Here is a 144,179-nt window from a genome sequence, read left to right as displayed (position 1 = left end):
ATTCTACATTTATTTTGTTTTGTATCTCAGTAAAGATTGTGCTCTACATCTTGCTTGCATTGTTTTTTGTAAAGAATCTCAAAGAAAGGATTCACAGAAACAAGGTGCAGAGGCAGGGAAGGTGGCTGAATGGCTTCTTGTCCAAGAGGTCACTTTTATTTATACCAATAGGTTACATTAGGTGATTAGTACCATACCTACATTATTGTTTAGAGTATCAGTAAAGTTGCTTATGCTTCAGTCACATTTCAAAATTACAATATGCAATGTTAGGAGCTTAGTGCAGTTCTCAAGAAAGTCCATTGTCTGAAGTTACTATTAGGCGGGAAGAGGGGAGCTTTATGAAATATTGTAGTTATCTATCAAAGGAATTCTTCTATTCCTAGGAGCTATGTGCCTAAGATCAAGGACGAAACCCTCATGAAGAGCATTGCCACAATGGCCAGACATCCCATGTCTTTAACACAGAAGTTTCCTAGTAGCCAGGGATTCTGCACCTTTGCACAGAAACTTCCCAACAGCCAGATATTTTGTACCTTTGCACAGAAACTTCCTAGCCACCAAGCATGCCACAATCATGAAGTTTATCAGAGACCCAATCTTAAACACAGAACTCCTACAGTTTTTTTAAATCTTCTCACATTCTATGTCTGTTCCTATTTATGAATTGTTTTTCCACATGTTCTAAAGATTTCTTCTTTATAACTAGTCTGAAGCCATTTGATGATGATATGACTAATATGTTATTCTTCATGTTTCCTATGGTTAGGGTTCATACTTCTTAGTAAAAAATTTATAGTTTTCCATTAATATTGGAAAATTGTGAACTATTATATCCTTAAATTTTTTTCTACTTATCATTTTTTATATCCAGACTAAATGACACACATATTTGTCACAGTTCACAGATTCTTTTTATTTTTTGTTGTTTAATTCTTGCATATATTCCATTGTTGATTGTTTCTGTCACTTTCTTCAAGTTGCCAATTGTTGTTCTGAAATTTATGTTCTGCCATTAATCTCACCCAGTGAATTTTTTCATCATATACTTTCACTTCTAAACATTTGACTTGGGACACTTCTATTTCCATGTCTTCATTTCACATGTCTAATATATCCTCTAGATTTTTCAATATAGTGTACACATAAACTATTCTTTAAATGCCATTTTTTGCATGTCTGCTAATTTTTTAAATGACTACCAACTAATGTAAAATTTACCCTGAAGGTTATTTTTTTATTGCTCAAATTTTTTTGAGCATTGCTTCAGTATCCAGTTAATTTTAAAACAGTCTGATCCTTTTGGTTCTTATTAGACCCTAGTAATTTCCTAGAATACAAAATATTGGGGGAAGGCGGGTAGCCCGGGATTTACAGGTCTCAATCTGGTTGTGGGGAGTCAGCACTCTTCTCAGCATTGTTTGATCTTTGCAGGATTCCCACATTCCTTCTATGTGGCTCTTTTCTATTTCAGGTGTTTCCTGGCATGCAGAAGCTCATCAGTGCTCAACTGAACACTTGAGGAAATCCTCTGAAAGTCTCCAGATTTCTTCTGATCAACTTTCTCTCTCCCACAGTCTGTCCTTTGAAGTCTAGCCTCCATGGCTTCCTTGAGCTCTCTATTTATTCTTTTCATTTCAGAGAGACAATGTCCAGTTATCTCCCTACCCTCTGCCCCCCCCACACACACACAAAGGCATCATGCTGGGGAAATCATAAGCATGACATTGTGTCCTGCTTGTCAAGACATTACCATCCTTCATTGCCTGATGTCTAATGACAAGAGACAACTGTTTCATTTTTTTCCAATAGTTCAGTTGTTTTAAGAAAGAGGATGAAATTTAGTAACTATAATTCCATTTCAGCTTAAGGTAGCAATAAAATGCATTTATTTTTTCAATGATGGAACTATGTTGACTATGCCAATTTGTACCCTTTTTATCTTTATAAAATTTCTTTAAAGCTAAATCACATTTGTTGACTTTTTTGAGATTTTAAAAATAAATTCTTTCTAGTGCTTTAGAAAATAGATTAAAAATTGCACAAAGTCTTTCAGTATGCATAGTACCTAGGAATAAACAAAAACAAATGTTAAAAACAAACCTATGAAAAAAATCAGTGGATGAACTTTTTGCTTTAGTTGACTGAGGCACTTCTGAGAACTACTATGATCAGTAAGTGAACACCTTTGTAGATTTCATATTCCTTCTATGATCAGAAATTTGACATTAAAAACATAGTATTCCTTTAAGATTAGGACAAAAGCAGTTTGACACATCTATGATTAGGATGGAAATATTTGGAATTGCATAGACTAGAGATTGAAGAAACATCATAGTCTACTAGCATCACTTTGAGTTCATATCAAGGAACGAAATGTCTTCAGTTCATTAGCACTTCTTCCACTGCATTAATAATCATTCAGCATGTCAAAGCAGTAAAGATTGTCGATCATAAAACCACCACTGCAAATGTGAGTAGTATAAGAATTATTACATTATAGAGGAGCTCCCTCCACAACTCTGTGCCAAAACACGTTCTAGGGAGCTGCCAGTGGGGCTTATTGTAGAGATTTTGCCTGGCATAGGTAAGACCTTGGGTTTGAGCCCCACTACAAGTAAATAAAAATAAATAAATACAAAAAGACACAATAGGTATCTATAGCACATATTAATGATAGTTTCAAAGGCATAAAAAGTCAGTCATTTTATATGGTAAAATATTTACAAGTCATCCATTGATCCATCTATCATCTATTTTCTAACTATTTTCTGTGTTTTATGTCTCACTTTCTGAATTTGTAGCTCATTTATATTACTTATTATTTTTATGTTATACCTTGAAGTCAGTGACTTAACTTCTTTGTGCTTCTATTTCCTCATTTTAGAACATGAGGAAAACAATCATTCCTCTCTGTAGAGTATAGGGGGGAAAAAAAACCCATAACCACTTTTTCCCCCCCTCTTTTTCAGTGAATGTTAGCTACTAATTTCTGTTTCTGCTGAAATCTTCATCTTAAGCATTTTTATTTATCTTTTCTTTTTACTACTCTGTCAATCCAGAGTTGAATCACAGGTGTCTTGTTTTATTTTCATTTACCCCACTTGACATGAAATTTAACGTATGCATACTTTACAGAGCTGAGAAAATCAGAAAGCATTACTTTACAGTAATGCCTAGTAAACATTTTTAAAAACTGAAATATGACTGATTGTAAAAGTCCATAACTCATTCCATCTTCTGAGAATTCTTCCAGGGTAGATATTTCAAACCAGTATTCAGATCCTCTTTCCTACCTCAGGGTTTACTGTTCCTACATACGAATTATGCTAATTTCTTCACACAGAACAGTCTAGCCCCCCCACACCCCCCCTTCATTCTTCAGTAATCCGCTTTGGTAGGTATGTTAACAATTCCTAAGATGCATTCTGTAATTACTTTTAACTGATTTATATCTTTTAACAGGAAGGAGGGAAGGTAAGGAGGAAGGAAGAGAACAAAGTCAGTCCACTTAAATGTCAACAAGGACATTTTAAGGAAATATGTTCATTTAATACAATGTAAATAATATTCCCTTTTGCAAAAGGCACCTAGCTCCAAATGATCCTTTTCACTGATTGAATAATTTTGTCAGGAACTTGCTACATGAATTGTCATCAAAGTGCTCACATGCCCAACTTCTGGCCAAAGTACCAATTGCATGTGAGTTTGTAACAAACTGATCTTTATAATGGTGCTTTGCCCAGTACCTCATTAGGGCATAGCTGGATTATCTGACCTCTAATGTTCTTTCCAATCCTGAGATTTTAAAAGGCTGCTATTTTCTTATGTATATACAAACCTTGCAAAAAAAAAAGTGTAAGGATTTTATTAGACCCTATTCAAATTCATGGCAATGGTTAAATGCTGAGGTTTGAACATTTCATTCCAATGGATTTATATGCAAATATTAGCAGAGATGTAGCCAGTCTGTATTTATTGGCTTGATGACTATTATCTATGTAGATTTCTCTAAAATATTCATTACCATATTATCTAAACAGCTTAAAGTGTGAAGGCCATTTAGGTACAGAATTATATCTGGATGTGCTTGTCCCCTGAGTTTAGAAAATGATCATTTGAAGGCTTAACATCTTTCTTAGAACACAGTGTCTCTCCTTGAATTCACCTCTGGGCCATTCAAAAAAAGATACAGTGACCTGGTTGATTTTGCCCTGGTTAGGCTCCACCAGCACTGTAGTATTCTGGTCTACTACATTTATTTATGTCTTTTACTGGGGCTTCTTTCACTAACTGTTCATATTTTTCTTCCTTTGTTATTTTGGGCCCTGTGGCATAGCTCAATCAATTATTGCAGTCAGAGCTGATGTTGCAAGACTCAAACAAAAGCCCAGTAGCAACAAAGAAAAGGAATGGCAAGAGCAAACTGTAGTCCCTGTCACTGGATCAGCTGATCAATCCAAGATAGAATTGTTTTTAAATGCATGTCAATTGAAGAACAGAGCTCAGAGATATATATTTGAGGCATGACAGAAAGGAGAGGTGTGATTTCAAAACAGTTTCCTTCATAACAGAGCAGAGCTGATCTTGCATTTAAAGAAAGAGGATGGGGGTAAAGCTATATGAAAGTGTGAGCAGTGTGAATAAGTACTGTTTATAGGAAGCTGTTTTAATACCTTTGCTAAAGCTGAACAATAGGAAGAGACAAAGCTCTGAAAAATGCATGCCTTTGCCTGTGATTGATCCTTTTATCTCTCCGTTCCTACCAGATGATAAAAAGCATTCACAGGGCAAACAAGCATCCTGCCTTTATTTTCCCCTAATATGAGAAATCTTTCTTTTTTTTTTTTTTAGAATTTTGCTATTAAAGCATTAACCACAGTATGGTTGTTTTATTCTCCCTCTCATTTAAAAATGAAAAAAGGATTTAGGGTGGTGAAGCAAAAAGCTAGAAGTCTTTATAGAAATCTTTTGTTTTGTTTTTGCAATTAATGAACTCATTCTTGGCACAAAGGTAACTGGAGCGGTGCTAAAAATAAAACAGACTTTGAAGTGATGCAGGCTTCTTTAAAATTTTGATGACACTAGATGACAATACTCAGGACCACAGCCAAGTGAAAATAAAGGCTCAGCCTATGAAGATTCCCATCACCCACATTTTTTTACTCAGCTGTTTCTAGGTTTCTCCATGAGACCATAATTCTATAAGAGTAACACATTGTATGCGAAGTAGGAATTTAGCCTTTGATCAATAGTGACATTAATTCAGGAAGTGAGTTAAATGCTTTTACCTACTGTATCACTTTGTTCTCATACTAATTCCTCCTGCTCATCCCCTCTCCCTTGCCTCAGAAAGCTGCATTCTGGAGTTATTAGTAACATACTGACTGTCTTTGACTTACACTTGACAAAAGCAAAATGTGAAAACATATATGGTTAAATTCAAGGGTCTTCTTATTTCTTTGAATCAGTGTTTCTAAAATGTTATGACAAATCAGAATCCCTTCTAGAGCTTGTAAATACACAGGATACTGAGCCCCAGGTCCAAAGTTGGTCTACAGTGGACCTGGGTGAGGCCAAATGATTTGCATTTCAGCAATGTCCCCCAGGATGTGGATACTGCTGATTTGGGGACCACACTGAGCACCTCTGCTCTGTGCTTTGTACTATGCTGCTTCTCAACAGAGAGATAAACTGGGGAGATTTTACGTTTTATTGCTGACAAGATTCAATATTCAGGACAAAATGTTTGAGAATCACTCGAAAGATGAAATGCTACATACTGAGGAATCGAATTTTATTAAAGTGCTTTACTTATGCATCTAGAAATGACATGCAATGGAAATAAAATAATGAATAAAATGGAATCCTTGACTTCCAGTAGCTCTTCATTTCATTGAGGTTAAAGTCATAGCTAAGTACTTGTATTTACCATTAATATAGCAAAAGCAGTAAATGCCTCAGCAGAGACTTTCTAGAAATGTGGTTTAGGAATATGAGGCAGGAAATTCTGTCTTAAAAAAGAACAACAAAATTCCTTGCGTTCAACTTTTTTGTCTTCAATGTCACTTTCCTCTGTCTCTTACTTTCAGATTAAAGTTCATTCATTCTATTTACTGTGGCCATTATTCAAATCCTATAGCTACCCTAATCACAAAATGAAACTTATACATCAAATACCCTAATGAAACTCAAGTTGGAAAGTTCACCATAAGCTCCTATTGCTTTTTGCTCTATTCTGAGACACTGGGTGCTAGTGGGCACCTTCTGTCCTTTTCTCCCCAACCTTGGCCCTAGGGACCCCTCTTTGTCTTGCTGTACACCTTGACCTTTGCAACATCCTCCTGCTTACTGTTGCAAAACCACTTCTGCATCCATCTACGTCTTTACATTTTCTATTTCTTTGGCTATTATGTAGTTCCTTAGCAAGAACTTTTCCACCCCAAGGAGTGATTTTTATTAAAATAAAAGTCTGTTTATCTTACTCCTCAGCAAAAACCACCCACTAGATTACAGACAAAGAAGGGTTTTCATCACCTGGTCTGACCAATGTTCTCTTTGTTATCTTTGTGTTCTCTATACTTTCTCTTACAAAATTGGCATCTGAACTCAAATCACACTCACTGAGAGAAAATACCCACAGGTCCTGCCATGGGGCACACCAATGTCACATTCTTTACCTTTTAGCATGTCCTCCCTGTGTGTCTCATCAAAAAAAAAAAATGCTCAGCTCCAACATCTCCTTCCCTAGAAAGCTTTTTCTAAGAAATTGCCATTTGCTAGCTGAATGATCTTGAAGAATTATTTAACCTTTCTATTTGGTCATGAACAAAATGTGGATAATTGTGCTTCCTTTAAGAAATTCCTATGCCCTGGTTCGTAAAGGTGCCTAGTAAAGTTTGTGATCCACAGATGGTAGCTCGTCTAATGGAACTCCAGGTCACTAGCCTCCTCACCTGTAGAGAGGGCATCTTTGGATATCCCATATCCTCCCCACAGAGTTTGCAGGATTTCCTCCTCCTCCATCTAATATATGTCTGGGCGGACATGATGGACCATCTGTGTTACATACCTCGTAGGATTCAATCAAAATAAAAGTTAAAGACCCCACTAGGGACAGAAAAATCAATCTGCCTTCCCACTGGTGGCCCCCCAGTAGATTGCAACCTCTGCTCTGGGGATATAGTATCCTGGGAAATTGCAGAATAAGAGCCACATTTCCTGTGAGGCTGCCAGGCTGGTTTGGAGGGTCGCCTTCTTGCCCTATCTCCAAGAGTCCAAAGGCAGAGCTTCATTACCTTTTTTACTCTTGACACACCTGTCCCTGGGCTTCCCCCAGGAGTGGAGGGCTTTGATGGCAGGTGAGCATACCCCTAATTCTTGTCTGGGAAAGAGAGAATCCAGGAAGGGTAGATTAGATCAGGTAGACACAAGAGCAAGACAGTGCATCACAGAAAATCTTTCCCAGGGAGGTGGCAAGAGGCAAAAAATCAGGAGAAATGAGTCTCCAAGGTCCTTGCTCAGGCTTCATTGTCTTAGTGAACCTCGCTTTCAAAAAACAAATTCAAGGATGAGATTATAAAGAATACGGTAATAGCACTGCAAGGCCCTTGTGAGTGCAGGCCTATGGAGGATACACTGTTCTTGTGCTGCCATGTAGCCCTGAAGAAGTGCCTCCTGGATTGATGACATGTGTCTGTCCTCACAGAGCACACTGGACTGAACCATGGGGAATGGGTGACGGCTACTTCTGTTCCTTCTATTCGGTGATGAATGTTCAAAATGCAGCCATCTGTGAATTGCAAACTTCTTCCCGCAAAACCCTGATGACTTATAACCTCACTACAGAGAGGAATACCACAGGGGATAGTGGGCCTCAAGGTCAAAACAGTACCTCCAGTGGGTGAACTGCGGATCTCATTTGAGTGAAAGTGTTTTTTTCCTTCTGTGTGTCTCCTGCTTGGGGAATGAAGATGACCACTAAATCTAGAGTCTGGAAGCCTCAAGATGATTATGTAGTATCTTTATATATCCATACAATTTTTTTTAAGTTTTAATAAAGTATAATTAACAAATGACAATTGTATATATTTATGGTATACATTGTAATGTATTGATAAACATATATGTTGTGAAATGATTGCCACAACCAAGCCAATTAACATAGCCACATTACATATTTATCTTTTTTTGTGGCATAAACATACAATCTGTGCTCCTAGCAAATCTCAAATATACAATACATTATTAACGACAGTAGCCATGTTGGTACATTAGGCCTTCAGAATTTATTCATTTCTCAGCTACAAATTTTTACCCTTTGACCAACATTGCTTTATCTCCCCCTAGCACACATATACCCTGGTAACCACTCTTCTATTCTTTGTGTCAGTCTGACATTTTTAGATACCACAAATAAATGAATTATGCAGTATATTTCTTCTTGTGTCTGGTTAATTTAACTTATCATGATATCCTCCAGTTTTATTATTTTGTTATAAAAGGCAGGGTTTCCTTCTTTTTAAATATATATATATATATATATACATATATATATATATGTATATATATACACACACACATATATATATATTTATATATAAACATACTCACACATATATACATATACACATTTACTTTATCCATTTGTCTTTTAGCAGACACTAAAGATTATATCTTGGCTATTATAAATAATGCTGCAATGAATATGGGAGTGCAAATATCTTTTCAATATAGTGGTTTTATTTCCTTTGGATGTCTACCTAAATATAGAATTGCTAGATAATACAATAAAAGGTTTTTTAAATTTAAATTTTTGTTGTTGTTGTAGGTGGACACAGTAGCTTTATTTATTTATTTGTTGCTGAGGATGGAACCCAGTGCCTCGCATGTGCAAGGCAAGTGCTCTACCACTGAGCCACAACCTGCAGCTCCTAGTTTTTCTGAATTTTTGAGGAACCTCCTACTGCTCTCCACAATGGTGGTGCCAATTCATTACATTCCCACTGTAAGTTTGCCTTTCCTGTGTATACTTGCCCACACCTACTGTCTACTGACATTTTTGTTAGTAGCCATCCTAATAGGTGTTACATGATGTAATTGTGTTGATTTGCATTTTCTTGATGATTAGTGATGCTGAACACTCTCACATAGACCTGTTTGTATTTTGTAAGTTCTCTTTGGAAAAAATGCCTGCTCAGATCCTTCGCTCATTTTCTTAGGTGCTTTGCTAAATTTTCCACTCTTGAGTTACATGAGTTCCTTACATACATTTCTATCATTCCTTAAAAAATATGTAACACTCAATTGGCAAGATACTATGGTAGGCAAAGAGATGATAGATAATCAAAGATATCCAAAGAACATCAATAATAACCAACTTTAAAATTTCAAAGTTGATATGATTTTTGTTATAGTTTTATATTTTGATAACTATTATCAATTTGTTTAAAAATGTTTTCTTCAAACCCTATTTTTCTTAAGAGATGTGACTATGGTTGGAATTGTATTGTCTTAAATTTGGGGAAGGGGCAGTTATTTTCTTTTAATTTTTAACTTAAAGTAATTATGAACAAAAAGAAGATTCAAAGAAATTAAAGAAATGTATAGGGAAGTCCTGTGTGGCCAGTGCTATAGCATCCTACATAATGGTGGTACAATATCAAATCCTAGAAATTAACAATGGTACAATCTACCTGCACTCAGGTATTCTGTTATGACAATGGAAAAATCATCCAATATATACTCTTCACTCCTGCACCTCAGCCTGTGTTGGTCATGTCTTCCTACTGAAATAGTTTAATGTTGCTAATTTCAAAAACAAAACATTTAGGACAAAATTTCTAAAGCCTTTTCATTCAGAGAATATGTATTTCACTCATATTTACTTGAAGTTTTGTGTAGGTAATAAGAGCAACATATATTTAATTTTCCTTGAAAAGTTGAAAGTATTATTCCACTTTCTTCATTTTAATTATTCCTGAAATATATTAAATCTAGGTTTCAAAGTTTTATATTATATATATATATATATATATATATATTATAGACTGTATATATCTTATGTATTTATATATGTGTGTGTATTCATATATATATATATATATATATATATATATATATATAAACACACACATACTCAATATATATTATATACTCAAGGAGATTTGTAAGGAATGTTTAGAGTGAAAGGAATACAAGTGGAGTGGACATTAATATATCCCACAGCCAAAAAAAATGAAATTTGTATGTGATTAAACTCCTTCCCTTCCCACTCAAGGAAAATGCCATACTGACTTTTATGATTTTCATTCCTCTTATTTTTACTTTGTGGAGTTTACATGTCCTTTTATTCAGTAATGTATTTCATTTTCTACTTCTTTGAGATTTATGTAAATGGTACTAGCTAAATGTACTAAGGATTTTGCTATGCATTATATTCCTGGGAGTCACCCATCTTGACATCTATATATATCTGTCACTTATTTTTATTACAGTGTAACATTTATTATAGATTTACTATAAAATGTATTTATCTATCCCCTGTTGATGACATATTTTTCAAGGTTTCTCTTTTGTTCTATTTTCTTTTGACAGTCAAAGCTGCCATGAATCTTCTCACGCAGGTCCTCTGGTGCACATGTAGAAGGTTTTTCCAGAGCAAAGGCCTGGGATCAGTTGCTGGACCATAGCATAGATACAGCTTCACCTTTGCTAGATGGTGTTAGCATATTTTTCAAAGTGATTGTATTAATTTATTTTCCTACCAGCAGGGTTTTGTTGCTTCCCATCCTCAACAATATTTTATATTTCTCACCAGTTTATTTTATTCTTGCCAATCTGATGATGAAATTCTATTTTGTAGTGTTTAATTTTTACCTTTACAGTTAAACATATTTTACATTTTTTGTGTGTGGGGAGAGCATTCATATATCCTCTTCTTACATCCTCTGAAAACTGAGATTTTTTTCCCTTTATAATCCATGTAAATTTTTCTAGTTTTACTGTGATTTGATATCTATTTTTTCATATATTTTTCAATAATATAATATGATTTTTTAAATTTCACGATTATACATAATTTATATTATAGACTTTCGTGAATTTCCTTGATCAAATTAGGTGAGATTTTTTTCTAATCATATTTGCTGATCTTTTAAAATCATAATGGAATATTAATTTCTTTTGAATGACAGTTTTTGCATCTCTTGAGATTATTTAGGATCTATAAATAGAGCCCCACATAAATGGTCCAATGATTTTGATAAAGAAGCAAAGATATTCTAATAAGACAAGGTAGTTTTTCTTCCTTCCTTCCTTCCTTCCTTGTATTGAGGATTGAACCCATGGGTACCTAACCATTGAGCACATTTTTTTATATTATTTATACCTCCATCCCAATTTTATATTCTATTTAGGGACAGGGTTTCACTAAGTTGCTTAGGGCCTTGTGAAGTTGCTGAGGCTAGCTTTAAACTTAGAGTCTTCCTGCCTCAGCTTCCTGAGCCACTTGGATTACAGGCATGCACCACTGTGGCCAGCAAGGTAGACTTTTCAACAAATGCTGCTGGAAAAATTGAAAATCCAGATTCCACAATATTTAGAAAAATTGACTAATGCAAATCTTATTCCCAATAAAACATATAATTATATCATTGTTTATTGGAGTAAATATTTTGTTATGGTTTAGTTATGAATCGTCCCTCATGTGTGAGAAAATGCAAGAATTTTCAGAGGCTCGGGTTGTGGCTCAGTGGCAGAGCGCTTGCCTCACACATGTGAGGAACTGGGTTCGATCCTCAGCACTACATAAAAATGAATAAACAAAATAAAGATATTGCATCCATCTATAACTAAAAAATATTAAAAAAAAGAATTTTCAGAGGTGAAATGATTAGATCATGAGAGATAACCTAGTCAGTGTATTATTCACTAAGTGGTAACCATATGCATATAGGGTGTGGCTGGAGAAGGCAGGTCAGCTGCAATATCACATCTCATGCCTTTGTGGTTTATATTTTGTCCCCAGTGAGTAGAGTTATTTCTGCTTCCTGCCTGTCAAGTCCTGAGCTATTTTCCTCTGCCACACCTTTACCATGTGAGATCCCCCCTCACCTTAGGCCCAGAGCTATGGAATCTGCCATCCATGGGCTAAACTTTTGAAATCATGAGCCAAAATAAACTCTTCATTTTCTATGCTGTTCTCCTCAGGATTTTTTGGTCACAGCAACAGAAAAGCTGACTAAAAATAGATATCTTTGATATGACACCAAGAAAAACAATATGCAAAGCAACAAGATGAGTTGTAATTCATTAAGAACTTCTACTCTTCAAAAGAGACTGTTAAAATAGTTAAATATACAAGCCACCAAATGGGGAACATGTTTGCAAATTACACATGTGGGTAAAGACATGGAGGAGTTCAGAAAAAGCAATAGTAGTGAAATTAACATTGTTTTTAAAAATGGGCAAAAGATCTTACTATTTACCAAAGACAACATGTGAGTGAAAATTAGCATATGAAAAGTTTGACAATACTAGTCATTTAAAGAAATATGAATTCATAACCCTATGTACCACTGGTGCACATCTATTAAAACCACTGAGATTTGCAGTGATCTTAGGATGCTGGCAAGATGTGAAGCAAATGGAATTCTTATACATTGCAAATGGGAAATAAAATGTGTAACCACTTTGGAAAAATATTTGGGGTCTTTTTAACAAGTTCAATAAATAACTAATTTATGGCTTAACCATTTAACTACCAGACATTTGTTTAAGAGAAATGAAAGCAAAAATACACACAAAACCTACACATGAATATTCATAGCAGTTTTATTATAATCAGAAACTGGAAATCACTCATATAGCCATCAAAATGTAAGTTAATGAATGAAAAAAGTCATAAAACTAAACAGTGGAATATCACTCAGCCACAAAACAGTTTGAACTATTAATTCATGCAATGTGTGAAATGTTCTATGAATTATTATGTTGAGTGGCAGAAGCCAGATAATAAAGAACACATGTAGGATTATTCTATTTATGTTAAATTACAGGGAGGGTGGTAAACAAACTAATCTGCAGTGGTGGTTGGTGCTTGGAAATAAATGACAGGAGGGCTAGGGAGAATGGAACACACAGAGAAATGTTTGAGGGAGATGGATATGTTTACCAGTTTGATTGGGGTGAGGACATTACACATGTACACATGTCAAAATTTATCAGTTGTACATTTTCTTGTGTGTACTTTAATGTATACCATTAACTAAAGCTATAATAAAAAAACACTTATTGGTCAAATATGGAAAACATTTACAATAAGATTAGGGTCAGAGAAGCACATCTGGTTTCATGACTGCTTTTCAACATTGCATGGCCTCTTATAGCCAATGATAATAAGGGAAGCAAATAAATTAAAATGACTCAATGCAACTCAGTGGAGAAGGGAAATCTTTTTATTATAGAGTTCTGGGTCAATTAGAAAGCAATGTTGGGGAAAAACTAACTTTGACCATTACTTAGTCTACATACAAACAGTAATTTGAGGTGGATTAATTAATTTAATTATAAGTAATACTAAAATTTAAATATTTTAAAATTGGAAATCATTAATATCAAAAAAAGGTTGGTTCCTCAAAAGAAAGTAAAGAAATTGAAAAATTAGACACAGAATAGGAAAGAATACTTGCAATACATTTACCTGACAGTGGACCTATATAAGGATAGATTCCTGTAAACTGATAATTTAAGATAACCATTTTTTTAAAAATTGGGCGACAGATTTGAGAAGGCACTTCACAAACTACATCATATAAATAATCAATAAACACGTAAAAAGATGTTCTAATATTATTGGTTTCAGGCAACTGCAAATCAAAGCCACCACAACTACTATAAACAGTAAGCATGACTACATTTTTAAAAACCGTGTGGTATCTAATACTTGAGATGATATGGGGTGTCTAGAAAATGCCTATTATTTTTGTTAGAGTGTTAAATGATACAACCAGTTGGGAAATTGCTTGGCAATTTCTAACAAAATTATACTTGCACTGGCCATAAAGTCCAGCAATCCAACTCTGTTACCAGCTCTGGTTCAATCAGAGCTGAGAAACAGTGAGCAAATTTGGACAGGTGAAGTTTAATACAAACATAATTAAGTACAACAAGAATTTAGAGATTTAAAAGTCAAGTGAACTCTAACGGATAAATGAACAGCACATATAAGATGCAGCTACTACCCTTTGGGTGGAGATAGGGAACCAGAGTGTTGGAGAAAGTGGTTCTTGGAAAGATGCTCTTATCAAAGACACTGTCTCACAAAACTTTCCAGGTAAGTGAGCTACCAAGGAAAGATGGTAGTGACTGGTGCTGCTGTTTGACATGCCAGGCAGAACACATGGGTTGAAGAAGTTTCAAGTGTTGCTGAAGCCAGAGAGGCTAAGGAGGTCCACCTTGTACAAGCCTGTGGAGAGGCATGCAGCAACCTGCAAACGACCCCCAGTCTCCTGCAATATGTCTCTGGCGCCCTCTATTGACAAAGTTTAACATGGTGTCAATTGATAAAGAAAACATCTAAATGACCCAAATCTATTTTGACAGAGCAGGTCACATTTTTTATTTGGAACTAGAGATGTTACAAATCAATAGGGAGCTCACGTCCCCAGTTATTTAATTTCCAAACCAGACTTATATTCATTGTAAAAATATTTCACAAGGATGTAGTATTTGTAGTGGGAGGAACAAGGGGGAAAAGAGAGAGAGAGAAAGAGAGAGAGGGAGGAAAACAATACAAATTTATATTAACATAGGATTGAGTAACATAATGTGATATACTTACTCAAAGTTATGCTATACAACATGGAAGATACCATACGATATATGTGAAAATCTCAAAAACATATTGAGCTAATGAAAGAGGACACAAAACAATGCATGTTACATAATTCCATTTATTGGAATTATAGAACAGGCAAAACTAATCTTTGAAGCAAGAAATCAGAATAATGACTGAGTCTATGGAAGGAATGTGGATGAGAATTGGGGTAAGAAAGGAATTTTAAGTGTGTAACAAAGTTCAATATTATGATTGCATTTTGGTTAAATACTTTTGTCAAGATTTATATTATATACTTAATATGTGTGTATTTTATTATATGTAATTGTATGACAATTTTAAAAATCTACACAGATGAAAAGATATCCAGAGCAGTTTGTAGCAAAGTAGGTGAATAAGATTATAAGAAATAAACAAAAATATAAACAAATTCTATTTTTTCTTACGGAAAAACGCAGGCACATGAAAAAATTCAGTATAATTTAGTTCAATTTTAGTTTTAGGTCACACAGTTTCTTAAGTCAAACTGAAGGATGAACAAATTTTTTCAGTATAATCAAAAGAAATAATGATATGGTATAAACCTACTGTTTTGTAGCTTCTTATTTGCTAATTTGTAATAGCTGATATTATCATTAGAAACAAAGCAAATGAAAGTATTCATGTAAACAAATTTTATTTCTGTTGAAAGACTTCTGCCTTAGCCTTCAAACAATAGACAGTAGCAAGACTTGCTGACAAATATAAACTTCTTTAAAATACTAGGCAAAGCAGAACATGGGCCTCGTTTTTCTTTTTTCTTTTTTTCCTTTTTTGCTTATGTGAGATACATTAAAATGAATCAGAAAAGGTTATCCAGTTATTGTGACCTACATAACATACCATTGCCAGGGGGAATAAAAATGAGTTTAATCTATTTGAAGGTATTTTCAATGAAAAGTTCTTTTTAGAAAAAAAAATAACTGCTAGGCTGATAGCTTTGAATAATTATGCAGTTAATATATCAGAGACAGAGTCAGCATAATTTTTACAATATAATGATATGGCCTTTAGAATTACAAGAATATCGCCAGCATACATATTTAAAAGAAAATTCAACATATTTGTTAAACTCATTTGCTCTGCTCAGTGCCATTTATTGATGCGCAAATTGCCAAGACACCCATTTTATGGAGCAAAACAAGAATCAAGATGTACTACCTGAGTTATGATGCAAATAAGGCAGTCAAATGAAGTGAAGGTCAGACTTTGTGTCCAAACAAAACAAGAATTAAAGAGCGGAGCTGAAAGTCTTAATGTCTTTGTATTTCCTATTTTTACAAAAACGTATGACCATGATCTGGGTTTCTGTAGCAACAGGCAGCAATGTTATCAGAGTCATGCTATAGATAAATGGCCCCTCATATATCTTATTTTTTATAACCATAGAAAGATACATATGAAAAATGATATTGTAGTCATAATTAAAGATTAAAGCAGAAACCATATCACCAGTAGACCTGCAGTCTCATCAAGAGAGAAAATACTCATCAGAGCACTCATGTTCTGTAAAGAATAACCGAATGTTTATGGCTATTATTTCCATATTCTATTTTGGTTGTTTTCATTGATTTCAGTACCAGTGTCTTTCAGAAACACTAGCAAAATTTGATGATGCCCATATTGAACCCCTATAATGGAATTAGAATTTATTTAAATATGTTGTACTTTTTACAAAAGATAGAGTAAGGTTCTCACTTTGCTTTTCATTTTCAAATTTAAGAATAACTAAGCAGAAGCTGCTGAGGAATGGCCCATGTGAAACTGAAGAAGAGAGGGTTTTGTAATAGGGTTATTTTTTTAAATGGAGGAATTTAGTGTTGGAGTTATATATGGAATTTGAATAGTTTGCTATAGGAGTTTGCTACAGGAAAACTGTTGGGTAGTATGTAAAGAAGAAATTGTATTGTAGTGAGAGTCTGGAGAATTTGGGATCTACCTGTGAGGTTGGATATATCTTTTAGATTACCTTAAGATAACTTTTGGGAGGTCTGTGTCTTTATTGGGAGAAGATAGCTATCTATCCATCTATTTCTATATATATAATTATGTTTTGGTCCCTCCAAAAGTTGGTCTTGGAAGTAGTCATAAGAGAGCACGAAGAATGAGATTGAAGAGCAACAAAGGAGAAACATAAGTCTGATATTTTAACTTGCTGTGGGCAATAAGCTTCAATTCTATTGGAACTTACTAAGTAGCACATAGACTGCCACCTCTCCCAATCTTCAGCACAATGGCTGGGAGGCAGGAGTGCATATCAATTAGCTCTTGTCCATTGGTCAAGATGGGACTCTGTTCTTTATCTCCATATAAGTATGGGTTAAGAGAATTCTTTCAAGCTTCCAAGACAGGCATGGGGCAGAAAGTAAAGATATTCAGTAGGGACTAGAGATGAGATCTTATCATCTGAAGCAAATCATAAATTACTATTCCAACCTGGTCAAAATTAAATGTAAGGCTAGGTGGACATGATTCAGAGCACCTGATGTGTCTGCTACAGCTACCTAATAAATCATGTACTCAGTAAATTCTTCCAGTTGAAATAAACAAAAAAAAATTCTAATGAACCATCTGCATCTCCAAATCCTTGGGGGCTACCTAATAGGTAGCATAGCAAATGCTTAGTGAATAAAAATCTAAATGGCTATTACATGAAATTCAGAAGAAGAAAATATCTTCCCCTTTATATCTTAATATGAAAGAGTTTCCAAATCCTTTAATTCTTATGTACTATGGTATAGAAGCAGGAGGTAATTATTGCTGTAGGAACAGGAGTTTGCTATAGGAAAATTATGTGTTGGGGAGTACATAAAGGAGAAATTGTATTGTAGTGGGAGTCTGAAGAATTTGGGATCTACCTGTAATTTTGGATATATCTTTTAGGTTACCTCAAGATAATTTGGGGAGCTCTGTGTCTTTATTGGGAGAAGATAGCTATCTATCCATCTATTTCCATATATAATCTCTAATTTTCCTTAAAGTTTCTTCTAGCTCTAAGATATTATGAAAATTATATATGTAGAAGAATATTTGACTTTTTGTGAATGGCTTTTGTACTCAAATGTATATTTACATTTGCATGCATGACATGATAAGTTGGTAGACATTGGTATTGATTTAAAGATGAGCAAATCTTGATTTTTTAAAAATATAAGTTTCTTTGGTTTCCAATAAATAGTATGTCATATATGCAAGTAAACAGAAGAAATATTAATATTAAGATATGCATATGTACTATAAATTAAATCTTTTTATTCTGCATATTGTTTAGTCAAGTGAATTTTTATTCTGAAAAATGGAGTAATTAGGCAGGCAAGGATTTTACAGAAAGCAGAGATCTAGAACTTGCAGCAATATCACTAGGATGAAGAGATCAAATTTGAACTTCAGGGCTAGTGAAGGAGAAAGAACTTACAGGGAGTCAAGATCCTGAAGAAGAGTGCTCTTAAAATTCCTTACAAAATTTCTCTTCAAGGCATTAGCTAATTCCTGAACTATGCATGAATGGAGTAAAAGGCTAAGAAATCCAGAAAAAAAAATTTAAAAGTTAAGAGGCTAAAAAGTTTATCAGAGCTTTGGCAGTCTGGGGAAGAAACAAACAAAAATATAATATAGAACCTGCCAAAATAAAATTTCCAGGCTTTTAGATGAGACTTCTAAAGTGTTATGGCTGATGCTAGGGATAAATCAGTAATGGATAAGCTTTCACAAAGTCTTACTAATATGCTTCCATTGCTGGGTGTGATGGTTCATGCCTGTAATCCTAGAGGTTTGGTACATTAAGGCAGGAGGATCCTTAGCCAGCCTCAAAATAGTGAGGCACTAAGCAACTCAGGGAAACTCTGACTCTAAGTAAAATACAAAAAAAAAAAATAGGGCTGGGGATGTGGCTTAGTGGTTGAGTACCCATGAGTTCAATCACTGTACCCTCCCCATAAAAGACTTCCATTATTTTAATCCATGATTCTATCAGGGTTTCCTGTTTCTCAGGAAGAGGAGAGTAACATCTTCTCTGAAAAAATATAAGATCATCCAGAATCTCTGCCACCGTTCATGCATAATGTCAGTGCTCAATCTAAAAGATCATGGGTGCCAGAAAACAGGACCAAATGACAAAAGCTAACAGGATAAATACAAAACAAAACAAAATAGCAATAAAAATAGCTGGTATAGATTTGGGGGTTAACAGAAATATAATCTTTAATATAATCAGTAAGTTAAAGAAAGTAGATTCAAAACAAAAGAATGTCATCCAAACATTAAAATGTACAAAAACACCATTAAATGGAAATTTTATAGTAGAAAAAAACAAGAAGTCAAAATATAACTGCAGATGAGACAACAGAATAGAATTAGGGAGCTGAAAATAGAGAATCGAGAAACTGGAAGTTGGTAAGTAGCAAATATTATACTTGAAGTTCAAAGAAGAAAAATTAATGGAAAAATATAGATAATAGCATATAGAACTTGATAAAAATGTATTAAGGGTAATCAATGTTTAGTTGAAGTTCTAGAAGAAGAGGAAAGAGGAAATAAAACAGGAGAAATAGTTGAAGATATACTGGAAAAATATTTTTTGAAACTGATCAAGGATATCAGACTGAAGAGTTATGAAGCTCTATAAACCCTGAACAGGTTAAAAATAAAATATTCTAAATATAAAATAAAGGGCTGGGGTTGTGGTTCAGTTTTAGAGTGACTGCTTAGCATCTGTGAGGCACTAGATCCAATCCTCGGTACCTCATAAAAATAAATGAATAAAATAAATGTCCATAAACAACAACAAAAAAACTAATATATAAAATAAAATAAAGCCAAATCCAGATACAAATAAGAAGAGAAATAAACAAATCCATAATCTTTATAGTGAGAGTTCTTTTTTTTAATTTCATTTTATGATACTGTTAGGGAAGGAGTCTAAGGCCTCACACGTGCTAGGCAAGCACTGTGCCACTGAGCTACATCCCCAGCTGCATAGTGAGAGATTTTTTTAACTTATCTTTCTTGTCAAAAATTCAGTAAAGTGGGGTTGTGGCTCAATGGTAGAATGCTCACTTAGCACATTTGAGGCCCTGGGTTTGATCCTCAGCACCACATAAAAATAAACAAATAAAATAAAGGTTAGAAAACCTCAGTAAAGCATATAATATTTGAGAAATACAGTGAGCAAATGTGTGTATGTGTGGGGTTATATAATATTGTACAAAAAAATGCAAAGCATTTCACATTCTTTTTTATGGACACATAGAACATTTATAAAAATAAAAACTATATGCTGGGTCATCAAGCAAGTGTTGACAAATGTCAAAGAATTAAAATCATATGGAGTATATTCTTTGATGATACGGAAGTGAAATAGTACATGTATGTGAACAATGCAAGGTCCATATCTTGAGTTCATTAAAACCATAGATCAAAAAGTAATGATGTCCAGTTTTCACTAGATTTAATGACTCACTTCCATGAAATAGTGTATGGAAAGTGAAATATAATGACTTACCAGAGGAGAAGGAGCCTGATTAAACATCACCTTAACCAAGAACTTAACATCGTCAGGATGAGTTATATGGCTATTCGGTAACCCTGATGGGATAAGATGAAAAGGGCCCTCAGGCTGTGTGTGGTGTTCTTTACAAAGTCTGTAATTCCCATCTAATCACATACTCCCATCAAATTCAAATTGAGGGGCTGTGTTAGTCAGATTTACATAGCTGTGACCAAAATACTCAAGACCAAGTAAGAGGAGTCAAAGTGTATTTCAGGCTCACAGTTTCAGAGGTTCAGTCCAAGGTCGGTGGACTCTATTGCTCTGGACTTGAAGTGAGGCAGAATAGAGGGGCAAAGGAAAGCTCCTGAACTCATGGCTGCCAGGAAGGACAGGGGTGGTAAGAGAAACAACCCACAAGTAAGTCACCAGAAAAATATAACCTGAAAGGCATGTTACCCAAATCACCTACTTCCTACAGCCTACAGTTACCACCCAGTTAGTCCATTAGAATTATTAATCCATCAAATGAATTAATCCAGTAATTAGTTTACAGCCCTCATAATCCAATCTCTTCACCTCTGAACATTCCTACTCTAACAAGAATTTCAGGGTCTACCTCATATCTAAACCATAATAGGGACATTCTATAAATTCTATCAGGGATATTCTATCTGGCTAATGTGAATGCATTTTTAAATTGTCAGGGTCACAGAAAACAAGTTAAAAAAACTGAGAAGTTGTTCTGAACCAGAGGAGACTAAGAAAGAATATTGACTAAATGCAATGCAATATTCTAATTTGAATTACAGAAGTGAAGAAGAATATTGTAGTGGAAAAAATGAGAAAAATCCAAATCAATTCTGAAGTTTGGTTAGTAATGTATCAATGTAGGTTTCTAAATTTTAACAAAGGTGCCATAATATAAAACATTAAATAGAAGTGCATGAGGGGTATACAGGAATGCCCTGTATATCTGTAAGTCTAAAATATTCCCCTAAAACATTTGTTAAAAATAAAAATGAAAGAAAGATAGGTAGCTCAAATGAGAAATGGGAAAAAATACTTGAGAGGAACATTTATAAAAAGATATTTAAATGCACAGTATAGACAAGAAAAGAAGTCTAACTTTATTGTCTATGAGAAAAATGTAAACTAAAACTAAACTAAAACACATCATCACTGTAGATGCTCCATCATAGCTAAAATGGAAAAGATAGCGAATACCAAGATTGCTAATCTGACGATGTTGGAAGATCTAAACCCATACACTGCTGGTGGGAGTATAAATTGATAAAATTATTGCATTAAAATTTAGGGGTTAGCTGGGTGCATGTCTGACATCCCATCAGCTCAGGAGGCTGAGTCAGGAGGATCAAAGTTCAAGAGCAGTCTCAGCAACTTAGTGAGGCCCTAAGCAACTTAGTGAAACTCTGTCTCTAAAAAAAATAAGTAAATAAAAGGGACAGGTGTGGTGGCACAGCCTGTCATCCCAGCAGCTCAGGAGGCTAAGTCAGGAGGATCATGAGTTCAAAGCCAACCTCAGCAAAAGTCAGGTACTAAGCAATGCAGTGACACTCTGTTTCTAAATAAAACTACAAAACTAGGGTTGGGGATGTGGCTTAGTGGTCAAGTACCCCTGAATTCAATCCTCAGCACCACTCCCAAAAAAGGAACAGGGATGTGGCTCCATGGTTTAATATCCCTGGGTTCAATAGCTGGTACAAAAAAATAGAGGGTAGTGTTAACTCAAACTAGACACTTGACTAACCTACTACCCAGCAATTCTGCTGTAAGTACACATTTGCTACAAATCATGGACAAAATATTCAGTTACTTTATGTATCATATCCCTGAATGGAAACAACCCAAATGTCTATAGATAGATCCTCGTGAGCTAGAAATATGATTGAATACTCTATGTTTATTAAAAAAAAGAAAAGAAACTATTCCTACAAACAATATGTATAGATGAATCTCAGACATAAAGACACAAAGATGAGAGGGAAATCTGGACAGAAAACAGCATATACTTTTATGGATTCATTTATTTGAAATTTGAAAGTGATAAAATTAATGGGTGTTGATAAGGTTGATGGGACTGGTAGTGACTGGGAGGGGCAAGAGGGGGCCAGCACTGACTCTTGCAGTGTTCTGTATGTCCATCTCCTCTGTGGGACAGGAGTACATTCACCATGTCAGAATTCCCAGAGTGGTGCCTGAAGACTGTGCACTTAACTGTGCGAACATCAGAGATCCATGAAAGAGTCAAAAGCACAGGTCTTCCAGAAACTTGGATTTTAATATCAAAACATGTTTCCATCCTGATTTATAACGCAAACTATAGTTAATTAGTATATGTGTATTCTTTAAAAATCAAATAGCTATATAGAATGTTATTATTAGAAAACATCTGCACAATACTTTGATAAGTAATTAATTGGTTCTCTGTGCTTTGGGATTTATTTTATTCACTGCATGAAGGGATCCAGCGAGACCAGTTACAATTATCATACCAAGTATGACCAAATTAGGCAATAGACTCTCCTGATGTTCTAATATTTTGAAATGTAGAGAGGACTATTTGAATACCTAATAAGGCTTTTATGAAATTTGGGGACTTCATAAGCACAGCAGGTTAAGAATACACTTTTATAAGAATATATTCTATGTTTTAAAAATTTGCAACACCTATAAAAGATAGTTGGTATCCTCCCATTTCACAGATGGAGGAACTGAGATTGAAAGAGATTAAGTTGCCTTGTCCATTCATAGAAGGGCCATGATTCAAACTTAGATTTAGACTGACTAAAATCCATGCTTGGATTCACAATTATCCACAGCAGTGTTTTTCAAAGTATGAGTCATGAGCCATATACATTAAAATCATGTCAGAGGTCTCTCAAGTGTAAATCTCCAGGAGGCCAGGGCAGGCAGAATATTTGAAATTGGAGCCTCATTTTTTTTTGTAAAAGGCCCTGAGGATTAAGAAGCACTTCTTTTTTCTCTAATGACTTTGAATAGGAAGGTGACATCTTATTCAAAGCTAACCTTCCAAGTTTGGAGTTTACCTGTATCACACATAATAGAAGAGAGCCGTGCTCCTTGAGTGTGTACATACAGTTTGTCTTGTACAATCACTCTCTCCTTCACTATTATTTCACTTGAGATTTTAAGTGAAATAGATTCTTTTCTACCCACTTGCAAGCTGTTGATATGTTTCCACAAAAGAAGTATGAGCTGGTTTAAATATGTGTGTATGTTTCCCAAGAAGAGTATGTGCCCACTGATTCTTTCTAACACAATCTAAATATAAAGTTGAAGCAATACACTCATCAGAAGGGTTATTATTCTGTCTACATGGTTTTCTTTATCAAACCTCTTGAGACTGGTGGAAATAACAAATATGATATGGTGGCTATTTTTTTAAATATAAGATATGAGGCAAAATGTGATATAGAAATGATCAAATAAGATGTAATGGCTGATTCTTTACGTTTTAAAGAAATTTTATATATTTATTTGTTTTTGGTGCTGGAAATTAAACTCAGGGATGCTTAACCACTGACCTACATCTCCAGCCCTTTATTTTTTTTTTAATTTTTGGATAAGATCTCACTAAGTTACTGGAGCCTCTCTAAGTTTCTGAGGCTGCCCTCCAAATTGCGATCCTCCTGCCTCAGCCTCTGAAGTCTCTGGGATTATAGGTGTGCATCACCATGCTGGGCTTCAAGAAATCATTTTAGAATGTTTCCTTCTCTAAAGCTTTATTTTCTTGAAAAAAGGAGGGGAAGATAGGTAAAAGTCTAAATAGGGGCTGTTAAAACTTAAACCTCACATCTTTTCCCTCTCCTAGCATTTGGGAAAAAATATTACATATCATAACTTGAAGATATTTCACTCAATTTCTTGGTGGCACAGGGAAAGAAAAATAGTCAATAACTCAGAAGTGTACTCCTTAGGGATAGGGGATGCTGTCAAACCTGGGTTAGAGACCACCTGTTCCACCTAGCTTTTTGATCTCTGGTGCATTCCTTAGTATCTCTTCCATTTACTCCTAAGTGAGATAATGGTACCGATTTCCTAGGACTCAGAATTAAATGAAATAACACATGTACAATGTATAGCACAAGTTTAGGAACATGTAATTGTGCAAAAATTAAAAAAAACATTAGCTATTCTCATTGTTTGTTCCTATTTTATGATATCACTTACTTTCTAAGGACCATATCCTTTGATATATACTAAATAGGAAATATCATATTACAAGTTTCATGACTTTGGAAACTGGCTAATGAAAATATCAAGAGTCAATTTAGCGACCTTTCCAGATATGTGTTATTTTAAGGGCTCTTTAGTACCAGGTGCAGGCTGCCTAGCATGAGTTCCTGATGTTTTCCTGGATGGCACAACTGTAGAAGTTTTTTTCTGATTTCTTCCTGTAGCTGATGCTTCTGGTCTCTTTTCTATTGTTGGGCAACTCTCACACCACCCAGAGAGAAGTCTTGAGAAGCAAAAATAAAAGTGTCTTGTAGTATCAAGAATAAGTTGACAGAAACTAGTTATCTTGTCAGTCCAGTTCACTTTCTGAAGGGCTCTTACATGCAAAATTACTACTGATTTTGTTCTTGGCTAAAGATCAAATTTCTGGGCTCAGTTCAATGTTGCACGCCTAGAATCCCAGCATCTTGGGAAGCTGAGGCAGGAGGATTACAAGTTTGAGGCCAGCCTCAAAAAATAAAAATGGCTGGGGGATGTAGCTCAGTGATAAAGCATTACTGGGTTCAATTCCCAGTACCCTCAAAATAATAATAAAATAAATAATAAAAATAAATTTCCTACCTATGAGAAAAATATATATATATATACTAAAGAAAAATTGAAAAATATGAAAAAATAGATAATGTAAAGCTGATCATTTCTAATTCTAAATAAAATTGCATTATCATCCTAGATTGCTTTATAAAAAATCTTTCCTCCTCCTATGGAGATATAATTTTTTTTGTTAACATCACAACTGTGCACATAGTTTTACATTGTCTTTTCTCCCTAAAGTAGTATCATCAATATTCCTATCATTGTATATTTTTTCCAAGTTACTTTTTATTGACATTGAAAATGTATTTAAAGAGAATTAGAAACATCTGCTGCTCAAGTGTGATTTTATTTTATTTTGGACTTACCGTCTTGTCTATTCATTTTGTTATCAAGTATTTACAATGGCCTTCTATGTGCCAAGTGCTAGACTGGAAGTTTCTGTAGGACATAGACTTGGTTTTATTTATCTCTTGCCCTTAGTGCCTGGAACTGTGCCTGGCTTTTAGAGATGCTCAGCAGATGTTTATTGAGTGAACCCTGGTTAATATTTCTACTAACCACAACCTCAACCAGGGGTTGAGGGGTTTTGTTTTGTTTTCATTTTAGTGTCACATCATCATCATAAAAGTTTTTCTTGACCAATTCTGGGGTTGGATTCTGACATGTAGGGGTGACAGGCTTCATTCAGTGGATGCCTTCTTTTTGTTGTAAGGTCTGTGGAAAAAGGACCCAGATTTAACATGCATTATGGTCTTTGTGTAGAAAAAGGCCCTTTGAATATGGCCTATGTATATGTGTATGTGTCTTGATGTGTACTTTCCAAAGGACCACTTTTTTTTTTTAATTTCAGTGCTGGGGATCATATCCAGGACTTTATGCATTCTAGAAAATGCTCTACCACTGCACTGTACCTGTATCCCTAGATGTGTACTTTTAAGAGAAGCTTTCACAATATATATTTATTCTTCGAATAAGAATGTGTGTATATTTGGTCTGCTAAGACCTCTCAAAAAACTTCCATAACCTACCTCTAAATTCTCCCATCAATCTTCCAAATACTCCCTCTGAACTCTGTGCCTTAAAAGCAAAGTGCTCTACAAGTAAACTCAAGCTGAAGCTGGGCAGAAATGGTAGTTTCCAATCTGAAAAGGTAATTTCCAATCTAAAAAGGTAATTTTCTCTCTATGGTTTAAGAGTAAAAAATAATTTAGGCTCAGGAACAAGGTCTCCCCTGCAAGAAAAATGACTTCTTCCTTGTGATTTTGTTTTTGTTGTTGTTGTTGAAAGTTAAAAGTAAGAGTTGTCTGGGAGTGTGTGTTGGAGTCAGCAAGGGTAGTTGGAGGGTGGAGGGAGACCCAGTCCCAAACCTATGCAGATCAATTTATAGTTTTAATCATTATCCAGGAAATCTTATAGAATCAGATGAAGGGTGGGCCCTGGAAATAGTTTCCATTTTTTCAGCCTCATCTTAGTGCCTGCAAAATATGCCTGATATGCTGTGGCTTTTATGTCCATGTGACAGGAAAGGATGTAATTCTAATGCTTTGTTAACTCAGTATCGTATTGTTTTAGACTAAATACAAAAAGTTGAGTGTTAGCTCTCTTGTGAGAATGGCATAAGAGTCACTGCATTACTGCTAACAATATTTAAACAGTTTGATATTTTTATCAGAGGAATACTCATGCAATTTTTTAAAAACTATTGGCCCAGAAAAAAAGGGAAAAACAATGGAATGCACCTGACCAAACTTTCCCTGGTATATATATGAATGCACTACAGTGAATTTCACCTTTGTGTACATACATAATACACTAATTTTTAAAAATTTTAAATAAATAGAAGAAATATCAGAAGGAAAAAAGGAACAGAGGAAAGGAGGAGGAGAGGGAAAGGGTATTGCTGGGGACTGAATTGTAGCAAATTTTATTCCATGTTTTTATAATTATGTCAAGATGAACCCCAACATTATATAGAACAAAAATGAACTAATAAAATGAAACAAAGAACTAATTAATCCAGAAAAAAAACATCATGAAGTTTAGTTTCCTGTGTGTTCTCTCTGTCTCCTGTGTTCACCAGAGGGAGGCCATTTTTATAAAAAAAATCATTTTTATTTTCAGGTATTTACTTCAATATTGCTTCATTATCTCTACATGATATTCGTTTTCTACAAGTTATTAATTGATCTACTTTGTATTGATGACTGCCAACAGCTTTCAAAGATCTCCAGAAAAACTTGATGAAGCAGAGCTAGGTTTTTAAAATTTACTGCAGTGGGGAGACCACCCTCAGGCTTTTAGTAACGTCTTAGGGGGGAAAGATCTTTAAAGAGTTGAAGGTGATTTTAAAGCAAGTTTTGCAAGGCATAAACTGATGGAAACCAGGCTGAGTTTAATGGCACAATATTTGGATCAGTGGTCAAAAGGTAAAATCTTGAAGCAAATGTTGATACTAGTCTGTTTAGATATTCCCCAGTCTTATTTTCCAGGTGTGGGTCTACTTTGGAGTAAGCAGATAAGGTATATTTGGTTTTGGTCCCAGTATTGTTCATCACAGAAATAGAAAGCAGATTTGGTCTGAGTTCTTAGAATTATGTTAAAGTAATTTCTTACTATGATCATGAAGATTGAATTAAATTCTTTATATTGTTTACCCCTTAATCCTTCAAAATGAGTTTCTCTGGTTACTAACTTCTACTACTTCAAACAAGAAATGTAAACTTTCTAATTTTTGATCCGTCACCCCAGTATAAAGTCTTTTTACCATCCCTTTCCTCTACCTTCAACTCTGTAGTATTGAATCTGTTCAGTGGTTCTTAGTTATAAGGGGACTCACATTTATTTTGGGGATTAAACTTGGGGCCTTAGCATATGTGAGGCAAGCACTCTACCACTGAGCCACATTCCCAGCTCCTCATTTTTTTAGTTTGCCAAATTAAACTACCTCTGACTCAGACCTCACCAGTCTTCTTGGAACCAAGTCCCATTAGAGTTATTTGGGGCACCTGTCTCTCCAGGGCTGGAAAATGGTCTCCATAGTGTCCATTCATGGTGATTATTCTGTTTCTCCCTAACCTGAGTTCATTGAGGTGGATATAGTTTTGGAGTCTCCTCTTCTTTCTGTTCCATGCCAGACTTGGCTCTGGGGACTCCATACCATATTTTAACAATAGGAAGCTTGGCACTCAGTCTCAAGGGACCCAAATAGTCACTCCATCAAAACTCTTATCAACCAGTGGGGCTCAGGTGGGAGTGGGGTATGGGAACTTCATTGGACTCATCCACTCCCATGGGCTTGGGGGAATTCAACTTTCCATGGGGTCGGATACTTTCTTTCCCTTCAGTTTTTAAACACCTCCACAAGTGGCACAATTAATTCTAACATTCTAATACACGCAGCAGTTAAGACTTCCCAAATTGAAATCTTGCTCTTTTCAGAGCTGTCGCTGCCTCAGAGTTGCCCAAGCCTCGATTTCCAAGCAAATGGGAATGACGATTTGCAAACTAACCAGAGGGTTACAAGCAACTTGTGTACATTGATACAGCAGGAGTGGGAGCCATTTCTTGTATGACAGGCGGGGTATATATATTCCAAACAGTTTATCTTAATTAACATAAACTAGATTTAGCAGTCAACCAATAAGGAATCTCCACACTTAATGAATTGCTGAGGTTACTTCACAAACCACTCCCTCTGCAAAATGCCAGGCACCATCTTGACTTGTTTACAGACTCTAACAATGATGAGTGTCCCATTACCTAGACGTGTAGTGAGGTTGAAGTGACTGTCACATTCTTCACACCATGCCTGGCACTTAGTAAACCTTTAGAAAATGTCAGCTATTATTTTAATGATCATAATACTGCTTTATAATTTGAGGCTTTTAAAAAGACAGTCTTTACTCTCCCCTGTGTTATTCATAAGAAAGAAGAAAAATAGTATGAAAGTTAAAGATAGACCACTGAGGTTGATTTAGGATTTAAGTTTAAAGAACATTGAAATAAAAATCCCCAATATATTATTATTATTATTCATCTTATTATTATTATAATTATTATTATAATAAATACACATGACAATAGAGTGAATTTTTAAAAACAATATTTTATATTTTTAATAGAACACAATAACCTTTATTTTTATTTTTTTTTTAAATTTTTATGTGGTGCTGAGGATCGAACCCAGGGTCTTGCACATGCTAGGTGAGCACTCTACTGCTGATCCACAACCCCAGCTCAACTGGAAATCCCTGCAGGTGCTGGCAGTGATCTGTCCCCTGCTGTCCTTGACGTCCTCTCTGGAGGTGGGTGCTGCTCTCCTCACCACTGAGCCACATTCTCACACGCAGCCTTACCCTAGCTGCGGAGGGAGCCGAGTGCCCAGTGCGGGGTGAGCCTGTGGGACGTGGTTCAGAGGTGACAGTAGATCAATTTTGATACATTGTCATCAAGGAAAGTCCAAAACTGAGGCTTGCGCTGGGAGTCATTTTTTATGCTGAGGTCTCCTGAGTCACTTTCTCCTCACCTCAGCAGACAGGCCCAGCCACAGAAACACAGCTTTGGCTGAGGAGGCGTGCGAAAAAGCCAGGCCTTACTCCCCTACTTGCAGGGCATTCCCGAGCCCGATGCTGCACCCACCACAGGGCAGGTGCTATCTGCGGCCAGACAGGGGAGAGACTCACAGCCTTCTGCTTTCCTTCCTGCCCCCCCGGCTCTGCACACTGGGGTGTTGCAGTCCCTTAGTGTCAACATCCCGGAGCCGTAGCACAGTGGCCCCTACCTGAGCGCAGATGGCCTAGCGTCTGCTGCAGTGGACAGAGGTGGACGCCAGGACCGCTCTGTGAGCTCAGTGGAGAGAAGGCAGGGGACCGAGGCTTCATGGTGCGCCAGGAAGCTGCCCTCTCTCCTTGCCCTCTGCTGGCCTCTGCCCTGCCTCCTCCAGAGAAGACGTCAAAGACAGCAGGGGACAGACCACAGCCCGCACCTGCAGGGATGTCACTGATCTTGAAAGACGCTGCTATCTTCAGGAGGGCACCAAGTCGTCACAACAGTGTTTCTTCAAGTCACTTTCCAAACACTCCACGTGGCTCTTGGACACGACACGGGAGGGCAAGTGGTGGCTGTGTTCTCCACGTCCTCAGGGCCAGCCCAGGATGGCAACATGCCATCTGCAGAAGAGGAAGCTGCAGGCTCCTGAAGGTGTGGCAAGGTGAGGGGCCCAGACCTTGCCGCAGAGTCACCCTGAGAGGCCCGCTGTCAACTACCCTCTGCAGAGGTAGTAGGAAAACACTTCTCTGGTGTTGGCAGTGTGAACTGGAGTGGCTTTTTTGGGGGAGGACCAAACGTACAGATCTTCTGCAATTTCAGATGTGCATAAGCCCTCCGTGCCAGCAAGGCATCTGGTCGACCTTACAGACGCATCTGCAATGAGCACAGAAGGAAGCTCAGGGAGGCCCGCCGGCTCCCCAGGGACATGTCCCCAGGAGGGCTGGCTCTGTCCATTCCTGGGCTCCTTATAATGGAACTCTATGCAGCCCGGAAGTTAAGAGGCAGGTCCAGGCCTCAGCAGAGCACTAGATGTATGAAACAGATGCCAAAGGCCACCTCTGTGCTGGAGGGTCTCTGCTGCACACGTGCAGATGGAGCCTATCCCTGGAACCACAGACGCCTCATCTTCACACATCCCCTGGGCTTGGTTGTGGTCCTGCCTCATGCAGCTGCCTGTTCAGGGCAGATAACACAATCTGCCAGCCCTCCGTGCTCCTCTGTGATGAGCAGGACACCAGGACCTCGTCACAACAGGAACTGAGCAATGGCTTCAGCTTGAGGATCACTCCCGATGGTTCTCAGGGGCCAAGAAATCACAGCATTTACTCTGTGGTTTGTAATATGCAAACTGGATTTATTTCCTTTCATGAATTTAGAAGGCTTTCCATGTGAAGTGTGGGGCCCTGTCCTCCCTCTCCGAGGATCTGATAGTCCCATATAAGCATAAAGGGAATGGGAACTTTCCTGTGTCCCTAATTTGTCTGCAGACCCAGGTAGAACTGCTCACACCCAGTAGTCCCTCAGTATTTTAAATCAATGATGTATTTCTCTGAGAGGTAATCCCCTGTCCCTGCACCCAGGTGCCATCCCTGTTCCTGACATCTTGCCCTGGCCAGTCTAGTACTCTGAACCCAGGAGACACAAGCAAGTTCTGGGGTGAGAATGGGGGTTCTCTCAGTGGATGGAGATGCTTCAGGCAAATTAAGCACAGCCTGGAGCTTCCCACATATTTATTAAAGTCTGTGTGCGGCAGAACAGCGTTTCTCTTCCTTCCTACTCCCTGAGAACCACCCGCTGGCTGAGGGTCTCAGTATCCATCCCAGGCCACTCTGAACAGGAAATTATTAGTTACATAATGTAATATTAAGGCCATAAATCTCCCCAGTAGCAGCAGCCATAAACCCTGGTTTTTATTATCCAGTTACTGCATAGACCCTGACTGAACCCTTATCGTGGCACAATTATCCCACAATTACTGCTGTATTTTTCAGTAAACAGCATGCCAGGAGCAGCAATTCTGGTGCTCATAAATATATAAACAAACACCGGAGCGAGGCCCCACAGCTACGGGAAGGAGACAGGATAGGGTGCAGGTGGTCACAGCCGCAGCGCTGGGTTCTGTGACACTCGGTCGTCTGCCATGCAGATGGGTCCCTGGCAGCTGCCCCCTCATCCAAGCAGGGTGCAGGAAGCTGTGGGCAGCAGAAGGACAGGGTGTTGGGCTCAGGCCAGCCTGGGTCAAGCTGCAGGCCAGAGTGTGGGGGCTCGCTTTGGGCACAGCGGCTGCCGGGTGGGCACAGCACTCATGCTCATTGTCCCCCTATAGGGACTGCTGGTGGCCCTTTCAGGAGCCAGGGAATGTGAGTGTCACACAGGGAACTCAAACTCTCCTTGTTCTCTGTTCTTTTTTTTTTTTTTTAAATATCCATTGTGTCTTTATTTCTAACTACCCAAAATGGGAAACCTCCCCACAGCCCATCAGGAGGAGGGCAGAGGAGGGCACAGTCACACCAGGGAGGACTATCGGTGGCATTAAGGACAGAGCTAACAGCACAGATGGAGCTCGACATGGCGGGGGGACAGCAGCCTTGGGCCAGAGGGCAGAACTCCTAGTTCAGTGACCTTCTACAGCTGAGGAACAGAACTTGGTTTTGAGAAATCAGTCTGCTGTGTACTGGGGTAGGGGGCAGGAGGGACGTCAAGTGCTGGCACATTCTGTATCCTGATGGGGCTCCTGGGTGCTTCTGCCAACTCACCAACAGACTTCCCCTGGACTCGAGTTTCAGACAAAGTTGGAGGCAAAGGGACAGAGACCTAGTGGCTGAGAGCTTGGCAATATGCAGGCTGGTGTCCCCAGCCACACCAAGGCATGGGCTATGGGTGAAGCCAGTTCTCCTCCAAGGTCATTGTTCCGACAACTCTTGGACTTAGGCTTGGGATCAACCCACTAAACTGGGGTACAACCACAGCTCACTTCAGGGCGTTTGCACTTTGGAAGCATTTCCTTGTCTTTGATCTGTCCTCCACCCCCAGGTGACACTGTGAGGCAGACAGGACAAAGGACTTGGTTCTTGTTGAAGGAGCAGCCACCTGAAGCCCAGAGGCTAGGCAGCGCAGACCAGGCCTGAGCGGTGACCAAACCCCAGGTTGGCAGGTCCTGGCTCCTTCTGTTCATCTTCTCTTCAAAATTAAAAGATAAATAGAAAAGCAAGTCTCCTAAAGAGCATCATTGTTCTGAGGCAGAACATTGGCATCATGGTCAGCAGAACAATGAGCCCCAAATATCCACATCATAAGCCTCAGAACCCGGGAGGGTGTCGGGCTCCACTATGGGGGGCTTCAGGATGCAAAGGGAATTAAGGTTAGAAACCGGCTGACCTTGAACTGGCTGACTTGAAGCAACTAACCTTAAACTGAGGGACTATGGAAGACAAGGTGGGCCCAGTGGTCACAAGGCTCCCTGGAGATAGAAAGGGCAGGCGAGTCAGAACAGGAGAAGTAGCAGGAGGAGAGGCCACCAAGGCCTCCAGGGGAGGCAGCAGCCATAAGCCAGGACCATGGGGGCCACTGGAAAAGGCAGGTGATGGGCAGCCCTGGAGCTGCAGAAGGAGCCCCTGTCAATGCTCCAGACACTCCAGCCCACGGACCCACTCTGGCCCTCTGATCCCCGAGTCACGAGGCACAGTCTAAGTCTGTGGTTTGCAATCTCCACAGCAGAACATTCATACAGAAATCCTCAGGGAACAGGAGCCCCCTCTCTGCCCTAGGCTGGGCTACCAGCTCCTTCAGCAGGTGACACTCTAGTCCTCACTCTGGCATCCAGACCTTAATCCAGGGGTCCCTCTGTCCCACCCAGCAAGCCCTGCTGCCTTGTAACCAGAGGCTGCTGAGCGGCCTTCAGCCTCCTGATGACCTCATCTAAGGGGAGTGCCACCTGAAGGGCTCCCTGACCTGTATTCTCTGGGAGGCTCAGGTGGGGCCCCAGGGCACTCTCTACAGCTAATGGAGTATTACAAACCCAGACTCAGGAAGGCGACAGTGGCTTCTAGCAGGCCACGCTGCTGCGCATCTGCTGTGCTGCTGTTTAAATTGAACATGAGCTTTTTATAAATCCTATTTGCATTATCTCATCGAGCAATCATTCCCTGGAACATCATAAAGCAAACATTAATTAGGGCTCCAGTTGGTGCCGGGTCCTGCAGAGCTCTTAGCCATGTCACAGGCCATCCCGAGCAGACTCTCATTTGAGAGCCAGCCCAGGTCTCCCAAGCAAAGTCCACGCTGCCCGGCGCCTTTGGCAAAGAAAAGGACACCAAGAGCTGAAGGGCAACAGCCCAGGACACAAAGCAAGCCCACTGAGGGCCAAGAACCAGCCCACCATGACCACAGTTTGGGGCACTCAGCCAAGTGACCACACCTGCCCCTAGGCAAAGCACCCTATAAGTCCACCACACCAAAGCCCTGCCACACTGCCCAGCTCCAAAAGACATACACATGGTCCAGTGGCCACAGGATGATGTAGTCACTTCAGCCAAGAGACACCATGAGCAGCCCAGACTTAGGAATCAGGCGGCTGGAGGCTTCTCTGACCATCTGTTTCTTCATCTGTATTAATTACTGCCTTTTGCAGCTTCTAGAGGCTGCCTGCACCCCTTGGCCCATCCTCACCTCTGGGACCTCATCCCCATCCGCACATCTTCCCAGGCTGTGACCATCCTATGCCACACTTAGAAGGACCCTGGGGATATTTGGGCACACAGAGTGATCCAGGGTGACCTCCTCATCTCAGGCTCCTGGACTTAACCCCACTTTCAGAGTCTCTGCCTTTGAGGTGACAAGCTCACAGGTGTCAGGGATATGGGCATCCAATGGGGACATGATTCAGCCCAGCACAGAAGAGCATGTGGACGAGGTATCCTGCCCTCACTCAGCCTGCAAAGGGATGTCCTGACCCCCTCCCGGAGTGGTGCACTCAGGGGCACAGCTCTAGGTTGGAGGCCAGGGAGAACAAAATATCCCCCAGAGAGGGCCATGCTCACTTCCTCCAACAGCCCACAGAAGTGAAGTCAAATTCAGGAATATGTGAGACTAAGACGGGAAGCTGGGGGGCACAGGCACCATGGAGATGCTGGAGTGCGGGCCTGAGCAGGTGACCAGAGGCCTTGGCACCCACTGCACTCCTGGTTTTCTACTCTGGGGAACCCGTGGCATCCTGCATGAGGGGACATGGGTGCAGCCCGGTGGGCCACAGGATCTGGGGTGAGCACTCTGGGCTCTGCGGGATGGTGCCTTGGCCCGTCACTGCGGCCCTGAAGGTACACCCTGGGGCCTGTGCTTTTTATAGCAAGCACAGCCTGGGCCAATGGACAGCTTATGTGCCATTTTTGCAGGCCCACCTTGGAGAATGGAGTCTTGGGTGCATGGGCTTTAAGGGAACAGAACCAAGTTCTGGCTGCTTTTAACCATCTCTCCAGCAGGCCAGCTGCCAAAGGAGGCAGATCTCAAAACTGCTGAAGTCACTGGGTTCTGTTGGTGACAAAAGGTGGGACAAGGCTCTGCCTCAAGGGGTCAGGGTCCAGCACCATGGGCAGGGACTGATCAGCTGGCCAGAGCACCCCTCCCTCCCCTGTCGTCCCTCCACCCAGCTCTCTTCTCTTCCTCTTTCTCCTCTCTCCCCTCGTTTCCAATTGCCTTCAAGGCCAAGAGAAGCAGCTGTGAAAGGCCTGACATTGAACCCTGTAGGGTACTTACCAGTCTCACCAGCAGAGGGTCTCCCGGTGACCCTGAGTCATTAGTAACATAAATTCTGATCCTGGCTTTTGATTCCAAGGCCCTGGATGTGGCAACTGGGGCAGAAGGCAGGGTCTTGCTTGAGGCTGGCTGAGAGGTCATGAGCCCATTCCTGTGACGAGGGGACAGGGGCCCACTGCTCACCAGGGGCTGAGGAGATGGTGACCAAATGCCTGCACAGGGACCTTCTGTCTCTGAGCACAGAGGAAATGGCATAGCCTGAACCTATGCCTTGGAATTCCCCTGGGAACAGCGGCTGTGGGAGGAGGAAGATGAAAGGAGACTAGTGCAATTGGGATGCAGAACACAGGGTTCTAGAAGCCAGGCGTGGCGGAGGAAAAGCGCCAGGCAGACACCAGGAGAAGGAGACGGGAAGGGCAAGCTGCCCTTCAAGACTGAGAGAGGCCCAGTGTGAGCCCAGGTTAGATCAGCTTAAAGGGAAAGCACAAGGCTGAGCCACTTGCCCCTGCGAGGAACAGGCTTGCAGAGGGCATGTGGCCAGACACCTGGGAAGCAAGAGCCAGGACGTGCTCCAGACTGAAGAGGGGTCAGAGACAGCTGCAGGCAGCAGTGACTGAGGCTTGAGGGCCAGCAGAGTGACTGGCAGGAGGGAAGTGTCAAGCGGGCACTGTCCTGCGAGTCCTGGGGCAGCCAGGGTCCTGGCAGGGAAATTCAGCCCAAGGGCTCTAGGGGAGGACAGCAGAGGTAGGCAGTTTGCCAGGGTCTGGATCCTGGCTCTGTCACCTAGTGCTGCGGGACCTCAGCCAAGTCCCTCAACCTCTCTTGGCCTTGGTTTCTCCACCTGCTGCCCACATGACAAGACTGATTAAGGACCCCACCAGTACATGCAAAGCACACAGGAGACCCGCGCAGAGCCAAAGCCACACGTGTGTTAGCAAGGAGCCCCTGCAAGGGCGGGTCAGGCAGACAGGACACCCAAGACCAGGCCTGGGCACAGTGAGGCTGGGGTTAGACCCCTGCTTTCCTAAGTCAGTGGGGTGACCAGGAAAACTGGTTTAAGTGGGAGGTTTTTCCCAAGTGAAAGCACGTTCTCTGTCCTGGACTCAGCACAGGGCAAAGCCAAAGCCAGGAATATCCCCTCTATCCTTGCCCAGCCCCGACAGGTGCTGAATCCTGGGACAGGACTTCACCTTGGATGAACACTTCAGGGCAGAAGCAGCACTCCAGCACTGTTGGTCTAGCCTCCTGATGAGGCAGCCCCTGCTGACCCCTCCTGCTGAGCTCTGCTGCTGACCCCTCCTGCAGACCCCACCTGATGACCCCTCCTGCTGACCCCTCTTGCAGACCCCACCTGATGATCTCTCCTGAAGACCCCTCCTACAGATCCCTCCTGCTGATCTCTCATGCTGACCGCTCCTGCTGACCTCTGCTGCTAACCCCTTGTTTCGGTCAGCTTTTTCACTGCTGTGACTAAAGAATTTGACCAGAAAAACTGTAGAGGAGGAAAAGTTTATTTGAGGGCTCACAGATTCACAGGCCTTAATCCATAGAAGGCTGGCTCCATTCCTAGGGGCTCGAGGTGAGGCTGAACATCATGGCAGAGTGTGTGGCCCAGGGAAGCAGCTGACATCAGGGTGATCAAAAAGCAGAGAGAGCCACAAACATGTACTCAAAGACATGCCCCAGTCCCTACCTCCATAGCCACACCCCACCACTCGGTTAATCCCATGGGCTGTAACCCGAACATGTCTCCTCCAAACTTTCCTGCATTGTCTCACATGTGAGCTTTCAGGGGACACCTCACATCTAAACCATAACACCCCTCCTGCTGACCCGCCTGCTGACCCGCCTGCTGGTGCTGCCTGTGGACCCTTCACCTCCCAGGCTGGCCACAGACATGGCTGGAGCACTAAGTGGTTGATGACATTCTCAGATCTCGCAGTAGCTGACTGGGGGACGCAGCCAGCAGCAGTTGGAGGTGTGGTCCAGGACAGCAGTGAGGTCCTCAGCCGAGAAAATGGAGTGGACTCAGTTAACTCAGTCCAGGTCATTCTGCTTGACTCAGGGTGGCAGCATCCTGACAAGCCCACTTTAGTGGGACACGTGTGTGATGCAGCTCACCTGTGATGATCCTGGCCCAACCTCGCCTGCCTTCAACACAGCCACTCACAGCCACCCACAGCTGCCAGCAGCGCCCAACCCTAACCCTATTTTTTCATAAAATATTGGCTGTCTTGGGCAGGTCACCTTGGAAAAGGCAGCTCTTGTGTCACCGTGAAGTTGAAACATCCCACGTTGAACCCTCCCCGTGGGAAGTGGCTCTACTCTCCCACTCATCTTGACTCTCCCCCTGATCACCAGCAGTCCTAGGAGACTCCCACAGCATGACAGGTCAGCTGGGGCAAGTTGCCTCATGAAGGTCAAAGTCTAACCTTGAAGCCAAGCCCCAACTGACCAGTGGCTTAAGGACTAGGAAGACAGGTACGAAGGCCCCTCTTCCTGTTTCAGGGGTGGCATCTCCAGCTCCTGGGCTCCTGAATTTGGGGAGAAGGACTCGGGCTGAGCAGAGCCATCTTTTGCCAAGAGGCTGGACTTCATAGCAAAAGCATCCTCAGCTGACCAGGCCACTGTCCCTAGAGCCCCTCAGGCAGAGGCTGCCAGCAGATTGGACCCACCGGGTCTTTCTGATGCACTCAGTCCCAGCCTGGCTTTCACTACAGCCACGTGACTTCCCAGGGTGCACCTGGGGACCACCAGGAGGTGCAGGTGTTTCCTGTCCCTGCCACCTGCCCTCCTGAGTCCCCAGTGGCCACACCCAGGGCACCTCTATGGGCAGGATTCCTGGTCTCCTCCTGGCCTCATGGGCTCTATGGAAGACCGAGGCATTCCCCCTCCCTGATGGGCCTCACCATGACCTCTCACCATGATTGGGCCCACCCAGTGTTATGGCAGAGGCCTGAAGGCAGTAGCAGTGACCTGAACACCAGTGGGCCCAGGCACAGGGTCCCCTGCCCCACCTGCCCTTTGCCCGTGGCCTCTAGGCCTCACCGCCCCACCCTGGCTGCCTTTCTCCCTCTGTCTCCCTCTGTCCCACCCGGGCCTAGAGGAGCTGGCTCTCTACTCCCCTGTCTTCACCCAGGATAGCCCCGGGGGCTCCCTGGAGCTGGGCTGAACTGGGGGCCTTCCTGTCTCTGGGCCCCACCCTACCTCCACCTTAGCTTTTGACTAGGAAACCTGTGAATGGGACTTCTTTCTTGGCCCCTTGAGAAGTAAATCTACACCACGGAAATGAATCCTCAAAGAGCTGGGGCCTATCCCGGCCTCAGGGCCAGTCGTTAGCACCTTGAGTGGCCTAACGGGGCCCACCAGCCTCCCCAGTTCCTCCCTCTCAGGACTCAGCAGACCCAACGCCATCCTCCCAGCTCTCTGGCATGCACCTTGACTCCTTCCATGCTCCCCAGAACCTGTCCCCTGCTTCCTGAGGTGCCCTGCCTGTGCCCTGCCCTGGTGCCATGGTAACACACTCTAGAACAAGGGGCCACTGCAGAGCAGAGAGGCAGCCTGCACATCCCTGCCTCTAGGACCACTGAGGCCCCGGTGGGGGCCCAGGGAGCCTTGCCCCACCCCGATTCACCCTTTGCTGGGGTGCAACCTGCCTGCAATTCAGGATCCAACCGCCATGGAAGTCCAGCCTTGGGTCAGGCGGAGGCGGCCCAGCACAGGGCTGCTTGCTCCTGCTATTCCGATTCTGGTGGAGATATACGGCTTTCCTCCCATTCCTTCCCTGTGAGTGCCCATGTCCTCATCCCTCCCATCACCCTGGTTGCCAGTCACAGGCGATCATCGCGCCAGCCCTACCCCCTCAACCAAGGGATTTGTGCCCAGAGAGACCCTACAGAACAACCACAAGGCTCAAAGCTCACTTAAGTTGTCAAGCAACCAGGAAAAGACACCTTCCACAGAGGCAGGGTCTGTGGCTGGAAGGACAGTCCACCACCTTCCCTGGTCAAGCACCTACTCTGCACTGAGGCCAGAAGAGTGGCCCCCCTCTCAGTCCTCTCTGCACCAGTCCCGCAGCCCTCTCTTCTTAGAAGACCCCAGAGCTGTGGTCACGCAGCAGAGGCTGCTGGTTGCCTGCCGGACCCGCTGCGCCCTGCTCTGGTCTTCACACAACCCAAACTTTACTAAGGCATCATAGAGTCGGCTGAAAGTGCCAGCCCATGGCAGTTTCCCTGGCAGCTGGAGTGATCCCCTGACACACTGTGAGCCGGACTGAGCAGCAGCCATGACAGGGCTTCAGGGGAGATGGTAGGGGCTGCCGGGCTGATGTAAGGAAGGACTGCCACTGGGAGGCAGCCAGCCACAGTTCATACTCAGGTTCTGGAGGCCAGAATCCCAAAATCAGCCCCACTGGGCAGAAATCAAGGTGTTGGCAGGGCCACATTTCTGAAGGCTCCAGGGCTGTCCCATGCCCCCAGTGGCTGGTGGTTTGTACAGTTCCTGTGGCCACACAGCCCATCTCCACCTGCCCCGTGGCCACTCTGCCTGCTTCTCCTCCCTCTCCTGAGGACACTTCTGATGGTGTTTGGGGCTCACCTGTAGTGTCCTCGTCTCGAGATCCTACACTGGCCCCGTATGCAACAGCTGAGTTCCGCGAGGCCACATCTAAGGCTCTGGGGTTGGGATGTGGTGCCTCTGGGCTCCATAGTTCAGCCCACTCCAGCTCCTGACGAGGACAGGATCAGTCCACTGTGCCTTCTGCCCCTGTCCTCTCCCTGCTCTGGCATGACCACAGACACCGTGCAGAGGCCCCTGGTTGGGGGTGAGAGTGGACATCTGGGGCTGAGATCACTGGGAGGCTGTGTCCTACCGGCTCTCTCCAACCAGGGTAGGATAGTTTCCAGGGGCCTGCCTCAGGGCTCCCTGCTACAGGAGAGAGACAAACACTGGTTTTCTTCAACCCACAGCTCAGTGGGGCTTTCTGTTCGACCTGGTGCAGGCCCTTAGCAGGGGCCCATGGCCCGGTGGCCAGGTGCCTGGAGAGCCACAGGGGATGAAGCCAGGACTAGCCCTCCCCCATCACTGTCCTCAGCAGATTGCCCACCTGATTACTACTCACTCTGGGCTCAGGGCTGTCCTTCAGGAAGGAGGATGGCAAGCATGCGGGCCTGACAGGTGCCCCGAGAGGAGGGGCCCTCCTGAAGAGGGACATGCTGGGCCCTGCCAAGGCATCTGCAGGGCCTGGGGCCTGAAGCCTCCCTGTTCCCCAGACTCAGCTGCTGGCTGACAGGGGATTCAGGCATGGGCACGTACCACTGCTGCGTTGGACAGGCTCTGAGCCCAACATGGCCTAGGGATCATGGCCTAGGACGTGACACACTGTCCATCACACTGTCTCTGTGACCACTCAGAGCTATGTCTTCAGAAAATGATCTGTTCCGAGGCCTCTCACCAAGTGGGTCTCTGATGAACACTGACTCACACGGGACCCGCGTCCCCATCTGGCCTCTGCACACTGGGCCCTCCTTGGCCATCTCTCCAGGTCTCTCTCCTCCTCCCTCATCTGTGAGTGGCCCTTCCTGGTCCTTTCTGAGGCAGAGGCTCTGTGAGGTTGGCTTCACAGGACCCGAGAGGTGCCTGGTGAGGCGCGTGGCCGGGGTACGCTGGCCTCCCTCGTCACTCTCTCAGGCACCAACAGCGTGCCTGGCTTGGGCTGTCCCGCCAGAGCTCCCTGGCAGCCACAGGAGTGCTGGAGCCACCAGGCCCCTGTCACAGGAATCAGGCTGACACTGCTTAAGGGACCTGCTTCAGGTACAGCAGGCACAGTGACCCAGGTAAGGTGGCACAGTGAACACCTGAGCCCGGCGATTGGAGTCAGGAGTGTCTACTGCTGTAGTGGTTGGGCTGAATGGAGCCTGGTGGGGCTGGGGAGTGACATGTCAGAACAATGTAATAGGGTTGATGATGGCTGCGGCACGTGATGCCAACCCACATGCATAACAGATTCAAGCGACCTGCTACCCAGAGAAGGACTCTGGAGTGTCCATCAAATCCCAGACCCACACACGCATGGATGAGCACACATACTCTCTCTCTCTCTCTCTCACACACACACACACACACACACACACACACACACACACTCATACACACATGGGAACACCTGGGATGCAGGCAGAGAAGAGTTGATGATATTCCAGTCCCTCTTTCCTCGTCCATCATACGCACCCCTTTCAGCCTGGTTGGCACGACTGGGTCACCTTGGCTCAGGTCAGCACCATGGTTTGTGTATATTTGATATTTAGAAATGATTTGGATTTCCCCTTACACTGGCCACTGCAACCAGGAGTGAATGGCCGTCTTCAGCACGTCAATTACCGCTTCCTTAGAATGGTTTCCACAAGTGGAAACAAGTAAGTGAGTTTGTGGATTTTTAAAGTGGATTTGTGTCTGTTGGACCAAATTATCTTCCAAAGGATCTGCCAGCTCCCTCCCAGTGGCATCTGCACTGTCTGTTTCCTCTCTGGTGGCAGCTGAGATTTCTGTCTTTGAATTGACGTCACCAAACATGAGGTGAAATGTGTCCTCGGGGTGTGGGGTTGTTTTTATTTATCCTGCTTTTGAAAGACTGGCTTTCCCATCTGTCTGAGTCTTTCACGAGACCTGGAAGATTCCAAGCCCTGGGCTTCGAGTGCTGCCTCTTCTGAGGCTCGACCTCTCCTCCGGGCTTCCTGTTGGGTGGATGACTTCAGGAAGGCTGCCTCGGTCACGTTCTGGGTGCTGTCACCTGTCCTGCTGCTCCTGCTCGGCTGTTGCCTTGCTGTGTTCCTGCTTCATCCCCCCCCCCATGTCACCCTGCTATCTTTTCTTCATAATGTCATGTTCTTGGTTTATGGCGTTCTTCTTCTCTTTATCTCCTGAAATACTTTAAACACACTTGCTTTAACGTTCCTTTGAAGTTGGCCTATTTTCTATGCTTCTCGGTGTGTAATTTATCACTTCATTACCCTGCTCTCTCCTGCGCAGGCCTGAGCTCAGCTCCCACTGCAGCAAGGACGCTCTGCCGGGCCCCCTCAGGACCAGCTCATCCACTCTGGGGACCCCGAGGACCAGTTTTCACTGCCCTCATGGAATGTTCTACTCTCAGTTTTGGGTACTTGAGGTGTTCACATGTGCAGTGAAGCCTGTGAGTGTGCACATGTGTGATGGAGTAAAATGGGACAGGAGAGGTGGGAGGATGCCTGGTTCGGTCCATGTCCTGCAGCCACCACCTCCAGGGAAAATTGATGGGATTCTGACATGTATCTGCCCATTCTAGCCACCAGGACCCCCTGGGCCGTGGGCTTCCTTGGCTCTGCACCCCACCCCTCAGCTGCTTCCTGTCAGGACAGGGCTCCTACTCCAGCCCAAGCCACTGAAATCACCTCCCTCACCCCAGCCTGAGGCCACAGTCCTTCTGGTATGAAAAATACCCCATTAACCTGCTGCAGGCCACGGGTCCCAGTGGCCTAACCCATGGCGGTTGAAGCACTCTTGAGGGTTCCACCCTTAACCAAGCATGGGGCCAGCCTCCTGCAGAGAGCCCTCTTCAGAACCCTAGTAAAATCCAGTACCCTCCTGGTCCCCTCAGGAAGCAAAGCATGCTGTTGTGGGTTGAACTGTGTCCCCAAATATTGTGGTGACGTCCCAGCCTCCAGACCCTGCAAAGGTGTCCTCACCTGGATATTAGGTCTTTGCAGGTAAAGTCCTGTTTGGCTGAGACACCTACCAGAGAGGATGGGCCTCCCTCCAGCATGACCACGGTCCTCGGGAGAGGAGGACAGAAACAGGGGGCACGCGCACAGGGAGAGGCCACATGCAGGTGTGAACAGAGTGGAGGCCAGCCTCCCCAGCCACACAGCTCAAGGACTGCTCCAAGCCACCTGCAGGCCCTGAGACAGGAGTAGGGCTCCTCGGAGCTCCAGAGGCTCCACCTGCCCACACCTGGAGTTGGACTCCTGACCCCAAAACCAGGAGGGAAATATTCCCATTATTTCATGCACCAGTTAGGGGTGCCTTGTTAGGAATCCCCTCACCAGGAGGCCACGGGGTTTGATCCCAGCCTTGCTGTGCTCAGGTGCCTGACTAAACACCTCCCAAGCCTGTCTGCAGAGACGCTGCTCTGGGAACCACAGATGCTGCTTCAGGAAAAACGAGATGAGGCAAGTTTTAAACATGTAGCACCTGAACCAGGTTGGGCAAGTCAGCCATGAAAGATGAAAAATAAATCACTTGAACCTGGAAGGACTCTAACTGAGATGGTTTTATGTATGATCTCAAATTTCCAGTCCACCTCCAAGAAAGCAAACCAGAAATCCAAAACTAAGTGATAAAGTGTGGCTTATGAGGGAGAGTCAGAATTGTAAGAGAAGGGCCAGGGGTCTAACAAAATGGTTTGTCCCTCACTATACAGTGACAAAGTAACATGACCACTACGTATTTTATCTTAAAATGAAAACATTTATGGCACCTGTGTCATGTAATGGTATGAATACAAGGGGCCCCCGAAAGCTCATGTGTGAGACATGTGAACGAGTTCAGAGATTAAATGATTGGATCACAAGAAATGACCTGATCAGTGGATGATCCCCTGGCTGGATGTCTAGGTGGTGACCATTGACAGGCAGGGTGGGACTGAAGAAGGTGGGTCACTGGGGATGTGACATTGGGGTTTGCATTTTGTCCCTGCTGAGCATAGCTCTCTCTGCTCTATGGTGCCAGGTTCTGAGCTGCTTTCCCGCATTCTGCCCTCCACCAGCCTCATCTTGGGCCCAGAGCCATGGGCGGCCCTACCATCGACAGACCCTCTGAAACTCCAGGTTTCAGACCTTTCCTCCTCTAAGTTGTTTTGTCGAGTCTCGTGGACCCAGTGGTGGAAAGCAGCCAACATCTACAGCCACTTAGTGGTTCCCATATTCCCAGCGTCCACTTAGCTGGTGATGCCTGGCAGGGTTCCACGGCATCTCCCTCTTCCCAGAAGGCTGGCCATGCTTTGAGGAGAGTCCTGAGCAAATGGAAGAGCAGAGAGCACCTCAGAGCTTTGGGTCTGTTTCCAACCATCATCCAACCCTCTTCACACACTCTCCAGTCCCACGTCCTCTGACTGGCCATTGGTCTGCTGTTTGGCTGGATTCTAGACACTCTAAGAAGGGTCCGGGAATCTGTAGAGTTCCAAAAGATCCAACAGGTCCTGTCTCTAACTCTTGTTCAACAGGAGGAATATGTTCTAACCATCCCAGACTGAAAGTCTGGCCAGAGTCAGGGCTATAACGTGGGCACCTTGCTGTAGTGCTCTCCTGCCTGTGTGTCAGGTCCTCCCTGCCACCCCTGGTCAGCTGCTCTGTCCTCAGGCTCATGGCCACCAGCCAGGCCAGGCGGGCTTCTGGTCAATGCAACTCTCACCCTGCACACATGCCCTGTGCTCCCCTTGGCCACCCCTCTGTATGAGCAGCTTTGACCTTATTGTCCCCACTAACTGCAGAACCCTTAACCCAGGCAGTCACCCAGCAGGTGTCAGTCAACACTCCCCCAGCTGTGTGTGTCCAAGTTCCAAGTAAATAAGCCATTTGTCCCCAGGCTGCTTTTTATCAAAGCCCATCTATTTTCCAAATTAGGGCTGAGTCATTTATAAAGTGTGCAAGTGTTTGGATTTTAGCAGCAAATATCCATCCATTTAGAATAAATGATTAAAAGGCACTAATTAAATTCCTCAGATGAGGGATTCCAAGGCCCTGAGAATGGCTCAGTCTGTGGCTCCTGGCCCCATGGTCACATCACCTAAGTAGGGCACTGAAACGGAAGAGAGGGCTGCTGTCCAAAGCCTGCACTAGTGGGGGATGGGAGGGTGGTGCTCAAGCCCCCTCCCCAGGGCTGTGGAGAGCCTCTTACCTCGGGTGGTCTCACCAGGCAAACCCTTGGGAGCAGGAGAACCCTCCTGGCCCCCAGGACCTGAGACAGCAGGCGTTCCTTCAAAGCGGCACACAGTTCTGCAGCCTGACACATGTTGGACTCTATCCAGAGGTTGTAAGACTGTCTTGGCTCCTGTCTTGGACAGGAGGGGACAGAAGACTGCAATAGGCCAACCCGCCAGGAGAGATCGGAGACCCTCCCCGGTTCCACTCCTTTGCTGGCCAGAAGGTGCCAACATGGGCATTTTATTGTTTCTTCCTCCAGCCAATGTCCACCCTCTCAACAGGGAACCCATGTTGGGTGCCACAAAGGTGTTGCCAGGACCTCAGACCCCTCCAACCCTCTGATGCCTCTGAAGGCCCTTGTCAACTCTGGGTTCATCATCCCTCCCTGTGTGAGAGTCTCCCAGAGGCCACTGCCACAGGAACAACATAGCTTCCCTCTGCTCCCCCAGCCTCCTGCCTCTGGCCTGCCCACCCCTAGGGCCCTACCTTGGCTCGTGTTCCTGCCAGCCTCAGGGTCCCTAACCCTCCTCTGCCTGGCAGAGCCCAAACAGGCTTCAGGCTCTGCCCTGCCACAGGGCTCCCAGCCAGGGGATCCCGGCCACAGGGCAGCGCCCTGCCTCATGCTCTGAGCTGTCAGGCCCAACTGTTGAAGGTCTTCCTGGCCAGGTTACAGGCCTCGTTTGTCCCACCCCCAGCCCTGCGTGCCACCTCAGGGGACATGGGAGGAAGAAGCTAATAACAGACCAATCAGTGGATGGTGCCTCCAGGACCCCCCTCATGCCACACCCTCTGATGTGCAGGTGACGAGGATGGGCAGTGGCAGTGGGAGAAGAGGGCCCCTGGTGGTCTCCCTCAGAAGCAGTCACCAGGTCCTGTCACCTCAGGAAGACCCAGAACACTCAGGGCTCAGCAGTGTCACCCTGAGAAAAGCTGGAGCAGGAGGACATGGCTAGATGGCAACTGCTGGACACTGGCAATTTCCAGCAGCCGCAGTGGCCACCGTGTCTAGCCTGTCCTCCCCTGGGTTGTCACACCTCTTCAGATGGCTCCCAGGAAGCCCACTAGGATAACCCGCTCCCCCATCTCCAGGAGCTGATCTGGGGACACTCTTGCAGGAACAATGTTGCAGAGATGTGTACTCATGGACTTGACCCCAATTAATATGACTGGACAGTAGTGGTATTGTCACCAAGCTCATCCATGTGTTGTGTTGCTGGAGCCCCTGTCCGTCAGCGCACTGAGAGATCCCACTGGGGATGTGAGCCATCTGAGGGGCTGAGGGGGCCACGTCCAGAGCCGATGCCCAGCCCCCTGCCCCAGGCCGCTCCTCACAAGGGCCCTTGAGGACAGGAGCCCAACCTACCTTTCAGCCACAGGGATGCTCAACTTGATTGGGTAACCTGCTCGGGTCAGAGGGCTGAGTTCAATCCCAGGACGGTCAGAGTCCTGCGTGTTTGGTGGGCACAAGGGTTTGATTTTAAGACATCACCAGACACTGGACAGCCTCAGGCCGGAGCCTCCCAAGCTTCGGGCTTCTCAGCTCAGAACTCGGGCTCCTTATGAACACAGGAGAGAGGACAGGACTGTCCTTCAATGGGGACACTAATGGGATCTGACAGTCTTTGTAGCTGCACCCCAGGGCCCCAGTGGGAAGCTCTGCGGGCCTCACTCTGCCTCCCTGAGGAGCGTGGTCTTACAGAGGGCTCTGCCCACAAACTTACTGATTCTCTCCCTGAGGGCAGGTCCCAGGTGGGGCAAGGGGCAGCCGGGGGGCATGGGAGATGGCAGGAGTTCCATGGCAGGCCCACACTTGCTTTCCAGCAGATCTCTCCTGCTCCAAGAACCCTAGAAACCATCTCCTTGGAGTTTGAATTAAGGACAGGCCTGCAGCCCTGGAGCTGATTCTGATGAAGGAGTCTCAGCCCCAGGAAGACATACAGTGGGGAGAATGGGATGAGAAGTGGGATGATCTGAGCTCATCTGGTTCCTGGGCTCGCTGAGGCCAATACAGGCAGACAGGCTGCCCCAGAGCTGTTCCAGGTCCTTTCAAAGAATGAAACCAAGAGTGACCTAGGGTTGTGGCCACAGAGCAGGTACTGGTAGCATGACCCCTTACCAGCCATGTCCCCACAATCTTCTGCAAGTCACTGGGCCTCAGCTTCTCCCACTCAGTGGTGTTAGCACCCACTCCCTCTCCAGGGTCAAAGGGGAGGCTGCTGTATTGCCTGAGACTAGGGCAAGGCACCTTCCTTGAAGGTTGCTCTTCACAGTGTTCTAAGTGCCCAGGCTACCCAGTGGCAAGGTGCCCTCAAAAGAATCACTTGGGTTTCTGGCTTAGGTTTTGGATGCAAGCCAGACGTGGTGGTGCACTCCTGTCATTACAGGAGCTTGGAGGCCAAGAACAGCCTGGGCACCTTAGCAAGACCCTGTTTCAAACTGAAATAGAAAATAAAACCATGACCTGAGGTGCAGCTCAGTGGTAAGGCACCCCTGGGTTCAATCCCTAGGGCAAAAACAAGACAAAAATCTTGGTGCAAACCCAACTTCTGCTCCTTCTAGGCTGGAAGGGCTGCCTAGGCGTTCAGGTAGAGTGTGCAGGAGTCCAGCCGGGGCCGCGGTGGTACTCACTAGGCAGGGCAGCTCTCGCCGCAGGGACAGAGGCTGGAAAATTTGGCCTCCCCTGGCCCACTCTGCACAGGAGGTGGGTACTGTCCTCACCCAGGGGATGACAGATGGGGAACTGAGGCTCAGGGAAGTACATCACTTTCTAGGCCTGCGGCACCCATGAGGACTTGAGCAAGCACTTGAAAGTGGACCAGCTGCCCTTAACCTCACAAGCTTTTTGCTAGGTTTCTCTACCACAGCTCCACAGACCCTGGGGACATTCTGTGCAAGCTCCATGTCAGCAGCATTCTGCTTCTACTAGTAGATGCCCCTGGCTGTGACCACCAAAACCTGTCTACATTTAAAGCACACAATCAGAGGTTTAGGTCAACCATTAGCATAGTCAATGGCCCAACACTATTACGCTTTCAGGGAACTGAGTGGGAGGAGAGGAGGAAGAAGCACCCACCCCAAATCCCACACAGTGTCCCCTACCCCAACTCCTGCCCCAACCACTCACCATCTCAGGTCCTAATGCCGGTGACCATTGTCCCTGTGTAACAGTGTAACAGTGGCCCACTTTATGCTTTGAATACAACCCTCGCTGCTCTGCCACTGCAACTTATTTTTGAAATGGCCACTTTTCTGTCCCTCCTCTTCCCTTTACCCTCCCTAATCTCAGGGGGAACAGGATCACCTTTCTTCCCCATCCGAGGCGGAATTATCTGTCCTGAGTACACACCCGCCATAGGAATGAAGTAATCCAGACCTTGGGGGTGGTACCAGAAGATCTCAGAAACTTGGGACTATCTCCCAAATTAACAAGTGGATTACAACTCCAGACAGAGAATCCAAGGAATGAAGCCTTTGAGTCACCTCTTTAAAAGCCCCTGCTGATGGGCAGAATCACAGCCTCTGGGACAGAAGGCCCCTGGTTCCTCCTTTGCTAGCAAAACAATAAATCTTTTTTTCTTTTTCTCAAAATCATGTCTTCATTATTGGCTTGGCGTCAGGTAAAGGACCGAGCTTTTGGCAACACCGACACCTGCAGCAGCGGCTCTGGGTGCTGCTGCTCTTACCAGTGAAGAGAGAAAACTAAACCTGTTCTTTTCCCTCCACAGGCTGCCTCCTCTGGGGGCCCTTGAGCACCTGTTCTGGACAATTCCTCTTGTCCCCTCTTCTTTCCTGTTGAGCAAGTGCAGTGGGGGTGGCTCTGCTGGAGGTGGGGGCAGGTGGAAAGGAGTGTGTACATCCCCCGGGGGACTCCGCTGAGTCTGCACCCCAGGAGGGTCACCATGTCTCTTGTCCCAGAGCTTCCCGGGTGCTTGAGGAGACAACCTCACAGAGGCAGAGCCCACAGGACCTCAATCCTCACAGGACAGGTCCCTTGGAGCCAGCAGAGTCCTGTCACCACTGTCTCCCAGGCAGGCTCCACAGACACGCTCCCCCAGACAGCTCAGAACTTAGGTTTCCTGGACAGGTAGGAGGCTTTCTGCCTGCTCTGCTCCAGAAACAAAGGAGACAGAGTGGCGGCAGGTGCCTGCGCCTACATGAGAATGCGTGGGAGGGGAGGGAATTACCACTGAAGCGCAGCCAAGAGAGGCCGGGAGATGGAGATCAAGTGTGGCTGGATCCAAAGGCCCTGGGGAGGGTGGCCCTGCGTAGCTGCAATCCCTAGAGCACTGTGACTGCCACCTCTCTCCCTCTGTCCCCACCTGAACATGGCACTCTCCTAGTGTATGCCCATTTCAGGGTCTATCTCCTCTTTGTGTAAGGATGAGGACCCTGCCCTGATGCACAGAGGCCTCACCCTAACACCTCTCCAGTCCCCTATTTCTGCCCGAGGGCCCAGCCTGACATGGACCAGAGGACTCACTCCACCTGGTATGAGGAGCAAGGGCAGCATTGGAGGACCTGGCTCTCTGCAAGACAATGCTGCAGTCAGGTCCTCAGGCCCAGCCAAACCACCTGTCAAAGATGGCCACAGATGCCTGCTGAGTATGTGCCCTGGGCCTCTTGTCCACTGTGTACAGTCTAATGCCCCCAGCAAGCTGTCTGGCACTTCCCCAGGTCTGGGCAAATCAGTCCCTGTCAATGTGACCTTCATTTGTATTTTGAATGACAAATGGCTGCAGGCACTCTCAGCCATCACAGTGGACCTGTGAGGACAGGGTCTATGGCTCTTAAAGGATGGAGAGGAGACTCTCCACCCCTGCAAACAACGGCCAAGGGAAACGTCCAAGAACTCCGAAGAACCTGAGGATCCTTGTCCACCCTGGGAGCCAAGTCCTCATTTACTCCAGGATGCTGGGATTCCCAAATGCTCAGGTAGGAAGTAATCATTCAAAACATGTAAATTAAGTTACCCCAGGAGCTTAATAGATTAGTCATCAACTTCTCCCTCCTGTTGGATCTTAACCTTCCACAGAAATTAATCACCAAATGGGTCAAAACAGCCACCAATGATGAGCATGTTCTGTTCGCAGTGTGGGGAGAGATTCTGGCCAGCCCCTGGAAGGGGAAGGGCCTCCCCATCTGCACTCCCCTCGTCCCTCCCTGAAGCCCCCTGCCCGCCTGCCTCTTCCTTCACAGCCACTACCCGAAAGTAGGAAGAAAGCTCTGCCATTTACCAGATGCCAGCCCCTACCACTGGAGGGATAGGTCAGCCACACAGTGCTAGAGAAGGGCTCTGTCCTAGGGAGACAGGGGAGGAGGGTAGGTTCAGCACTCATGGTCAGCTGCCAGGGCAAAGAACTTCCCACAGCTATTCTTTTGTATATTTACATCCAGAACACTTATTGAGCACCTATGATATGCTCAGAGTTGCATTGGTGCTCAGGATATGGAAGCCAGCAAGGTCCAGTAACTAACTGCCCTTAGATGAGGCCCAGTCTAGTGGACACACACTAGCACCTGGTCCCAAAAAGTGCACCTGCTCCTAGGGAGAGCAGGAGGGCCCCTGGAGAATGGGCCCCTTGGCTTTGTCTGAGGCATTAATTGATGTTTGCCATGGAAGACTGGTCAGAGAAAAGGCCCAGGCCAGTTCAAAGGCAGGATGGTCCCTGGGCCAGCAGGACTCTGGTTCAAGGACAGGGCAAGCCACTCCCCAGCACCTGCCTCCCAGACCCAGAACTCTTCCTTTGCAGCAGTTATGCACAGGAGCATCTATTGCTGCTCTGGCTGCTGTTACTGCTGCAGGTTTCCCGAGGGGCAAGGCCAGAGGCCGGAGGCTGGGCTGAAGATCATCCATTCTGCCCTTGGTGTCCACAGGTTCTGCATCCACAGATGCAGCCCACCATGGAGGGACAATGTTCTGTGAAAACATTGAGTCATTCTGAACCTGGGGAGAGTTTTTCTTATTATTCTCTAAACAACACAGAATAACAACTATTTACTAGCATGTGCATTCCCTAGGCATTATACAGAACCTAGAGATTACTTCAATTGCAGGAGCATTAGTGACCATGTGCACTATTCTGTAAGGGGCCTGAGCGTCCATGGGGCACCTGTAGATGCTGGGTGAGCAGCGGGGGTACAAAGGGGAAGGGGATTGAACCAAAGACAAGACAGCCTCCTTATTCTTCTGGTCAGAGTTGTTGGGGTTGATGGTTGACCTTGGCCTGAGGCTCTCACCAACTATCCCCAGGGCCAACTCTTCACCACTGACCTCTTCACATGGAGACTTGGCCCCCCTATGAGTCCACTCTTGGTTCCTGAATTGGAGTCCTGTGGCTGTGAAGTGCATCCCACATGCCAGGCCCACAGAGGACGGGGATCAGTGGCCACACAAGGGTTTGCCAACAGCTCATCGGGGGCATAAGTGTTTTACTTTGGAGACTCAAGGGTGGCACTGGGACCCACATGAGAAGCTCAGATTCACCTCTGTGCCATATGTCTTCCAGCACAGGCCTGGGCTGTGCTCCAGCACCTGTCCAGCCAGCCGGCCACCAGGCAGGGCTTGCACCAAGCTCCAGCTGCAGCTGTTGATGCCACAAGCCTCAGAACTGAGGGCAGCAGGCAGAGGACAGGGCACATTTAGCATTTCTCCATGATGGGCCTAGGATGATCTTCAGGCCCAGGGGCCAGGTGAAAGCACCGCCTGCAGGCCCTTTTCTCCCTGCAGCCTGAGACCGGCTGCCAAGGGGACACTGCAGCAGGACAGCAGGAGCAATGCATTGATTTGCTGAGGATACCAGTGAAGAGCCAGTATTGACAAGTATGGGCAACTGTCAAGGATGGTTTTGCTTCTGCAAGAAAAAATAAATAAAAGATTCTGCTAAAATGGCAAGTATTTACAACCATATATCCACTTAAATGTATTACATTGGGATTCTGCTCTTTATACATAACAATGACATTACCAGCCCAGGAGCACTAGGTAAAATTTGCTTTCAGTTCCTTTATGGTTAACTGTTATGAACTTTTCCACAAAACTTTCCACATCCTCTTGACTAATCCTCCCTGTAACCTAAAACAAGGTTTTTTTGTTGTTGTTGTTTTTGTTTTTTTTTAAAAAGCTGGTTAATGGATATCAAGATACAATCTATGGCTGTAAAATGTACTTTTCTGTGTTCATCACATCAGTATTGGTGGAACAGGGTAAGAAAAGGGTATCCCCACTAAACTGAAGCACTGTTTGATTCAAGAACATCTTAAACCTTAGCTATATCAAGAGCCATGTTTTACCTAGAGGGTACCTCATGCCTTCCTAACCCATAAGAGCATTTGAACTAATTTGGTAAGCCATTTGGTAAGAAAAATGGCTCTGAAGAGTGGGCTTTATTCATTTAATAGTTCAGATTTGAAGATCTCCTAGGTATGATAAGATCCTGTGTGCAATGAAATTACTTTCAAACCTCAATATGTGTTGAAATCACTTGGAACTTGGCTTAAAATAGAGCTATCTAGTTTATACTCAGACTTACTAACTCAGAAATCTTACTCACAAGAGGGGGTTGGCAGTCATAGGAATCTGGATTTGTAACCAGTCACCCAGAGAATCTGTTGCAACCTGTGAACCCATTATCATTGCAAACAATGAAGAGAAACAAAGATAAATTAGATCTGAAACATGCCTTAAAAATTATAGAGAACATCAGGTCATTAGTATAAGATTTATGCATTAAGTGTTTAAGTTACATGGACCACAACAGATGTAGAGTATATATAATTAGGCCATTGATCTAAATGATACCTTGCCAAGACACCCTAAGCTAGTAAATGAAGAGAATTTTAAATGAAAGATTTGAGAAACAAAAGGAAAGAGCAAAGGATAACTTTTTCCTCTAAACTATATACCCTTCTCTAAAAAAAAAAAAACTTTTCCACAGCTTAAATGACCACAATTGAATCTGCACCTTCAATTATCTATACCTAACCCACCATTTATCCAGAGCTCTAGGTCCCAGTGTTCTATGAAAACACTTCAATTTCCATGGGTTACACATGCCTCCACACAACTTGTCAAAAATCCAATACAGTCTCCCCACTCAGCTTCCTAAATCATCATTGAGACTCCCTGATTAATAGCTGCCTCTACAGAACCCGTGACCAGGCCACAAAGCAACTAAGACCAATGAAGTTCACCCCCCATTGCTCCATTTTAGGCTCCTCGACCTGTAATCTACTGAGAATCTGACCAGTCAACACTACCATAAATTCTTCTATCTTGGCAAACCGACATTATATCACAATTATATCACAATGACTCTCCCCACCCTCGATAAAAACCAACCCTTCTTGGCACCTAACCTTTTATATTGATGCCCTTCAAATGCACTCATCTTGGTCAATCCCAGAAGCTACTTTATACCTAGACTTAAGTGTGGGGGACACATTAATATGTTGATCAATTGTTAATGTTGAATGGCCCCTATTCTAATTCACTGTGACCAACCTCAGTGGTCACAGTGAATTAACAATAAACAATCCATGACATTGGTTGTATTTGGTTTTCAGGTGACTGTTCTGAATTCCATCATTTTTGACATTATCCTTGCTCAATTCCCACATCTTCTATTCTCACCAGATGCTCTTGATATTGCTTAAGACAATATATAGATATGCATAATTATGGTTATCTTTGTCTTTGGAGTTATTTAAGCAAAACAAAATAATAGTGATCTCTCTCATTTTTTATGTTCTGTTAATTTGAACATTCATTTTCACTCAACAGTTATCCCCTATGTAGTCTTCCCCTTGCTTCAATCCTTCCCTTCCTCCTACTGGAGATTGAACCCAGGGGCACTCTACCACTGAGTTACATCTTCATTCCTTTTAATTTTTTTTTTATTTTTTAAGACAGGTCTCATGAAGTTGTCCAGGCTTGAATGGAACCTACCATCCTCCTCACTCAGCCCTACAAGTCTCTGGAATTACCACCTAGTTTTCCTATTTCTTGCTTTCCCTCTTCTTTAATTTCAACAACCTCTTCAACATGATGTTTCTAAAATACTAAATCTGATTCCTCCTCCACCCACCTCTCTCTCTCTCTCTCTCTCTCTCTCTCTCTCTCTCTCTCTCTCTCACACACACACACACACACACACACACACACACACACACAGAAACATTCTGTAGCTTAAGTGGGAACTTACTTTAAACAAATAAGCAATCCATGTCAGAGATTTCTGAAGACAGGATTAAAGAATATATCAAAGGTACTAAGAAGGAACTGCTAATCATTGGTCTCAGATAGACATCTAGGAGCAGTGGTAAAGAGAAGAAGCCTCCTGAAATGAGGCACCTCTGAAGTTATCGATACTTTGCTTATTTTTCAATAAAAACCTCAAACACTGGGACTCACCCTGCAAGGTTAAAGGGAGAGTACAGGGAAAAAGGGTGCTGGTTCTTTGTCTTAACCTTGTCACCCACTGGCACTCATGTGGAATGAAAGTCTGAACACCTAGGATCCATGAGGTTGGAAGGGAGTTGTAACAAAGCAGGACTGTGGGGTCAAGTAGCCCTGGAAGTGAGTCCATACTTCATCATAATCTGGTGACCAATGAAAAAATAAATAAATAGAAGGGAGGCCAGTACAATAGAGGATGAAAAATTGGAGGAGGGAAGAGGGGAGGTATACTAGGGATTAAAATGGAGCAAATTATATTCCATGCATGTATGACTGTGTCAAAACGAACTGATTGTAATGGGTTACAATGAACTAAAAAAACATTTAAAAGAACTATATTATAGTGTATATATATACACTATACTTTATAACATATATATGTAACTATTATATATAAAACTCTCTCTCCATATATGTGTGTTGTGTGTGTGTGTGTATGTGTGTGTGTGTGTGTGTGTGTGTGTATATATATATATATATATATATATATATATATATAACCTTTGGTGAGGATTAAGTTGAACGTTATATAAATTTCAATATTATAATGTTATAATGTTCAATATTATAATTCACTCATATTCTTCAATGCAAAACTATGTCAAGACTAGAGCAGAGGTGTACAGTTAAGATCACTTATGTTATTATTTATATCTTGCTCTCTCTGATAAAAAGGCTACCACAAACCTTTTTATGTCTGTATTAACCATCTCTTTTAACTTTGCATGTCCTGGGACTTAAAAACTAACATTAAAAGTTTTAGGTATTCAACTGGTATTTTAGTTAACCTGCCAGAGTTCATAAAGGGATCTATAAATAAAGAGATGATTTAAATTATTATATGAGTTTTTAAATGTAGTCTTCAGAGTATCTGTAAATTTCAATGTAATAAACACTGATGACAGCATTCATTGAGAATAAATAATAAAATTGTTAAAAGATTTACATAAACTTAGTCTTAAGCAGATGGCACTCATTAAATAATGGTTATTGTTGTTTTATTCTTTTCAGTCACATACAACACCAGGATACACCCTGACATAATCACAAAAGCATGGAACAGAACCTGCTCCAATTCAGTCCCCAGCACTCCCCACCTCTGCTCCCTCTACTCCACCTATTCTTTTTCAATCCATTTAGAGTTTACTTTTTTTTAAATTAGCATCCTGTGAATACACCCAGTGCCAGGAACCACCATGCCACATCCATGCATGCTCATAAGAAACCTCAGTCATACTCATTCCACTGTTCTTCCCTTTTCCCATCTCTTTCTCCTTTTAAATCCTCTTCTCAATCTCAACTCTACTGATGTCTCCTATATTTTGATGAAATTCATCTTACTTTTTCCCCTTTCTCTTTCTCCTTTTTTAAATCCCTCATCCCTTATTTTCTATTAGCTTCCACCTATCAGAGAAAACATTCAACTCTTTACTTTCTGAGTCTGTCTTACTGCAGTTCCATCCATTTATAGGCAAACACCATAATGTCATTCATTTTTATGGCTGAGTATTGTGTATCTGTACACAATTGTGTTATATATATATATATATATATATATATATATATATATATATATATATATATATACCACTCAATTGTGTACATATACCACCTTTTCTTTATTCGTGCATCTATTGAGAGTCATCTAAGTTGGCTCCTTAGTTTGACTACTATGAATTGTGCTCCTATAAACATTAATATGTTGCATTACTATAGTATGCTGATTTAAAATATTTTGGACATATACTGATGGGTAGGAAAGCTGGGTCATATGGTGGTTCTATTCTTAGTTGTTCAAGGAATTGCCACACTGTTTTCCGAAGAGGTTGCACCAATTTGCAGTCCCACCAGCAATGTATGAATGTACCTTTTCCCCCACATCCTCACCAACACTTATAATTTATTCTGGATAATTGCCATTCTGACTGGAATTAGATGAAATCTCAATGTAGTTTTGATTGCATTTCCTTAATTGCTAGAGATGTTGAACATTTTTTTCATTTATTTGTTGACCATTTGTATTTCTTCTTTTGAAAAGTATCTGTTTAATTCTTTTTCCCATTTATTAATTGGGTTATTTGGATTTTTGGTGTTAAGTGTTTTGAGTTCTTTGCATATTCTGGATATTAACACCCTGAGGAGCAGGTAGGAAAAATCTTTCTCCATTCTGTAAGCTCCCTCTTCATGCTCTTGTTTCCCTTTGAAGCAGAAACCTTTTAATTTGATACCGTCCCATTTATTGATATTTTTAGTTTATTTCTTGCACTTTAGGAGTCTTGTTAAGGAAGTCATTTTCTTCTAGCAGGCGCAGGGTTTCTGGTCTAATTCCTCGTTCTTTGTTATACTTTGAGTTAATTTCTGTGCAGGGTGAGAGGTAAGAGTCTAGTTTCATTCTTCTACATATGGACTTCCAGTTTGCCCATCACTGTTTGTTAAAAGGGCTATCTTTTTTCCAACATATATTTTGGCACCTTTATCTTACTATCAGAAAACTGTATTTACATTGATTTGTCTCTATGTCTTCTACTCTATTCCATGTCTTCCTGCCTATTTTGGTGCCAATGCCATGCTGGTTTTGTTACTATCCTTCTGAAATATAATTCTAGATCCTATTTCCTCTGTGAAAATCAAGTTGAATTTCAATTTCCAGGCATGTTATATTATCAGCCACTTTTATGTTGTCAAACAAAATAAAACATTTTTTTAGGTCTCTAAATGCACTGTATTTTATTTTTTTCTTCTCCTCTGGCTAGCTTCTTGCCATGACACTCCAGCCCAAAGTTCAACAGAGTATGAGAGCTGTCTTTGGAAGCACAAGTAGTAGCATATCAAAACACTCCTAGGGCTGGGGCTATAGAGTTCAATGGTAGAGCACTCACTTCTCATGTGTGAGGCACTGGGTTCAATCCTTAGTACCACACGAAAATAAAATTCATAAAGATATTAATAAAAAAGACCCCTAAAGTTCAGAATCAGCTCCCCTTTTTTTGGTCCTATTCGGAGTGTATCTTCTATTCATTGAATACATAAAAGTTGGAGACATGGCTGTTTACAACTTTTAAAACACACTTTGAAATAATAAGAATATATTGCTAACAGTACTCATTCATTTTTCTTCATGGAACTGTTAGGCTTTTTTCAAACAATTCGCTTAATTTGCCAAACAGGTACAATGCTTTGGCCAAATAATTCTGAGTTATATCATGTCAATGTCAATTTGCATCACATGCTGCTTGGTAAACAGTGAAGAAATGCATGTAAGATACTATTGATGTATTAGAAGATACTTACTTTTCACTAGGAGAGCCACAGGTAACATCAGTCAGCGGAGAAAAGGCAAAATCTTCAGTCACTTCTGTTAAGTGGCTGAATCCTCTTGTATCCTTGAGCTTTGGATTAACAAGAGCACAAAGAATCTCATAGAAAAGAGTTCTGCTTTTGGTACTGAAAACTTGATTTTTTCCTTCAACAGTTATCTAGAAAAAATTCAAGTATAAAAATATATACTTTAAAAATAAACTTCTTAAATTACATGTCATCTACATACTACATAAAATCTTTATTAACAGTTGTTAATGTTTACAAACATGAACCTATGAAGCATTTAAGAGAAACTGGTATTTCAAATACATACATTTGCGCTTTAAAATGCAAAAATAAACATTTAATTTTAAAAAAGACACAATAGCCAAAATATTTTCTATTTAATCTTTAATAGCCAAATGGTCACCTGGATCACTTAACTACAATAGTTAGCCTGATGAATTAAAACAAGTCCCATTTTTACACCACCCCCAAGAACATACATTCTTTTGACTAGCATATAAAGAAATAAATGCCTAGAGAATATTTTTTTATAATGGTAGTAGGATTATTTTTGTCTGTTTTTCAATGAACAGAAGCTACCATATGTCATTAAATTCTAATAATCAAATCAAGAAATTATTTTCAACCAATAGTACTCAAAACCACCTGGCATCCTTGTCTTTTTCAGAAAGTATGACCCTTCCTACTTTGGAAGACTACATTATTCATTATTGGAGGAATTAGAAAAATAGGGGGGAAAATCACCTTCATGGTTTTCCCTTGCAAGAATGAAGAAGCCCACATCTCAACTAATACCTAAGCAATGGTATGAAGCCACTGACTTATTTTGTTCCATTTTAATATATCTAATAAGTTCCTGTTAATTTTTTAAACTCCAAGTCATCACTTTCTCTATATTCTACATTATGCTCTTCCTGCCAACATACATTATCAACTTGCACATAAACTTATATTAGCCTTAAAATGACTAACCAGTTTCTCCTGCTAAAGGAGCTCATGGGGGAGTTCTCCATATTTTTGTGTGTGTATGACTTAGTAACATTCCAAACTCAAAGAAGAACTCAAGATCTGAATTTATAGTAGCCACCTCAAAGATAGAAAGGGAGAATGCAGAATGATCCACAGGGGAAATACAACGAAAGGAACAGAATAACAATTTAACAATGAGGAAATTACAAAGGAAGATGAAAGAACAGCTGATTGGACACTGAAACAAGCAAACTGGTCATAACAAATGGAAAATAAGCTCAAGAAACTCTCCTAGAACTCAAAGAAAACGTAACAGACAAGTAGGACAAATCTCTCAGACACAAGCATACGAAAGAACAGATACAAGAAAAAAAATACCACAGTTCTTTAATAAGCTAAAGAGACACTCCTGTCTAAAAGTTCAGAGATTACTTTCAATCAGAGGAAATTAAGAAAACAAAAAACACCAGACATATAATATCTGAGTGATTTTTTTAAAATATTAAAAAAGTCATACTAGAAATCAGAAAAATAAAACATAATAACAGAGAAACAAAAATTCAATCTGACATGAGGCATTTCTGAAAATGAAATGCCAGAAGCCAACAGAGACACAGGTACATAATTTTAAGAACTAAAAGTTATGATCCAAAATTTCTAGAGTTTTTCAAACTGTTATCTATGTTCAAGGAAAATAATTCCTTTTAGTAGAGTGCACAAAATAAAACAAAAAGGGCATTTATATAACGCTTGGTTATTGTGGGCATTTCAGAGTTCTTACAACTTTATGTTAACTTCTTTAATCTTCACAAGAATCCTCTGAGGAAAGTCCTAGTATGACCTTTGTTTCATTTCCAGGGAAAAAAACTGATTCAGAAAGAAAATAACTTAAGTCAGCCAGAACACAGGGTTGGTGACTGGCCAAACCCAGGAGGTGTTCCTGACAGATACCTGCACTGACTGCCCAAATCCTCCACAGGCTTGTCAAAAAACAACACAGATTGACTCAGGTCACAGACAACTTAGTTAAAATTATTGCAATTATAAAATACAAAATCAGTCAGTAAAATTCAGATTGAAATCTAAGCCAATTAGTACTATTATAAATTATAGGTACAAGATAATCTTGGCATCAAATGCATAATATTAAAAGTGTGTGTGATAAAAAATAAATAGTCTGGCTTTTTAAGGACATTTTACATAAACAGATACAAAAGAAACACCCAAATTATAGAAATTGACTTAAAAACAAGCAGAAGACTTAAAGCAACCATGGGAAAAAAATTAAAAACCTGTCAGGGTTAAAAATAAAAGAAGCAACCATTGGAAATGGGAGATGGTCTACCAAACTTGCACAAAACAAATTATTCATATGCTCTTTCAAGTTTTCCAGAACACAAAATTAGACCTCCTGACTCATGTTTTATTAACCTCCAATTGCCAGGAAATCTAAATCTGGTAAAATTAAAATTGTAATATCAAATCCAGCAGGGTTTTAAAAGACTGATAGTGTTATTAAGGCAAATGACAGCTTTTAAAATTATTTTTACTGTACCATGCGTGGGAAAATCAGAGGCCAGAATATCATGTTATTGCAAAAATATGCCCAACCCCACTGTTGGATTTTATCTAGAAGTCTTCATATGAATCATTTAAAGCTATTGCTTTTTTTAGGACAATATTTGTATCATGCAAACATGAATAAATAACACTTCTAGAGTGTGTGATCTTATCTAAGATATTGAGATTTTAGTAAAAAAAACATTATGGAAAATAAAACAAATATTATGTAGGGCGGGTTCTGTTTCAAAGAACTTGGAAACTTAGAACTTAGAAACAGTTTTACCTGCAATACAAGATTTTATGTAACCAAGTTCTATTCAGCCCTGGCAGATTTAGGCTGTAACTTCTGAAGCTGAGGTTGAAGTGTTAGTTTAACATGATATATATGAAAGTTTACTAGATGAAGTATAGGATTCCTTAAATTTCAGATGAGCACATAATAACTGGTTGCTAAATAAGTATGGCAAGTTAAGTATTTTATGATGTATATATGCTTAAAATTTAGTTGTTCTTTATCTGAATTTCAAACTTAACTGGGCATCCTTTAATTTTATTGGTTAAGTTTTATAACCTTATCCATATGTGATTATCTATATCTTCAGTGCTTTGTTTTATTATTCTTGTAGTCTAATTATATAACTATTTCTAAAAAATGAAATATTTATTTTGTGGCATACAGTCATGCATAACTTAACAAGGGAGATATGTTCTGGGAAATGGATAGTTCTGTCCTTGTGAATATCACAGAGTACTTACTACCTGGTAAGTACCTACATGCAGGATACATGGTTTAGCCTACTGCTCCCAGGCTACAAATCTGTACAGCATATTACTGTACTTAATACTATAGGTGACACATGGTAGTATTTGCAAATGTAAACACAGAAAAGCTACAGTAAAAATACTAATAGGAATTTATAATCTTATGGGAACACCATAATGTGGTCCATTATTGACTAAAATGTTTTTGTGTGGTTCATTCATGGCTGTATTTCATCAATACACCAGAATTTATTGAACTAGGCCCCCCTCGATAGCAATTTTTTGTTTCAATTTTTGTTATTACCGTAAGTAATGCTAAAATAAGCATTGCTGCCATACATGGTATTTGAACAAATGTTCCCAAACCCATTTGTTCTGTTTGAACACAACACCTATTAGGTATTCATCTAGAACAAGCTTTAAAAGTTATAACCCAAGAATTTCAGAGGTACCCAAATTTTTCCCATATTAAAAGGAAATATAAAGTTCCTTTTGGTAAAGCACACAAATAATCATAACAAAACAATCAAGATATATTATTTAATAACCACTTAAATCAGTGTTGATTCTTTTTTAAAAAATATTTATTTTTTAATTATAGGTGAACACAATCTCTTTATTTTATTTCATTTCATTTTATGTGGTGCTGATATCAAACCTAGTGCTTCATGCATGCTGGGCAAGTGCTCTACCTCTGAGCCACATCCCAACCCTCAGTGTTGAGTCTTGACCAATGGTATATAACCATCTTATATAACTTACTGAGGAAAAGGGGCAGCAGAATTTTCTTATATCTTCTGCAAAACATTTGATCTGAAGTTCTCTGCTCTACCCTACATTGTTCTCATATATGCTTTCCCTTGTCTTGGCCAAAATCAACTTGCTGATGTCCCATGCCATTTCATCATTAGAAAATTTAAGTAACATGGACGGGGGTCATGGCTCAGTGGCAGAGCACATGCCTCACACATGTGAGGCACTGGATTCAATCCTCAGCACCACATAAAAATAATAAATAAAACAAAATAAAGATATTGTGTCCATGTATAACTAAAAACAATATTTTAAAAAATTTAAGTAACATTATTTTCTGGAGTGAGATCACTATTTTCTAGAATGTTCTCTATGTGAAATAACAACCACTTCTCTGCTTTACAAGCCACTTGGCATGGCCTCTTCTTCTTACCTGTATACATAACAATTTTCTTTTTTATACTTTGAGCTTTATATTTTAAGAAATATCATGGGAAATAGAATAGACATGATATTCTAAGTCCCTGCTGTAAACATTTTAAATATTTAAAGGTCACTATGTTAGAAATATAGTATTAATAAATTCATACATATGTGATCAAAACTTTTTATACTTATATGTAAATGTGTTACTATAAAATATCTTGGTAAGAATCCCACACACACATTCTCATGTTTTCCTCTAATACTAACTCTTTTCATTTATCTATTTGCATGTATGTCCTTGGGCTCATATCTCCATTTAACTCCATCATTTGCAGAAGTGTAAATAAATAAATGGGTTTAAAACAAAACCTAGTTGGTCCACTCCAGGCCAAATTGAATGCCTAAAGTTATCTGGCCAATCCATAGCTTTTCCTTTTCTGGGAAAGTTTCCAGTGCCCAAGAGGAACAGAGAACAAGCAGTGGATAATTGTTCCTGTTTCGTGGCATTTAAACTAAAAGCACTATGTAGATGAATACCTACTCCAAGTCCTCTTTTTTTTAAACTAAATTATTTATTTATTCTAATTTGTTACACATGATGGCAGAATGCAATTCACAGAGCACAGTTTTTCAAGTCACTGATTATACATAAAGTATTTTTCACACCATTTGTGTCTTCATACATGTACTTAGGATAATGATGTCTAACTCATTCCACCATCATTCCTACCCTTCTATTCCCTCCCTCCCCATCCCTTTACTTTTCCCTTTCTAAATTTCTTCCATTCCTCTCATATTCCACTCCATCACCATTATGAGTCAGCCTCATCATATCAAAGAAAACATTCAGTTTGGTTTTTTGGGATTGGCTTGCTTCACCTAGCATTATATTCTCCAACTCCATCTATTTACCTGCAAATGTCATGATTTTATTCTCTTTTAATGCTGAGTAATATTCCATCATGAATATATACCAAAGTTTCCCTATCCATTTATTTACTGAAGGGCATCTGGGTTGGTTCCACAATTTAACTATTGTGAATTGTGCTGCTATAAACCTTGACATGACTGTGTCCCTGTAGAATGCTGTTTTTAAGTCCTTTGAGTATAAATCGAGGAGTTGGATAGCTGGGTCAAATGGTGGTTCCAATGGGAGCAAATGTTTACCACAAGCACTAATCTCTAGAATATATAAAGCACTCAAAAACCTTAACACCAAAAAACAAATAACCCAATCAATAAATGGATTAAGGAACTGAATAGACACCTCTTAGAAGAGGATATACAATTAATCAACAAACATATGAAAAAATGTTCAACATCTCTAGCAATTAGATAAATGCAAATCAAAACTACTCTAAGATTTCATCTCACTCCAGTCAGAATGGCAGTTACCAAGAATACAACAAAAATAAGTGTTGGCAAGGATTTGCAGAAAAGGGCATACTCATACATTTCTAGTGGGACTACAAATTGGTGCAAGTCCTCTTTTTATGACTGCAAAAACAATAGAGGTCAAATGCCAAAGACAAGTGAACAGCTTCTGGAGAATCAGAAAGAGCCTGCAGCTTCCAACATCTGTTCTGCCTTTCTAGACTTTGAACTATTTTTTCTGCTGCACAAGATTATGCAAATTGAATACTGAGGGTGTCAAACAGGCATCACTCATATCCAAACAAAAGTTCATTGTCAGGTATGATGAATTCTACTCTTATATTTAGAAGTTTAGTGTTATCATAATTCTATGTATGTGATTTAATAGAATGCGACTTTTGTGTTGGTTTTCTAATTTGTCAAGTTTTATTAAACCAAGTGTTTCCATTTGCAAGTTTTTCTTACCTTTTCTATTAGATGCACCACAGCACTGAGCTGTTCGTCCGTGTTCTCTGTGGCTACATTCATGTTAATGTTGTGGAGCACTCTGTTAAGAATGTCTTCATCAAGGGGCTGATGTAGCTGATCAGCAAGGCCCCAAATCGCCTGTGACTCTGCATCAGAGACAAGAGTGATGTTGGCAGTACCATATGCTTTATCAATTCTGGCATCACCTTTTGGGCCCAAAAGCACAATCTGAAAGCATTTAGGAAATGGACTTGAATACCCTATATCTGGCGTTAGGTTGACATCCAACATGGTGTTGCTCTGGCCAGGTTCAAAGACCAATGTGCCTTCATTTCTCATAAAATACTTTACAGAAACAGCTGGAGATATGAGAGTACGACCAATTGTTTCAGCACTCCTCAACTCCTGCAAAGGAAACAATAACATATAAGTGAAACTATGTTGTCTCTGAACATGCCATAAACAAAATTTTATTTCGTAAAAATAAAATTCTATTTTTGTTAAATAAACTGATGGGCAATATAGGGCTTTATATGTTTTCTAATCTAATTAAAAATTTGTAGAGATAAACATACATCATACAGTAATGGAGTTTGGAAAGACAGGTTCTTTTGAGTGAAAATATCAAAGAAGAGAATTAGAAAAGAAATGTTGCTTTTTCCCCATAAATGTCTCCCAGGTGAACACACTAAAAGTTGTGCTTTAGCTTACACATGCTGGAGAACATACGTATGAAGGAACAAAAGAAATATTAACATTTCATTCCTACCTGGAAATTTGTTGGGGAGGTAGTTGTAAAGTAGGGAGGATAAGGAGGAGGCAGAGAGAAGGAAGGAGAAGGAAGAATAAACTGGTCTCTTGCTCACGCTTAAATACAGGAATGCAGGAATGTGTTATAAGGTCCTAAGTGCATATATCTCTCATATTTTCAGTTTGGTTATTAAAAAGTATTCAGAAAGTGAAGCATGAATACTTAGTCATGGAAGAATGAAAGGAATTCACATTTATTTACAACTGAGCCAACAACTGTGAAACTCATAGTATAGCCCAGGATTGCAAAATATAGATGCAGAATTAAAGAGCAGGTCACTCATAGGAACTATTATTCTAGTGAAGACTTACAGAAAACAGAAGAGCTATGGAATTAATTATCTATTAATACATGGTGTTTTATGACCAAAAACATAGACAAAGTAAGGGAAGGGAAAGGTCAGGGCACAATTTTAGATAATGCTGGTTACAAAAGTTCTTGAGCTGATATTAAAAAAGACCTCAGTGAAGTAAAGAAATAGGTTACATGATGATCTCAGCAGAAATATTCTAGATCTCAGGAGAAATATTCTAGGCAGGAAGAAGAGCAATCACAAAGTTCCTGAAGTAAGAACCATCTTAGTATAAGAGAAGAAACCAGGAGGCCAGCGTGACTGGAAGCTCACATGAGAGGTGGAAGGGGTCATTTGGGGTGGGCACATGATTGGAAGCATGGAAAATACAAGAAAGTGGCCCACTTCATCCAATGTTTTCATCAGCGTTCAGGCTGTTATCTTTATTAGTCTTTTAACAGGAAATAAGCACAGAGGCAGGAAGAAGGCACACGTTTTTGCAATAGTTCATATGAGAAATGGTGGTAGCTTGATTTAGGGTCCCAGGAGTGGAAAGATTTGAAGTACCCAGACTGGGAATGTATTTTTAATATAGAGTTAAGAGGACTTTATGATGAATTCAATGCTGGGTTAAAGGAAAAGGAAAATTGAGGATAAAGTCTAGCAGCTGGCTTTGATGAATAAGTAACTGCATGAATGATAGAAAGCTAGGGGAAATATTGTTGAAGGAGATATCAAGAGTCAATTATCATACATATTAAGTCTGAGATGCCTCAGACACTGAAGCAAAGATTTCAAGTAAGAAAAATCAGATACATGAGTCTGGAAAAGGGGAGGCAATTGACAAAAATTTGGGAGTCCTCAGCTTTCAGGTAACACTTATAGGTCGGCATAGTATAGCCTGGAGAGTGAGTCTGGGTAGATTCCAACAGGCATCATCACCTACATTGACATCAGAGAGGAACTCCCAGTGAGGTAATATTAAGAGCAGGAAAGTACCACAACCTAGGCACCCAAAGGGAACAGCATCCTTCAGGAAGAGGAAGTAATCAACTATTTCAAAAAATGAACAGTCCATGAAGACAGTCTTTTAAAATCATCTGCAGAACAATGATAGAACAAAAACCTTACTGAAGGAAACTACTCAAAAGCTTATTGGCTTTTGTATTTTAAATGGTTACACTACAAATATGCATTGAATATTATATAACAAAAATCAGAACATGTTGGATGGGTATTTAACAAACATTGTTGAATGAAATAAGGATGCCTCAGAACAACATGCCTCAGAACACAATTTCAAGAATTTAATTTTCATAACTTCCTAAACAGGTAGACCCAAAAAACATATGGTGGATGGTAAAACTACAGATAAAAGCAATGGAGTAGTTAAACATGAAATTCAGGAATAGAGGTTATCTGTAAGATAACCTCATATATCAGAGAGGGGTTCATGGCCCCTAGTTTTAAATTCCTGGTAAAGCTGGATTTCTCACAGAGGTGGTGGTGTTTGATTAGTATGAACTGCATATATACATTTGTCCACTGTTTTCTGGTAGAATTTGTTTCGTAATTCCAATATTTAAAGGAAGTAAAAAAATCAAAATGTTCTTATATTTATAAAAATGTGGCACAAACAATCAGCAGTATGCTATTGGAAAGTCAATATAGAAACATTTGAATAAACAGGCATTATAAGAATAAGAAGTAAATTCACAGTGTTTCTTGAACTTGTGTACTCTGAGCTATTGCACAAATATATAGATGATTAGCATCTGTTTTGAAATTTGGTTTAAAATATAGATGATTAGAATCTGTTTTCAAATTTGGTTTAGCTATAGGCCTATTTAATGGAAGCATAACTAGAATGGGTGATCTTTTCATTATTTCAAGTAATTAGGATGGAAAATTTCTTCTTTATATTATCAAGACTTAAATATTGGAGAATATATGCTGCCTGTATTTATGTATATGGGAATGTATTTATGTATATGGGAATGCTGACCTAACAAAGTATATGGATGTTATAGTGACTATTCTAACTTCATTAATCTCTCCTAAGTAAAGTGAAAATCATTATCATCATAACAAAATGGTGACTTGGTTCATTACTGTGTTCTCATCTTGCCAGTTCTTGGAAAGCAGAATTACACAGCTTTATCTTCTAGCAATATGCCTAAAATTCAGAAAGAAAGAAAGGCAGGGCAAAGAAGCAACAGGAAGTTATGCAAATGAAATGAAACACCAGAGAGGTAAAATTATATTTTGATTTTTTAAAATCATACTTGTTACTTTTCAATAATTGTAGATTAGCATGCATTTATAAGAATAATAAAAAGAGATTTCTTGCACCCTTTATTTAGTATCCCTTATTGGTGGCATCTTGCATAACTATAATATAAATCATTACCAGGGTACTGGCATTAATATAGACAAGATTATCAAGACATTTTTTTCTTTTTCTTTTTGGTACCAAGGATTAAACCCATAGGCACTTAACCACTGAGCCATGTTCCCAGCCCTTTTTATTCTTTATTTTGAAATAGGGTCTTGCTAAGTTGCTGAAGCTGGCTTTGAACTTGTGATCCTCCTGCCTCAGCCTCAAAGAATCCTTCAGTTGACTTTTGTCTGCACTCTATGCCACCCCCTCTTTCATCTTTGGAAACCATTAAACTCCAATTCGAAGATTTTTTTAAATTTTAGGAATATTATATAAATGATATCATACAGTATATAATTTGGGGATTTTTTTCACTTAGCATGATCATGCGGAGGTGACTCTGGTTGTCATATGTATCAATAGATTATTTTTAATTATTACTGAGTTGTGGTTCAGGGTATGGAGACACTACAGTTTAACTATTCACCCATTAAAAAGAAAATGTTGTTGGGGCCTCAGTAGCTCAGTTGGTTGAGCATTTGCCTTGCATGTGTGAGGCACTGGGTTCAATCCTCAGCACCACATAAAGGTATTGTGTCTACAACTAAAAAATATAAATAAATAAATAAACATAAAAAAATTTAAAAAATTTTAAAACAGAGTGGATATTTTCTTTTATAAAAAATCTGCCTTGCTTTAGTTTTGTGCTATTATGAATAAGCTGCTATAAACATTGATGTGCAAGATTTCATGTGAACATAAGTTTTCATTTCCCTGGAATAAATGTCCCAGGAGTGCAATCGCTGGGTCATCTGGTAGTTCATGTTTAGTTAAGAAACCAACAAATTCTGTTCCAGAGTGGCTATACCATTTAATATTCCCATGTGCAGTGAGTAAGTGATCTGAGCTAGTATCTTTGAATCCTTCCAACATTTTTTGGTATGGTCACTGATGTAATTTTTGCTGTTCTAAGTGTATACAATGATACTTCATTGTGGTTTATAAATAGGCATTTTGATGAGAGCTAATGATGTTGAATATCTTTTAATGTGCTTTTTATTCATATATACATCTTCTCTAATGTCTCTTCATGTTTGTTTGTTTGTTTGTTTTCTCTGTTTTTGCTTATCATGTCTTCCTTCCTGGTGTTCCACATTTTTTCTTTTTATAATTCCCTTTCTAGTTAGAAAACTTTAGCTTAGCTATTCTTTCAGAATAGGTCTGTGGGCAATAAATTATTTTTTTTCCTTTTATAATGCCTCAATTTCTCCTTCATTTGTGAAGGATATTTCTCCTCAAAATCGAATTCAGGGTTGATGGTTCTTTTACCTCAGCACTTGAAAAATGTTGTACCACTTCTACCTGATCCCATGATTAGTAAGAAATCTGCTATTGTTCAAGTTGGTTTTGTCCCATAGATATTCATATTTTCTCTTTCTCTCAATATTTCTCTTTGTATTTAATTTTCATATGTATCATATCTTGCTTGGAGTTTTCTTAGTTTCTTCTTGGATTTACAGATTACAATCTTTAGGAAATTTTGCAGTCATTATTCTTTCAAGTATTTTTCATTCCTGATTTCTCTTTCTTTCAGGATTCTAATGACACAATGTTAGATCTTCTGTTACTGTTACATTGGGAGGCTCTTTTTATCTTTTTCAATCTATTTTCCTTTTGCTGTTTAGATTGGATAATTTCTATTATTCTATCTTCAAAGATCATTATTCTTTACTTTGCTCCCTTCATTCTGCTACTGAGCCTATCAATTCACTTTCAGTTATTGCAAGTTTCACTCTTAAAATTTCCATTTTCTCTTCTTTGTCTTCTATTTATTTGCTAACACTTCCCATTTCTTTGTTGAAACTTTTTACTTTTCTCATTTCAAGAATGTTTGTAATTGCTAATTGAAGGATTTTTATTGGTTCTTCTTAGTTATACACGACAGTGGAATCCATTTTCATATAGTTATACGAGCATAAATTGTATTTTATTCTAATTAGAACCCCATTCTTGTGGATATGCATAATGGTAAAATTCACTCTAGTACATCTATAAATATACAAAAAAAAACTATGCTAAATTCATTCCACAGTCTTTCCATTTCCTATTCCCTTGCCTTCATTCCCCTTTCTCTAATCTACATAATTTCTATTCTTCCACTAGCCCCTCCCTTAATGGGGGTTAGCTTCATTGAAGCCTTTTGATGATGGCTCTATTACAATGTCAGATACTTTTACTTCTGCCATCTCACTATAGGCACCTGTTTATCCTTTTTATTTTTATTTTTTTCATTCCATTTTAGGTCTCTTTGCATTATTAATAGAACAAATGATTGATAAATGAAACATGGACATTTTGGATGTTATTTTACAAGATTTGAATATTATTTAAGTCTTCTGTTTTAGTTGGCTTCTTTTGAGATTGCTCTGGCAAAGGAAGGGAAGATGTACTTTATTACTGACATGTGAAAGTATAAGCCTAATTTTCCCACTTGTTCTCTGTTGACAGAAGGAGATTCCTCATTATTGCTAAGTGCAGGTAGGAGTTTGATTCCAAACTCATCCTCAACTGATACTTCCCTGACTGAGAAGGGCATTAGTACCTTCCTACTGCCTCCCCAGAGCATCCCTGAACACCATGAGGGAGCTGGGTTCCATTTTATTCTACTAGATAATGATGAAAGTCCTGACACTCAACTTGGTCTCTCTAATACTGTGCCAGCAGAGAGCCTGAAGCCTCTGGCAAGGTAGAAATCTAGATTCCTCATCCATTCTTTGCTGGTGTGTGGAAACAGATTTTTTTCTGGGGTGATTGGCTGAAATAGTATCTATCTTGCTAGGCTACTCTTTTTCTGTTCCTTTCACTAGAGATAGCAGATTTTGTGAGGGCTTTAAAAAATCTCCTCCCGTTAGTGTTTCTGTATATCATTACCTTTAGCTCAAAGTTTGGGATTCAAAGCATAAAGAAAACACTGGGAACCCACCACTGTTTTACCACTTAGATCCCCAGCTCTCTAGCTCCTCTGCTTTCTCCTCTCCAGCTTTCAGAGTCTTCTGATGTTGTTTATAAATAATTTTGATTGTCTTCAGTTGTACTTATTGGAAAAGTTACATTGACTCCATCTTCCCAGAAACAGAAGCCCTCCATTCCTAGAAAACTTTACAGATTTCATTCTTCACTTTCATTTGTGTTTGTTGAAATGGCATTGGTTTAACAGCACTGCCATGAATACTCTTTACTAAGTTTATTATTTATTGCAAGGTACTATTTGTATTTGTCAGAATTAATAGGGGGGATGTTTCTATAGATGTATGTTGAAAGAGAGAGAATTATAAGAAATTAATTCATGCAGTTATGGTGACAAACGAATCCCAAGATCTTCAGGGTGATATGGCAATCTGGAAATAAGCGAAATTTTATGGTTTAGTAATAGCCCAAGTGTGAAGGTCTGAGAACCAAGAAAACCAATGGTGTAGTCACAATTCAGAATTCAGTAGGCCTGAAACTCAGGAAAAGCCAATGTTTCAATATGACTGTGACAGCAAGAAAAACTGTGTTTGAATTTAAAGATTATTAGGCAGGAAGAATTCCTCTTTACTCAACTGAGCTTTTTTTGTTCTATCCAGGCCTCTACATGATTGTATAATGCTCATCAACATTAGGAGGGCAATCTGTTTTACTCTGTCTACTGATTTAAATGTAAATCTCATCGAAAAATGCCCTTGTAGAAACACAAGAGTAAGGTTTGACAAAATATATTAGCGTCCTGTGGGCCAGTCAAATCAACATATAAAATTAATCATAATAGTAGGGTAAACTAGAAATTAATGACATATATTGTCCCATAAATGTCCTTTAAGAGCTACATGTTAGTGACAACATGTCTTACCAAGAGTCACTTATGACACATCTAGAAAAAGTGTAAAGAAATATGTTAGTGATATTGGCATCAGATTCTTCATTTGGCAACTTCAATTATTCTATCATCTATATGTATCACCAGTATAAAATAGTTTAAATGTACTTCAAATCTCTTTTATCAGCTGCTTTTCATCTCCATCCCCCCTCTATTCTCCCAAGTAGTGAGCATGTAGTGATATGTGTCATGGAAGAAGAGCAAGAATGAAGCATGTGCTTTTTTTCTCTCATTTTTCTTCCTATCTTAAATACTATAAGAAAAAATACTAAGATCTTCCAACTATAAATCAAAATACTTCTATCTGCAACTATACCATACCACCTCAAGGTATGTAGAATACAGTTTATTTCTAGGGTCTCATGTAACAGAATGTTGTTTTTTGTGAGTTGATCTATATTCTGTTACAAAGGTAATTACTCTGCCTGGTGAACCTGCAGGACAGCTTACTATTCACAGTGCTAGGCCTGGTCTCCCATGCATGTCTACAGCTCACTGGCCATACACACGTTGTATTTTATGCACAAAATTGGTTTTTGAGCACAGAACAGTTGTATCACCTAATAGTGATACAACCAAGCATATATTGTACAAAAATTCTAATAAAACTTTGTAATCTTGAGGTCTAGAGTCACCAAGTATGGGCTACTTAAACAGTATAAATAATAGGACTGTCTAGAATGATAGCTTTCAAACTGTGGGTTTTCTGGGGCTACAAGAGTCAAGAGGGGAAAAAAAGAGAGGGCTGAGGGACCATCTCTAATCCCACAAGCATGCCTTGTGTAAAGAAGATACATATTCTTGTCTTAGCTATTTAAGAGTTTTGCTGTTAAAGTAAAAAATCAACATTCAAAAGTATAGGGCATTGTTTGGGCTAACTAGATCTGGTGACTTGGTGTTAACAGCATTGTTCTTGGGAGCCTCCTATACCCATCTGCTCCTTGCCTTTACCCTGAAGTCACCTAATAGGATGATTGTGAAAATGTAGCAGTGAGGTCTCACAAACTCATGTATTTGAAGAAACCCAAAATATAATCAGTGTTTGAGGTTCTAAAAAATGAAATTTTCAACTACTTCAGAGATAGAACATAGCAAGTACTTTTTTCCTTCTGATCTCATATAGTTACATTCTGAAAAAACTTTAACTTTTATGAGACTTAATAGAACAGATTTATACCAGATGCTTTGAATTCTGTAATTAACTGTCAAAAACAAAGAAAAATCAAAGTTTATCATTTTAAAACATTTTTAAAACCTGTCACTGATGAGAGAAAAATTGACCTGCTGCAAGAATAAAGCTTAGTGTAATAAATAAAATGTGAATTATAATGGCATCCTCAGAAAATAATCTATCAATTATTGTCTGTTTTATTACTACACTTGTTATATATAGCTAAAGAAGAAAACCTTAATACATGTGACTAAAGGCTGTAAGCTTACCTGAGTACTAAAGTTAACAGATATCATCAGTCCTGTCCCAGAATCTCTTTCCACCTGCAAACTGATTAAAGTGGCCTTCTTCTCAGCCACTGCCAGCCGAGAGCCCACAGAAAAATACACAAGGCTTAGAGGTTCATCACTTTGTAAGAGTTTAATCTGTGCAAATCTGGCACTGTTATTTATTGCTGCTTCAGCAGTGACTTCATAGAGTTCCACGAAAAAATACACTTCAACTTGAGGTATCTGACAATGACAAGAGAAAAATATATACAACTACTACCAATTTATTTCTATTTGGGGGCAGTTCCAGCATCAAGAAATATTTTAATACACATAGATCATTATAGAAATGAATATACAATTAAAAAATAAAATTCTTGTGGTAGGTTACTAGAGAATTAGATTTACTTTTAGGGGTTAAGTAACCTTAATAAGGAAAGTGGATACCATCAGAGCATGTTATATGCATGTGTGAAAATGTTACAAAGAAACCCATCATTTTATGCACTTGATACATGCTAATATTTATACCTAAAAATAAAATAAAAGGGCATATATTTGGAAAAAATACATTTACTTTAGGTAAGCTTCTTACCAGAAGACCAACATTCAGAGACAGCTTGACATAGTACATGAGCAAAAGGATAAACAAAATGTATTCATAAAACAGAATATTATAGAGATATAGTGAAAAGACTCATAGATGGATGTCAAAATATGCTGAGTGAAAATATTGTTTTGAAGTAATATATATATATATATATATATATATATATATATAATACATATATATATGAAGGTACATAAATAGATACTGAAAGAATAAAGTTCCAAAAATTCACTGTTTCAATATATGTTGTTAATGGATATTCATGCAAAGAATTAAAACAAATAAAGAAAAACAGAATAAAGGAAAACTCAGGACAGCAGCTGCCTCAGTTGGAGGTAGCAGGAAGAGACCAAGACAGGGTATGGAGTTGAAGAACACTGAGGATGGGGGAAAAAAAGGGTTTTAACTTTGTGAGATTTTACTTTGATATCTTTTCTTTTTAAAGAGCTTTAAATGTATAGGACCAAATATTGATAATAATAAATTCTATAATTTCATATTTTTTTCAAAATTTCACAAAATTCAATTCAAATAAGTCTAAATATATTCTGTTAGTTGTACCTTGCTTCTGTTCTACATCTTTACTTTCTCAACATTCTGAAATAATGTATTTTCTAAAGTCTGAATTCAACTTTAAAACACATTATCAGTCATTTGTCATTATGAATTATTCACTCTTATACATAATCTAAAAACCTTAGGAGTACTGTTAGCTTCCTGGCACGACTCAAAAAAGCTAAGCTGATGTGGTTTTCAACTGCTCATGAGATTGTCTAATTTGATACAATGCATCATTTTCATCTATCAGCAAGGACCTTATTCATTACTTGTGATTTTTGTGTATGTGTGCTGGGCCTTAAGCCCAGGGGTACTTTACCACCGATCCACATCCCCAGCCTTTATTTTATTTTATTTTGAGATAGGGTCTTACAAAGCTGCTTAAGGCCTTGCTAAGTTGCTGAGGCTGGCCTTGAATTTGTGACCCTCCTATCTCAGCCTCTGAGCCCTGGAATTACAGGCATGTGCTACCATGATCATTTCATGATCATTTTGATGATAATCATTATGTTGTGAAATAATACAAGAAATCCTTCATATTATCCAAGAATAAGTTGCATCTTAGTCACACAATAAATACCCTTAATTTCATTTTGCTACGTGAAGAAATGTGTTTAGCTTTCATATGGTACATATCATTCTTCACTCTTTCTGATCAACTGTCAGCAAATATTGAAATACAGAAATAACTGTATTTATTCCACTTTTGAGAAGCCAAATTTAGCAAATACCATAAAATAAAACACTAGAAAAGTATGGGTAAATATATTCAAGAGCTATTATTCCCTAATGACCAAGTGAGCTTGAATTCACAATGATTTCTTTCAACTGAAGATTTCAGCATATTATATAAAGACTCTTTCCTTCATTTTCCAGTAAAATATTCCTTTTCATTGTCATGATGATTATAACATTACTTACAACCACTTGCAGTCAAAAAGAATATATTATAATCTAAGTGAAGAACTATCTAAAATTGAGCAGTGTACAGATGGTGCCTACACATAATTAGACCAGAGGCAAAGGTATCTTCTCTCAAAAAAAAAAACATTCTATTCAACAATATTGCTTAAATCTACTGAGAAAACAAGACACATAGATCACACCTGAGCCTCTTGAGACTCCTAGATGTGACTGGAGACCTTACAAGAACCCATTCTATGTATAACTGCTAGCAGATTTCTTTCCTAGTTAAGTCAGATGCACTCCAGGGTGATATTTTGCCCCGACTAATATAAAATTAGTTTTGCTGGGATCAGATCTGCTCAGAAGCAGAAAACCAATATACTAAGGATACAATATCTTACTAAAAGCTCTTTAAAAATTCCAACAAATGTTTAAACATTCTGCTTATTTTAAGCAGATTTCATGAGTTAAGAGCATGCTTCCTAAGTTAATTATTATCTTATACATTTTAATGTAGAGCCAACAATAAATCATCAGAAAAAATGCAAGTGAGTTGAAATGGAGGGATGGATTTTCAACAGTTAGAGTAATCAGAAATACTAATCTGGTTGAAAATGACTCAAGAATTGTTTACACAATGAGTAGCTGGGCCAGAGGACCAAAAAAAAAAAGACAAAGAAATATTGACAAGCTTATTTTACAAAAATTGAAAAATTCAAATTCTCAGTAAATTCTCAGTCTAAAATCTGTGATCCAGCAAAATGATTTTGACATTACAACTAGGCAAGATACAAAGAAATTCAACAAAAACAATATGCTTGAGTTTCCATAAAATGATTTAAAAATGATTACTTCTAAAGAAACATTGGAAGTTTACCGCCTTGTGCCTCGTCATTTCTTACATTCCCTGGCTTAAGTTCAAGGCTGATGAAGCATTGTGTTTGACCTGCTGTACACGTCATGTTTCCTGACACAGACAGAAGTTCATCCATCAGGTTCACTCCTTCTTTCTGGAGAACAATGGCTGTTTTATTAAGTATGACTCTCCAAGAGACCTGGACATCTTCAAAGGCTCTGTGAACAAAGCAAACACATGAGCAGTGTGGTACCTAGTTCATCACCACTGATAATGCTGAAAATGACCAGTTCTCCCCATGACAGAAAGGTTAAGGCTCAAGGTCTACACAGTATTCCTCAATTACACTCTATTAGTAATGAATAAGCATTTGTGGAACTATTCTACATCAAGAATGTGAAAGCAAATAATATTTTTTGCCTATCATGTACCAAAAAAGTGAAAGTAAAAAATAAAGAGAACCCACTTATCTTTTAGCAAAAATTTCTCTATGAAACAACACTGTTGTTAAAAATAGTTGTTATTACAATAAAGGGCAAAAGATGACCTACATTTTCACAAAACATTTAGGTGAAAAAAGGAAAATGTGTGTGTGTGTGTGTGTGTGTGTGTGTGTGTGTGCGTGCATATCAAATATATTTATGCATCAGAATTCAAGGCTGTTGCAATATTATTAAATGCAAACAAAATTTTGTTACTCCAAGTGTCCCTCAGAGTGTAATGGTATATGGAGTCCTCAGAGAATAGTAAATATGATGGAGTGATGACCTACATAATCTGACATCTGTGAGGTACTTCACGAAGTACGAAACATTTGAGGCAGCCCTATATTATGATTATGAGCCAAATGTGTTAAATCCCAGATCAAGGACTACAGCACCTGCACACTGACACATCAAATTCCATGCTGCCTACTATCAAGGTTTCATTCTGTCTCCACTATTGTGTGAATCCCAATTAGTGTATACACTCACACACATATCAGTCACACCTGTTTGGCTGCCTTGTGACAAGAAGATGCAGTCTCCTCATATCAGCTCCTTCCCCCAGTTCAAGTCCATCCTGGGAGTCCTCACTGAATCCTATGATTCCATTGTGGAGATCACTTCCTGAAAAGAAAAGTGGAGGCTATAATACACTTAAGAATTTACAAGATCTGCAATGCCTTAGGAATCTTGCCAACTCAGAGAGCATAAGTGAAAAATCCAGAAATGAGGAGTGGGAGCTATAGTGTTTAAAGATCTTCACTAGAAATAAACCAAATATCTACCCTAAAACATCAAGGTAGAAAACAGCTTGAGAAACAGTTCAAGAAAAACACCAAATCCTCCTCCCCACCTAACACACATATACTCATCTCTCTGATGAGACCTTCCTTTACATTTGATTGCACTTGAAATTTTAAAGTCTGTGTATCCTCACAGAAGGTACCTATCCAGCAGCAGCTGTTTCACTTACTACTATCTTCCCAGCACCAAGAAGAGTGCTCACATTTGGTAAGCATTTACTAATATCATTTGAATAAATGAGCTCCATTTAACCCATCTACCTTCCTAAAAGTGGACTGACCAAAAGGGTTCATGTTACATGTTCAGTTATTTACCCCAGAACAAAACAAAACTACTAAGGAATTCTGACTCTTCTGAGCAACATTTAAGTTTACAGGAACCTTCAAACTAAAAAAGATATAAATATATCTTTTGGAGTAAAACCAGACCCCATACTATACTAATCACTTCACATCCTGGCCAGCATATGAGTGAGCTTCTAGGACTAGAGAAATGCCCGTGTACATTTTTAGCAGCTTTCTATTTCCCAGTGACCTGGTTTTGCAAAGTGATCCCAGAAGCAATGACCCTAAAGTAGTCACCTTCAAAAACTGCTTACATCCATCACTTGTAAATCTCACTCCTGAGGTTCCCAGCAGACAGAACTTCTACAGACTAGGTTAAGTTAAGGACACAGAAACTTCTTAGCTGTCCTGATTGAGGAAAGCTTATAGTCAACAGCCCCTGCTCTATTTCCCAGGTGTGAAACGTAAGCAAATGTGGAGTCCATGTCTTATGAACAAGCACATGATGGGCTACATTGGTCCAGGTGCCCTGGTGGGTCTTGCCTCAGCCAGTCCCCATTCTCACTAACTGATCACTGCCATCATTCCTTAGCCTTGCATCAGAACCTGTGTTAGCATTTTCTGTTCTGAAGCAATGGTTTCCTCGTCACCTTCAGTGGGGATTTGGTCTCTTTAAGTAGATTATAAGCTTCTCACAGGCAGAGCCTTCATTTATTTTTGTTTATACAACAGAAGCACCTAACATTATCTAATGAAAATAATGCTTGCTTTCCTTGCCATATCTACAACAAATTGAGGTCAAGTTTCTAGTAAGATGCTCCAGACTTCTAATCTGACAAACCTGTTTTATTGTAAAAGTGCTTTCCAAAATTTAAATGTGAAAAGATAATGAAATTAAAGATGAGAGAAATCAGCAAATTAATGATCCAGTTAAAACTGAAATATTATGAAGAAAAAGAGCCAAGTGAGAAAAAGATGAAGGGTACATTTACAGGCAGAGTGAACAACTCGGGATAATATGACCATGCGGATGTGACTGGTGGCATGCTGATTTTAAATCTTTCATCCTGTACCTCAGATAGGGTGTTAATTTACAGGATATATAAAGTACTCAAAAAGCTTTACACCAAAAAAAAAAACCCACAAAATAATCCAATTGGTAAATAGGCAAAAGAACTAAACAGACATGTTTCAAAAGAAGAGATACAAATGGTCAGCAAACATATGAAAAAATGTTCAACATTTCTAGCAATTAGAGAAATGTAAATGGAAACTACACTGAGATTTCATCTCACTCTAACCAGAATGGCAAGTATCAAGAATACAAGTAACAATAATTATTATCAACAATGTGGGAAAAAAGGTTCACTCATACATTGTTGGTGGGATTGCAATTTAGTGTAACCATTCTGAAAAGCAGCGTGGAGATTCCTCAAAAAACTAGGAATAGAATTATCATTTGACCCTGTTGTTCCACTCCTTGATATATATCTAAAGGATTTAAAATCAGCACACTACACTGGTACAACCACATCAATGTTCATAGCTGTACAATTCACAATAGCTAAGCTACGGAACCAACTTAGGTACTCTTCAACAGATGAATGGATAAAGAAATTGTGGTATGTGTACACAATGGAATATTGCTTAGTCATAAATAAGAATGTGTGTATGACATTTGCTGGTAATTGGATGGATCTAGAGAATATCATGCTAAGTAAAATAAGCCAACCCCAGATAACCAAAGGGCAAATGTTCTCTCTGATATGTAGAAGCTAACTCATAATAAGGAGATGGGGAGGAATAGAAGTTCAGAGGATTAGACAAAGGGGAATGCAAGGGAAAGGAAGGGGGATGGGAATGGGAAGAACAATGGAATGGATCAGACATAACTTTCCTATGTACATATAGGAATACGACATGGTGAATCTCAACATCGTGTATGCCCATAAGACTGGGATCCCAGTTAAAATTAAGACATATTCTACGCATGTACAATTTTATCAAAATGGTTTCTACTGTTATGTATCACTAAAAAGAACCAATTAAAAAATATTAACTCTAGTGACTCAAGTAATTCACTGTCTCAAGCTAAACTTAAATAGATTGATCTTATTACAACTTCTGGGCCACAAAAGTACATGTTTTACCTCCATCACTTAAAAGATACCTGCAATAATAACCATGGCAAAAGCTGCAAATCCAGTGGCATCTTTTCCCTTCACAATCTGTGCTCCCCCTTGAGGGTCTGTGTGGAACACAAAGAAGAATTCCTGCCCTTCAGAATCATCATCATCCAAAATTGGAACAGATACTTTGCGTTCTCTTTCTTCATCCAGAAACATAAGGATAAGACTTTGTTCTTCAAAGTCTTCTTCTTCAACTGCCCAGGTCTGGTTGGAGGTTTCATAAATATCCTGAAAAGGCAATGCATTTGGTTCCTTCTAAGCACATCTCTTGCCAAAATTTTTAACTGTTACACTGACATTGCCTTCAAACCCACCAGTTCTTTGGATACGAATTTCCACAGTATTGAATGTGCCATTCTTCATCTCCTCTTCAACATAAACAATGGGGGGGACAAGACTAAAAGTTCCATGAATGGAAATACTGGCAGTTACAGTGGTCATGTCAGGCTTCTCAGGCATGGTAGATGAACCATGAATGGTGACAAGATTCTCAGGGGTGGCAGACATACCAGTATTCTCAGTAATGATGGCAGCCATCTCAGTTGTCTGAGGAATGGTAGTTAACTCGCTTGTGCCAGGATATGTGGTAGAATCAGTTTCTATAAGAATGAGAGTGGTATCAACTACGACAGTCACAGCTGTCAAGGGGACAGAAACATCCATGCCTGCCACATCATCATTATCCAATATTGTGATCACTGCAACACTGAAATCTAGATTCAGGCATGGTCTCCAATTAGCATCAAACTTTTGTAGTCCCTGAATTTCTGCTGAAGTAAGATTAACAAAAAAAGTTTCTTCCATCTCATGAAGCTGATCGTTAATAATGGTTATTTCAAAATCAACTTCAGCTTGGAATTTTTGAAAAAACATTTCCCCTTTCTGTATAGGCTCAAAGTCTTCCAGTGACTTTGCACTTCCTGGAGTTGTCTCATAGGAAACTTTAATAAGATCACTGTGGAACCCAAACAGTCTTTGCACATGTAATCTGATTATCTGTATATCTTCCGAAACCGTGATACTTCTTGAACTAGGGGAAAACTGGAAGACTCCCATAGGTTCAATTTCAGCAATGGTGAAACCTGATCTGGAAAAATTTAAAACCATGAGAATTGATTAAAATACAACTACCACTATAGGGAGTATTCTTTTATACATTTATGATGCTGCTCATGAAGCATCTTATAAATGACATGGCCTTACAAATTCCATATCCAAGAAATGAATGAGCAACAGTGACAGAGAAATTACTTAACAAGTCTTGGCTAAATGAAGAGCTCTTAGGTCTCTGCTATGTTTCTCCATCATCCTGGGGCCACTAACAGAAGGATCTGAATCCTCAGCATTTCTCTAATGATGAGTAAAAGAAGACCAAAATCTCTGTGATGCTCTAGACATCAGACAATGTTTCTGTCTACCAAATAGAAATATTAACTAGTACTAGGAACACAATTCTTATCTCCTCAAACTGTCAGTAATGGGACTATTCTCTCATGTAAATGTAGCTAAAACTCTCTATATAAATTGGAAGAAACATCCATGGTTTAAAATTTTATTCTTTTCTTATGAATTTTTATTGTGAATTAATAACTATATCAAAAATTGGAACTGGTGGCCCATCAATCTTAATTCTGACTATGGACATATTTTCTTTGACGAACAGAGTTTAACATGTAAATAACTAAATGTAAATTTGAGTGCCTTTAAAGAAGACACCCCAGGCCTATCCCTCTATATTGTCAAGCACTATCAGTACATAAATTAGTTGTTAGAGTTCAGCCTGTGACAAGACAGTCAGGGTCCAAATTACGGCCAGAACACTGAGCTGTGTAGATGCTAGGTTTATTACCTTATGTATAAATCATTCTTCATTTATAAAATGGGACAATTAGTTATATCTAGTTCAAACAGTGGCTGTTTGGAAGAACGAAGAGTGTATGTGTGTGTGTGTGTGTGTGTGTGTGTGTGTGTGTGTGTGTGTATACACAGCATAAAACAGTGTGGTTTAGGAGAAGCACTATAACACTGAAAGCTATTATTGGTGTTGTTAAATGCATTTGAATTTATGACCTTTAAATATGTTCTCTGGACAACCATTTCTTTTTAAATGATATATGCATAATGTGTAATCTAAAGCCATGTTTTCACCAACAGATGCCTCCCACATAAATGTGTGTGCACGCACAACAGTCTTGTGCACATATTTTCTACAGTTTACAAATAAGCAAACTGAGGAACAGAAAGACCAAGTAACTTTCCCAAAGTCACATAGCAAATCAGTAGCAGAGCCAGAACTAATAAGTGTGGTTCTCAGATCTGTCTTCTGCTGTTCTGGCCAAGTGCATCTCAGGCATGAGAAAAATAAACTGCTTTTAGGCGGGATATATTTCATTGCAAATATGCTTGGTTCCATATGAATAGTTACAATAGATACATCAAAAAATGAAATAAATTAAAGTCAAAGAGCTACTTGATTGAATAAGTAACATTATTACACTACTATGATGTTTTATTCTTATTTGTTATCACTTGGGGGAAATCAGGTATTTTCAGTAGCTTTGCAAAAGACAGTTTCCTGTAAAACAAGCATATTTGACGCCACAGTTCCTACTGCAGATGGAATTCAGGGTGACCACTCTCAAGTTAAAGGTCATGATGAGTTCTGTAAAGCAACAGAGTGGTGGCTGCTGAGACCCAGCCTCCCAGGCGGCGTCTTTGGCATGCAGGCTCTATGTTGTTTTACAGTTAAATGGTTTGCGTCTGCTTCAAGGTCAGTGACCCCTGTGCTTTCCTCTGTAGTGACTGATACCCCAGACCATTCCTCAGAGAATTTCTGGGTTGAGAATCAGGTTGGTCTTACCGGAGTTGGGCTCCACCTGGAGCACTGCTCCGCACACCTGACAGGTGAATGACGAAGGCCTCCAGCCGACCAGGACTGGGGAAGGTCCACAGCAAAACTCCTTTCCTTTGTTCACCATGGGAAAATGACAGGCTCCCTGAAACAAATGTGAAAAGTGAAGCAGGCTTGCTCTTAGGTTCTTAAATTGAAATTTGACTCCTACACATGTAGTGAAATATTTTCTTTTCCAAAATTTTGGAAGATAACATATTAAAAACTGGGGGAGGGAAAGGTATATAAATAAACTTGCAGAAGCTGCCCTAACCACATAAACCCAACTTTCAGTCCCTGTCTATTCATCACTTATCTTACCCTGCCCCAGCTTAACTGCCAAATCCAGTAGTGAAAAGAGAATAGTGTTAGGCAAGAGTCGACCAGTACTCAGTGTCAAGGGTCAGGCACTGGTTCAAATACTGACCCCAGGATACTTTGGAAATGTGTCTTGAAGTAGTTTATGACAAAATATCACAATGAATGTATGTTATTTTAGGTTACTTCAGAAAAAATAAATGTTACAAATATGGTAGAATAACTGTTAAATCTAGTCAGTGAGTTTGTGGGTGTTCATTATATTTTATTTTCCATTTTGTTGACAAATTTATTAGAAAAACTCAAAAAAGCTAATCAAGCCTATTTAAAGATATAAATCTATTTGGGAGAACTTCTGTAATTTTAAAATAATCAAGTTATTATAAAACTTCTAAATATTAATTTCATATGTAAACACAGTAACATACACAGACTTAAAGAGCAATGTATTCACAGATACATATTTTTAAATTATCTAAGCTGTTACCAGAACAAAAGTAAATAGATAGATAGAATAGAAGGAGCTGTGCATATCACCAAAATTGACAGAAAGGGTAGGGGAGTAACAAATAAGTGTTATTACAGAAAATAGATTAAAAAGATGATGAAATAGCTTTAATTTAGGGGATGTGCTAAAAGGAAAATCAAGCAGAAGAAGTACTTGATACATTATATCAACATTACCTATCCCGTGGCTATGGAAACCCCAGTAACCAAGGCAGTTCTAATGCTATGGTGGCTCTTAACCAAGCATCTAAATTCACTCTGAACTACTGGGATTCCTGTTGGGTTGCAAGCTGACCTGTCAATATTGTCATTTTCTGTCCTGGGCTCTCACCCTCATCTAAAGGATTTCAGGTTTTTATTCCATTTTTTGGCTGAGAACTTGAGAAAATGAAAATCTTTCCATCTTCACAGAGAGACTGTGGATCTCAGTTCTTACACAGGATTCACTACATTTATGACTGATGGTACATGGTATTTGCCTGGTGACCAGGAGGACACTGTAAATAAATGACAGGTGGAGGGGGAAGTACAAAGATTCTGAGTCCACTGAGATCTCCTTTATAACTGCCGTCACAAGGATTTGGAGTGGGTTCTGTATAACACGTCAGAGGTCAAACCATCTAATGCTTACATCTTGCTCAAAAAGTTAATGATATAATTTTTAAAATTCAGTATGTAAAGTAACCACAGTTGTTCTATTAGAAATATTCAAGTGGACATGTAAATTAATGCAAAGTTACATCTTTTTAATTACCATATGGACCAAATAAGGTACTCAGAACTACTTTTAACAAACTCTTAATGTACTGGCAAAGCATTCTGCTTAGTGACCACTGTTTTGAGGTAAGGTATGAAGTCTTCAATGTGTCTCAAAAAAAGTTTCCCTCCTCCTCACCAATCTGCTCTTACAATTCTGATCACTTACATATGGAAATACTATATTAGGAAGCTAATAGTTTAGAGTCCAGAGGAAGGATGACCCAAGAAATTGGCCAGTTACACATCTGCCTATCCTATAGGCTGATCCTAGAAACACTACAACTCACCCAGTATTGGGGTCATGTTACCAACAGTGATGAACTCAGGGATTTCTAACCCAGGAGCATATCCTGTGGTCCAGGTCACTGAGAGAGCACCATATGTTCCTGTCCTAGAAATCATAACTTGGCTTGTGCCAGCAGTGATATCCGTGAGTTGAAAAGCAGTGGATTCAAATCCAACCTGAAGAAAAACATGTTTAGATTATTTCATGTTTTATTTGAAAATTTCCAGGGAATTTGAAGTGTTAAATGTCAAATTTCCTTTTGTTTATATATTTCCTTTTTTACAATATATTCAATTGAAAAAGATTTAAGAAATAAAATCTCATATTTGAAAATTTATTCTGCTTCATAATTTAGATTATAATCTATAGCTTTCTCTTTTTGAATAAAATGCAATTCCCTCATTGGACAATATCCAAAAAATAAATAAAACCATAATTAAATGAAAGCAAAAAAAATTAAATGGCATTTTAATATAACAACCTGATTTGTCTAAAACTGAAATCCAACCTTTTTCTAAGATGTAACAACATATTTCTTCATTTACAAAATGAGCATCATGGACTGGACCTTCTCTTAAGGTTTTCAATTCTTTGATTCAACTTGATATCTTTTTGTGAAGATCAGAAAACGTCAAAGATTTTTTTAAAAAAATAACTGTCCTTTTCACAAGCATCACATCCCAGGACATGTGATTTATAGATGAAATAAGTTCTAGTCAATGAGTTAAAATAAAACCAGATTTCTAGCTTCACATTGTGATTCAGACAGCTCAGATTACCTCTTCTGGTTTCAATAACTGTAAATTTGGAATATAATTTGATCAATGGTTTTATTGTAAGACTTACTCTTCCCTTTTAAAATTAGAAAGAAGAATAGCAGAAGAGTATGGGAGGATGCTGAAAGACAGCTTCTGGAATCACAGAGGAGAAAACAACAGTGACAACTTTTACTTGACACTAGTCTAGAGTCTCTGTCACCAAGATCTCTGGTTAGCAACTGCCAAGAGCTTTGAGTGAGATCATGCTTGCTACATGGCTAGAGGACTATAGGAACATATCCTAGTCACATCACAAGCACACATACACACACCATGTAAATACTGGCAGGAGTACAGAGGATACATTGCACAAATAATGTTGCCCTTCAGGGTGGATGGTAAAGTGTTGTGTACAGTTAAGGAGTAAGAAATACTTAGCTACTCCAAATGAATGGCTTGGGATAAAACGAATTTATTTAATAATAACCAGTGAACACAAAAAACCAACAATGTTTCAGAGACTTTCAGTTAATTCTATTCCCTTACTCATTCTTGAACAAAAGAAAACAAAACCGTTCCTTTCAATATTTTTAATGCTGGTGGATTCCACTTTAGAGGACAGAGCAAATGCACTTGCTATGAAGAAGATACCCAGGAAAGAGTAGCTAAAGAGCATTCTGTAATGGCCAGAGACTGTATCTGCCCATATTCCTACCCATTCAACCACACAGATTCCACATCAGCATCTGGAGCCAGGCTTGTCATTTGAGCTCCCATCTGAAGGAGCAAGGAGGAATTACATCTCATAACATCTTCAAACAGATATCATGTTGACATAGCCATAGACAGCAGACCTAGCTTTGTCTTATATGGACAGAATCAAAATAAAAGAAAGTAAGGCCTTTGTTCTTCTTCAAATTGCTGAAATGATTGGGCAATAATTTTTCCTGAGATGAACTTGGACAACTCAGATACTTGGGTGCAACCATATCACAGAAAGCCTTCTAGCATTTGTCTAAGTCAGCACAAACTTGCACAGTAAACCAAAGCCTGAATGGCAAAGACAAACATGAAAAGATCTGAAATATTCACTAATATTTCATTCTAATTTTAATTACTTAGTATAAGTAACTCAAAAGTAAATAGTTAATATCAAGGAAAGACTTGGGCATTTCAACTTTAGGTTGACTGTTATTTTAAAAATTCCACAACTTACATTCAAATTCTACAAGATAAAAAATTTTCTAAAACCCTAAAAAAGTAAACATATTTCCTAACTAGTGTTGAAAGTTGACAATTACTTTTATTATTTTTCTATTATGTCAACTTTGATATTCACAGGATTATTCAGATTGAATGATTGATATTAAGAAACTCTCTAGGAACTTGGTCCTTCTTGTGAAGCTGCCCTCTGCTGGTCGGCTGCAGTACCACACCAGGGCCAATTACCTGAGAATTGGCTGCTTCTTCAGGGACTGGAAGCACAGCAGATTTTGCTTCATGAAGAATGGTTGGCATTCCATAGACATTTCCACTGAGGAGCATCACAGTCACTAGCTGCAAGGTGATATTGGAGCCCAGTGACAGAAAGACCTAGAAACCAACAGCATCAATTACATTTTTTTAGTTGTTAAGAAATGATTTTTCGAGTAATATAGTGAGCCTTTAGCACACTGCCTGAGGTTCCCTTAGTAGCAATTTCATCATTGTGTGACCTTAGTCTTAAAAAAACTCCAGCATTTAGAGTGTGAAGTGAGGAGTAGTCGTTGCATAGTATAAAAACTTGCAAACGTTCCATGTGTACTCAAATAGTCTCAAAAAGGTATCAAGTAGCAGTGTTGGTGAAAAAATCATGTGTCAAGGGAATGGAAAGAGCACACTGTTGAATAATATCAGGCCCTGAAACCCAGCAAAACCCACTTTCTTCCTCTTCATTAATTCATAAAGAATTAATGATTTACTCAAAATGGACAATGAATTAGGTATCTTGATTATTTGAATGTTGAATAAATAAAAATTATTAACATCATGTATTAAATTACCAGTGGACAAAATTTTAAAGTCCAACAAAATAAGGGAAGTTCTGAACTTACAAACTGATGTTACACTAAAAGTATTTTTGAAACTTATAATACAATTTTACATAGAAACATTGTTATTGGTAATGGCTAACCCCAAGTTGTACAATAACCTGAACTATTCCTAAAAAATTTTGTATCTTTGTTAAATATAAAAGCAACCACTTCTATGCAGTCTCTTCTTCTTTCAAATATAATTAACTTAAACATGTGTCATTTCCTCAAATGTACAAAGGGTACACCATAGCAGTTTCAAATGATGTGCAACCTAAGGGCAAAAGATGTTTCATTCTTTCCAAATGACATTTTCTGAGCCAGGGGAGAGCTTAGTGGCAGAGCACTCACCTAATATTTGTTGGTTCAATGTCATACTGTGAAAAGAAATTACATAACTAAACATGAATTTTAGTTCAAATGTTAAGGAAACAAATCATAATATTAAACTTTAATCATGTGTACCCCACCTGTCTGGGTAGCTAGTGATAATTTATTCCCATTTTCTAAAGAATGAAGGATGAGGTGTCATCATAAACACAGAGTCCCTGATGCCTTTCCTCTTAACTCTCTGTTCATGGGCCCATCCCAGACTTGTGTGATGCAGCAGTTCTTCAAAGTACAGGAATTAAACATTAAAATTGAACTGTGGTCACAGCAGATTTGAGGAACAACTGGTCTACCCACAGAAAAGTGGTTAGATGAATTTGAAAAGAAACTTGAAAGTTTTAGGCAGTGATCATGTTCTTCAACATGGCCTTCTATATCCCTGATCCAAGACTACCTCGTCAGTGCTATTTTATATATTTCTCATCACTCTTAATGCCATTTGGGCACAAACAGAAAGAATTTATAGTCCCATGATATCCTGTGCACCCACATACTTTTTAAATTGGTTGTTAGTGAGCCTCTCTTACACTAGACAGAAGGACCAGGATGACAGGAATTGTGTCTCAATCATCTTTGATCAGTTCTGCTTCCCATAAACACCAGCACAGAGATGAGTGCTCAAAAAATGACCCAACCACAAAGGTAAATCTCCTCCTTCATTCCCACTTAAGCCCTTTAAACCTAGACATGTTCCTTCAGTGAACCAATGGTTCCTGCAGTCAGTGTGTGCCTCATCTAAGAACCCACTTCTTAGACAAGTGTGGTAACAGTTTAAACTCCATGGTCCAGGTCTTAAACCTACATCAAGAGTCTTAGCAGAAGCTTTCCTTGTTCAAAGACCCACTTGAAAGTAGCCACATCACAACAGACTAAACATGTCATGGTCTTGGTTGTCTTCCCTTTGGTTGACCTATCCTGACCTGTCTGAAATCCTAACTTTTACCCAGAAGTATGGAGCAAGGAGAATTACATACTCTGCACTATGTGCTGTGTAACTATATTGTGTAATAATATCCCAAACCTCAAAAAACAATGTGTTATATCTCGGATGGGAGGGAGGAAGTGGATCCTTAAAAAAGTCCTGCCCTTGTTTTATAAGCATGTTGCATCTTAATCCAAACATTTACTTTGAAAAACTAACTCACCAATATCTAATTATGTGCAGTTTTATACCACACATCCTCAACTATAGGAGTGAAGAAGAAAGAACCCATGCATTTGAAATAGGTTAATGAAAGAAGTTATAGTAAGAAAATATAGCAAGCTTCTCAGTATGCATGAACTAGCAAATTTTATTTCTGTTCATTGGAAATTAGAAACCATAAGAACAAACTAGTTTCAAAGAAGATTTTAAGAACACTATATATAATTCAAATGTGGTATTAGGAAATCTAAGTGTCTTCATAAACTATGCCATTATGCTGTCCAAGTAAAAGAAAGAACTACTATCATTCAAAGTGATCTAGGTACCACAAAAAGCTACCTAATAGCCAGGCATATCAAATGTCTTAGTCTATGTAATATATATCATATATTTTAGGTGAGTGCAACTTTCAACTGTACACATCAGTTAACAAAATAATACAATAATCTTCTCTGTGGAAGGCTTGTTGGCAAATTAATGCAATATATAAAATGATACAAATCTATTCATTAAAAAGTTAAAGAATAACCCCTAGTATTCATTAGCAGCTTATAATTGACTGTTCAGAATGTGATGTTATGAATGTGTTGGAGAATTTTTCCAGTTATATAATTTAGGCACAATGTATTTTTGAAAATTTCTTCTAATTTGTAAAAGAGACTTAATACAATGATTTTCTGGTTAACTTAATGTCCCACTCTTTTACCCAGTATTGCACTATTTTGGATTTGGAGTTTAGAAATTTATAAATCAGGGCCATGACTTCAAGTCAGTTTCTCAAAAAAAAAAAAACTACAGGCTCATAGTAATAATTATGAACCCCACGTCTCACAAACAAGCCTCCATTTTTCTCTTGTATCAAACACCAAAAACAGTTAAAGACCTAGGTGCACAAAAGATCAAAAGCTTACACAGTAAGCATGAATTAGTGTAATGGACTTGTTGCTTATTCTGAATGACCACCTTTCTTCTATTGATTGCAACTTTATATAAAATGGATGAAACAAATAAGAAGCTACATCATTTCTCTCTTGCTTTGTGTTTTGTGTAGTCTCTTTCCACCACCCTTTATTTGTTGAAAGTAAACCTCAAAACTTTCTGTCATTTTTAGGAATATAAAAGACCAGGCATACATAAATTGAAACTGCAATCTCACATTCAATCCAAGCTCCCTGTTTATGATAGTTCTTGCTTGATTAGGATCTACAAAGAGAAAGAGGTCATACTATGATTTCAGTACTCCTCCAAACCTCAGCCCCAGGACCTTCCCATCAGTCATCTGACACTTCCAGGTTTGGGACAAGAGGAAGGCCTCTTTAAGACAAAAACCTTGTCTCTCTGCTATCCTCCTTTCTTGGCCAACACTGACAGCCACCACAGCTCCATGAAAACAGCGCCCTAATATTTAGGCAGTGATCATGTTCTTCAGCATGGCCTTCCATATTCCTGATCCAACTTCATGGCCTCAATTTGGGTGTTCCTCAAAGGCTTCAGAATTCCACTCCTCAGTGTTCCTCAGAAGAGACAACTTATTCTCTTGATGACTTTGTGATTCACCCCATTTTTCACAATGCACCCTACTGATTTTTCACATGGTGACTGCAATCTGGCTACTTTTGGGGCAGTCTTTCATAATCATAAGAGAATTCAATTAAATAATTTCTCTCCTATCATAGAGACTGATGTGGTTTGCACCATCCTTGTAAGGATTAAGATAAACAGTCACTTAAATCACTTTCTGTGGGTTCAAAGACTGAGAAAGACTGCTGGAGTATCTACTTGACCCACAGGAAATTTAGGCCTTTTTATTGCTCAAATGATGGCAGAGAGATGCGCTACTCTCTCTTTCTTAATACTCTCAAAAAAATTATACTGATTTCCAAAATTTCAAGGACAGAAGCAGGTATCAGTTCCTATACTTAATGCAGGCCCTTCAAGTTCCAGAGAGCAAGAATAAGTCTCTCTCACTATACTATCCTGGAACTATGTAAGTATTGAATAATCCCTGCTATTATCTAGATAACTATACTTAGTCATTTATAATCTACAAAATCATTGTCCAATAATTACTATGCATTCCCTAAGGCCTTTTCATTGATATGTTAAAATGTCTAAGCAAGACTCATAAGTAATAATGAGGTAAGCAAAGACTCCCTAAAAGAATAATAAGGACATCACAAACCTGATTCTTTATTGGAACAATGTCAACTTTATATCTGGCACAATCTTGAACCACCAGCTGCATCTCTGCATTTTTTGTAGCAACTAGCTGTTCTTTATGATCAGATGATATTCGAAATCTAACAGCCACATCTCCAAATGTGCCAGCAAGCCTGGTGATATTAATTTGGACAAATCTAATAAGGTCCTGTCCAATAAGTATTGACTGGTGATCTGGATACAAGGCAAATACTCCATGTGGATAATCATTTGCAGACACAGAGAACAATGTGATGCATTTTTCCACATCCAGTTCTGCTCCTCCCTCTACAGAAACTAGCTGCATCACACAGTCCTCCTCTATCTCAGGTATATTATCTGGCAGCAAATGAACATCAAAGCTTGCATCAGTGTCTCCATCAGCCATGGTGAAAAATCCATTGTGGAAATAAAGTCACCAGTGATATCAAATTCACTACTTAATTCCCAGTAAATCTAAAATAAAAGGGAAAAATTCCAACAAAGTTAGATAATCCACTATATTAAACCAAATAAATTAAATATCCCTTTATAAAGTATAAAAATAAATTTTGTTGTGCATCATTACATTCAAAGCCAAATCCTCTAAGTATATGTAAGTTTGTGTAGTATATGAATCACTTCAGGCATTCATTGTAATTTGCAAAACATGATTTAAAATTCTCACTATTTGACCTACTTCTAAAATAATCAAATATTTTGAAGAAAGAAAAGCAATTTAACTAATTTTAGCGCACCAATTCCATAATTACATTAATTAGTGAACCATATATGATATTTTAAAATAAAAATAAGTAGAAAATTTGATGATTCACATCAGAATTTGATTTTGTTTATTTTAAATATAAAGGGAATATTTATAAATTATCAAGAATTTATCATTAATTCCCAAGCATTGTTGAACTCCAAACTATAAAAATTCAACTGAAGAAGTACCAGTTAATATCCATTACTGGAAGAGAGGTTAACTGTATGCAGAAATTTCACAAAATATATTTTTCTGGCAAAAAAAATACCTGTCATTGACTTTAGCCAAATACCAAGAGAACTTCTAAGAGAATCCTCAGTTTATATCAATAAACACACAAATGCAACCCCTTAAAAAACACTTGCTAACTGGAGATATCCTGTTGATAAATAAAGCCTTAAAAAATGTAATAAGTAATTTCTAAAAAAATCAAGAGGCTTACACAGAAAAGAAATAAAATACAAAATAGTTCAGTCCTTCACAATGAAGCCTGAGAAAGGTCCTTCATACACTAACTGTAATCATATTGAATTCAGAAAGAAAACCAGATTTGATGAGATCTGCAGAGGCCAGAGGTGCTTAAATGAAGCCTCTCAATTTATCTCAAAAACCCAAGTAATTTTAGTTTTTCAAAAACTTTAAAGAAAAATGCAGGCTCTCTGTCACTCTTGACCACATTCAATAGGTAAATTGGTGTACTTGGAAAAATCAAATGAAAAATAATACTGTAATTTCTCCAAAGGTGCCCTTCACCCTTCTGACAAGGAAAATGATGACCAGTGGTCCTTCCAAATCTGGTGGCTCCACATAAGTCTTCTTAGATAAAGACTCAGGAGCAAAATGAACAACTCCATTTGGATCACCAAACTTTTGTATCTAAAAAAATAAATAAATAAAGACCATTAAAAGAGCAGAGTAAATAAACAACTATGATGAAATTATAGCATCCAACATATTAATGCACCAATAAGCCGAGAAAATAGAAGAAACATAGAAATAACATTTGACTATAATATGCTTACCTACTTGATTAAAAAAAGAGAGTAAACTACTATACTAACTGTTGTCTAAGATGAATAGGTTTTTATTCCATAAAAATAATGGGAACAAGTATGCAGAAAATTATAATTTGCAAAACCTGAAAATGATATGAATTTGATACCTAATTTTTGCTTTATTCATCTTAATTTTCTAGCTATGACATGAAGTGGACAGAGGCAAAAATGCCCTGTAATTTTGCTTAATTTTATGCCTCAAATAGGAAGGACTACACCTCCAGTTGTTTGCTCAAACAACAGTCTGGATGTTGTCAAAGGTGTTCTATAGATATGATTAACCTTAAGGATCAGCTGGCTCTAAATAAAGGAGATTAGCCTCTATAGTGGGTGGTCATTTCCAGCCAACTGAAGAATTGAAAAGCAAACACTGATGTTTCTTGCAGCAGAAGGAAACTGTGCCTCAAAACTGTAACTCAGGAACCTTGCTTGAGTTTGCAGCCTGCTGGCCTGCCCCACGAATTCCCACTCAAGACCCACAGACAGCTTCAGTTCTTTCCTGGGTCTCCTGCCTGCCAACTCCCATAATCACAGGAGACAGTTCCTTAAAATCTCTTTCTCTTTTGCAATCACTCTATGTGTATGTGTCCTACTGGTTCTCTTTCTTCAGAATACTATGACAGAAGTAGATTCTCAAACAAGAGTATTTTCCAAACACACAAACAAAAAAATCAAATAGTGCTCTCTCTCTGTACATTGTTTTCAGTAGCTTACTAATACGGGGCTACTTAATTCCCAGTAATTCTGGCCCTCATGACTAGGTGATTCATATCACATATATAGAATCCAGGTCTAATATAATACCAAATCATTGTGTTAATCAAACAAGTGCATTCTTCCTTCAAAAAACCTGATTTATAGCACATTAATAATTTTTCTTTATTTTGAAGACAAAGATGACATAACAAATACTTCCTCTGTAAAAGTGCAAATATTGCCAAACAAATTTTCTCAAAGATTGTAAAATAAGTATCACTCTCTTAAAACTTTTTAAAAATTGCTAATAATCAGGCTATGTCATGAACAAACATAAAAATAAAAGGGTTTGATCTGTTGGAATTACTATGACTTCTTATGGCTTCATAATTTTCAATTCAACACAAGCATATAGAGTTTCAAACACTATAAATGAATTTGATAAATCTATTAAATCTGAAATTTTGTAGGTAAAGTCAGACTTACAGTTAATGTAATATCTTTAGCTTCGGAGTCTAAGTTAGCGTCTCCTTTCACAAGTTTAAGTTTAATTACAAAGGTCTTTTCAATTTCAATTTCTTCATGAGGATAGATTGTCAGAATTATGGTTCTCACTCCATCTTCTCCATCTCCAAAAAAGAATGATCTGCTCACTGGGTCTGCAATGTCTCTGTTCTGTGGTGGTAAGGTTTCCTGAGAATTGGGTCCTATTATCTCCCAGTTTACCTGCAAAATGTTTTTTTTTTAAATTTTTTAATAGAGAAGATTAGTTTTAACCAAAGGATTATTGCAGTATATGTAGTATTAGAAAAAAACTAACATACATATATTACAAAACTATTATAGGATAAATCCAGAGAATTCCTACTTCATCAGCTTATTTTTTAATAAAACAATGGCATTTGCAAATATAACCTGCATGTCTATGTAGTTAAATTCCTATTGTAAAATGAACAGAAATCTTCATAAGTTGTTACAAGTAACAAATTTTCACATTATAATAAATGTATTTTTAAATTTCAATAATTCCAAATTTCATATTTTTCATATCAACTATGAAGGAAAAAAACAGGGCACTTGTTTTTGCTTGTCACTTGATCTTCCAACAACACTATATGCTATCTTTCTTGGCTTGTATGGTACTTACAGGGCACATGCCTTCCTGGTTTTCTTCTTCCTTTACTTTCAGTCTTCTTTGCTAGCTCTCTGCTCTGAATGCTAAATTTCAGAAGCCCAGGGCTCAGCTACATACTTTCCACATCACTATCTACACTCTTTGATCTCAAGGTTTCAAACAACTCTCTGAGTGTCAGTGCATTCCTAGTCTGTGCCGCAGCCCTGACCACACGCTGTGCATGCACTCACACACTCCCCTGCCTACTTGACTCCTCCACTGGCATGTCAACTAGTATCTCAAATTAACATGGTAAAACAGAACTCCTGATTCACCCCCAAACTTCTGAATATCAGTAAACAGTACTATTTAGCCAATTGTTCAAACTAAAATTCTAGAAGGTATCCTTGATTCCTCTCTTTCTCTCAGTCTCCAATTTGAACCCAGTGAATTTTCCTCCAAAACACACTCAATATCTATTCACTGATCATCTCTTTCCACCACCATTTCTGCAGAGGGCAATAGCCTCCTAACTTAATCCTGGTGCTTCTACACTGCTTCAATGGCAAACCACTTTCCTAACAGTAGTCAGTGTGAGATGCTTTCGATGACAATCCATGACATTATTCCCATTCTTAAGTCTCTGTAATAGCATCCTATTTTCAACTAGAACTGATCTTTCACCTGGAAAAGGAGATTCTATGTGATTAAATACCTATTGAGCCCTCTAATCTATCTTGTACTCTTGTACCATTATTTGCAAGCCCTGACCACTGGGACCTCTCCTAACTCACATCAGGCTATGTCTCTGCAGGACTCCCACATACTTAACTCTCTAACAATTACATGCCCTCAGCCTTCAGCTTCAACATCATATCCTCAACATCCAATTAAAGGTAGCCAGCAGCCAGGTGTGGTGGAACAAGCCTGTGATCCCAGCTAGTTAGGAGGCTAAAGAGGATGTTTGCAAGTTCAAGGCCAAAATCTTAGCAAAATCCATTTCAAAATGAAAAAATAATAAAGGGCTCAGGTAAAGTTCAATGATAGAGTGTCCTAAGTTCAGCCTCCAGTGCCACACAAAAAAGAAAAGTAGACAGCCGGTCATTCACAAATGTATCTCCCAATTTTATAAACAGAGCCTTAATTGTAATCAGATAATGTGTTTTTACTAATTTTATTATTGTTTAATGATGTTTTCTAAAGTGAGCACTCTGTAAGAACACATAAGAGATCTAATTCACAAATATATTCTTAGTACTTAAAACAGGATCAGCACCTAGAAATCTCCCAATAAATATTTGTTGAAGCTGGGCATAGAAGCATATGCCTATAATCCCAGTGGCTCTTAAGAGGATGCGCAGGAGGATCACGAGTTCAAAGACAACCTCAGCAACTTAGCAAGGCACTAAGCAACTCAATGATACACTGTCTCTAAATAAAACACGCCAAAGGGCTGGGGATGTGGTTCAGTGATTCAGTGCCCCTGAGTTCAATCCCTGGTACCGGGAAAGAAAAAACACATAAAAATAAAAAATATTTGTTGAAGTTATTAATTTAAACAGAATCATTAACTTGCTCTCAAGAATTCCTTGAGGATAGATGTATGTCCAATACACTTTTATGTACTTAATCTTATCCAGAAACCATTTTACCCATACAAAGTAATTAATAAATACTATTTATTGATTGTGAATAAGCATATATATTTGGAGAAGAAAATCTAAAATTATATACAATCTATCAAAAATTATTTTTAAAACCAAAAAAAAAAAAGAATAACTCTACCTGAATCTCCCCTAAGAGTCTTCCAGTTCTTTTGAGGACCAAGGATAAAATCATTGTGGAATTGGGGTTAGGAACAGAAATGTTGCTTTGATTGAGAAATCTTATAGTGCTAAATGGAGATTCACTCTTGGTTATGGTGATTCTGCTCACTAGGTGGCGCCCAAGGATCGCTCCACCAGTAGCTCCAGTGAGAAGAATTTCAAAAGGCTCCTCAAATTCACTGCATAGCAAGAAGGAGCAATTCTGGGTCTAAACATATTAAAATGCTTGTAAAATCCAAATAACTAGTCATTTTCCAAATTGATCATACATATTCAAGGCACAGTAGTCCGACTCCAAATGGAAGAAGAGGGTGCTTAACTGAAAGCATGAATGGTCAGCATCAATATTACATAACCTGGGACAGTTATTAGACTTTCCTCCTCTCTTTTCAGTTGCTTAAGGCTTAAGGCAGTGTACTGAAGGATGTTTCCACATTCTGATTAGAGTTTTTAAGTCTCCAGAAATAGAAATTATCTCTCCTATTTGAAAGGAAACACATACACAATGATGGTCCCTGGACCCCTTTCCCTATGCCCAACATCCCCTAAAGTCTTTCATCTGCTCTTTCTCAATGGGGACATGTATTATGGGTGCATGTTAGAGTCAGATCTCAATATCATGTTTTATGTGGGCCCGCACAGTTTCCTGGATTACCAACCTTTCACTGCCATCAGTGATGGAGACATTTATAAAACTTAAGTTCTGTCCATGCTAAAAGGTGACTGAACTGCTGTGCAGCATATAACTGACGCCCCCTGGAACAGCAGAGGAGCTCTGGGTGATGACATCAGCAGTCACGATGCCATAAGTTCCATGCAGCCTCACCACTGGGATCACAGTTGCTCAAACATACTCCTCCACTGTAAGGGGAACTGGGAGTTAACTGGTACACCGGAAAAAGCAACCAACTTTTATATGATTCAGACAAATTAAACTAGGTAACTAAACATAATGTGACAAGGCAAGCTATCACTTTAAAAACGATTAGTGAAAATTTCATGACTCTTTTTTTTTTTTTAGGAATAATGTAGTTCACTAGATGTTGAAAGTTATAGTGAACAGTAAAGGTTAGAATCCACACAACCTATTTAGTCATTAGTATAGGCATTTCTTCTCTGTGTACCATGTACAAACATAAAGACTTGGTTTATAAGACAATGTTAGCTGGACTTAAGGAACTTCAAATTTATATATGGATTACAAATTTTATATGGATTAGTTCTAAATAGTTTGTTTAAAGATAATAATATAAATAAATAAAATGTATGCTACTTATATGAATACTTAAAAAATCTACATAAAAATTCTGTTATGGTTTCAGGTCCTTTAAAATATACTGTGAATATGAAAATGCAACCTCAATGCTTGATTTCAATTTAAAAATTAATTTTAAAATCTTTATTTCTACTTGAGCTCTACTAACCTCAATATATTAAAATATCATTTCATATAGTTCACATATCTAGGGATAAATAAGAGTGCACTTACATAAAAAACTATATATAGAGAGGTATTACCCCATGATTCCTGAAAAGAGAGTGAATCAAAATTAAGAAACGGAAAAAATAGTCAAAATACTATTTCTTTCTTCATGCAAAAATTCAACACAACTTTTACTAGTTGTAGACTAAAGTTCAGAAAATTGTAATATCTTGCATGATTTACCCATAAAAGTCATTATTAACCAATTCCTTAAATTATTTTTTGATGAACTTTAAAAATGTCGAGATAACCAAAGAATTTTGACAGAAACAATGGAGCCAACAAATTACTTGCCCAAGCAAGATAACATGTTAATTTTTCAGATTAAATAGCATTTTTATTTGTTATTTTCAGATATACATGACAGTAGAGTGTATTTTGACATGTTATACATACACGGAGTATAACTTATTCTAATTAGGATCCCATTTTTGTGGTTGTATATGATGTGGAGTTCACTGGTCGTGTCTTCATATATGAATATAAGAAAATTATGTCTGATTCATTCTACTGTCTTTCCTATTACCATTTCCCCTCCCTTCCCTTCATTCCCCTTATATTCTTCCTTTGAATAAAACCATTTCCTAGAAAGGGAGCTTTCTCTTTCTCCCTAGAAAGGGATATAGCCATAATTCTCTGTACTCTTTTTCTATAGAAGGGAACTTCTACAAAGGGAAAGTGATACTCAAACTACTTCCAAAAATAGGATCAAGATCCAGACACTACCTCCACCTGCACCAATAACAAAGTCATTTCAAAGGTAATTATTCACTAAAAAGTGAATATTCACTAATTTCTTATGACATAGGAAATTAAATAATTTAGAGAAGTTTTCATTAAAATGTTTAAAACTGAAACATTTTAATAATCCTAAGGTTAAGTATAATTTTTTTTCTACAATTACTTATTTTTAACCATTTGGCTTTGCCATACACAGAATGGTTCAAGACTTCATATTGATAATTAAAAACATTTTCAAAATTAGTAAGTATAAAAATATAAAGGTATATATGTGTGTGCACACACACATACACACCAAACCAAGAAAATTTTACATATGCAAATTCAAACTGAATACTATGTTCAGGCACTTTCTAATTGAGAAGATGGTGGAAAACATACAAGTAAGCCACTTGGACTTACCTTTGAAAGTAGTATACTTAGGGTAAAATTCAATAATTCCCTCTGCATTATCATTTTTCATTATTATGATTCGAACAACAGAGGTGTTTCCTATTTCAGGAGGTTGATCTATCTGAAGTCCATTTTCTTGGATGGTAAAATCATATCCTCTTTGGAAAGTCATAAAAAATAAAATTTTAAAACACAAAAAATAAATAACAAATACATAATTGCTTAGCATGAATTGAAAGATCCTTTGGGATCTTTTAGCTCCTGTAACTTAGCTCTATTAAGTATTGTAATACTTTTAAGGATACTCAACACTAAGGTACTCCTTTTTTTTAATGATGTTTTGAAAAGATTTCTGTGCTTCTCCCAATTACTGGCACCTTCATGAAACCAAAACTAATATAAAATCACTAAACTTGGGCAATGTGAACATGGTAAATCTATTAGAAAATTTGGAAGCAACTGAAATAAGACAAACCTCTGGAGATCACTTCTGAGCACATGTATAGTAATGAGCCTTGGGCACTCAGAGAGTAAACCAGGTAGGGGTGAGGTTTACATTGCTAGGTTACAAGAGTTGCTTTAAAAATATAAGGAGTATCTTTTTGTTAATTAAATTTCAAGTTAAACCATCAAGATTTAAGAAAATATTTTAATGAAATTATAATTCCTCTATATTGAGGGCAGTTTACTTATATAATAACATTTCTACAAAAGACATATTTTAAGATAGATGTTATTCTCATGGAACAGGCTTTGACTTACAGGGCTTTATGACACTTTATTTTCTAAAGATAAAAAAATGACAGTGAATGATTTTAGTCCTTACAATTCTCAAATTCTGTTTACCTGATATTTATCACCTACCTTGTACTGAAAATTGAAAAGTGGTAAATAAATATTTTGTATTAGGCAAAATTGGAAAACTGAGGATTAAAATATTAAATGATAATAGTAACTATTATCAGTACTCTGAGATGGGTTGTAAATTAGCTGATTACCATACACTAGTATCAAAGTAGTAGTAATTCTAGTGAGTAGGCAACAAGGAAAAAACACTGTGCTATACTACTTTCTTTTTCAGATCAAAGGAAGTCCAGAAATTTATCTGGAAGGACACACTTCTTTCCCAGAATTAAACTTAAGTAGAAACTACTTTTTTAAAAAGCCAAGAAGGCAAAAATATTTAAGTCCCCTTATAATCAATCAATAACACACATATGATCTCACATTTAATTAGCTATTTCTTCCAAAATGAACTTATTCGATTCAAGGGGTGACCAGTTTGACTTTTAACATATTTAATATGTGTAGAAATTCATTCCCATTGCCAGTCACTGAATCATTTCTGGGAAATTAAAGATTTGAATTGTAAGTAAACACAAAACATTTTTCTCCCAGCTAGGATGATGTACCCTCTACTTAAGTCACTGAGAGAGAAATATTTTGGTTTAAAAAGTTTTTAAAGCACAAAATTATGTAACAAATGTAAAACTATTTTCATATACAAAAAAAATTGTTCCAGATTCCTATAAACACAAAAGCTATTCTAGTGGAAGGACCCCCTTTGTGTCCTTTGTAAGCTGTGCAGAGGAGAGGAGCTTGCAAAGCTGCTGAACCTGTGAGCTGTTCAACCATGGGTACTCAAGTATGTGCTAAGGGTGTTTTCCATCTCATCAACTGAGCCAGTTCCATGAAAACAGAGAATGAAAGAGACTCATGATGGTTAAATTTTCATCTTCACTAAAAACATATTGCACATTAATGGCCAACCATCTTCCACTCAAAAATTTCCCCACTTTAAAACTGATGTTGGGCACCACCCATAAGAAAACAATATAGCTTTCAGATACACAATGAAAGATGCCCCTCCCTCCAGTTCTTTCTCAGGCACAGAAATAGCAGGAAGCAAATTCTGCCACCCCAGCAGACCTGTGACCTAGAGAACAGTTAGGATCTCTCCTCACCAGATTACTAGACACAGTGTCATGCTCATTCCCTGCCTGCTCTGAATGAATTCACAGATCAGAGCCACATACTCTGTACATTCAAAAGAAAAATTAAAATTCAGAAAAGTGCAAATAATAACACCTAGTCTTTTTCATAATTTCCCTTCTATGAGCTGTTGGAACATCACATAGGTTGAAAAACAGCAAGAAAAGAATAGTTGTACGCCTCAGTATTGGTGTCTACACATGTAGCTTTATTCATTCTCTCTCCCTCTTTTTTACTCATTTCCTGTTTTTCTTTACCTTCCCTGGAGTTCCACCTTTAGAATTGCTACAGAAAATTCTTCAGGGCCTTCAGGATGGTCGTCATCAAGGATTTCAACAAGCAGACTCTTCACCGTCTCTGTCTCTATGGCTTCAAAGAGGAGCTCTCCTGATGCAGAAACAAAATCTGAGCCAGCATCTGCTGTCCCGCTCACAGTCTTGTACCAGAGTCTCACCAGGCCAAAATATCCACCCGAACGGATGATCATGACATTAGCCTAGGCAAAAAGCATTTTCTCATTTGATTTGTATGTCTAATCTACCAGACAACATTATCACTAATTAAAGACTATTTACCAGGATTATGTCGAAATTAAACATGAATTTATAAAGTATATGCTATATGTTAAAATAATGTTAGGAGCAATTTAATGTGTTTGTGAAAAACTTTAGACTATGAACAAGGGAATACTTTTAAAAAGCATTCACAACATCAAAAACAAAAATAATATTAATATTTTTAAGTAAGTCACACCATACCCCCAGTGCTTCCTCTGATACTCGAAGCTGCACCTGTGAAAAGGAAAATCGGCCATAGGGAAAGTCACTGGCCACCACAGTGATGTTGGCCATGCTTCTGGAGCGACTCAGCACTCCTCCCTCGCTGACTTCAGTGAGCTGATACTCATAGAAAGACTTTTCCTCAGGAATATTATCATTCAAAGCCTAGAGAAGGATGAAAACAATCATTAACAGTAAAATCTGTAAAACTTAAACATTCCTTTTACATATAAAGCAGCAACAGATTCTGCAGTATTACCAACCTCCTCATGGCCCACCCCAACACCACACGCACACACACACACACACACACACACACACACACACACACTCACACACACACACACAGAGTGAAGGGCATAATAAGCCAGCAACATTGATACCTGTATCACTACAATGGCTGCAGACTGTCCATCTCACATTGTCAGTTTTCCTGACGTTTGAGCAAATACCCCCACAGAAGGAGGGATGATTCTCCAGAACACTGTGACCTCTCCCCAGATTGCTGGGCCCCGAACAAGGCTACAACAATACAAAAATGTATATTCAATACATTTTGATTGCTGGTACTTTTCCTAAATGTTTACTGAATCTTTCAACAGTAACCAATTTTCATTTATTTCAAGAACTTAATACTTTTAAATAAACTTGTCTATCAATTATAAACTGCAAGAAAGTACTTAGAAAATATTGAGCTAGTGTAGTGTCAATGTATGACAAGCATATTGGCAAAAACTGAACATTAATAGTGGGAGGGAATAAAAAGAAGTTGTTACAGATTTTTAATACATAGGGCATAAAATATGAATAGCCTAACAAACTTCTCCAAAGAATAATAAACACTTCATACATGTGCATACTAATGTAAAAGGATAAATAATCATCTTTGGATAACTATCCCAAAGATAAAATATTGAGTCAAGGGCTGGGGATGTGGCTCAGCGGTAGCGCACTCGCCTGGCATGCGTGCGGCCCGGGTTCGATCCTCAGCACCACATACAAACAAAGATGTTGTGCCGCCGATAACTAAAAAATAAAATAGTTAAAAAAAAATATTGAGTCAAATCTGGCCACTTCATTGATGGCTGCCACCTCTATTCCTCATGAGAAATTTTGAGAGAAACAGACATTCCTATGATCATACTAATTCAGTTATATGATAAGTCCTGACATTGTAACACTTAGAATAAAAAATCTTTGACCTTGATGTTTTTTTAAAAGATGGTTTCCAGCTAAGGCAAACATGCTAACAAAGATGGAATATATCTCCTATATTGCACATTTAGCTACAGAATAGGGCTGAAAGCATGGACTTTTGATCTCAACGCCAGGAGCTTTCCTTGGTGTAGGTTATGCAAATCATCCATTAGTCTGAAACTTTTTTGGGATCTAATTTCTATTTCAGTCTAAAAGGTGCAGCATTTCCAAATGATGCTACATTTATGTAAAATCATGATGCATGAACACTGTATATGCACTAAGAATGGTGTACTACGACTAATCCTTTAAACAATGTCATAACCCCGTAGAAGCAAAGAAAAATCTTGAAACTCTTACCTGATGATAGCAGTACCATTATATTTAGCTGAAGGCTCCCCGATGAGGACATGCCTAAATGATGGAGCTATCCCAACTTCTCCTGGCGCTCCCCTTTCTCCCAGAATGATTATTGATGCACTACCTAAGTTGATGATGACACATAACACAAAAGGATAACTACCCAAAATACATACAGTAATGCTAGAATTTTCCTGACCACAGATTTTGCTTTTTGTCACAGACCCATGAATAGGATGGAGTTTTGATAGCAAAAAAGACATGTAACAATACAAAGTTTTTATAATTAAACTCTGGGCCATTTTTTACTGTGATTATTGTTGATAGAACACACAACAAAAATTTTCTTGAAACATTCTCTACTGATCCAAGTAACAAGTCATCACAGGAACCATATGATGCCTGTTTCTGAAGTGTCAAAATACGTAGTTTCTAGTTTCAGATGAAAACAGGTAAACACTACATATCAAACATAATGTGTTAGTTTAAAACAATGTTGAATTATAAAAATAATATGTTTCCAAATTTAGGAAATCAAAACCATTATTAATATTTCAAATAAATAATTCCAAACTTACATAAGACAAGCACATCAGAGCACATATGGAGCATGCATGAGGCCCTGGGCTTCATTCCCAGCAGAAAGGAAAGGAAAGGAAAGGAAAGGAAAGGAAAGGAAAGGAAAGGAAAGGAAAGGAAAGGAAAGGAAAGGAAAGGAAAGGAAAGGAAAGGAAAGGAAAGGAAAGGAAAGGAAAGGAAAGGAAAGGAAAGGAAAGGAAAGGAAAGGAAAGGAAGCACATGACAAAAATGGGATTACATTGAGCATGTTGTTCTGAAACCTACTTTATTACCATAACAATTATTCATTTTCAATGTAGTTGTTTCTCTGCCACATCATTTTGAATGATTGCATAGCATTCTGCCACATTTAACCAGTCTCCTAATATCACATCATTTAGGAAGCTACCATAATTAATTTTATAATGTTGCTTCATAAAAATGTTTTATTTAAAAAGTCACAGCTGAGCAGTATGAAATCTGACCTGTCTTACCAACATGGGGTATTATAATGTTAATTTAAAAGTGTACTTACCTGAGTACATCTTTATGTTTTAGCAAAATTTTAGGAATTAGAAAACCTAACATTGCCTATCTATGTAACTACTAATTATCTGCTTTAATCTACTTTTTAATTTCTAAAATTTTTCTTACCTTTTGCGGGAGATATTTCTACCTCATCAATTGGTAACAGGTGAATTGTATAATGCCTGTCATTTTCCAGCATGGTGTCTTGCAGTGCATGCAATTCAATGGTCTTCTGAGACTCCATCTATAGCAAATGAGAAGAAAAATAAATCTTCCAGATTGACCAAAGTCAAACTTTGAGTGTTTTTATTAGCAGAATAAGGTTTATGCGCATAATCACTTTTTCAGTCCTTTCTGTTGCCTAGAATAAGGGTTGCATCTAGGGAGAATTATTATACAAAAAAGTCAACTCTAACTATAAATTCCATTTATGCTCTTAATAGGAAAAAATTTAAAAAATTAACTCATCTCTCATCTCCTAAATTTACTGAAAAATTTCAATACTGGAGTTCAATCTTTTAGAGGACAAATGGTTACATCATAATGTAAACTGTAAAAAGTCACAGATTTAATATCTGTAAGGGGAGTTGGCTCCATTCAAGAAGAAAAACAAGCAATGGATGACCTGAGATTATAGTCACAGCTGCAATCGATAGGCTAGAGACACTTGCTGTAGTTAATTATCACTGACATTCTTCTAATGGCCTATTGTCAATGTTAAGTTATCTCTGGCACCTTCCTGGTTAACAATAGTACCACAGGCAGCAATACAGGAGCCTAATTCATAAGGAAAATCTAGTGCTTCCATCCAGGAACCTGGAATTTTATATACACATTTCAAGGTTTTTTTTTTAATCTTCACCTTTCAGATTTTGTTTTCCTTTGTTCTTATATGTTCCACTTGTTTCTTGCTGAATGCATCCTGTTTTCTTATAATTTTTTCCCCTTGTTGTTAAAACACAGGAATCCTATTTGTTTGTTTGTTTGTTTTTGAGATGAGGTTTCAAGGTCTTGCTATGTTGCCCAGGCTAGTTTTGAACTCCTGGGTTCAACAGAACTTCTCACCTCAGCTTCCCAAGTAGATGGAACTACCTATGTACCTATGCATACCACCATGCTTGGCACAGACTATTACTGATTTTATGTTTCATTCTTTTTGTTTTTGTCCTGAATCTTAGGAGCACATTTTATATTGATCCTCTTCTGGTCTTCAGCCTTCAGCACTATTTCCATTGGACAATGGATGGCCTTTTATTTCTACTTAGTCTTTGTCCTTTATCTGTCCATTTCTTTTGTTCATTTTATTTTGCTTTTTGGCACTGGGGATTTGAACTCAGGGATACTTTACCATTAAGCTACGTCAGCAGCACTTTTTAAATTTTTGAGAAATCGGTCTCCTAAGTTTCTGAGGCTGGCCTTGAATTTGGTGATCCTTCTGCCTCAGGCTCCCAAGTAGCTGAGATTATAGTTGTGCACCACCATGCCCTGTTTGTTGTTTCTGACCTGGGGTCTCACTATTTTGCCCAGGCTGGTCTTCTGAGTTCAAGTGTTCCTTTCATCTCAGCCTTCAGAGTAGCTGGGATTACAGGTGCTCACCAAAGTACCTGGCTTCTGCCCTTTAAATACCATTTGTCAAATCCGTCCTCATCCTGTCACTCACTCTTAAATGCATTGTTTCTGCTTCTTAATTTTTCTTTCAGTATATACTATTAAAGTCATCCACATTTCTGCATGCAGATTTAATTTAACCTTTTAATTGGTGTGGACAGTCCACTGTTTGCATTTACAATATTTTCAACATTTATCTAATAAGGACTATTAACTGTTGTAAATAATATTACCACGAACATTCTTCTACATGCTTCTTTGTATTTACAGTAATTTCTCTGAGGTGCTATTGGTTGAAAATATAGTTAGCGCTCATAATTTTTGTAATCCCTATTTACACATTTGCCTGCTCAACCAGTTTTTTTTTTGTAACCCCAGAATCAGTGTTCAGGCACTTTTATGGTCATTTGCAGAGATGTGCACACTGGCAAAAACTCTGAGTCATTTTAACATATTTTTCATTTTAAATAAGCACTGCAACTCAGACTTGAATAGCTTTTCTAACACAAAACAATATTTTCTCCTTATAACATATCACAAACTCCTTGTTGAAGACTGAAGATTTCAGCTCTACACTTGGAGGCCATTTAAAACAGTGAATTCCCCAACAGAAAATTAAAATGGAAATGAAATGGAAATACATTGACAATGACAAAGACATCTGTTTACATTATGAGAGTGGAAACAAGAAAAGTCACGTCTTGTTCTACCTCAGGTGGGAATGTGCTCATTGGGCGAAGCTTATTTTCCACCACTATTTGTGTGTCCACAAATGACTGTGAGAGAAGCAAGAGTACTGATTTGGAGATTTACAAATAAATTTTAGTCAACAGGCAAATTCACAAATGTAGCGTTGTGGATAATGATCAACATGCATCATAAGAATCAACAAGAATCATTACACATTTATGTTGCCACCCACCTTACTACTCTAGATATAAGGCAGTTTCCATGTGGTATGATCTCCATTTCTCAAAAAAATTGACAAGAAGTAATAGGAAAAACCGCTGACAGGTGATTACAAGTAGCAAATGCCAATGTTTTTGGAACACTAGTTACAAAATATAAATGTTCTGGGATAAAAGGTGATGGGGAAGTTTCATGGGGAAATATATTTAGAAGAGTTTCTCTATTAGAGATTCAAAATGTATGCAAGTAATTTTTTAATTGCACCAGGAAAGCTTTCTTAATTCAGTTTGGAGTTTCCCAACTCTATTTGAACACTCAATCTTTTAGAGCAATTATTATTCTGCAGAACAGCAGTACAGAGCAGTGGTTCAAGAAATGCTACTACAAACTACATTAGGAAAACAAAAACAGTTTCTCAGCTTTTTGAAATTTGAAGCCATTAATTTTTGATCATACAATGTAGAAAGAAGTTGAGCTTTACTGTATTAAGTTGAGGTATCAACTTGATATTTTATTAGAATTTTTCTAAATGACTTTAAAACTATTTTAAAGGTTTTTGGAAAGCATTTTCTAAGTGTTAGGGGGTTGGTTAGCCTCTTTCCAACCATAACATCATGTAATCCTTATAGTCTTTATTCAAGTTCAGCATTACTTATCCTTGGTTTGCATTAGAAAACCAAATGTGAGAAGAATTAATGAACTTTCCTGGAATCACATGCTAGCAAATGGAAGAGTTAAGATTTGAATCAAAGTTAACTAGCTATGGACTCTATATCGTTTTTTTTCGGTGGCTACTCCCAGTATCACAAGAGAATTAAGACTATAAAGTGAGTAAAGTAGATGAGTATAGGTGACAGAAAACTGCAACAGCACATAAATCCTTGAGAAAGTGGAACTAGGGAAAAGAGAACACTGAGCAAGAAATGTAAAATGCAGAGAAACAAATAAGAAATACCAGAACTATAAAAGCCATGGTGAAACAGAGGACTCTCAAAGAAAGGTGTTAGTATCAAATACTGACAGGAATCAATGCAGTGGAAAATATATAACCAATTCTTCAGTGGAGTTAATTTGCATTAGTATGAAAAATAAATGCTTAAGATAAATTCTAAAGTAAAAAGAGCAAGTTACAGAACAGATTGCAGACTGAAATTCCATTTGTGTAAGAATAAGATACATATGCTTGAATATGCACAGAAAAAAAATTGAAATGCCATATAAGAAACTGTCAATAGTGGTTACCTCTGGTAAGTAGTAAAGCAAGATCTAGGAGAATTCATGGGGATTTTACTCTTTTCACATCCATCTGTATTGATTGAGGTTTACACGAAGACACATATTTTTATAACAAATTAAAATATAAAGATGGATGGAAGGGACTTCTAAGTTAAACTGGCAGCAGGCTGATTGGGGGAGATGCACCTTCTTCAAATGCATATATAGACACCATAAGGGACCTATACTGACAACAAAGGAAAAAGAAAGTGAGAAAAGGTTTCTAAATTCAAGGCATAATTTTCTCTTATAGAGGTTTCAATCTAGGGTTGACTAAATGGCACATATACATTCCCCAGCCTGAACATAAATAACATGGAGAACCAGAGGATTAAGACCATTTGCTGAGGTCTCTGAACTCCAGGCCACAGAGACTACACCTACCACAATAACTGGCTGCCATAAAATGCAAAGCTGTTGTGGTCCTACTCTCCTCAGCTCTTCCTCTTCACATCAATTCTGATCCTACAATTTACATTATGCATAGAGTGAATGAGATGGGAGTGGTGTGTTACATCCCAGGAATTACACACTTCACGTGAGTACACTTAATAAGGTCCCAAGCATAAATGCACATTTTCCTAGAAGTCCTAACAACATTTAAAAAGTGAATATATTGGATCTGAAGTAACTTTCCTATGTTCATACATGAATACACCACTATGTACAACCACAAGAATGGGATCCTGAATAAGTTATACTGCATATATGTATAATAAGTCAAAATACACTCTGCTGTCATGTGTATCTAAAAAGAAAAAATAAAAATGAAAAAAAGTTCATCTATTACAAAATAGGTACAAGTAACACTAAAGAGAACTGCATGAGTGAAGAGATGAAAAATAAGAGATGTTATTTAAGAATAACAATGTCAAAAAATGTAATTAAAAAAAAAACATTCCCCAGAAGCAACAAACAGTAGGATCCAAGCTGCAGAAAATTTTATCAGCGATATACAGAATAAGTTGGGATTTTTAAAATCAGAATGCAAAGGAAAAGGTGGAGATAAAAATTATTTGTGTCACAGTGATGTCTCAGAGCATTAAATTTAGTCTCTCTGTGTGTTTCCTTTCCTTTGTTCTTTATTCAGGGGCAATTTTACTTCTTCCAGGCTACGTTGAAAGCAAAGTTTCTAGGAAACTATTGAGCTAAAGGGAAATACAAGATAGGGAAGAAATAATAGTATTCTTGGGATTGAAATCTTTTGAAGAGGTAGGAAGGAAGCAGGAATGGGTAGAGGGAAAAGAACCAAAATTAGCAGAAAAATTACACTTATTCAGAGAAGACCAAGGGAAAACAGTAGGAGAGATTCTCAGAGCAAGCTTTTCTTGAGCATGGCTCTACCCCAGATCTCCATGTAGATTTTCTGATGTCCAGTGAGATCTTATCCCATCAAGAAAGGACTCATTACCCCATGTGCTGGGAGTATTTCAGACAGACAACTCTCATCTTCAGGCTTCTTTGGAAATTGGCTCATCTGAAGAAATACCTCTCCTGTAGGTCAGATCCTCTTTCTGGCATAGTTCACTCGTGGTGACTTACACAACACAAAAGTATGAAACTCAACGCTTCTAAAACTCAGAACAACTTTGAATTGTTAGTCCCTTTTGAAGGCAAGCTATAGTGTGTGGTAGTGTCAGTTCAAAACTCCATCATAGCTTGCCTTCAACCCTGCACAATGCTGCTGCTTCTACTTGAACAGATGTTGATCTAAGGAGTACTCTCTCCAAAACCTTTAGGCCCTGAATCTCATAACTTTCTCACCAGGAAAGACCTACTGACATATCATCTGTGGACATTCATCAGTCCTGGAGGCTTGCACACTTCTGTAATAATATGGAGCTCAGATATCCTTCATGCAGAAAGACATAGTCAGAAGTGACTTCTCTAGTGCCAAGAAAGAACTGAAAAGATCACAAAGAGAATTTCCCTGTAAGTAGGGGAAGAGTAACTCTCACAGTCATTGGTACATTTTAAGGCAGTCCAGGAAGCTATTATACAGTTAACTGTGGTACCACTAGGGCTGCCCTGTAGACTAGTATCTCAATTGTCAAAGTGAGCATTGCTGTGAGAATTATTTGTGAAATTAGAGATCCACCTGTGTAGTAGTAGCCATAAGCAGGACCAGGAAAAGACTGCAGGGGTTGTCAAAACCAAATTAGAACCCCTGTCCTGTAGATATGGATACCTTAGAACTAGATATGCAAGAACAATGGTGCTGCTATACAATTGTACATAAAGGAAACTCAGCCTTCAACCTGTTTAAGACTGGTGACAAACAATTAGCAAATAGGGTCAAATCCAGGAATAAATCCATCCTTCTTGAGGCTGTGCTCTGAAAAGGAATGGCTTTACCCAATAGGGGAAAATATAACATTATTTTCCATTTGGTATAGATGTTCAAAACCAGAAACCTTTTGTAATCACCTGAGAAGTACATCTAGCATTTGGAACCTGGTAACTAGAAAAATATGCCCTTTATTACCAAGGAAAACCTTCACAGAAATTCATGACTCATTTCTAAATTTTAAATTCTTTGTATGCTAGGTGAGAAATTTTCAGATCATAGCTAAGGTATGCAACCTAGATGTTTCCTGACTCACAGCTTATTAGATTCTGAGAAACAAAGGGATGCTATATCAGCAACACCTGAAATTTAATGCCATTAGAGCAACCAATACATCAAAAATGGTAATATTTAAGGAGCAAATAGTCTGTCAGAGGGCATCACTAATTAATTTATTATTCGCCTATTAGTATACCAAAAGAAAATTCTGTATTTCTTTCTTTGGTTGTGAAAGCTCTGAAGAAAAAAAAAAAAAGCACGACCCCTAGTTTCTGGTTCTACTAGTTGTAGAAACCAATCATATGGTCAAAGAGATCCTGTTCATTCATCAAAGTAAAGTAGACAGAACCTTTCACCTTCACTTGTTGTTGTAGAGGGCTGAGATACATACGAAAAGATTGTAATGGGCTTCCCATTCTTAAATTATGTATCTTGATTCAGTTTTCTGAGCAGCTATAATATCAATCTTTTTCTCAAAGTGTACAGGGATGTTAAAAATTTCAAGCTTTTGTAAAGCTGAGACTATCTACGAGATTGTATTAATATGAGACACAATCAACCTATTCTCAGTATAAAAGTTTTGCATACTCAGAACTTTGCCTTTAGTCAGAGAAGGAACTGTAAGATGTTGGCTGTGGGATAGAAATAGAGTGTGAATTAAACAATCTGACAGCAGAATTGGGAGTTTTCTCCCTCTTTCTCTCTCAGAGAAGAATTTTTTAAACAATATCTTCATTTTATTTGTATGTAGTGTTGAGGATCGAACCCAGTGCCTCATGCATGCTAGGAGAGTGCTCTACCACTGAGCCACAACCCCAGCCCTCAGAGAAGAATATTTTTCCCCACAGTGTAGGGAATTTCAAAATATTCCAGATGTATTAAATACTATCATATAAATTCACAGTAATATTATGCTAAGAGAAATTAGACAAAATTAGAGAAACTACAAATTATAAATATCAAATTAGAGAAATATAACAGGAGTCCTCATGCTGCCATTACCTCATCAAAATGAAGTGTCCCACTTAAAGGGCTGAGATTATCCTTAGCTTTCTCGTCTACAGTCCACTGAAGTCGGACGGCACCCTTTCCCCCTGGGGACCGAACAAATGTCAATGTCACATATGAATTGTCATCAGAAAACAGGGAATCATTGACCATTATCTGAAAGAAAGAAAATCCAGTAACATAAAAAGAATAACAGAAGAAAAAAACAGAATCTTCTTTTCACGATGACTGCAGTTTTCGAATTTAGAATTCAATTCATGAAATGTTACAATCATGGCAGAGAAAAATATTTCACCCCACTTCCTGTCCTTCTTAGACACTCAACAACATGGAATTTCCCATCTTCTCTTGCAACTAGATAGAGCCACTGAATTCTTGTGAGTAGATTATATCTAGGAGCAACATATGCTGCTGACACTCTGGCCATAAACTTCCACACAATCCTCCATATTCTCTCTTTTCCCATGTGTCAGGTGAATAGAGAGGATTCCTAGGACCTAAATGAGAGAAAGAAGGAGTCTGATACTTGAGTTATCAGTTAAAGACAAGGTATCCATAACAATTAGCCAACTAGGAATACTGGCATAGGACTCCTGTATAAATAATAATATTATGGGAAGGAACTAAGATTTAGGGTTTTTTTGTAAAGGTGTTCAGGCTCCCCACATAATACAGACTTCAAACTGTCCTCTCAATTATCTGCAGTTTACCTACGTTAGTAAAAAGAGGTTTTTAGTTAAAAGAGATTTAACTTGATTTAAAGAGAGGAGATTCAATACATTAATTTGCCAGAATTTTTTTAAACAAGTCCTTATTAAAATAAGTAATTCAAATGAATTACATATGTTAACTCAGTGAAATAAAGTCTGAATTGAACCTACAATATCCACCTTCAGTGCAAATGCAAAATAACACAATGCTTCCATTTTTAAGGCAGATACAAACTTAACAAACATGAAATATAGGTTGGTTGGTTGGTTTTCCATGAGACTTTGCATTCAAACCAATAATAGAGATTTGGAGCTAACTGATATGTGTTGAATTTCCATTATTTGTCAGTTCTTCATACACTTTGCTTTTTTTAAGATTCACAGAAACTCAGAAATCAGATGTGTATGCATATTTGGCAAAAAGGGGGCCTGGAAAGTAGTTTGATATTTAGACTGATATTTACTAAGAAAGAAAAAAGAAAGGAATCCATTATAAATCAATTGTATACCTGTGATGGTTTTGATTCCACAGATATAACATTAGTTTGGGTTTCATATGTAGATTTCTGTAGATCTCTGATATTCCTAGTGTCTTGGCATATATACTGCATTATTCTATGAGCAGCTTATGAACTTTGACACATTAATACTAATCTTTCCTCAATATTCTTCAGTTCTCAGTCTAATCTGTGGCACAATTAATGCTAACAGAATGTTTACTATGTGTGCAATGTTGTATGTTTATATACATGTTAAAAGATAAACTCCATGTTATTGGGGACTTTCTCAATAAAAAAAGATGGGATATAAGGAAAGCAGCTGGAAAGAGCTGCCAAGAAGCTATTCATTCTACACAATAAAAATAGCAAGTGACACTTAGTGTAAAGAAAGCCCAGGTACATGAACTCATTTACTCCACATAACAGTTATGAGGAATTATACACTGCAGACTGAATAACCTGAATCTCACTTGTGAATCTCAAGACAAATTGGAAATTTAAGGCTATTTCGATAAGATGTTATTTCCAGGCATGATTCAATTAGGTTTAGAGCACAAAAGTTTATGTTAGCAGTTAAGATAAAATGAATAAGCAAAAATTACTTATGAATAGTAGCATAGCTTTATTTTCCATATAGGGAAGAGAAACTTAAAAACGCAATATCCAACATCCAACTCCAAAAGTGTGATGAACTCCAAAGCAAAAACATTAAGGTTTTACCACCTGAAGATTTCAACACTAAACCTGAAATTTTAACCTAAGCTCATAAGCTAATAGAGGAATTTTATTAAAAAATTAAGTTACTTATTCATACATATTAAAATATGCAAAGAATTCCACGTGGTTGAAAATACACAAAATATTAATGCTGTCTCTCTTAGGATACTAATATTATGGAAAATTTTACTCTCCTCTTTAAATTTGTTTTATTTTTTTCAGACTTTAATGCTGTCTGAGAGATAATCACAGCTATTCTTTTGCCAACCCATCACTCCTTGGAAACACTTGTGCAGTTTTTTGCCAAGGAAGAAAGAGAGTTTCATGGAGCCACAGCAAAACTGTGCTCTGTTCCTTTTATAGTTCCTATTTCCTAATGAAATTGAAATTTCATTGACCAAATCATTAGGTAATTATTAAGTTCTATTTTAATTCTGGAGTGTATGAAAAGCCCAGCTCTGAGAGGTAAGTTGTAGGTCTAGCCTTTCATGCACAGGACAGTAAAGACAAGGGGCAGTCAAGCAGTTTAATCACTGAAAATTATCCACAATGATCAAATATAAATGATTAAATAAAGGGAGTGATGACATATGTAATCAGGAAAGTTGCTAAGGATCTTTATGAATATTTCATCTGGGAATTTCCTTTAAAAGATAAAATCATAATAATTATGGCCCAGAGATCATGTAATAATAATTATGATAGAGTCATAGTACTTTCAGATGTGGTGATACTTTAATATTAGTTGCCAAGCTATGCCACACAAATATTTAATTCTTATGATTAACCAATCATAAAAAGCTTTTTTCCCTCCCTCAGAAGATGAACCAATAATAAGTAAACTCCCTCTTTCAGGTCTTGGAAGAAAACAGCCAAGTGAGAAGTGAGAAGTGAAAGGGAAGAACATGACAGCATACCAGAACTGAGGGAAAATTCCCTCATCAACTAAACTCATCCTGGGATGCCACATTCAGGCCATGACAGTCCTGTTATGTGGCCAGGATGGTGATCTGTAGAATAGACAGAAAATAAAAGGTATAGACAAAAAGTACTTCTTGTTCTAGTATACTCAATAAATAGGAAATCGCATTCCCTCTGTAATTGTCCGGTGTTAGGAGCTCACATTATATCAAGCTGTATGTATATGTTGGAGGATTGGCCCCTAAATTAACAGCAAACTCAAAAGATAATTGAAGAGAGATTTGTAAAGGAAGAGTAATGAAGAATTTCAAAACGAAAGTAACAGACACTTTTCTACTTAGAACTATATGAGAATTTCACACTCCCCTGATATATTTAACTTACAGTCTGTTTTTCAAATCCAAATACTCCAAGTGGAGAATCATTCTGTGGAATAATCACAGTTACCACAACATCATCCCCCAGTCTGCCACCTCCAGCCACATGGATTAAGGAAATATTGAACAACTCCTTGAGTTCAACCTCAGCATCATCAATTATGGTGATTTGTATCATTGCAGTAACCTACAAAAAAAAGGAAGAAAAGGAGAGAGGAAGAGAAAAATAGAGATAGGAAGGAAGAGAGGGAGAGGAGGGGAAGGAAATATTGCAATAATTTTTCATTATATATATTTCAATAGAAACTTAGAAACATGACACAAAAGAAAGAAGCAATAATTTTGCCTGTTAGATTTGTAATACTTTTAAAATCATGATATTTATAGTAGTTGAAAGTCAGAAATTTACAGTCTGCTATTTTTGAGATAAAACATTATAAATGTAATAAAATATACTATATTTACAGATAGAAAAACAAGAACTTGTTAATCTTGAAAAAATATTATAAGTGCTATGAATGCTCTAACAACTATTGTACAAACATAAAACCTAGTGTGCTTTGTTTTATTATATGAAAGAAAATGAAACAATAAAAATTATAATTGAATTCTGCAATTCATATAAATGCTATTGATTTCAAATACATACATATATATATATATATATATATATATATATATATATATATATATATATATATATTTAATGTAGGGGAAAAGAAAAGCAGGAAGAAAGGCCAAATTTGATTTTGGGTTTTTTTTAAGATTTTTTAAAAATCAGGATTTAATTCATTTCTCTGAGTTTATGTTAAAAGTTTTATAAACTTATAAATAAACTTGGTTCACCTTGTGATTTCCCTAGTGGTCATAAACCTATACTAGGTATATATTCAATATTTAAAGTCTCTTTTTGTATGCCACAGGTAAATTCCAATACTTTGATATAGATCTTTACCAGAAAATGAAGTTTTCTACCTAAAACATTTAATTTAACAACAAGGAGAAGCAAGAAATCTGGATGTCACACTCAGATAAACGAAAGCTTGAACAAAATCAAAAGGTAAAATGGAAGCGCATTAAAATGTGTGCACCTCAAATTGGTACTGCAGGATACAGACTGTCTTCCATATTGATGTGGACTTCAAGGATCAGGATGATACTAAGGATGTTGGAAAATGATGAGACTTCAACTATGTGCTCAGAATTACTACTGATGACGTAACTAAAGTTGGAAGGTTGCTTTGGTGAAAAATCAATTTTTAGTTTCTGCTTTTAATGTAAAAATCTCATGTACTTAACATTTTCTCCTCCATGTTAATAGGAAATGATGCAAAGTTCTAAATCTGATAATAGAAAACAAAAACTCACGATTTCAAAAACATTAACTATAATAGGTCTCTATGTGTAGAAAAATGTAGATTTGCATGCTTATCCTTTAATAGAATTTCCTGAGCCCCTAGGGGCAACCAATAAGTTTATGAATACTATGCAGATTTGTCAAGGCAAGAATAAAGCTACCTATAGATTCTGCTATATGAAGTTACTAATATTTTCATGGTTGTGCATATGCCTTTTCCACTTTTCATGGAAAATATTATAAAGATATCTCATTCTTATATATTACAAAACACCCAATTTAGAAAATTTATAATACTTTGGGAATATTTTGTAATTTTTAAGCTTGGTAGACCTAAGTCTAGAATGTCATTCATTTTTCAGTTTTTAGTAAAATAAAGTAAATTTGAGACATTAATTTAATATTTAAAAATTTTATTGGAAATTCTAAATTAAAATATGCATTTATAAACATTAAGAAATAAATAGAGGGGGGTGAGGTTGTGGCTCAGTGGTACAGTGCTTGCCTAGCATGCATGAGATATGGGTTCAATCCTCAGCACCACATAAAAATAAAATAAAAGATATTGTGAAAAAATTGTCCTTAACCTTTATTAAAAATAAGAAATAGAATAAAAGCATTTGTGATCATAAATACAGTCAAGTTCATCACGTAGGTTTTTATACACTGCAGGCACCTCTAAGTCAATCATTATACTGTTTTAGAATTTTTGGTTTTTAATGGAATCAGGTGGGGAAGTTCAAAAAAGGGTGAGCTAGGCACAGTGCCTATAATCCCAGTGGTTCAGGAGGCTGAGACAGGAGGATCATGAGTTCAAAGCCAGCCTCAGCAACTTAGGGAGGCACTAAGCAAGTCAGTGAGACCCTGTCTCTAAAAAAAAAAAAAAAATACAAAATAGAGCTGGAGGTATGGCTCAATGGCCAAATGCCCCTGAGTTCAATCCCCAGTATTAAAAAAAAAAGGGGTATAATTCTTGCTTCTTAAATTTCTCTTCCTAGGCCCACATTTATTAATAATATTTGTGTCTGACTTGACACAGAAACATTCAGAGTTATAATACAACTGGCAATCATTAATGCATGCTCATTTGGTAGATACCTATAAAATTCTTGAAGAAGAATCAAAAAATACTAACATGTTCATGACAAACTTACTTGCCCATCTGCAAATTCAAGAATCCCTTGAGATGGATTAAAGTCTTCCAGGCCAGCAGTGCCTGGTATTGCTTTCCAATAAACATTTACTGTCTCGAAACTTCCAGCCAGCTGGACTACAGGAACCTGAAGAAAGTTCAAGGGTGGAGGCACCTCATGAGCAGTAATAACTCCACCAACATCCTTGAATAAAGAACACATGTTGAAAAGTAAGACAAAAGGGGCAACTATCCTAAATCATCATCTTGTAACTTTTTTGCTTCCACTTATATCTCATACTTCACTCTTCAAATTATAAGTTAATAGAACGGAAATAGGCATGACAGGTCTTTAGAACTTTTACTCTGAAATTTCACAAAAAATAAACTTGATGAATCCTTTGAGCTGGTCAAAGAGAACTAAGAATTAATTTGAAAGACAAATTTGGCTGTTCATCTATTTTAAAATACCTAAAAGCAAAGCCAATTGTTTTGCAGAAAATACAAAAACACTGAACAAATCATCAGGGATGAGCTTCTACATTACTATAAATATATGAAATTCAACTCACCCTAGTAACATGAAATATAAAAATTCCTCTGGGATCATCATTTTCCTCAGTCGTTATCTCAGCTGTTTCCATTCCTGGTCTCTGTACACTTGGCTGCTCTGCAGAGAAGTCAGAGTTCACCAGGTTTACCTCAGTGATGATGATGATAAATCCTTCTTCCAACTCAGGAGCATCATCCTGGGAGGTGGGGTAAAAGAAAAAGTGCTTTTCTGTTTTTGGTTGTGTTTGTGAGGTGAGGTCTCACTATGTAGAGCATACTAGTCTTGAGCTCCTGGGCCCAAGAAATTTTCCTGCCTCAATCTCCCTTGTAGCTGGAACTACAAGAATTAACAAGGATGGTAGAATATGATAGACATCATCACCCAAAGTACACGAATTGGTGTCAACATAATTTATATACAATCAGATATATGAAAAATTATGCTGTATATATGTAATAAGAATTGTAATGCATTCTGCTGTCATTTATTTAAAAACACAATTACAAAAAGAATAAACCATCACTCCCAGCTAATTTTGAAAGAAAAATATTTAATTTGCATTGGAAACTTGATATTTTTCAGTATGGAACAAATGAGTTCATCTACATGAATGGGCAGCTCTATCACACACAAAAAGATTCATATTCAACTGTATACATTCTCAATGACAACTTCAGGATCCATGGGATGTTCAAGATTAAAGGCAATGTTTCTATGGAATGCGCATTCTCATTAGCAAATAAATAAGTTTTCAAAACCTATTCCACAAATTTTATTGTTGAGGTACCAGGGACACTTAACCTTTGAGTCACATCCCCAGCCCTTTTTTAAAAATTTTTAATTTTGAGACAGGGTCTCACTAAGTTGCCTAGGGCCTCATTAAATTGTTGAGGCTGTCTTTGAATTTGCAATCTTCCTGCCTCGGCCTTCCAAGCTACTAAGATTACTGGTGTGCACCACCATGCCTGACCTATCCCTCAATTTTAACATGTATTGAATATGCCTTTCATATATAATATTCTAAGAGAAGTTTAGTAAATTTTACTTTTCCTTTAAAAATGAAAGTTCTAGACCTGTAAATCTAGATGTAATACTATATTTAATTCATTCTTAAAGGTTTTTATTTTTTTTGAACATGAAATAAAATTTCAAAACATAAAAAGAAAACATGTAGAAAAGGAAAAGAAACCACCTTCCTACACTATTCCTGTATCTTTCCCAGACAGTCCTCTTCAGAAGTCACTACTAGTAGGAAAACTAATGACATTTACTAATAATATAGACATGTATAATAATCAACATATAGTGCTATTAATATTACAATGTACTATTTATTAATACCTTAGTTGATTTAAGTGCATAGTGTTGGGAATCAAACTTGCCACATGTTAGGCAAGTGTCCTGCCACTGAGCTATATTTCCAGCCCCAATAATTATAATATTAATACAACTATTGCCACTTTCAGTTTTTTTGTGTGCATCATTATAGATTTTTCCGCATTCTCTCTCTCTCTCTCTCTTTTTCTCTTTCAATATGTAAATATAGATATACAGAGCAAAAAGTAGACCTAAGCCATCTGAATATTAATCTGGATTCAAGTAATTATACCCTGAAATGAAATTATTCCCCTATCAAACCAACAATAAAATTAACTAAATTGTTCCATTTTTTTTAGATATTAGTTTAAAGCAACTAAACAATCAACATAATAGTACAGACAGTCAGGCAAATAATTAATCCAAATACAATGTTTCAAAGTTCACTCAAATTTGTCATTTTTGTAAGCTAGTTATAAAATATTTATTTATTCATATTAAATATTTATTTAGGTGGAAAAATTACTCACATTTTCTATATTAAAAGGATCATTAAAAATGATTTTTACCTGTAAGAACATCACAATTTTACATTGAAAAGCATTTTCTTTTCTTTTCTAGCATATTTATTGCCATCCATACTTAATGGCAAAATGGCAATATTCACATGAGTTTCTTTTATGTTTTCTTTCATTATTATTGTTGTTTCTTGCAGTACATAATCTTTATTTTCAATAGCTTGATTATTTGTGTGTAGCGAGAAATTGGGTTTCGCCTTCAAGTGAATGGCAATGTCCCCAAAGAACCCTTTATCTTGAACAATGTACAACTGCAGATTGGTGATGTTCTCTATGAGACAAACATGCCTCTAGTCAGTATGCTTTTCTGTTTGCTGTCAATGTTGTTTCAAGTACTCACAGTGGAATGTTCTGCACTATCTTTTTAAACAGGTAAGCAAACAAGTAAAACAAATACAGTACATACTCCCAAGGAGTATTCTGTCCATTGTCCCCAAAGTTGTGCTGAAAATCACCATCCATTCCTAGTATTCTGTCTAATCCCTCAGCTCTGATTCCACACGTAGTTTCCTGTGTTGTACGTGTCATATTGAAATTGCTGAAAGTCTTAGGGAAGTGCATATGTAAAGTTGAACAGAGGTTATATGTTTAAAAGATTCTTGAAAATAAATAGTGAGATACATGAAGACATCATTTAATGACTAATCATTAGAATAAGAGTGATCCATGGGATGTTCAAGAGTAAAGGCAATGTTTCTATGGAATGCTCATTCTGAGCATATACTGAAGTTCATATACTGAGGTGTCTATCTCAAGGTTCAAATTATTTCACAACACCTACACTTTATTTCATTTCTTAGATTTTTAAAAAATTAATTTGTCATATAAAATGCAGTAAAAATGCCTGTCAATATTCACCTGCAGGTCTATGAATTTCTAATGACTAATGTTGTGTCTTTCTTTCCAAATTCCACAGTGAGATTCCTGGCAATTGCTAGGTATTTCAAAAATGTGTGTTAAATAAAAAAATAAATGGCTTATTTTATCATAAGTCTATTGTTTCAGTTCTGAACACATGGAAATATAAAGACCCAGGAAATACTACATGTCATTTTTTTCCCATCAACTCTTCCAATGAAAGATATTTGAAAGTTGGATATCCACACTGTTATCTGAAAATGTTAGAATCATCTCACAGTGTATTCTAAATACATATTATGTTTAACCCTTTTTTAAAATACATCAAATGACCTTCATCCATAAAATTATATTTATCCAACAATACAAATAGTTATTTAGGTGAAGATTTCAGCACTTAAAAGAAAAATAACAAGGACTGACCAATGTACACCTCACAGTATAAAATTTTTTCTCATTAATTTTTTGGATTAAGCAATTTATACATTGATACGATGTGCTTCTCACTATGTTGTCAGTGCACCATACAAGTACTAAAAATGTAGAGAGAAAATGTGGGTGAGGAAAACAAACAATGAAGAGAAACTCAAATAAAAAAGTTACCTCTACTGCAATGACTTCACTAAACTGTTAACATTTTTACCATGATAGTATATCTTTTTTTTTTTTTTTTTTTTTTTTTTTTTTTTCTTATATGATATTTTTATTTTTTTTTTTTTTTTTATTTTTTTTTTTTTTTTTTTTTTTTTTTTATTGATTGTTCAAAACATTACAGAGCTCAAGACATATCATCTTTCATACATTTGACTCAATTGGGTTTTGTACTCCCCAAATACATAATACAGACTCACTTCTGTTACATACTCACATTTTTACATAATGGCTTATTAGTGACTGTTGTATTCTGCTACCTTTCCTATCCCCTACTATCCCCCCTCCCCTCCCCTCCCCTCCCATCTTCCCTCTCTACCTCCTCTGCTGTTGTTCAATTCTTTCCCCCTTTTTTTTTTTCCCCCCACCCCCTTGCCCCTCATAACCTCTTATAATTTTGTGTATCACTGAAGGTCTCCTACCATTTCCATATGTTTTCCCTTCTCTCTTGCTTTCTCTCCCCCCATTCGTCTTAGTTTACTGTTAGTCTTTTCCTCATGCTCTTCCTTCCTGTTCTATTCTTAGTGGCTCTCTTTATATCAAAGAAGACATTTGACATTTGTTTTTTAGGGCTTGGCTAGCTTCACTTAGCATAATCTGCTCTAATGCCATCCATTTCCCTGCAAATTCTATGATTTTGTCGTTTCTTAGTGCTGCATAATACTCCATTGTGTATAGCTGCCACAATTTTTTTATCCACTCATCTATTGAAGGGCATCTAGGTTGGTTCCACAGTCTAGCTATTGTGAATTGTGCTGCTATAATCATTGATGTGGCCGTATCCGTATAGTGTGCTCTTTTAAGGTCCTCAGGGAATAGTCCAAGAAGGGCAATAGCTGGGTCAAATGGTGGATCCATTCCCAGCTTTCCCAGGAATCTCCATACTGCTTTCCAGATTGGCCTCACCATTTTGCAGTCCCACCAGCAGTGAACAAGTGTGCCCTTTTCCCCACATCCTCGCCAACACTTATTGTTGTTTGACTTCATAATGGCTGCCAATCTTACAGGAGTGAAATGGTATCTTAGGGTGGTTTTGATTTGCATTTCTCTGATTGCTAGAGATGGTGAGCATTTTCTCATGTGCTTGTGGATTGATTGTATGTCCTCCTCTGAGAAGTGTCTGTTCAGGTCCTTGGCCCATTTGTTGATTGGATTATTTGTTATCTTATTGTTTAATTTTTTGAGTTCTTTGTACATTCTGGATATTAGGGCTCTATCTGAGGTGTGAGGGGTAAAAATTTGTTCCCAGGATGTAGGCTCTCTATTTACCTCTTTTACTGTTTCTCTTGCTGAGAAAAAACTTTTTAGTTTAAGTAGGTCCCATTTATTTATTCTTGTCATTAACTCTTGGGCTACGGGCGTTCTATTAAGGAATTTGGAGCCCGCCCCCACAATATGTAGATCGTAGCCAACTTTTCCTTCTATCAGACGCAGTGTCTCTGTTTTTATATCTAGCTCCTTGATCCATTTTGAGTTAACTTTTGTGGCTGGCGAGAGAAAGGGATTCAATTTCATTTTGTTGCATATGGATTTCCAATTTTCCCAGCACCATTTGTTGAAGATGCTATCCTTCCTCCATTGCATGTTTTTAGCCCCTTTATCAAATATAAGATAGTTGTAACTTTGTGGATTAGTCTCTGTGTCCTCTATTCTGTACCATTGGTCCACCTGCCTGTTTTGGTACCAGTACCATGCTGTTTTTGTTACTATTGCTTTGTAGTACAGTTTGAGCTCTGGTATCGCTATACCTCCAGATTCACACTTCCTGCTTAGAATTGCTTTTGCTATTCTGGGTCTTTTGTTTTTCCATATGAATTTCATGATTGCTTTATCTATTTCTACAAGAAATGTCTTTGGGATTCTGATTGGCATCGCATTAAACCTGTAGAGAACTTTGGGTAATATCGCCATTTTGATGATGTTAGTTCTGCCTATCCATGAACAGGGTACATTTTTCCATCTTCTGAGATCTTCTTCTATCTCTCTCTTTAAGGTTCTGTAGTTTTCATTGTATAAATCTTTCACCTCTTTTGTTAGGTTGATTCCCAAGTATCTTATTTTCTTTGAGGATATTGTGAATGGAGTGGTTTTCCTTATTTCCATTTCAGAGGTTTTGTTGCTGATATACAGGAATGCCTTTGATTTGTGCGTGTTGATTTTATATCCTGCCACTTTGCTGAATTCATTTATTAACTCTAGTAGCTTCTTTGTAGATCCTTTTGGGTCTGTTAAGTAGATTATCATGTCATCTGCAAATAGCGATAATTTAATTTCTTCTTTTCCTATTTTTATGCCTTTAATTTCTTTTGTCTGTCTAATTGCTCTGGCTAGTACTTCGAGAACTAAATTGAATAGAAGTGGTGATAGAGGACATCCCTGTCTTGTTCCAGATTTTAGAGGGAATGCCTTCAGTTTTTCTCCGTTTAGGATGATGCTAGCCTGAGGTTTAGCATATATAGCTTTTACAATGTTGAGGTAAGTTCCTGATATCCCTAGTTTTTCTAATGTTTTGAACATAAAGGGATGTTGTATTTTGTCAAATGCTTTTTCTGCATCTATCGAGATGATCATATGGTTCTTGTCTTTAAGCCTATTGATGTGGTGAATAGCATGTATTGATTTCCGTATATTGAACCAGCCTTGCATCCCAGGGATGAATCCTACTTGATCATGGTGCACAAGTTTTCTGATATGTTTTTGTATTCGATTCGCCAGAATTTTATTGAGAATTTTTGCATCCAAGTTCATTAGAGATATTGGTCTGTAGTTTTCTTTCTTTGAAGTGTCTTTGTCTGGTTTTGGGATCAGGGTGATGTTGGCCTCATAGAATGAATTTGGAAGAGCTCCTTCTTTTTCTATTTCTTGAAATAGTTTGAAAAGTATTGGTATTAGTTCTTCTTTGAAGGTTTTGTAGAACTCCGCTGTATACCCATCAGGTCCAGGGCTTTTCTTGGTTGGTAGTCTTTTGATGGCTTCTTCTATTTCTTCCTTTGTTATTGGTCTGTTTAAACTGTGTGTGTCTTCCTGTCTCAATCTGGGCAAATCATATGCCTTAAGAAATTTATCGATATCCTCGCTATCTTCTATTTTATTAGAATATAGGGTTTCAAAATACTTTCTAATTATCTTCTGTATTTCTGTAGTGTCTGTTGTGATATTGCCTTTTTCATCCCGTATATTAGTAATTTGAGTTCTCTCTCTTCTTCTTTTTGTTAGCATAGCTAAGGGCTTGTCTATCTTATTTATTTTTTCAAAGAACCAACTTTTAGTTTTATCAATTTTTTCAATGGTTTTTTTTGTTTCAATTTCGTTTATTTCTGCTCTAATTTTAATTATTTCTTGTCTTCTACTACAATTGCTGTTGTTTTGTTCTTCCTTTTCTAGGTTTTTGAGGTGTAGTGTGAGTTCATTTATTTGTTGGTTTTTTCTTTTTTTGATGAAAGAACTCCAGGATATGAATTTCCCTCTTAAAACTGCTTTCATTGTGTCCCATAGATTCCGGTATGTTGTGTCTGTATTATCATTTGACTCTAAGAATTTTTTTATCTCTTCCTTTATGTCTTCTGTAACCCATTGATCATTCAATAACATATTGTTCATTTTCCATGTGGTGTAGGATTTCTCCTTCCTTTTTTTATCATTGATTTCCAATTTCATTCCATTATGGTCAGATATGGTGCATGGTATTATCTCCACACTTTTATATTTACTAAGATTTGCCTTATGGCATAATATATGGTCTATTTTTGAGTAGGATCCATGTGCTGCTGAGAAGAACGTGTATCCACTTGATGATGGTTGGTATATTCTATATATGTCAGTTAGGTCTAGGTTATTGATTGTGCTGTTGAGTTCTATAGTTTCTTTATTCAGTTTTTGTCTAGAGGATCTGTCTAATGGCGAGAGCGGTGTGTTGAAGTCACCCGTAATTATTGTGTTATGGTCTATTTGACTCTTGAACTTGAGGAGCGTTTGTTTTATGTAGATTGCAGCTCCATTGTTTGGTGCATACAAATTGATAATTGTTATGTCTTGTTGGTGGATGGTCCCTTTTAACAGTATATAGTGTCCTTCTTTATCCTTCTTAATTAACTTAGGTTTGAAGTTGATTTTATTTGATATGAGTATGGCCACTCCTGCTTGCTTCCGAGGGCCATGTGAGTGGTATGATTTTTCCCAACCTTTTACCTTCAGCCTGTGTATGTCTTTTCCTATCATATGAGTCTCCTGAAGGCAGCATATTGTTGGATTTGTTTTTTTGATCCAGGTTGCTAGCCTATGTCTCTTGATTGGTGAGTTTAGGCCATTAACATTTAAAGTCACGATTGAGATATGATTTGTACTTCCAGTCATGCTTCTTTATTTATTTATTTTAGTTTGGCTAGTTTTACTTTTTTTGGTTATTTTCCTCCTCCTTTACTGAGATACCTCTTGTTGTTAGTTTTGGGCACTATTTTTCAATTCCTCTTCTTGTAGTATATTGCTCAGAATGCTTTGCAGTGCTGGTTTTCTTGCTGCAAATTCTTTTAGCTTTTGTTTATCGTGAAAGATTTTAATTTCGTTGTCAAATCTGAAGCTCAATTTTGCTGGATACAGTATTCTTGGTTGAAATCCATTATTTTTCAGCGTTTGAAATACATTGTTCCAGGATCTTCTCGCTTTCAAAGTCTGTGCTGAGAAATCAGTCGTTAACCTAATTGGTTTACCCCTGAATGTAATCTGTCTCTTTTCTCTGGTAGCTTTTAATATTCTCTCCTTGTCCTGTATGTTGGCTATCTTCATAATTATGTGTCTTGGAGTTGGTCTATTATAGTTTTGAATGTTTGGGGTCCTGTAGGCTTCCAGGATTTGGCAATCTGCAATGACTCTACTGCAATGACTTCACTAAACTGTTAACATTTTTACCATGATAGTATATCTTTAAAAATTGAAAGTATTTTTAAAAACCTTATTGCTAAGTAGTCACATGATCATAAAATTTGAAGAACAAAAATGGCTATGACTTGTCAAATTGGAAAAGTAATATAAAAATAGAAATTTGCATTTTTTTAAGCATCAAAAGTAAATTCATTTTTTACTAAAGCCTGAAAAATATGTAACTGAATTTACCTTTAGGCTCTGCTACTCTGGTGAAGAGAGACTTGGCATGCCAGCCCACGAAGCCATAGGGAGAGTCACTGGGCAGAGCAGTTATTACGGACTTGTTTCTTTTCTGATCAATAGTAACACTTTTTGATGGGTCCTCAACCCCTTCTGTGGCAATTTGGGTTAGTGTTATGATCACATCCTCTGATAACTCTGGTATATCATCAGCAAGAACAGTTAGAGTAATTGTAGACAGTGCCTGGCCTTCAGTAAATGAAATCTAAAATTTTAGAGAAAGATTTTATTTATCCTGTCATTATCACTCTGCCGTAAGGATATTAAAAAGTTTGATTTTCTTTCAATTATGATATAATTTAACAAAGAGTTTAGCAACAATATGTTATTATACAAATAAATAACTTTTACATTAAAAATAAGAATGGTAGGAAAAAGAAAAAGTAAACCATTTCTAAACCTAAGCTAATAAATCATATAGTCAAGTTGTCATATCCTGGAGCCTATATTTCTTTCTAATTTAGTGTACAAAGTCTTTCTGAAAATCTGCTAGATAACACATGTAAAGTTCTATAAAAATAAAAGAAGGCGGCATGATAGCTTAAACATTTTTCTCTATAGAATTTTTGTCAGGATTGCTACTCCAGATAGAAGCAACATTTAACAATGAATCAACCTAAGGAAAGAGAGAGAGAGAAAGGGAGGGAGGGAGAGGGAGAGAGGGAGAGGGAGAGAGGGAGAGCAGGAGAGAGGAGGGAGAGAGGGAGAGAGAAAGAGAGAGAGAGAGAGAGAGAGAGAGAGAAATACAAATCATAGCATTTCTCTCCTTCTCTGTCTCCATTGTCTAAGGAGACAGATCCTAATTTGCTTAAAGGCATCTGAAGTCCCTGTTGACCAGAATTCTGTCAGCTTCTTGAATGCTATTTCCCATTATGCCCACCTCATACCCACTCTCCAACAATATGGCTACAAACCACAATTATTCAAATTGGTATTACAAGCATATGCATCTACCCCTGTTGACATGCACCTTGTCACTCAGGGAAGGCACTGGAAGATATAAACCCAAGAGCTTTATTAATAAAATCAGGAGTGAGAAAACTACTGCCTACTGGCCAAATCCATTTTTCATAAATGAAGTTTTATTGAAACACAGCCAAGCTTATTCAATTGCATGCTGTCTATGACTGCCTACATTATCTACTTTATATCATCTAGCAAAACTGTGCAACAAAGGCAAACTAGTTGTGAGCGAGAACAGATGGCTAAGAAAGCCTAAAATATTTACTATCTATCCCTTACAGAAAAAAAGTTCTTATTCCTGAGTAAAATAATTCTTTCAATAATATAGCATACATTTTGGGTAATACTATGCACTAAATTACAAATAATTTTAATCATGCTTTTATATGAAATCTTAATTGGAGATATGTAATTCAGAAATATGACTTAGAGTCTTGGTAGCTTGCATAAAGTAAATATGAAATTCAATGGAATTTGCTGTAACATTCCTTTTTTAAAGATTTTTTTATAATATTTTTTAATTGTAGATGGACACAGTATCTTTATTTTATTTATTTTTATGTGGTGCTGAGGATCGAACCCAATGCCTCACACTTGCTAGGCAAGCGCTCTACCACTGAGCCACAACCCTAGCCCTGCTATAACATTCTTAATACACTGAAATTCCACTCACCTTTCAAAATAAATGAAACTAGAAATGTGGACTATAATAATCAATTTTCCTTTTGGGGGATATTGCCATAAAAGTTTTTTTAAAAATAATTCTTCAGAGAAGCATTTGGGCAAAACAAAACAAAAAACTTGACTAATGTATAAGACCCAAGGCAAGCTAAGGAGACAACCCATCTTGTACATCAGACAAGAGGCTTCCTGAAACTTCTTTTTGTGAGTCATCTACTTCTGTGGCCATCCTGATTCCACTTTTGCACCTGAGCTCCAAATTTATACTGTCCTCCAGTTAATGCTAATGTGATCCTCTACCCACATCTCTTCTAGGGACATACAACCCCACAGCTGCTGGGAACAACAGCTTCTGTGCTCCTCATTGGAAATGGTCCTTACATGCAGCAAATGTCTCACCCAAGATTATGCCCCACTAGAAGGTGGCATGAAGTAAAGAACTACAAAAATGGGGAAGACAATGGTTCAGCCTTAAAATTGGAATGACTCCAAAGGATCAGCTTGACTGCAGAACTCTCCCACAGGATCAACTTCAATTATAACTGCCCATAGATCAACTTCTCCCCCTTCACTTTCTTCTCTTCCTCTTTTTCTTATGAATGCAACTCAAATAAACCTTCTGCCCATGTTCCCAACCTCTATCACTATACACCATTGATATATCTTTTCCAGAAGGTTGATTATTTTACCCAGGCTTATTCATACTTACCAGCCCTCCCATTTTATCTAAACATTAATAACATGTTTCCATCCACAGTTTGGGTGGCTTTATCTTTCTGACAATGTAATACTAAAAATTTGATATATTGAACCTCAAGAGGGATAACTATTTACAGATAATTTGGGTTTTGTAGAAAAAAGGAACAATAACCATAGCAACAAAACTAACCTCAAATTGTATTTCTCTCTGTGGTAATTTGTAAGAATTCAGTGTTGACATTTCATCACTGAGGCAGGATCTGGTCTCATATATCAACAGTAATCATAATTTGTATGTGTCTTCTACAATTTTTGAACATTACATACCACTCCCGAGGTAGGAAATATATCATCAATACTTCCATCAGCTTCCATACTACAGTTATATGGCCATATGTGCCTTTTAAGCGCTCAACATTCAAGGTTACGAGGCTATCTTGCTCTATTTCTTCTATTTGCTTAAATAATGAATTCTGAAAAATACGCCAAAAGTCACAAGGATTGACTTGAAATCACCTAAATATAGTCTTTTCTTTATTTCATGTTATTATGCTTTTGTAGATTTCATGGTAATAAGCAATGTGAAACAGTAAATTAAAATAACAGTTAAAAATAGTAAAGTAAGAATGACTATGATTTTATTTTTAAGCATACAGGTTTAAGTAAATAAAATACTAGTCAATAAAGATTTAATTTTATAGGATTATTTTTATTTTTGTTCTATATTTTCAAATTTTGTTGAGTGAACATATTATTAAATTGATAATAAGAAAGCATGTTCTTTTATAAAATAGTACTTATAACATGTAAAAAGTTTGTAGAATGGAAAGGACATGGAGTCAGGTGAGCAAGAAGCCTTTCCCTCAGAGTAAGGTCTGGCAATCCCTCTAGGTCTGTTCTTCCTAATGGTAAAATCTGTTGGACCTATAAGGTCTCCAGCTTTCACCCCAGTGCAGCACATCGTAAGAATGAAGATGCTCCTTCCAATCATTTGCAAATGTAACTTTATACTTAAATTCACATCCTCTTATCTATTTCTGTTCATGGTGTTTCATATCTACCTCACAAACCTTACAACTATTTTACCAGCCAGAAATCTTCCTTTGCTTTATATTAGAATTTCTTTCTTCTCACCTATGCTTCCTAGCCTCTTACCATTTTTCCAAATTAATTTGTACCTCTGTGACTTAATATTCTTCACTGAACACACAACAGAAGATCTCTTGCCAGCCATTTAATGAAATTTCCTTCAAATGAATATTTTAGATAATCCCTTCTTACAATATATCCTTGGCTTCTCAAAGGTAATAAGAAAAAAATATGAAGTTTTAAAGATTTTTTTTCTTTCCAGTAAGATTTTTCATATCTTTTTACTATGATAATCTGAAAAGAGACTCCCCCATTAATTTCTTAAAGCTTACGAAAGCTTCTATTTAGAATGCTAATTTCAGTAAAGATCCTATCCTACAGTGATACTTCATACAGTATTTTAACAAATTGTTACAGATGTTACAGAGTAATAAAATCTTGCTCAAAGCAAACATTCCTGAAGAAAATGCCTTGATTTTAAAATATGCATATAATTTATTCAGAAAAGACAATGACTTTTTAAAAGAAAAAATATCCTCTCTGGCTCTATATTTTCCATAAAGGAAGGTTAGTTAAATGAGGACTTCATGCAGCCAGAAATATTCAAAATGTTCTTGTCATCTACTACACCTCATCTTGAAAGGAGACTGTCCAGACAAAAAAGAGCTGTGTTGAGAAATTCTGAAAGGACTAAAGGAATCCAGGGTACTTACCCTGGCATGGTGACACCACAGTGATTTAGTGTCTCTAGACAATTTTTAAACAAGGTTCCTAAAGTGGAATCTACCGTGCCCATACAATTGAGGATAGTCTGTGCTCTCTATCTGCAGAACAGCTTCAAGGTAAGAAGATGGACACACGCTGCAGAACATGAGGGTTCTTGTCCCAGTAATGCAGCTCTGCTCTACATACTTGTCTGTTGTCCTGCAAAGGCTGTGGAAATGTTCTGTACCCCTCCACATGCAATGACATGATCATTGAAGCACCCTTGCAAACAACTGACTGAGGACATTAGAATGTCCAAAGCTTGTCATCTTACATCCCCCAATCTTGCTCTTCTCACAGTTGTTCATATCTTGGGGAAGGGTAAATTCATGCTTCCCATAGCTCTGCTTATTTGCTGAATTACTGTAATAGTCTCCTGAATTACTGCAATAGTCTCCACACTCCTGTGGGAGTGTCCTTCCCACTCACAGTATGTGTTCAATATTATAGTCAGAGAATTCTTTTTACAATGAATCAGGTCACACATTTCTTCTACCCTAACCCCTCCAAAGGCTTCTAAGAGGGCAAACTCAGTACGATGCTAAATAAGGGACTTGTGTACAAAAATATTGACATAGCAGTCCTGATTGTTGTCCCTAAAAAGGCCAGCTCACAGGCTAGTCCTCAGCTAGTGTTTGGGAATATGAATTTCAAGAGGGTTCCCACCATTCTCAGAACTTCTGTTTTGGGTACTGGAGGATGAACTCGAGGATACTTTACCACTGATCTATGCCCCAAACCCTTGTGTTTTTTTATTTCTAGAGAGGATATCCAGGAGAATCTTTGTCATTTAATATTCCTGCCTTAATCTCCTGAGAGAATGATAAGATATGCACCACCACACCCTTCTCTATTCCCAGAGCTCTCAAGTTGCTCCCTGTGCCCAAGCTATTTGTACAAATAATGTGATTAACTAACATCTGTTTTCCTTCTGGAAGTGTAGAATTTTGGTATGTGACAGGCAGATGGTAACCACATGACCAACTGCCAATTAAAACCTTGGGCACTGAGTCTCTAGTGAGCCTCTGGTTGGCAAAATTCCACATGTTGTAACAACTGGATGCTATGGAAATGAGTATGTCCTGTGAGACTCTGCTGGGAGGGGATTCTTGGCAGTTTACACCTGGTTTCCTCTGACTTCACCCATGAGCATTTCCCCATGGAGAATTTTGAGTTTGTATCCTTTGCTTTCATGAATCATAGCTATGAGTATGATTCAACACTAAGTATATGAGTGCTCCCAGTGAATCATCAAAACTATGGATGGTCTTGGGATAACAGGCCCCTGAGTAGCCTCCTGGACCTATCTCCCCCTCCTACACTGACTGTAGCCAGTGACTTCCTTGTTGCTCTATAAGGACAAGAGGGCACTGCAGGCCTCTCCTCTTGGTAATGGGTCCCTGTCTGAACTGTTACTACCCCAGATGTCAATATAATTCAATTTTCAACCCCTCCAGGCCTATGCCCTTCTGTAACTTCATACAGCCCTTCCTGACCATTCTATTATATATTTCCTATCTGCAACCCACACCCCTTCTTTCATGCTCCATATGCCTTCTCTGCCAGATGCTTCTGAACAGCACTAGCACCGTCAGATATAGTACATGTTTTATTGTATCTTTGCCTATTGTCAGTGTCTCCTTGATCCCCTCTAGGATAATGAAGGTAGAGATTTTTATTGTTTCATTCTCTGACATCTTTAACATCTGGCAGAATATCCAGAACATAGTGTTTATTAAATATCTGCTGCATTTATGGAATAAATGAAAAACCAACTGATCAGGTTTGTTGCCCAGTTCTGGTCAATGAGAGATAAGAAGTTTTTGAGAGGCTTTGGGAAATTTCTTCTTTAATCAAAATGGGATATAAAGTATCTTTCTTTCCCTAACTGGACATGAATAAAAAGCAGTAGCCCAAATAATAATATCAGTTTTCAAACAACCAATGAAGAATCCATTTTGAACTAACAAAGTAGAGAAAGGGAAAGGACCTCTATTGACACAGTACAATCTCCAACTTCTTTCTCTGTGGACATGCTCTTAACACTTAAGCTAATATAAATTAAGTTTTCCTTATATGTAGAAGATTTCAGAGGAAGAGAGATAATAGCTGTACATATAACTCTAGTTCAAAAGTCAGAATACACCTAGCAAATATAATACATGATGCAACATGAATGGCTGTTCTTTTGCTCACTGGCAAAAGCTGATAAAGGCTGTGTGTGGAATATATTTAAAAAGATTAGCATGGCTGGTTTTCCTCAAGACAAGACATTTGCATGTGTGCAATGCACATATAGTTATATCTCTCTTCCATACTCCCCACAATAATAAAATTTTATGTGATATGTATGACAAAACACAGTGTATAGTGTATTAAACAGTCTGTCTCATCATTGCCCTCTGGTAAAAAGGCTAACAGCAGAGCCAAACTCCTGGACCAAGAACAATTAATTTCAAATTGAAATAAAAAGAATAACTACAAAAAAATTAGGACAAGTTGATCCAGAGGCCCAATTGTGTAAGACAGCAAATTCCAAGATGCCAACAGAATTCACCTTAGAATGCAGAACAGGGGATAAAGCCATGGCAAAGGAAAAGAGAACAGCTGCAGGGAGTATGACTCACTCACCAAGTGCAGAAAAGTCCTAATTTATAAATGAGAATGAACAAAATCACTTTGACTTACGAGTATAAAATCCTTAGTATCATTACTTGAGCAAATCCAACAACTCCATAGGCATCATCATTAGACAGAATAGTTATTTTCACATAGCCATTGCTACCAATCTCTGCTCCACTTTGGGATTTTTAAGCTGAACTCTGAAGGATTCTTCTTCTTCTGGAACTACATCATCAAGAATATTTACTGATATTGTAGCTTCTCTGTCCCCAGGTTCAAATATCAGTTCACCTGAACTAGCTTAAGAAGCGTACATAAAATAAGTTAACGACAACAAATTTAAAATACACACATACTAGATTACTCATGAAACACATTACACTGAGTAATATTAAAGTTTTGGAAGAATCACATTTCATAAATAATTTTTTAATTAAAATTATGTACATAGTACTGAAGAACTTCATAGAATTCATATTAGAGATATGGATAACATCTCTATTTCTGGCTTAAAAATAGCTGTTATATATTATATATTCCTCAGTCATTGAGACTTAGAAATTTGATGCCATATGAAATTTTAGTGAGCATACAGACACCTTTGCATAAGTGTTGGACCTACCTAAGAATAAAGTCAGACTAGCTGGAGATGTAGGCCAGCTCATACATGTGTGAGTGGGCAGCTCCCACAACAGCAATTAATTTCTTGCTTGAATTAAGGGACTTTACTGTAACAGAATATGCATCCTGAGCAGAACGTGCTTCCAGAACAAATGAGAACTGATTCAGCTATGAATTCCAGCAGTAAAGAGCAGACCCTTCTTGGCCATGTACAAGTATGTGGACTGCAAGAAAGAAAGAAAAGGCATCTTGGGGTGAAAAGTGAACTCTTTCATACACTCTCTCCCCCATTTCCAAAGCAAAACTTTTCCCAAAGTTCCATTTGGACATCTCAAATTAAGTAAATATAATGCTATTTCTAAAAGTACCTAAATATAAATAACAATTTATGAGTGCTGTGGAACGATCAATCCAGCTGGACAATGCACCCACATGCATTTAAGAGAAATGAAAACATGTCTGGTAGCACTCACATGGGTTTTGTATTCTTAAATCTATCTCAATATCTATTTATAAGTACTTTTTAAAAAATATATATATTTTTAGTTGTAGTTGAAAACAATATCTTTATTTATTTATTTTTCTGTGGTGTGAGGATGGAACCCAGTGCCTCAAACATGCAAGGCGAGTGCTCTACCACTGAGCCACAAGCACAGCCCCTATAAGTAATTTTTTAAAGTAAAAAATATCCATAATCACACCAGTAAATGTTTTAATTTTTATATTTTCCTCTCTAGTCACTATATTAATTTATATCTGACAGTTATAAATAGTAAAAAATTGTATAAAAAAATCTAAATTAAGAATTTTATCCCATATTTATAGTTTTACACAGGATTATATGTTTATATGTTGCTGTGTAGTATATAAATTCATAATTTTAATGCATAGATAATAATATGTAGGGTTGATCTTCAAGATATATTTAATAATTTCCCTACATTGCCTATCTGTTGTTTTACATTTCATTTCCAATATTAAGTAAAGACAGAATTTTTATTATTTCAATAGATAAATTATTCAAGGTTATTAGGCCAAAGTGTATGAACAAATTCATGACTCCTAAAGTATATTCTGCCAATTCTTTTTGAAATGTTATCAGAAAAGTGTATTTTTATTAAATTCAAAGCAATGGCACACATTTGTATCTACAGAAGTTGGGAAGGAAGAGGGCATACATGTTGTATATAATACTAAACAATCTTGAGGCTTAATACTGGCCAAGGTGGGTAGGGGGGTCCATATAGAAACATCCAAATTCCAGCACTTAGAGAAACTCAATGGAACATAAACTCCCAAATAAAACTGATTGAGTGTTAAAATAGCACATGGGACCAGAAATTATGAGGGTCTTCTAAACTGTTAGCCCATAAGTTATAGTGGCAAACCCCATATTCTTACTCCTACATATCAAGAACTACTGACCATATTTGTTTACAGCAATTAATTTAAGTACTATTATAGTTTGTAAATGTTATGTAAAAGACTAAGAAAAGTCTTATTAACACACATGAATCTTTAACTATCCATATATTTTGCATAAAGCTTTATAAAACTGGAGATATTCAGAAAAAAATAAAACTCAAATGGATCTGAAAGCCCTCAAATTTAGCTGACACAGTCTCAACCAAGATCAAAACTAGAGTGATCCGAGCGCCACTGATTTTGGTTCTCCACCTTCATAGATATTCTCTATTCACTTCTCAATTGGGTTGGTATGAATAGGAAACAAGTTGATAATGTGATGTTCACATTAAAAATATGGGTGCTCAAATCTGCTTACAGATACTCTTCAACTTGTAATGAAATTATGTCCTGATAAATCCATAATACGTAGAGAATAGCATCAGTCAAAATGCACTCAATACTGTTAACCCACTGAACATCACAGCTTAGATTAACCTGCTTTAAATGTGCTCAGAAAAAGCCTCCAGTTGGGCAAAATCATCTAACACAGAGTCTATTTTATAATTGAATATTGAATGTCTCATATAACTAGTTGACTACAGTACACCACACAGAATGCAATCTCTGCTGTTTGCACTGTGATTATGGGGCCAACTGGAAGCTGCACTCCTTGCTGCTGCCCAGCATTGCAATCATGCTGCATATCACTAGCCTTGGAAAAAGTCAAATTTCAAAATATACAGTATGGATTTGACTGAATATATATCACTTTCATACCATCAAGTCAAAAACGGAAAATCCTAAGCACAGCCATTTTAAGTCAAGGACCATCTATATATACATATAATGAGTATTTCCTCAGAAAGTAAACATTTATAACATTTCAAAAGCAGGAAATTGGGTCAGAGAATTGATAACAAAAAATCTTACATCTCTACTCTGGGACATGGAAGTGTAACTAGTACTCATACTCTTCTTCCATTTAGCAAAACGATAAAAAAGCAGAAGTTATCTCAAAGAAAGGCAACCAGATAAGACAGTTTAAGAAGTGTAGATAAAGAGAAGTTTGAGTACTGAATGGTAGAAAGTAAGTATTCTTAACATTTACAGATGTGAGACTTTAAGAATGAAGACAGTAAGAGACAGTGTGGCCAGGAAGAGCTACAGAGGAAGCAGCAACATCAGGAGAGAACTGAGTTCCAGCCTAAGGAGAAGGGAAGATTTTGAGGAAGGTCTGAGATAACAGTCTATCTGTTCCACAGGGCCTAATGGGAGCATGTGAGGTGGGACAGGGCATCTGGCCTAAACCTCAGGGTTTGTGTGATCTACAGGATGTACAGACCAAATAAGGATGAAAGTCTCTTCACCTCCATGTGCCCTGGACTTCTCATGAAGACTAAACAGAGATGAAGAGAGCAACCATCTATTCCAGATGATTTCCAAAAAGGATGATGTCCAGAGGTCATAGTTTTGGTGAAGCTAACAGTTGGGGGACTAAGAAAGGAGGGTTAAGGAGCCTTCCAAGCAGTATACAGAGCTGTGAGATTTAAGTGAGATTTAAAAGGGGGGGTGCTAACTAGGCCCTGGAACATAATAAACATTCAGTCTTTAAAGGCTATAGATTTCCTTATGTTCTGAATCACTTACCAGCCCTTTAAAAAAGTGGAGTTCAACAAGGTTCAGTTTGAGTTCTTTTTCTCATACTACATAGTCTCTTTCTAAACCATTCTATCTCAGCCTATACTAAAATGATCCTCTGTACTTAGTGACTTCCACTGTTTATCTGTGACTAAGGATTCTCTTCTAAACTCCAACCAATAATATTTACTCAAAGGCATCTCAAACTCAACATATCCCAACCAAATTCATTATCTTTGTCCCAGAAAGGCACAGTCCTCCCCCATGTCACCTCCATGATAGTTGTTGTATCATGTTTCCATTACCTGCAGAAATGAAGGCTATTGACAACCTCTCTCTCACCTACCCCAAACATCTTGTTGACCATCAACTCTTCCGGATTTAACTCATGAGATATCTGAATCAATCTACTCCACCTGCATCACCAACTTATTTTCCACCTGCATCACCAACCTATTTTCCACCTGCATCACCTACCACTTTCCAAGCTAGCCTAGTCTAAAGTATGTGTCTCCAGAGTGTCTTCAAATACTTTTTCTTAGTAGCCTCTAAGTTTTTCTACCATGACAGCAAAAAGCTCCCCTTTAAAACAAACACACAGTCTCTCTCTCTCTCTCTCTCTCTCTCTCTCTCTCTCTCTCTTCCTCCCTCCCTCCCCATCCCTCTCTAACTTGTCTCCCTATATTTCTTCATCACCTTCTCATAAAAAGTACCCCAATACTTCTAGAAGAAAGACAAAACTCTTTCAAGTCCCCATATGATTTATCTGTTTAATCTTTGGTTACACCCCACACTACTGTCTCCTCCTTGCCTGTTTTGGATCACACTGGTCTTCCTTGTCCTTCTCTCAAAGCACCACTCACCATCACCACCTGACCTCTGTACATGCTGCTGCCTTTGCCTGGAGCCCATCTCATGCTCAATTCTTTGTCTCATGAACTCTTACTCAACCTATCGTTCTCAGCTAAACAATTCTTCACTAAGAAAGTTTTCTGGTTCTCTCTTTAGACCAGGTCAGTTTTTCCCCATTTTGTATTATGAAAGTACAATATTCCATTCTTTTTATTTGTTTATGGATAGAAAATTGTGTGCTACGTATGATGTCTCTCTTCCCTACTATGTGCTAAACTTCTTCAGGATAAGGACAGACTATATAATTTTGCTTACCCTTGTTTCCCTAGGTTCTACCTCTGTGCTTGGCACATAATTGGCATGTAAAATACATCTATTAACTAATAAAAAAGAGAAGGGTAAAGGGGAATATGAGTTTATATGTCCTTGTAGTCTTTGTTATATTCATTCTTCCCCTTCCATATAAAGAACTCATCACTACCCAATAATCTCTGTCAAGTCATTAATCAGAATAAAATATGTGATCCTCACAGTCATGGCAGCAATGTAATATTTTTAAAAAAATATTTGACACATACAAAATAAGAAAGCCCCTGAACATTCTTTAATGCATAATTTCAGCTTTCAGGGGATCTATAATAAGCCTCTCTGAATAATTACCTACAATCTTTTCATACTTCCACAACCTCAAGTCATAGAAACAAAAGAAATAAAGAGTCCTCACAATGGGTCCCTTAATAAACCTCTGGCAGAATTTCCCACAAATTCTTTTAGAAAGTTTGCCTATTATATTTTTAAAAAATCTTTAAAGGCAATTCTATAACTTTAATTAATGGCCCATTCATGCAGCACACTTCATCCTTAATTTATTAGACAACTATTTTCAATAATAATAAGTGCCTTAAGTAGACACAGTTAAGCCATTTGAAAACTTGAGGTATAAGAGAAGCAAAAATTAAAAGGCACAAAATTAAGGGACAACTGAAAAAAGACAAGTATATAATGAAAGAAACATAATTTATTCAGCAAATCCATACTGAGCAAACACGAAAATCAATCAAGCTGTATATCATAAGAGAGTGCAGCAACACAGGACTTGCATCAGTGTGTGGACAATGTAAAGAGATAATCTGAGGAGGGGATAAGGAGAAAACAGGCAGGCACAGGATTTTGACAGCAGAATGAAGACAAGTCTAGAGACCTGAAAGCCATGCCATAGCCCAGATGGAGAGTGGCGGGGTCTGGGAGAATATATCATGGATGCAGAGCTGAGGAGGAAGAAGTGGAAAACACGAAAACGAGATGCAGTGACGTGTGTACGTGTGTGTGTGTGTGTGTGTGTGTGTGTGTGTGTGTGTGTGTGTGTGTGTGTGTATACTAGAAATGAGAGGTAAATAAGCTGTGATTCCTGGTTAGTGTTGAGGTGACTTAGGGTGACAGTCACAAAGCCTAACAGAGAAAAAAGCAGTCAGGCACCTAAGAGAAAAACTGCAAATATAGACTGTCTCCTATATTTGCACCAAATCCTCCAGTCTTCTCAATATGCTTTACTTTATACGTTTTAACTTTTGTGAGTTAGATTATCCTCAAAAATCAATATCTCTGAAATCCAACCCTCTAACAATCTCTTTATCCATTATTCAATAGTGTCTTCATATTTTTTATTGCTTCTCTACTCAGACATTAAGACTATGAAGTTAGGGAATTCTTCATATCTACATAACAATGACTTACATATAATATTTAATTAGTAAAAGTGTGCTGTTTCATTCATATGGAATTGGTATGACTCAATCCAACAGCAGGACTGTGATTCATTTGGACTAGCCTGTGTAGCCCCTTGGGCTTGGCTTCCAAGTTCCTCTGGGCACCTCAGCAGCATACATGATGATTCACCAATTGTGTGTTGTCCCTGTACTGTTGACACCTTCCCTAAAGGAAACCTGACCAGCTCACATGGCAACTGGACTCAGCTGCTTCTCTTTCTCTACAGCCTGCCCAAGTGATTCCTCCAGACAGCAGATATACTACACATATATCCAACTTTCTGACTTTTCAAAAAATCCTTAAATGCTAATGTTTCCTCTCTTCTTATATATACTTTCATATTTAAATATATATATATTTAAATATATATATATATATTTTTTAATGTCATTTTCATTTTCTCTAAATAAAAGAGACAAGAGACAAAAGAAGTATCCTATCTTTCTTCTTCATTAACATTTTCCCCTACATTTTAGTCACTTATTCTCAAGGAGCCTTTTGAAATTCTAGGACTTCTGGAAAGATTGTTGTACAGATATTGATTTTATATTCTTTTTAAAATACCCAGGCTCTGGAATGTGACAATTTTATGTCTAATTCAATGAGATTCAAATAATCCTGTTTCACACTGCCTTTAGGATGACTAGTTAGCAGTTGAAAAGTTCTTACCTATTCCAGAGGCTGGTGTGAAGGAATGAATTCTGTTAACGGTAGGAAAATCCAGGGATTGGAAATATCTGAAAGAAGACTGTCCTATCTCCCAGAGGAAAATATCAATGGAATTCTGATCTCCTATAACAATAGAGTAATAATCAAATCTTGAAGTAAAAGTTACAGAAAGAAAATGGCAAAATTGCCCAGTAAGACTATAACAAAATGGTAATTCTAAGAAACAAATTTCATATGAATCCATTTAGTTCAACAAAAACATAACTTTTCAGATGTTTCAAATGTCTTTGCATTTACCACACAAAGAATATATAATAATAGTTAGTTAGTTAGTTAGTTAGCTATTGTCCATGACCCAACCATAAAGAAAGAAAAGAAGCAAAATATTTTCTTTTTTTTAACATTGTTGAAATTTTATCTAAATTTTTGGTAAGCAAAAGAAATCATATGCTTATTTAGAAAACATTTTTGAAACAATATTGTCAAAAGTTGCTGAACACTTTTTATTAGTACTATAAATTATTAATGACACCCCAAACATATTCAGATAAAAAGTTACCTGTTTGCACTTGTCTATGAAATCTTCATAGATCATTCTATTCTACCAACCACCCCTTATTTTATTTTAACATAACTTTAAATTGGTGGTTCAGGGCACTACAAGAGTACTGGCATAATGCGTATTTTTTCCTCAAATTGCATTTATACCTGATAATTAACATTATCCCTCAAGAAATAGTCTATGGATTACCTAAAAAATTGTTACAAGAGCATTTTCATATATAACAAACATTATGAAGGCTAGACAATTTGGGTAATAACTATAGTTGCATTATAAACACCATGTCATCTTACCTAAAAAGGTATTTTTGGCAAAAATTAAGTAAATATCATCTCCTGAAGACAAAGCTTCAATTTGTGTCGTTCTACTGACTGGCACTTCTTCAAAGTAAATAAATGTGCTGCCAGACCATCTGAATAAAAGGACATGTAGCCTGACATTAGCCTTGGAAATTGCTAAGAACAAAGAGTTGCCTCTGTTGAATAAGGCTATGGTCAAAACACCCCGGACAGGAAGATTCTGTTGCAATGCAAAGCTCTGTCCATTCCATCTGAAGACCTGTAGGAAATGTTCAAATATAAAAACCTTCATGACTAGGAATTTAGCACTAGGAAGAATTTAGCCAATGTCACATGTCTATTCTCCTGTATCCTTTTATTTAGTTAGGATGATACTTTTATTAAGTGGGAAAGTACCAAGCCTAATGCCTTCTCCCCTTTTTTATCTCTGTGTGTGTACACATGCATGCAGAATAAATGAAAGATAAATTATTTGAAAATAAATCTTAGAAGTGAGTACAAGATCTTCTGATGCTGCACATCATTTCCAACGTCTTGATCAACAGCATATAGAGAAATGCCAACTGTAATAATTTTGTGGAGAAAGAAATGCCAGCTATGGAGGGAATAACTAAACCTTATGAAGGCTGAGGGGCAGCCATGTGAAAGGAAGGGCTTCTCCAGAAGGACACTCCTCCGCTGCAGCAGGAGGGAGGGGCAACACTGGCTTTTAAGTGGGATTTTAAATTTGGTGCTGGGAAAATAAGTAATCTCCCTCTAGTGACTTTCATTTCACTGAGGTCATTAGTTGAAAATGAGGTGATAAGAAGCATGTACAGAAGTACGAGAGACAAAAATTATCAATTAAGCATTAAGGAGATTATAAGATGTAGTGTGCTAGAAAAATGTGAAATTTAGCATTAGTCAGTTTACAACAAAATCTCTTGACCTCTTCCCTTTCAGAAGTCAACAGCAGAGACCAAATTTAATGATGAAACATTGAAAACATTCCCAGTAAAAACAGAAGCTAATGCATAGAACAATGCTTTGAACATAAGAACACATAAAGGTAATCACAATGTGTTCTATTAAAAGGCTCATTTTTTGGGCTGGGGATTTGGCTCAAGCGGTAGCGCGCTCGCCTGGCATGCGTGCGGCCCGGGTTCGATCCTCAGCACCACATACCAACAAAGATGTTGTGTCCGCCGAGAACTAAAAAAAAATAAATATTAAAAATTCTCTCTCTCTCTCTCTCTCTCTCTCTCTCTCTCTCTCTCTCTCTCTCTCTCTCTCTCCCTCTCTCCTCTCTCACTCTCTTTAAAAAAAAAGGCTCATTTTAAAAAATAGAGTATTGATTTTAGGTAGACACCAGTATTTCCTCTGCAGAATCTCAAAATTAGGTAAAGAAAACATACAAATCAGAAGCCCATGAATTAGCACGAAGACTGTTGTTTAAAAACATTTTCATTTGAAAATAATCATTTTCATCTGTAATATACGCATTAAGTAAGACTTAATGTTTAAAGAACAGCTATTTGCTTGAAAAAAACGCACCTTAAAATAGCAACTTATTCTTCATTGCATCAAACTACATATAATCTTTTCCCAGTACCAATTTTAGTTAAGTACTTATTCATGTTATTACATATTAATAACTGTTACTAACTTTCTTGGGGGTCTAAGTTATGTAACCTTGGCTCATCCTGTAAAACAAAACAAACCTACCCACCTTATCAGTGTCCTCCACACTTGTGGATTTCACCACACAAGAAGCTGGCCTCTCCTGTATGTTTGTAAGGTCCTGAGGGGCACTCTGAGATGCTGCCATTGTAGGCATGCCTCTTCTTGGGTGCATCCGATGGCAGGATGTTTGAAACATATGGTTTGGAAATAGTATTGGACCTCGAAAAAGTTGGGTGGTGCTTATTTATTAGAGGGGTTGCAGGAGCACTTGCAGTCTAATGAGAAAAAGTGTCTATATGCAATTTCAAGATAAAAACCACTTATTTTATACAAGATTTGAAGACTCTTCTAAGATATTGCATAAGAAAATACTTACTTGCTCCCACTTTTTCTTACTACATTGAAAAAAAAACCTTTATTTTCTTTTTGTCCAGGTTTTGTGATATTTGGCAGGATTCATAAAAAGAAGAAAGTCATCTTACTTTGGTACAGAGAGTTGAATATTCACTTCCAAGTTTTCCTTCTCTTACTTTCCCTCTAAAACCTTATCTAATACTCTAGGCATGGAGGTATATGCCTAGAATCCCAGCAACTCAGGAGGCTGAGACAAAAGGATCACAAATTTAAGGCCAGTTTCAGCAACTAAGCAAAATCATCTCAAAAATTTGTTTTAAAAAAGAGAGGGTAATAGGGAAGGTAACTCAGTGGTAAAGCACTCCTAGGTTCAATCCCTAGTACCAAAAACTTTAAAAATAAATAAAAACAAAAATTTAAGCAGTAATAAAAGTTGTCATTATAATCTGAAATGAATCACTCAGGACTACTTTTACAAA

General features: G+C 38.2%; 1 protein-coding gene across 1 annotated transcript; it reads right to left on the bottom strand.

Moving 5' to 3' along the window:
* Positions 1-51,378: 51,378 nt before the first annotated feature.
* LOC144374779 (adhesion G-protein coupled receptor V1-like) lies at positions 51,379-138,452 on the bottom strand. Its single transcript, XM_078037515.1, is given in 27 exon segments — positions 51,379-52,284; positions 58,179-58,363; positions 64,527-64,934; positions 73,369-73,611; positions 76,345-76,516; positions 77,290-77,407; positions 80,042-81,147; positions 82,921-83,056; positions 84,822-84,996; positions 87,028-87,171; positions 91,367-91,785; positions 91,788-91,839; positions 92,858-93,007; positions 94,369-94,608; positions 96,782-97,001; positions 97,482-97,683; positions 99,449-99,597; positions 101,689-101,927; positions 102,190-102,375; positions 102,594-102,732; positions 103,768-103,891; positions 104,980-105,097; positions 112,214-112,375; positions 115,452-115,631; positions 117,956-118,138; positions 118,506-118,682; positions 138,399-138,452. Coding segments are annotated over 27 exon segments (5,859 nt in total). The 3' UTR covers positions 51,379-52,106.
* Between the last annotated feature and the right edge of the window lie 5,727 nt (positions 138,453-144,179).

The sequence above is a fragment of the Ictidomys tridecemlineatus genome, unplaced genomic scaffold (assembly GCF_052094955.1).
Source record: "Ictidomys tridecemlineatus isolate mIctTri1 unplaced genomic scaffold, mIctTri1.hap1 Scaffold_88, whole genome shotgun sequence".
Lineage (NCBI taxonomy): Eukaryota > Metazoa > Chordata > Mammalia > Rodentia > Sciuridae > Ictidomys > Ictidomys tridecemlineatus.
This window is presented reverse-complemented; position numbering and strand designations above follow the sequence as displayed.